The 103,919-nt window shown below is 38.8% G+C and overlaps 1 protein-coding gene across 1 annotated transcript; it reads right to left on the bottom strand.

The window, feature by feature from the left end:
• Positions 1 to 7,797: 7,797 nt before the first annotated feature.
• Positions 7,798 to 66,054, bottom strand: CD44 (CD44 molecule (IN blood group)). Its single transcript, XM_074909067.1, has 9 exons — positions 65,931 to 66,054; positions 43,902 to 44,067; positions 40,680 to 40,816; positions 39,320 to 39,391; positions 38,415 to 38,654; positions 37,026 to 37,121; positions 16,380 to 16,502; positions 14,818 to 14,896; positions 7,798 to 11,367 (listed from the first exon to the last, which is right to left on the bottom strand). Exons 1-9 carry the CDS (start codon positions 65,995 to 65,997, stop codon positions 11,151 to 11,153), a joined length of 1,197 nt encoding a protein of 398 aa, XP_074765168.1. The 5' UTR covers positions 65,998 to 66,054; the 3' UTR covers positions 7,798 to 11,150.
• Positions 66,055 to 103,919: the final 37,865 nt, after the last annotated feature.

The following is a 103,919-nucleotide window of genomic DNA, read 5'->3' as shown; positions in this document are numbered from 1 at the left end:
CTATTCAGAAATCTGTGGGGCCGTTTTATTCTGCTGACATTTTGGAAACTAAATTTCTAGTAGATATACATGTAGGAAGTGTGTTGATACACCCTTGTATTTTAATCTTCTATTTTAAATCAGATGTACCGGGTATTATCTTAATAGGAACTGCAGGTAGAATAGTGTTGAATTACTAATAGCTGTAAAACCTTATTGATACCAGTTTTGATGTTTTGTTGAAGCATGATGTCCAGTGCCTCTCTGCACTTAGTGTAGATAACGTAGCTATCAACATGTAATTTCAGTGAAATGGTGTATACAGTATAAGTAGCAGTGCTTTAATTTAATTTAATTGGTTTCTGTGTATAGAGCCATAGTAGAAAATGAGACCGTCCTTTAAAATTTTGTTCTACTTTCTGTTTTTCATTTGTGTCTGGGTTTGTTTCCTTTTGACCTTTCAGCCCATTAGGTTCCACAGCTTAGTAACTGCTTTATCTGTCTGTTATGGAGTATCCTTCTCTGATAACATTCAGCATCATGAATGCAGCCAACTTATTGTAAATATGTTATTTTTAGTTTTCAGCTATCTAACCAGTGTGGTATGTGTTAGTACCTGCATGTGTGTAGTTCCCTGGCAGTGAGTGAAAGTGATTCCAGCATAGATTTGCTGCCTTGTGAATGCGGTTGTTATGACCTTAAGAATTAACGTTCACCTAGAATGGTTAGTTCCTGTTTTATTTTCTTCTTGTTTGCCTGAAATGTTGGGACTCTCTATCACCAGAAATTAGTAAGTCACTCTTTGAACTGGCACAGTGAATCAGGGGAAATCCATCTAACTGCATTCCTTCCGGATGCCCTGGCTGACTCGTCGTGCACTGCGCATCATTCAGCCCTGAGTCACATCACAGCATCACAGGATCGGCTCTGAGTCATTTCCAGTTCCTCCTCGAGCACAGACGCCGGCAGAGCAAGCACAGTCCCACGGCTGGGACAGGGCAAGGTTGCAGCCAGATGCGGCTGCCACTTCTCTCCAGGGCACCCAAGAAGTCAAAGCAGGAACCTCTGCCTTGTCCCCTCAGCAGGAACAGTCTCTGAGTGAATACACTCATGAGCAAAGGTGCACTGTTTCTTTCGTTGTTAAAAAAGGATATCAATAGTTACTGGAAATTAAATGCAAAGCTAAATGCTTCTCTCTCAAGCTACTGTGGTTGTTGTACAGGCCTGTTGTTTAAAAAAGTATGTCTGATCATGAAACAGATATGTCAGCTATGTAGTCAGTGGCAGTTCTGAAACCAGGGCTACAGTTCAGATCTGTGAGAAAATAAGACCTTTCTGGGGCAAAACCTGAAGGTGGTTCTGAGAGAGCTTGGGACAGCAAGAAGAAACTAGTTTGTTCCTAGATACCCCAGGCCTGCATGTCATAAATATAATCATCCCCTGTAAGCAGAAAGAGATCAAACTCAGGCCCTAAAACAGAGGCCGTATCCTGCTTGGTGAGTCCCGTTACGTGGCTTCGGGATGAATTGCACACTCCAGTACCGTGCACTGCCTATTCATCATCTCCACGCCCCTGTTAAAAGTGACCAGGCATGAGGTGGAACGTTTTGAGACGTTTCATGTAAAAAAGATAAAAAGGAAGAGAGATAAGGTTGATCTTTTCCTTGCACTCAAAAAGTTCCCCAGATTTTGAAATGACATACTGTACAGTATCTATAGCACAGTTTGTTTAAAAACTAATGAATGCAGATGATAACATTTCTCCCAACTCTGGGCTCTGTTCTTGTATATGGTAGTTGGAATGCCTCATTGACTGAGTCTATTTTTGTAGTTCAGATCCTTTTCTCCTTACAATGATCGGTAGTCATTTGCTTTTAATGCTTTCTTACGGTGTGCACTGATTTCTGTAACTTTCTTGTATAAAACAAACTAGACATTTCTTTCTATATTGGAAATAGTAGTGAATATAATATTTCACTAAGTGTTGTACCTCTTATGTACATATCATCAATAAATGTTGATTCATAATTTTCATGGCTTATGAGTTTTAATGCTAGCCTGCGCTCAATATGGGCATGCTTTGGGTAGGAGTTTAGATAAAGCAGTCTGATGTGAGGGGCTGCCTGTTCTGAAAACTGCAGGCAGGGTACAGATGGACCTGACTTTGCCAAAGTGTTAGAAATCTCACCCCTCACTGTGTCCTCCAAACATTCCCGGGTGCCGGCTGCGGCTGAGCTCATTTGCCACAAAGGCCAGGGTGCACTAACAGGTTCTTAGCAATGAAGTGTAGAGAAGTGGGAGGAAATGTTAGAAGAGTAGGAGGATACAATGTAATGGTTGCAGTTGCTTTAGAAACCTACTTCCCTCCCCTGGCCGCTAACAAATAAATTTCTTCCTCATAGCCTTTCTCAGGAAATAGTAAATAAAGCCTGTAGCTGAACCCCTGGATCGCTTTGTAAAGAAATCTATTTAATACATGAACTAAGAGTTGCTCATGCAGTGAACCATGGCCCAGAGGACTGGCAGCTGCTAAGTATTGAGAGAAACCTCTGGCATTTACGCTCGGAGTAGCACACATTACAGAAATAGTGTAACTACTCCTGTGTGATCAAGACACGTGACCGAAACCCAGGTTGTGAGGTTTAACAGTCTGCGCAACCCTGGGCTTACTTCTTACTAATCTAACTGAGGCCAGCCTCCACTTGAGCACTTTCCAAAGAAAATCCAGGCGTGTCAGGAAGTGGCTTTGGCAGGGCTCCAGCTGGCGGTCTGCCCCGAGTCAGCAACGGACTGAGTCCTCATGTGGCACTAGGAAGATCTTTGTGCAAAAGATAAATCTGAGGCCCCGGCTATCTGCTGCCATTTCTGTAACACCTTGCTGCTTCCTGCCAGAGGCAGAAGCATCCTGATCCGGCCTCATCAACAGTGTCATTAATAAATGGCCTGCTGCTGACATAAAATCCCCTGCTGAAGTGTGTTGCACTCAGGATTCCCCATCACTCACATATTTTATGTGCACTGTGTGCATACATATTCCTTCCATAAAAGGTGGTTATTCTTTTTTTTTTTTTTTTTACACAGCATGTCAAAAAGTTTGAAAGGAAAGGCTCAACACAGTGACCTAAGTTTGTTGCTTTTTGTCAAAGCAACATTACTGCGAGAATGACCTAAAAAAGCCCCAACCCCTGCAGGAGCCAATTCTGCAGTTATATAATGTCCCTTTGGAAATGAAAGGGACCCAAAGGCTGATTCTCTAAGCTCTTGCAAGCCCCTTGTGTGCCCCTCTTTTTCCATGTCCTCAGCCTTAGAGAAAAAGATTATTTCAGGAGTGTCTTTCTATCTGGAATGTGTCCCTCTACAGGAAAGCCTATGCTGTAAGGTGCTGTAAAAGACGGTGCATGGTGAATCACTGCCCCATATTAAGAGATATGTCTGTACCCTCTCTTAGGCATGAAAGAAAAAACAAGAGAATGCTTCAGGGCTGCTAAACCTTAGTACCTTTGTATTAGGCAGTACATGTAAACAGGACAAGGATATGAAAGAAGCAGGTGGCCCCAACTTACAGTGCTTCAGGAGGAAAACAATGTTAAAAATGATGCTCAGCTGGGCTAGCAAGAGCCGTCTGCAGCCAGCACTTCTACTGTAAGAACGTACAAGCCCCGGCAGGGTTTGTCATTGTCGCAGCGCTGCCGAAGCCCCCCTGCAGCGTTCAGAGCCCCGCAGAGGCGCAGGAAGCCGCGGCGGCCGAGGCGGGAGGCCGGCTGCCATCTTGCGTGGCCAGCGGCAATGGGAGCACCCGCCCGCCGCGGCCTGCGCAGGAAGGAAGGCAGGTTGCATGCAAGATCAGGGCTTGCGGCCGCGGAGGCGTGAGCAAAGCAGCCGGTTTCTGCGGCGATAAGCAAAACGTGTCTGCGTAAACAGATAAATTTCAAAGCTGACTGCTGACCACAGAAACTCTCAGGGATGGGATCCGGAGGAATGAGGCCTCACACTGCTTATGGTGCTTCTGTAGTATGAATATTTAGAAAAGCAACCTAGGGTCTGTTTTTCACAGTGTCGTGCTATTCATTCTCACTTGTGACTGAACTGAACATATATTTGCCTTTCCCGTAGTCGTTTGTAGGACTGATCTGCCTCCATTTGGCTGTTTTCTGGCTGGGGTGCCTGAAGGCGCTCCACGGATCACTCTCCCGTGGTCCACCGACTCCACTTGAGAAATGCTGCTGTGAAGATACGCATGCGAGTAAAGGTAGATGTGAAGGGGAAAGAAGAGCAAACAGGCTAGGAAATGCACTCAGAATTCAGTCCACTGTTTCACCTAGGTTACTGGTATTGCCTAAATTGCCAGGATCAAAATAAGCTTTGTTATCTTACTTTTTAGCAAGGATTTTGGAAGGCGCTACTGCGTATGAATGAAGATTGCTCTAAAAAAGGGTCCCTGAGGAAGAAATGCACCTTTAAAGCTAATCCGCAGCAGGCTGACCCTCTGAGCCCTCTCTGAACCCAGTTTCTCCCAGTTTTGACTGGCACGTAACCAGCGGGTAGGTTTTATATCCATCCTCTGCACAGGGCAGGGAAGCCACCCTTCTTGAACAAAGGGTAAGTTTAGTTTCTAAATCACTAGCTGAACAAACGAGCACCCTTACCTAGAGTTCATTTCAGACATTCTCTTGAATGAAAGAAACATTAACTAGAAAATGAATTTCAGGGAAGTACCCAATAACTATAAACTTGTCTCCACAGGTGAATCTGATGACCTACTGCTGCAAAACAAAACATGCTTAATTGGGTGGATGATTGTAAAACAGTTTTACAGTAAAACAAGCCCCATGAAGTTGCACACCAGGGTACAGATAGACAGGCAGCATTTAGAAATACATTGCCAGTGCTTGAATAAAGCCAAAAGAGTGAATCATTTGTAGATCTGAAAAGTGAACCCAACATAATTTTTCTAGAAGCTTGCTGTGAGGCTTGTGTCATTGACAGTTGTAGTCCAGAGCACTCACAGCAAGACTTTTCTCTCCCTTGTCATGCTGTTGTCAGCTGAGATCACTGTGTCTTGGATATAGGGCTCATCTATGACAGGCTCGTCTTGGAAAAAAACTCATCCTACAGACTCAGGCTGAAAATGCTGAAAACTGTCTCTCTGAGCTAGCTATGGTAAGGGTGCTGCTACCAGTCTGCAGCGGCAGCCTTGAACCAGGTGCTTGTTATTAAAAAGAGCAGGGTGATAAAAAGTGGTGAACAATAAACTCAGACTTAACGTCTGATCAGGAGGCAAAACCTACCCAGCTTATTACTGCTTGTTCTGACTAAAATAATAGCATGGAGTCTCAATTCATGTGAGGAAAATGCGGTCACTGAAAATGATCTAAACAGGGTTTTTTGCAGTATTTGATGTGAAGAAAAAAAAAAGTCTTTTGAATATGTGGTGCCAGAAGCTAGATGTACACCAATGACTGCAAATAAAATTAGAGCTAAAGTCAAAACTCTGCTGTAACTAAACCATTTATACACTGCAACATGGCATATGGGCGTTAAGGCTGACCCCACCCTAACATGATTGCCCGAGGCAAGGCTTTCAGATGCCCTGTACAAAATTTACAGCCTCTGGAGAAGAGCTGGAAAATGCCTTATCCTCACATCTTCCTCTGTCCTGGGTTGCTTTAGGAGCTTGAAAGACTTCAGGACTAACTCAGCAGAGCTGGGACCTGTTTCAGGTACAGAGCCTCGGCTGCCAATGAGCCGTATGGCGATTTCCCACCGCCAGCCTACGTACCCCTCACTCCCATTGGCACTGCTTACGAGGCAGCCTCTTGCCTCACCTTCAGTGCCAGAAGAAAGCTGCTGTTGAGCTCAAGTCTGAGTTAGGTGGGTGTTTCAGAGTGAGACTTTACCCTAATAGTCTAAAAAATGCCTGAGGGTTTTCTGATAGATGCAGTTAAATTTATGTCAGATCCTATTTGACTTGACAAATCCTCTTTTACTGTAGATTTTCACAGGCTTTTTTTTCCAATGGAAACTAAATAACTTGTAAGAATTCCATTTTCTAAGAAGGGAAAGATATATTAAGTGTTAGGCATGGTAATTCTTAAAAAAAAAAAAAAAAAAAAAGAGCAATTTTGCACAGCTAGATCTTCTACCTGGAATATTAAAACTATGTTTATTTCTGAAAATAGTCATCTTCTCATTTGACAGTCTTTATGGACTTGTTCTGATCCAAAACTTAATAATTTAATTTTTTCTTTTTTTCTTTTTTTTCTGAAAGAAACTACAAAACCAATGACTTTGACCTCAGTCTTCAATGCACAGATTTGTGTGGCAGAGACCATGTGAAAATGGCTTTCATCTATCCACTTGCTCAACCAAAACCTTTTTGACTGCAGAGGAAGAAGTTTTAATAAAAAATTTAAGACTCCTTGAAGCTGTTGCTCAGGCAAAACCTTTCTAATGCTTGTTGGAAACATCCAGACAAAATTGAGAGAAGGCTGTGTTTAAAGCATATGTAAAGCTTTCACTGCCTCTGCTTTACTTGTACTTAACAATAATCGGCTCCCTTGAGGTCAGGAGGGCTTCTTTGGTGATGGATTCATTTCTTCAATTTCAACTTTTTAAAAAACTGTGCAGCCGCACATTTAACCTATGTGAAGATCTGTGTAAGCCTGCTACTTTAAAAACAGGAAGATGAGCAAGAAGAGAAATTTCTCAAAACCTTTCTGTTGCTAACCTTACTCCAAAAGGGTGAGACAGGGAATGCAAAAAGTACAGTCTCTGTGCTGTACAAAAGACACTGTTACTCATCTTTGCTAAATTTGCACTTCGCCTCTCTTTTCTCATCGTGACAGCTGCTTGCTCTTGGCATGCTGTTGGTGGGTGCCCGTGCAGCATGGCACAGTAATAAAGAAAAATAAACTACCAGGGGAAAATTATTCAAAATGAGTTTGCAAATGAGATGGTGAATGTAGAGGGTGACTTGAAGGTGGGGGTTTCACAGGAAAAGGCCAATTCTTTTTTCCTTCTCAGAGCTGCGGAACATTCAAGTGCCAAAGTCCTGGGGGTGTTGAAGGGACTTTCCGAGCAGTGGCACAGAAATTTCACTCTCCCTTTACTTCCTTTCCCAGCAACTGTGTCCTCCCTCCGTACCTAATCCCCAGGAGCTCCCACCCCTAAAACATCTTTGCACAATTCCTGCCCCCTGTAAGGAACAGAGTTTTTTGTCCACTCCCACACAGCTGGAAGTGCAGCCCAAGGAACAGACCAGCACAGTGCTTCTCCTGCCACTGTTTTGTCCTTTTCCCCTCCACAGAAGAAAACCTAAAGGGTTTGTATTTGACTGATCAAATCTCTTGCAGCCAGAGAAGTCAGAACCTTGAATTGTTTAATAAGGCTAAGAAATAATTAGTAGCTAATGACATAATATAGCATAAAATAAAGCCATTAACTGCTGGACTACAAAATATCCTGGTGTCTGCGTATGTTGAGGCAGAACACAGTTGTCAGAGGCTTTAATTTCTTTCCTTCCCCTACAGAAAGAGTAATTATGACCAGCCCTAAGCAGGGTGATATACTGACCACTGTCTCTGCCCACCATGTGCTGAAGAGACACTAGGTAATTGTCTCCTAAGAATATTCCAGGCAACATGGTTCAAACTACTTAGTACAGAGGCTGTTGTTGTTGTTGTTGACAAAGGACACACACAAAACATCCCTATCACATGAAAAACACTGTGCAGAAATATAATTTTGAAACTGATGTTGTGGAAAGAGTGTAACATCCATGCAGGCAGACATGATGGCCATATATCCTTTCTCTGCTTTATTCAAACATTCCTTGTAAGATCTTCAAGAAAAATACAGGTGAAACAATCACTCTGGATTGTTTGATGAAAATATTACATTCTCATGAAACACATGGTCCCGCTCTTAAATATGCTTACTGCTTTAGACAGTATTTCCATGAGCGAGGTGGTCTGGATTACATTTATTTAAAACTGTTCAAGACAAAGGAATAACACAAGCTGATCACGGGGTCCGTTCTAGGTCCAGCCTGGTCTCCTCAGCATATTTAGGAGAGATCCTCATCTTTCCCAGGCACCAAGGGTAGGCTGTCGGCACCCTGAAGGAAGGGCTGGATCTTGTTGGGTGCCACACTCTCCCAAATGCCATTGGTTAAGTGAGCCAGGAATAGTCGTCAAGCTCTTACCGGGTTAATCTTAATTCGGACCAAGCTGTCTGCTTCAAGGGGGATGCTGAGCTAATCTCTAACTTGCAGAGCATTCGGGGAGCCTATGGGAGGCTGGCAGAGCAGGCAAGGTCACACAGCATTCAGCTGAGCCTGGTTTAGAGTTTGCAAGCAGAAAAAAATGAGCCCTGGTTCACCATCCTGCTCAGTGCCTGTCTTCCACTGATAATGCTGGTCTTACTTTTTATGCTGAATGTGGAATCAAGTTTATTTTTGGAAGTTTATTTTACAGTTCAGTGTGGCTTTAGCAATACTATTTCTAGTTACAATTTAGAGATGATATTTCTTTCATTCTGATTAATCTGTTAAATAAATATGCAAATATATCAAGTGCTCTATATAAAAAACACATACACACAACAAACATCCTCTCAATAATAAATCAAGATTAATAAAAATAAGTACTATATTACACATATGAAATGACCATCTAGTTTTGAAACTATAATGAAATTTAATTACACATGAATCACATGACATAATCTAAAAAGGATCAGCATATATAAAAAAAATGGCATTGCCTCTGTAAAACTTGAGCATCTCCTTATTTAAAAATATAAAAAGAAGCCAACCAGTGTTGTCCATGCATTTATAGATACTGAACATTAGATAAATTAGGAAGGAGTTTGTGGATTTCTCTGTTAAACATTTGAATAGGGAGATAAATAACATGCCACAGCCTTTTTCTTTTTCTTTTTTTTTTTTTTTTTTTTTAAAAAAAAAGAAAAAAGAAAAATTTAGCCTTAAAGACAATGAAATATCTCTTTTTGATTGAGACCTATATTCCATTAGGATTTAAAGAGAGGAGTAATTCTTACTCTGGATAGCCATACCTAACCTTCAACAGGTCATGTTGATTTGTAATGACAAATAGAAAAGCTTGCTTAAAAACATTACCGGAATTAAACAAAAATCAATGCACACAGTCGACAGACTTCCCACTACACAGTTGAGTATTAAAATACATGAGAAGGCTGAGAAGTTTGACAGTGAACCACAGGTATTGATAGTGTAAATCACCTCGACCCCATTAGCTTCAGCTTGGTTGAGCACCTTCAGCCCACGAGCTGTGTGACTGTTCATAGACAAAACATGCTGACCTATGTAAAGTCAGAAACCCCCCTATGTGTACTTTAAAACCACACCTTGTCTTGGGACCGTTTGCTCAGGCGTAAGCTTACCCTGAGGAGATCTGCCTGCAGATACCAGGGCACTGAGCAAACTCGATGAAACACATGGGAAACAGCTGGAGGGCTGTGACTGAGAAATGTAATCAACAGTCTTGTGCTTGATGTCCCAGTAAGGATCGGTGCTAGCTAATGTTAGTATTTAGCCAGCCAGATACTCATCCTCCAGACTGCTTCAGATGGAGAACATGAAATCACACGCTTTAGCAGAACAAAGACAGGTGCTACGGTCAGTAACCGGGAACACCCGAATAAGCTTGCTACAGGACGTTCCCATCCCACAGCTGACACAGACCACTGGTTGCAATTACCTTAGGCTGTTTTTACTTGCATTTTCTTGAGGCAGCCCAATTAGAAGTTATCATTCTCACTCCTTTCCAATACATTTTCTTAAAAATGGCACAGACCACTAGTAGTAAATAATTTTCTTTCTGAGAATTCATGTCAATATAATGCACAGCATCATAGCTTAATACAAATACTTTACATAACAGACACATAAGGACAAAACAAACAAAATAATGTAACAATGCAGCTGCAGCTACTTTACTATATTACATGGCTGGGAGAGTTTCCTTTCATTTTCTTTGATCTTTTCTGTAGAATTTGAACTTCTGGTACCAATTAGCAAGCAATGTTTCTTTCAGTATTTTTAAAAAGCAGAGGGAAAAACATGGATGAAACAGAATTCAGAGGAAGTGAGCGGGATCCTAGAAAAGCAGCTTTTAAAATATCAGCAGACTGGTGTAACATAATACTTACAGTGAAAACAAGTTTTAAGGGGCAGCATCTTCTAAGTAAAATGGAGCAGAAGATAGAGACCTATTCTTCAGGAATAAAACATTGTCATCTTCTCTAATGATCTCCAATTGCTTGATTTGTGCATGTGTGATCGAGCTGGGGTCATTCTGTTTTATTCATCATCCTAACTATTTAACAGGCTCATTAAAAACATGCACAAACCATGATCAATGAAGGAGGGAGGGGGAAGAGCAATGAATACCTCAAAACTCAAGGATAACTGTACAGATTGTTAGGATAATAAAGTATAGAAGTTTATTATGTATATCTCATGTTTTCATCTCTTTATTCCCCCTCCCAAGAAGACTTGCTGTACACCCATAGACATTTGAAAATAGAGATAAATAAATTTTGTCCTTCTGGGTTTCCCTCATTGCAGACCAAGCCATAAATCACTATAAAACATCACTTTTTGTTTATGCTGGCAGACTCTGAATGCACCTACTGTTTTTTTCTGGCTGGAAGGCATTTCTGAACGATTCTGATGGTTTAGACATTGTATAGGAGGCCTTTTCGGTTTAAACTTGATGTTTGCTCTTGACATTTGTTCCTCACTTACTCTTGTACCATGGCAAGTTTAGTACCTTAAATGCCTGTAAGATGGAGTGACTGGACACTTCTGTAGCTCTGCACAGTGAAGACCCTCCATCTGGGGAGCAATGACGTAAATTTGGATCCCTCCTAACACCCAGGACACAGTGAGAGTCTTCTGTGTAGGAACTGGGAACTGAGAACATTATGCAACTCTTGGGGGCTTATTTCAGAAAGTGAATGTCAATTTTGTAACTCAGACATCATTTAAACGGGATTAAAAATGAATAAAACTTATGTTTAGTTTACGTTCAAAAGACATCAGTAGCACAGTGCATCTGTGAATTCCTGTCCAAGTTCCATGTGATTTTGATTTCCCCAGCTCTGGTCTACTTGAAAACTTAGTACCATTACACTCCACTCTTCATGTCAAGCTCCTGATGATTTTGTGTTTCATTGACGGTCAGGAATTCGTCACATGCTCCTGTTCGGTCATTTGACTGTTCTTTATGAACCAAGTGCACCATTTCTTGTGATTTGCTGGCATCTCCATTTAATCCACTTGTCTTCCTGTCCTCCACTGCCCCTTTGCCATTGTTAATCACTAGCTTTTTCTTCTGCCCACATCTAGAAATAAATACGAAGAAAATAAGTACTATAAATGGAGACTATCAAAAATAAGAAAAAAACTGAAAGTCAATATTTAGGAAAAGGTGTTTAGAAATGAAACTTATGTCTGCCGGTGCAGATTTATACAATGCAAATGGTAAAGTTTCTCCATATTGCATATTTTATTTTTGAAAGCTTCCACCATTATATGCATAAAATTTGGCAGATCTCACTGTTCGATTTGTATCTGTCATTACTACAGATAGGAATGACAATCATTTCTGAAAGCTAGAAAAGATTTTCTAACATTTGGATATATCCACATTTATGAACTTTTTATATATTGCAGGGGACAGGGTCATTCTAAATCCAGAGTTCTTGAGAAGGCAGAAAATTTGAATCAAGCACTCACCTCACCATACAAGATAACATTTTCCATCTTTGCATTAGGCCTAGAAGCCCGCCAACAGCAAGGAAGTACAGAGAACTACTCTTGCTACTATCAACAGCATAGCTCCTTACAGTATTAACGTAGGAAATAACTACTGTCTTTGAAAGTTACACTCACTGAAGTGCTGCCAATAAACTCTATTCTCTTCTAAACTCACACTCTTCTAAAAAGTCACCAGTCCAAAACTGATGCATGCTGGTCAACATGGGCTGGGTATTCAAGGTAGTAAAAAAGTATGGGTTACACAGCTGTCAGGTTTGCCCCAGACTGGTTCTCTGGCTGCACAGTGCTGAACATCCTACTTGTCCTCAAACAGCCTTGTGGAAATTGAATATACAAAGAGCAGCTCTCTTAAAAGGGACAGTGTCTCTGTGAAGTTGTAATTTAAAGTGCTTTCTTTTTAAATGAAGCCTATTTTGCCTGAATGACTAATCTGGCAGTTTAATTATACTGTTATCCTACTGAAATATTACTGGTTTCATGCTTACTGACCGATAGATGAGTGTTATTTTATCTGAAATAGCTCAGTTCACTGTGCTAATGTTACACACACCCTCGGGAATGGTTCCTGGTCTGCAGACACGAAATGCCAGAAGAGGACAGCGAGGAGCTGTGGAGCTCCACAGCCTCTCAAAAGAGCAGCTCAGAGTCTTTCCTGACATGATGGCCAGGCTGGGCAGCATCTTCTGCTGGACCCTGGAAGGAGATCCTCTCACTTTTTACAACAGGCACCAGACAGAGGCAGTCTTCTTCGCAAGAGGAATAGCTAACTAACTAAATAGAATCACACTGAATTGTGACTTTTTTGGTTAAGATAATTTAAGACAACACCAATTTAGAAAAAAAAAAAAAAAAAAGGATTTACTACAGCCAAGCAATTGGCTGTTTACTGAGAAGCCCCAATTGCTTGTTTGAAACGCTTGAACTCTACTGTACTGACTTCCTAACTACAAAGGCTAAACCTATTGATTTTGGAATCAGGAAGTTCACTACCTTGAAGGTAAGGCCTACTCTTCATTAGGCTTTTTCAGACAACCCAAATGAGAATGATACTGGAGATGCTGCAGTTAGCATTCACTTAAAAAATGGTGCAACTGGCAGCATTACACAAATAAAAACATAGACCGTTCTCACTTTTTAAATAAATTGATGTTTGAAACATTCTCAACTTCCTGCTCAGCTAACACTGCAGTGCTCAATCCTCCTTTCTCAGCTGTCAAGTTTTCTCATCGCGCTGCTGCATGCGTTAGTTTCAAATTAGTCGTCATTCATGTGTAGTATGCTGACTGCACAGCAACTATCTTTCTCTGAATTTTCAGTGTATTGGCACTTATCAGAATAGACGAAGAAAGGATTCTTGATTTATTCATGTTATCATTTGGATCCTGCTAAAGTGGAAGAAAGAATTCCACTTGTTTCAAGCATACCAGAGTACATCCTTACTTCAAAAAGTTTTCCTCAGAGAGATTAACACATATTACTAGGGTTTAATCCATGCATTCGTACACATACATGTACCCACATGCACTTTCTCTCTTGTGACTCACTCCCAGCTGTATGTAAGCTCTAAGTAAAAGAGATGTTTTCTATTATTGGTATCTAAGGCATAATTTACAGCTCCTAGATGGTTTCATTTCTTGTCAGATGCAATCTATAATTAGCCATAGTGGCCTGTTTGTCTGTTCCTATGGTGACTGTGGGTTAAGAAGGAGGAAACAATGGCAGTCTCTACTTTTAAAGGCCTAACAGAATAACATATAAATCAATAAGCCATGACATTCAGCCTGTGTAACTCCAGAATCGCTTCACAGAAAGAAAGTTGCAGAGTTTTCTCTCTCACGGTATGCTTGATAGCTTTCTTATTTCAACGGTTCTCTGCTAACGGTTCTCTGTCAGAGAAGCACTGATATTGTAGATGCAGTCATAGGGCAGACATACCAGGTGGCATCTCAGTACTGACCTCAGCAAAACTGGATCAGTTTACTCTGTCTGACAATTTGGCATTCAGTTTGCACTGTTTTGTCTCATTAGCAGCCTTCTGCATTATGGGCAGGAACTGCCCCACCACAGTGGCAGTGCTTTGCTCTAGCACCCATGCCATACTTCGGAGGACCTTGACTCTATCTCACAGAAGCATTAACATGTGCTTTCCTGCAACCAGCAGACTAGGAACAAATTTGCTCACTGTTTCCTGAACAAAAATTTCCATATATTATATGGTTACTCTGATAAAAAAGTTCAAATTCAACATTCAAGTAGAAAATAGTTACTCTGTTAAAGGGTTCAACATGAACGTTGAAGTAGCAAAAAGCTGTTTAAGACAATTGAGAAGTAACTTCAGAAAAGTACCTAGAGAAAAGAAAGAGTTAAGAGCATTACAACCTATCCTTTAGGCTAGAGTTCAAATTTCCTGGCTAACTTTGCAGAGATCACTACAACCTTCTATTTGTCAGCTTGTTCATCTGTAAAGTGGAGTAAATAAAGCTATTGGGTGCTCTGATAGCAATGTTAGAATATATCCCTGTGACTGCCAGCTGTGATACTACCTTTTGTTTGGAAGGAACAAATTAACCCAGTGACAGTGAATGTCTAATACAGCCCTTCACACCGTACACAGACAACCCTGTTAATGGTGGAGGACTATGCTGAGCCCATCTCGTGATTGCTGCTATGTCCATCTCACATAGGTTTTACTCTCAGTGGACAGGATTATCCTTTTAATAAGTAATAGGTAGAGAATAATTAATTCTCTGTGATCTGTATACAGTAAGTTTCCATCTACAAGTAAAGGCCAAACGGTTTATACAGCTACTGACCTCACGTGCTTCCACAAGAGTCTGTAGGTTGATGTGTGACCTGTGCAGGACATGGTGATCTCGACCCTCACATCCCAATCACAGAGCTCCTCAGAGGAAGCTCTTTCCTGTGTTATGCTACTCTGCTCTATCACAAAGTTTTGAAGGCTCTCGATGAAGAAAATAGCACGACAGGGTCTTTAGAAAAAGGGGCCACCTTACCTTCTCCGACTGTTAACAGCAATGCACACTGCAAGTATCAACGCCAGTGCCACAAGAGCAGCCACTATGATCAGCCATTCTGTGGGGAGAGTTGAGGGAGGGGAGGAGAACATGTTAACGTATCTCAGGGAGTTTTGCTGGTTTGCAGAACTGCAAGAACACAAGCTTTTCTAAATCCTTTAAACTGTCAGAGTTTTTTCCTAGTTTGCATGAATGTTTGTTTGCTTTACAAAGGGCTTCTGTCCAAATCGAACACATTTTCATCATTCAGCTATACACAGGCCCACTCAGATGAAATACTCCATCACTGTTAGCACTGATAAGCACTGTACTTTGGTGAGCATCCACGAAGAGGAGTTGTGTCACTGGTCTACTCCAAGAGAGAAAGAAAGGGCTTAGCAATGATACACCTGCAATCCCAGGCACAAAAGCAGGATGACTTTCAGGCAGAGTCGAATGTTGTTTGGTTTTTTTTTTTTTTTTTTTAATTTAAGGGGTATTTTTGGGGCAAACTCTAAAAAAAAAAAAAAAAGGAACTGCAAAACTGGAAGGGACCCTGAGAGGTCTATATAAGCTACATTTCACTCCGGTGAAACAGGGTCAATAAGAAGAAGTCTGAGGAATATTCCATTTGCTCTTAACATTTTTAGTAAAGGAGATTTCACAACCTTTCCAGTAGCCTATTCTTTACACTGTACATTATAGACAGATCCTCTCCTAAGAGCCAACGCCTTTATTTTGTTCGTTTGAAACAATTCTCCCTTGTTTAACTAGTCTCCTATGTTTCATTTGAAACAAATTACTACTTCTAGTTAGTGAATGTTTAATGGTAGTTCACTCCATGGTGAAAAACTGATAAGTATTCTGTTTTGTAGCATACTCTTCTCATATCTCCCTTCAGTTTTCTCTGAAAATGATGAGTTCTTCAAAAGGTGCTTCAAAGATTACATTTCCAAAATTTTCATTGTGCTCTTTGTTTTTTGTTTGTTTGTTTGTTTGTTTGTTTGTTTTTTCTATGTAATTAATACAATGCCTTGAACTGAACACAGAGATTCAGCTCTGGACTTGATAGGCCTAAGTAGAGTGAGATAATTACTTTCTCTCTTTTAAAAATTACTTTATTGTTAATATGTACAAGAATATATTTGCATTCTTTTGTAATTGTACCATGTTGGCTTTTTTCTATTCTGTTATAATCTGCAAACCCTGTTCTGCAACATTTGTCTCAGCTATTGTTTTCACTGAACATTCTCATGAGGATGATATCTTGCATATATATATCTGTACTGAATTTTGTCTGATTTAATATCAATTTATAAAGGTTATTTGGATCTTAACCTCATTCTCCAAATGCGTGTTTTCTCTCATCTTGAAAATTGCTGGAAAATTGTATGAGTTACAATATGCTCCATTTTTTAGACTATTAGTGAAAATGCTGAATGTTACCTGATTCAGAACAAAGCCTGAACAACTGTACTTGACGTACATTTTCATTCTTTACTTCAGTTCATATTAACACAACTCTGTGCTTAAATTGTTAAAACATGACTTCAAAAACCTACCTGGTACCTGGGCCGACCTTGGTTGTGAACCTATTTTTGTTGTTGAAGTTTCTCCAGGGAAAGTAGTGGATTCATAATGTCCCTCGTGTGGTCCTTGATTACCATATACACTGGAGGAAGATCCTAAAGAACAAAACTATCCATTAGGCCAAATATTGTTAGAGAATATTTAACATTGAGGTACAAAGTCTATGGCTTCCACAATTAAAAAAACATATTCTAGAAAGTGCATGCTGAGGTCATCAAGAAGTATTTATATTTAAAAATATCACATAGACTATAATCATCATACTCATCTGAACCATGACTAGTTTTAGTCTTTTGAATAACAAAATTCATGGTTTTCCCCTCTTGTCTCTCTCATAGGTTTCAGATATAGATTATGTATTATGCTATACTTTCATGAACCGAAATGCAACTGTAATTGCCTAGAAATTTTCTGGAGAAAATGTAAAGACATGCGAAAGTTGGCAATTTTTGAAGAGGTCTTTGTCATACAAGTCAAACACTTTCTCTGTTCCATGGAGAAGGGAGAGTGAGAAAAGATGAGAGAGAGAAAAATAATTTTACTTTTTTATTTAAACCTGAAGTGGCCAACATGGAGAAATTTTGAAGTTTTTAATTATCTACACAGGATAAAATTGAATTTCTAAACCCCTAATGTTTTCATAAAATAGAAGGATAGTTCTCTAGATGGTTCTAAATTTGATAACTTAGAGGTGCATCACCTTGTCTTTTTTAATAAGTTCTACAATTTGATTCTAAAATGGTATTAGATCTTAAATCAAAATACATACTTTCAGTCTCAATTATTTGCTATGCTGGCCATACCACTTGAAGTTTTATGTGATTACATTTCTGTCCCATGCTGTTACCGTATGGGTATTCCAAGTCTAAAATTATCAGCAGACCATAGATACAGTGTTTTCATTTGGGACCACTACTTCATAATCAGTATAAAAGAGATATTACAGATCTCCACCTCTCTGAGTTCTTCCAGACTCTAACAGAGCAAATTAAGTCCTTACTCTAATCAGCTGTAAAGTTAGTTTTCTTTAACACACAAAACTCATTTCTAGCCAGCATTTCTGATCTCATTTCCAAATAGCAGCTGGCAAATACAAAACTGAGAAACACATTTTTTCCCTCTGTTAAGCTTCGCCAGCAAGTAGTTCAAAAATCTTCCATATGTTTTCATTATTTTTATTAACAAGAAACTTTCTGACCAGTGAGTTCGTTTGTGCTACATCACCACTAATTCAGCAGCTAAGGGTCCTGATCTAGCCTCCAAGAAAGCTGATCAAGAGGAACATGCTCGCTTCTCCACCCCACATTTCAGCAGATTTTTTTTTTAGGTGCTTTATATCATCCTTGAGAAATGCCAGAGATTTTCCAACACAAAGCCCCTTATAAAGGCACTCAGATATTTATTACAATCTGTGTGCATAGAGAACTGCTACATTCTCCCTTCCCCTCCCCTGAGCACTGACGAGAAGCAACGGACTCAGTCATGTCCCCTGCTGTTCTGGCTTTGGGAGGTGCTTGCAAGTCGAAAGTGCTCTACATTTCATTTTGATGACATACTAGATATTTTTTCTTTTCGGCAGTTATTTTTTGGGTTCCTTCAGTGGACTCATTTGTATTTCCATGGACACTTGGACAACATATTATGTCAGATCACAGCTTAAACATTGCTCTAGAGAAAAAACAAATTAAAGAAGGACTATAGTACATCAAGCCGTTAATTTGTTTGGAGAAAGCCTTTAACTATAGTCTATCAATATATAAATGAATCTTTTCCATTCCATCACAGATATATGGGCAATGTTTGAAATGAATGAACCCTTCAATAAATAAAAACTTTTAATGATGATGGTTGTCCAAGTAATTGTCTTCTACTGTGTTTTTAAAAAGCACCAAGAGAAGATAAATGAAATAAGAAAGAGTTTTGGGAGTATGAACTTATGAACCTTTTCCAGGGCACTGACAACACAAAGATTTAACACAGACATTCACCTTGAAAATGATCTTCAAACCAGTTCTTACAGGTTTTATATGCTCAAAACAGAAAGGTATCAAATATGTTTCCATAGTGTGTAATGCTTGCACATAAAATTAAGGAGGCAGCTTGGATTAAATTAATAGGGTAACAGAAGTCAAGAAATTTTTTTGTTGTAGTAGAAAACCATTATTAAAAATAGATTTATCTTTCTAATAAAATTATATCAAATAGATATTTTGGATTTACATTGCTGTGCTTATGTCAAAGTACTATAACTCAGGCAATTTTGATATGGTTGAATTCAGTGGGTTTATATAAAATCCTGAAGAAAAAAAAAAAAAAAAAAAAAAGGTAGGCTACATTCTACCTGACAAAATATGAATTATAAAAATATAGGTACACAATCTTGCTTATGTGCAAAGAATGTCCACAGAGCATTGGCCAAAATCTACCCTGGGATGGTTCCACTAACTTTCAAGAAAGTGCATTAAAACAGTATTCGATTTAATGTGCATGAGAAGTAGCATTTGGAAAAAACCTTACTGTTAGGATAATTATCTGTATGGAAATTGCATTTGGGAATAAGGAAAAGTCCCTTCACTTCCCGTACTATTAACATGTGACCACACACACAAAAAACAAAAGGCTATGTGTACTGCAGTAAGTAAACACTGTTACTGTTAACTGCACTAAGTCTATCAGAAGAATAACCTATAACACAAAAGTTGTTCACAAATGAAACGTCAGTTACAGCTCAGTAAAATACCTAAAATTAATCAACGGGCAAGACACCAACAGCAAATAGACCTAGGAAAAAAGGTTTCATAGAGAATTACCTTTCTTTTGATACATATTCAAATAACGTAGGGAATATGGATGGCAGAAAAAAGTGACAGATGTTTAAGAGTTACGTAACTATAATTTGGGCTCAGCAAAAAAGAAAGGCAAAATGCTATCAGGAAGGTAAGGGGTTGATGAGAAAGTTTACACTTGTTCACTATAATAGTTGTGTTAACACAAACAGGTAACAGAAGAAAAGATTATTTGAAAACCACATTTTCAACCTTTAGCAAACGTCCTCTGCTTTGCACAGAGATTTCCCTTAACGACACCTTGTAAGCGGGTTATATACAATAACAAAAACCAAAGAGGAAAACATAATATAACAATAATTTACTATTATGGTTGGTAGTCATATATTTGGACAGTTGCCATTGTCCAGAATAATAACTGACTGATGGATAAATGAAAATGCTTGTAATTTGTATTTCTTACTAGTGGGAAGAGGGGTCTGCAATTGGTTAAGGTGGTCTTCTGTATCTGGAAAAACTCGAGGTATCCAATTCACATGGGAACCTTCTGTGGTGGCTGTTTTTTCACTTTCACTTCCAGGAGGGGTGCCAGCTGCCAGTGGCTCCTTGGTTGCTGTCTCTTGGTTAACATCATCCAAGGACTCTGTGGCTGCCACGACGGTGGCATGGTCAGCTTTGAAAGTGAGCGGTCACAAAACCACCACCCACATTATTTCCCTTTTTCCTGCACCACAGCAAGCCAGAAAGCACGTCCATCTTCCTCATTCAAAGCACAGAAGGAGAGAAGACATGAAGGCCTCCCCTTCTTCTTCCACACTGTCACTTGGCTTCTGAGAGACCCTTAAGCGCCACATGCATGCCCACCGTGTTGGAGGGAGACCTTGGCTGCATACACAGATCCCAGTGACAGATGGAGAGGGAAGACCTTCAGAAGAAGAGACCACAGCAGCAACAGCCTGACCCTGTAGCTCAGGAGTGAGCGGCCATACTGCAGCCAGGTCCTGCCTGGCAGCTCACCAGTGAAGAGGAGTAATGAACTGAAGGCAGAATTTATGGGACGTAAGTCTTCTACGACTGCCCTGCCCTCACCACTGGGACAGCTCTCCCCGGAGCTGCTGCTGCTGCTGCTGAGTCACAGAAGCAAGCCACCTCATTAACCCACCAGAGCACCTCCCCTGCACCAACCGTGGTGCCAAAGCATATCAAGCCTAAGCCCCACTGATGCGCAGGAAAGGAACATGGGGCTGGGGATTCAGAACCACCAAAGTGTGTGTCCTGCAGAACAGTGAGGAGGCCACCAAGAAACTTTCATCAGTCAAGGACAGAAACCACCAGGTGTACCAGCAAGGGGTCCCTTATGCCTTGTCCAGGAGGTAATTCTATCAACAGCACAGATCCCGCCACAGATTATTGCACTGCAAGTCCACACCGAGAATGTAGAACCCCAGGATGAGAAAGACAGGGAAAGGACTCGATTTCAGGAGAAGCAATGCCTCATTTCACACCGGGTGTGAGAAATGAGCATGATCCATCGTGCTTACTGGTACCCGTCAGAGGAGAGTCATCACCAGCTTTGTTGGTACTGGCTGTGGCCCCATGGAGGACGTCATGGCCAGGGGCGTCTGTGGGATGCGTGATGCCTTCAGTGCCCTGTCCTGGTTCATTATCTGAGGGCAGAGGTGGCTGGGTTGGGTCTTCGTGGTGGGCACCATCAGGAGAGGCAACAGCTGTTACCATGACGGGAGGTGCCCACACTTCCTGGGTTACATCTTCTTGTTTCAGAACATCAGTGGAGGCTGTGACTGTTGTGATAATGGCTAAGTTATGTTCAAAGTTGTTTACAAAGCCTTACCTTACGTAGTTTTTCCTCTATTTTATTTAACATGCTCTACCTTTTTCTTTAATAGCCAATGTACAATATAAGGTGAAAAAAACCCAAACCCAAGAAAACAAGATCTTGCGCATATATCAAATCTTTCTGGTCTATCTTTTCCTAACACACTGATTACTTCAATGCACAATGAAATTTAGGAAATGAATAAGCAACTATTAAAGCACTTAAAGACTTTCCAAAGAGTAAGTAGCTGTCACTTAGAAGTGACTATTTGAGACTGACAATACCATCAGATTAAGAAATGCCTTTTTAAGTTTATTTAAGCATCTCTCTTTTTCCATGAGGTGATCATAAGAATGTGTGCTGGTCTCTCACTAGAAGAATTTCAAATTAATTCAAATTCAAATAGAAAATTAAGTAATGAAATATTTAATGAAAAACCTTCACACATCATTCTGGCACTGCTAAGACTGCTGCTGATGCAAAAGAGTAAGAATTTTAGAAAAGCATTTTAAGAATTAGGCATAGCTTAACTAAATGCACTTTCAGAATTTCCAAGTAATCCAAAATATTAAATGAACAGTAAATGTTACTATTCAAAATTACAACACTGAAAGTTAACATCTCTAAGCAAAATGAGAAACCAAAAAATGCATTTCTAAGCAACACTAGCTTAAAGTGTTAGTTTTGAAAATACCTAGTAATCAGTATTTAGAAAGGAGAAAAATATTATTTTCAAAATAAAATGAATGTAAGAATTCTGTTGTTACATAGGAGTAAGATTAGAATGACTTGACTGAAAACAATTGAATAAATTGTGAAATTGCACTTGGGTTTTCATATTTGCAATTAATCTGTCAAAACACATAAGGCTTAACAGGTTAATGACAATGGACTGTGAAGCTTTATAGGATCTCTTCCATATTTAGAAAACAAGAGTAAGGAATAGAGAAAATAACTAGTTTATTCCACACAATCTTTAGCTTTCATAGCTCTTTGGAAAATCCTAAATGTTGCAGATTAAATAATCCTGTTGAGAACGGATTTTGAAGAAGAAAGGGGAAAGCATAAATGTGAATTTTTTCTTAGGATCTTTTTTTTTTTTTTTTTTAGAAAATGCAAGAAAGATGCAAAAGTTCCAAAGCACTATGATCTTATAAATATCCATTATTAAATAATAAAAATATTAGAATAGAAAAGCAATATTTTGATGGGGGATTATTCTAACTGGATAACATCAGGAGTTTAGGAATCAAAGCTAGAGCTTTGCCGAGCTACATGAACAAGCTGCAGTAAGTTATTTCAGTTTACAGAATTAGGAAACTCAGTGGCAACATCAAGGCCAGGACCGATTAGGCATCAAAACATGTTTTTAGTCTGTGATTCATTTATACCACCTGCCACCCCCTCAAAGAAATTGCTTTCTCAGCATCACCTTCTACTAAAAATAAACCTGAGAAAAGCTGGGAGACATAAGAAACAGGGGACCCAGGGAAAAAATATCCTTAACACATAGCAATTCTTGTTGGGATGTTACATGCAAGGAAGTCATAAAAACATTTGCACTGCAAGTCCACACCGAGAATGTAGAACCCCAGGATGAGAAAGACAGGGAAAGGACTCGATTTCAGGAGAAGCAATGCCTCATTTCACACCGGGTGTGAGAAATGAGCATGATCCATCGTGCTTACTGGTACCCGTCAGAGGAGAGTCATCACCAGCTTTGTTGGTACTGGCTGTGGCCCCATGGAGGACGTCATGGCCAGGGGCGTCTGTGGGATGCGTGATGCCTTCAGTGCCCTGTCCTGGTTCATTATCTGAGGGCAGAGGTGGCTGGGTTGGGTCTTCGTGGTGGGCACCATCAGGAGAGGCAACAGCTGTTACCATGACGATGATTTAATCAGCTGTGAATTACATATGTGTGCTGCCACGCCCCTCCCATCCCCACCACCTTCAAGTCTCCTGTTCACTTTTAACCCCTGCTACCCTGTTATCACCACAAAGGGGAAGAGAGGGCGACCCTCTGTCCTTCCATACATCATCACTGCTCTCTCAATATATTGATAACATATTTTCATGCACTAATGTCATCCACTTTTTTTTCTTAATCCAAAAGTTTCTCAGGAACAGTGGACACAGGGAAACAACATAGAGACAATAGTCAGGAGAATTCCCAGGCCTGCATCCCAGGCTGACCACAGATGATCAGCTGTAGGGACACTGTCAAATGCTGCTACATTGTGTTTTACATTACAGATATTAGTACTGACAGTAAAGAACTCTTTCTACGGGCATTGATTCTCCTTTGTTTCACAAGATTCTGCAAATGGTGAAAGGTTAGAGAAAATGTTTGCAATCTGTATTTCTTACTAGTGGGAAGAGGGGTCTGCAATTGGTTAAGGTGGTCTTCTGTATCTGGAAAAACTCGAGGTATCCAATTCACATGGGAACCTTCTGTGGTGGCTGTTTTTTCACTTTCACTTCCAGGAGGGGTGCCAGCTGCCAGTGGCTCCTTGGTTGCTGTCTCTTGGTTAACATCATCCAAGGACTCTGTGGCTGCCACGACGGTGGCATGGTCAGCTTTGAAAGTGAGCGGTCACAAAACCACCACCCACATTATTTCCCTTTTTCCTGCACCACAGCAAGCCAGAAAGCACGTCCATCTTCCTCATTCAAAGCACAGAAGGAGAGAAGACATGAAGGCCTCCCCTTCTTCTTCCACACTGTCACTTGGCTTCTGAGAGACCCTTAAGCGCCACATGCATGCCCACCGTGTTGGAGGGAGACCTTGGCTGCATACACAGATCCCAGTGACAGATGGAGAGGGAAGACCTTCAGAAGAAGAGACCACAGCAGCAACAGCCTGACCCTGTAGCTCAGGAGTGAGCGGCCATACTGCAGCCAGGTCCTGCCTGGCAGCTCACCAGTGAAGAGGAGTAATGAACTGAAGGCAGAATTTATGGGACGTAAGTCTTCTACGACTGCCCTGCCCTCACCACTGGGACAGCTCTCCCCGGAGCTGCTGCTGCTGCTGCTGAGTCACAGAAGCAAGCCACCTCATTAACCCACCAGAGCACCTCCCCTGCACCAACCGTGGTGCCAAAGCATATCAAGCCTAAGCCCCACTGATGCGCAGGAAAGGAACATGGGGCTGGGGATTCAGAACCACCAAAGTGTGTGTCCTGCAGAACAGTGAGGAGGCCACCAAGAAACTTTCATCAGTCAAGGACAGAAACCACCAGGTGTACCAGCAAGGGGTCCCTTATGCCTTGTCCAGGAGGTAATTCTATCAACAGCACAGATCCCGCCACAGATTATTGCACTGCAAGTCCACACCGAGAATGTAGAACCCCAGGATGAGAAAGACAGGGAAAGGACTCGATTTCAGGAGAAGCAATGCCTCATTTCACACCGGGTGTGAGAAATGAGCATGATCCATCGTGCTTACTGGTACCCGTCAGAGGAGAGTCATCACCAGCTTTGTTGGTACTGGCTGTGGCCCCATGGAGGACGTCATGGCCAGGGGCGTCTGTGGGATGCGTGATGCCTTCAGTGCCCTGTCCTGGTTCATTATCTGAGGGCAGAGGTGGCTGGGTTGGGTCTTCGTGGTGGGCACCATCAGGAGAGGCAACAGCTGTTACCATGACGATGATTTAATCAGCTGTGAATTACATACGTGTGCTGCCACACCCCTCCCATCCCCACCACCTTCAAGTCTCCTGTTCACTTTTAACCCCTGCTACCCTGTTATCACCACAAAGGGGAAGAGAGGGCGACCCTCTGTCCTTCCATACATCATCACTGCTCTCTCAATATATTGATAACATATTTTCATGTGCTAATGTCATCCATTTTTTTTCCTTAATCCAAAAGTTCCTCAGGGAAAATGGACACATGGAAAGGACATAGCTGTATAATAATCATTCTGTTTAATTTGAAGTCGTTGTAAGACTAGATTTCCTCTCAGAATCAGCGTCAAAGTTAGGCATTACTCATAGATTTTACCTTTAAGAATTACTCTGTTACAGGTGGTTTAGTGAACCCACCATTCACCTTGTTCTACTCTTCCTTATATGCAGAGTACAATTTGTGGTTTTATTCTAATTGGATCATAAACAATAAAAGGAAACGGTCTTTGCTATTTATTTTCATTGTTATCAGCTTTCCAGCTTCATAACCTAAGCTCTTCTGCTTTTTCAGAATAGCCGGCTAATTCTGTATAATGGCAGGAGCAATAAGACAGAAGAGATACCATCAGAGGAACACACAGCAACTATATGAGAAATTTAAATACTTGTCACAAACTCAAAAATAGGTTCTGAGCATTGTCTGTTTAAAAAAGGATTGCATTTCCTCTCATTTTGCTAGTAAGTCAATGTGTTTCTCGTGTTTTTAGAACATTATTTTAATGTTATAAATGGCATGTGCTGTATGAGACTGCATTATGATGTTGTGTCATGCCAGTTTTGTAAATTCCTTTCTTTCCTCATTCTATGAAACAGAAGGATAAATGTTTGGATAAAATATATTAAAAGAACACTCCTTCCTCAGATGAATATTCACAAATTAAAAGCACTGTTGATCTACAAATATACATAAGGATGAATTTAACTTTTTTGTAAAGACAATTTGGCAACACCAAATAATATGACTTATGTAATGAGCTGGATGCAATTCCACAGTCATGCTTCACCAAGGAACAAAAAGCACTAAAAGTGGTGCTGGTAAGTAAAAAATAAATGTTTTATACAGAGCTAACATTTAAACCTTCTATCTCACCACCGTGCAGACAGTGTTCAGAGAAAATTAATCACTCTGTAATTTATTTGATTATGTTAAAAAGATCATTAAATTACTCCTCTCTACAAGTTCATGCAATATCTTTCCAAGACTGACCATCTTAGAGACAGAAATGGTAAAATATCCATAATCGACATTATTACTAATACCTGTAGTGGAAGACTCTTTTTCATGATTATTCTCTCTGGAAGGGATCATTCTATCCATTATAGCAGGTTGTGTAGCATAATCCTCTCCCTTGTCCCAACCTGGATACACCAATGGGTCTTGCGCTGAGTCATTCTGTTTGGCCCCATGGTTGGAGGCCATAGCTGTTATGGTGATGGTGAAGCAATTATGAACTCAGTATATAAAGATCCATTTCTCATATTATTCTCCTCTTCGGTTCTTGTCTCTATGACAGGCCTTGCTCACAAGTCTACTACATTTAATGGCAAAGAGAAGTAAAGCAGATTTGCTTCTCATTCTGGCTTATGTTTAGAAAAGCTGCCTACTGTCCCAATAGGACCAACTCCTTCCTTAAACTGAGCATATGCTTTTCAGAATCAACGTACCTTATTGGTTTTCAAGATTAGTTCCCTGAATTATACTGTTGACTTTGTATTGGCTGAATATTAAACCAATATCCACTGAGGCAGAATTAAGAACAGCAAAGGCAGAAATAACTGCAAGAATATGACCCATCAGTAAGATTTTAATCACAGCATTTTAGTGTACTGACTATATCCAAGTTCTTCCTCTCAGAATTTCACTCTTTTATTAGTTGTAGTGTCTCCAGGAAAATAGATGAGGATCTCTGACAGAGGGGAAAGCTAGCACATGCTGCAGATTTGTGAGTGGTGCACACAGTAAAGAAGACAGCATTTATCTGGAGAATATTTGATATTGCAGTTATTTAGAAAAATATGATATTGTTGCTATCAACCAATCTGTAGCTTTTATTAGACAGTCACAGCCAAAGAGTATCCAAATCTTATAAGTAGCATAAACCTCATTAACCATCCCTACCCAATCAAACAAACCTGAGAAAATTGCCACAGCATGTTAAAATTTTAACTGTAACTACGCCAAATCATGTTGCGATAGTAGTATAGTATTTATATATATCAGTAATACATCATACTGTACCACCAGATTTTTAAAGGATGTTGATGAAACACCTGGGGTTGATATCTTAAAGGATTGTTGTCTCAGGCACTGCTGAAGCAGTGAGCTACACAAAACTTTTGCCAGTAGGATTACATTTAAGTGAAAGAATGGATGCATAGCGTCTCAAATAATGTTTATGATATGCTTGTCTTCAGTGGCCCGTATTTGAAAATATGCAAGAGTAGATGATGACTGTGTTAAATTCAGTGTTGGCAGTGCTTAGTACAGCACATCAGTCATTAACTAATAAACTTAGCACACTCACAGGAGCAGAAATTAATATATGTCAATCTTCAGTTACTAGCTTTATAGTATAATGTGATTTTTAATAATTATATTATAAATGATATATTATATATTATAAATGTGATTATAATGTGTTTCAAATGCTTCAACCGGTGGAAGAGAGAAGACTCCCTTTTATTCTATAGTATGCTCTGTTTTCTTCCCTTCATCACCAGTATCACCTTGTTATAGTTCAAAAGTGGGGTGACTAGATATGTGAGATTAAAATTTTTAGATATAATTGCCATATTAACAAAAACTGAAGAAAAAACCCACGTCCAATAATGACTCGCGACAAGGGAGTGAACACAGCTCCCAAATATGTGAAAAATACAACAGACATTATTATTTTTTCATTTAAACATTCACTTTTTCCTACAGATATTACCCTAATAGATAGCCTGTTAAAACCTTGTGACTGCCATGACACAGAACACAATACATAGGAGACAGTTACGAAATTAATCTGCTATAGGTGTTCACATGCAATTGAAGTAGGAGAGAAAAAAAATCCTCAGGAACAGGTCTGAAGAATCGAATAATTAAAAAAAAAACACAAACAAACAAAAACAAACAAACAAACAAAACAAAACCAAAAAACCCAAAACCAAAACCAAAAGACTCAAAACCAAAGCATCAGAATTGCTCAGGTTTATTTGCAGAACTTCTGTTATGGCCTCAGAATGTAAAATTGTTAGTAAAAAACTCCTAAAACAAAATCTTTAGTAAACCCTGATAATTTACTAAAATGTGTCCTGTAATATTACCTGTTTGAGAAGTTTCCTTTTCAATATAATTTCCACCTGCAACAGTAAATTCATGCTGTTCAGTACTCCCAGTGGTATTTGCAGGATTTTGTTCTTGACTGATCCACCCAGAATGAACACTGTGTAATAATGGATGTTGGGTTGCTCCTTGACGTTTTTCATTTTCACTTGTAACTAGTGTTGATAAGATGATGATCGAATCAATAATAATCAAAATACCTAACAGCAGTCATATTATTCTCATCTTCATGGTCTACAGAACAAGGGTGCTTGGCTTTTGTGTTTTGGCTTTTTCTTTTCATTGTTGCATTTGATGTGAAATGAAATTTGAAAGAAAACCAAAGTCGTCTGCAAGCCCCATCACACAGAAGCCTCACAAGGGTCAAAAGAAGATTTAAGTGTGCTAGAAAGTATCCCAATGACCAATGGCAGAGAAAAGCTATAGGAGAAGCAGTGGAAGAACGCGTCGAAACAACAGCTTGCACCTCTAGTTCATATTTATTAATACTAAATTGTTTAGTCTGTGTATTCTGGGTTTTTAAAAGTGAAAAAGATGATGAATTTTCTAAGTTGATGTCTGAATTACAGAACTACAAGTCTGGCTCTAAGGAAACTGCCATTTCTTCTGGGGCTGGGTAGATGAGATAAGTAGGTTTATATACTCAAAGCTGAAAAGCATACTTGTTTTGAACTCAGTAATAATTAAAGCTCTTACTGATAAATTCATTGCTCCCTCTTTAATTTGCTGTTGTTTACATAGCAGAAGATGCAATCAGAAATCACCTGAAGTACCACCACCAAAAGAGGTTTTCTAATGAACATTAAAAGGCTTAGAAAAGATACACCAGGAAAAAAAAAAAAAAAGAGTACTTATAGTACTAAGATGAGCATTAGTACTCAGATTGAATTATATATGCCTTGGGTATCAAGTGATAAGTGATATATCTAAGGCAAACCAAAGGTCCCGAATCAGAGCATGCAAAGAATGAGCTGGATCTGTTACACAGGCCGTAAGTCACCAGCTAGAGAAACCTATTTCCCAAAAAGATCGAAACTGAAGGAATATTTATCTTCACATTCAGGCAATGAAATGTTCGTAAAGAGGGTACTCATGCAAATTTAATTAATTATTTTTGCAATTAAACCAAATACATAGAGATTATCTTGTTTAAAAAAAAAAAAAGTTAGAATTAACTAATGTATGAATACAACCGATCGATCTAACAATACTTCAGTACTAAAAGGAAGTTATCACAAAAATTATTTCTGGATCATTATAGCACCTGTTCTGATGCCCAGTGTATAAATTTTCACTGTTCAAAACAATCTCAGAACCAGAAAGACAAGTATCTAGCTATTGGAGCCAGATCATATAAATCTGAAGAAGTACCACAGGATGTAAAGAATGTTTGTTTTTACAGTGGGATAAGAAGGTTTCCCACAAGTCCTAATGAAAAGTTGTTTTTTTTTTAGTACAAGCTAATTTTATGCAATTGCAAGGCTGGCTCCCAATCCAGCTGTATATAGCTGTGCCTCTAGCTATCCAGTTTTGCACCTCTCCTTAACAGGGTCAAGCTGTGCATTATAGCCAAAACATCCTGAAAATGAAGCTCATATCCAGCTATGCTTTTCAAAAAATTGTAACTGGAAGCTATTTAGGTACACAGCAAAAAGAGCTGGAGAATGCACTCTGTAAGCCTTTGCCTAAAGAGGTTTTTAGGCTTGAAGAACATGAGCACACTTTCAGTATCTCAGCTGGCTACTGGGCACTAACACTGGATATAGCATATTATCCTTTGTAGCACAGTTTCATGTATTTAAATCACTAACTCCCTTTTTTTGTCTTTTGTCTTCAGATTTTACAACAGAAATTCTCAAGTGGAAAATAGGGATTTTTTTTTCCTCACCAAGGCGGGTCATCAAATGTTACAATCTGGTTAGTTTTATTACACTACCGAGAGTGCAAGTTTAAAAATCCCAGAGACGTGAGGAAAAGGGGCAAGTAATGAAGATTAGATGCAAGAGATGGTCTTGGAATGACAGATAAATGTTATAGATGCCACCTCTGAGGGCTCTAGTACAAATAATATAAAGGTATTATACTGAGCTGAGGTTAATGGTATGGGAATTACAACCAGCTGCACCATAACAGTGTTATGCTTCACTGAATTATGTCACAAATCTGAATATTATCTGAAATGCTAATTGATTTACCCCTGCTAGCAGAGCTAGGATACTGCTCCTCTTCATCTGTATAGGCAGGGTTCCAATGATCTTGTGTGGGGTTCCAGTGATCTTGTGTCGGGTTCCAATGATCTTGTGTGGACATTTTCCAAAGTGTTTCATGTTGCGACTCTACAGCTGCTAGGACAATGCAGGATTCAATGCTGACCATGCTCTACATCTACCACTATTACTCTACTGTTAGTGTGTGCCATAAATGTAATGGAAAATGGAAATTAACGCATAGTTTAACTGTAGTCTCTCTACTTTTCTTATTAAAACCCTTTACATGAAACCAGCCATTCTTTTCTTTGCATCAGACAGAGGCAAATTTTCCCAAGAAGAATGGGGAAGACAAGAAATAGTAGAATAATGTATAGCAGAAGTAGTGCAAAACCATTACAGCAGTTATAGACATTTAAACTCAAGTTTGAAGAATAATGCTGGAACTAGAGAATATGGTAGATGGCTGAATCGATGTAAAACATGCTTGCTAAGTACTCAAGAAGTACTCAGCTGCAAGTTAGAATATCCACCACTGAGCTCAAAAGCTACAGTCAGCAAAAAAATGAAAGCACCCTGACAGCCACCAGGAAGCCAATATTAGTCAAGAAAGTTATAATACAATTGAACAGATAACATAAAACTTCCACAAGAGTCTATGATCAGAGACTGCGACCTTTTTCACCCATGGAGCATGCAGACATCACTAGGCAATAGAAAGTAGTTGGAATGCAATACACCATGTGGAATAAGTCACCAATGCAGTTTCAAAGATAAATAAATTAATACCAGAAATACCCAAAATTCATGCAAAAAAAAATAAAAATCCCAAAGCAAGATGACTTGCTCATTTGTATTTTCTTCTAAAAATGAAGACCACTGCTGAAGAAAAAACAAATACTTCACTATCTTCAGAAAAAAAAGCAAGCTTGTAAACAGTGATTTATAAACATTACTGAGTAAATAAGTGTACAGACAAAAGACACATTAAGATGTGCTCAAATTGAATTAAATTAAATTAAATTACAAACCAGCAATGATTATTATCCTTGTACAATTAAGAGTGTTAGAGTATATTAATTAATGGCAAAATCTATACTGAAAAAAAACCCAGGGCTGGGGCCATCCCCTGGTCATAAGACCAAGCAGCAGACTATGCTTCAGTGACACACAGCATTGATCCTCATATGTAGTGGCTTTATGGTTTTGAGACATAATTATTTTAGTTATGGACAGCTCTTTAGTTAAAACAGAGCTATGAGATGATCACTGCGGGACTATTCATATCAGGAAAATAAGGCTATGTATTAAAATATCTGAGCTGTGGTATTGAGTCATGCCCAAATTTCTGAGGTAACAAAACAAATGAGATGATGTTAGAAAGGTGCATGGGAGGAGTGTGGGAGGTAGCAAATATGAGACTGTTTGGTTGACATTTCCCAATGAACAGGACACTTGGGGTTTGGCCTCCCCGAATTGTGCCTGAACATGTTCCACAGACAGGAAGTCTTATTGTATAGGTGCAGATTATGAATAACAGGAATTGGAATATTTTACTACTGTTTTCCAAAAATAGAAAAAATTAGAAAAATAGATAAGAATTTTTTTCTTGGAAAATAATGGGTGAATGCATGCATTCAAAGAGGCATGAAACAAAGAAGTTAATTTTAACTAGTGAAAGATCATATATTCATTCTTATCAGTATGGACCTCATATAATCTTTCCAGTCACAAAAGAGATATTATGAAGGAATAGTTGATGAGAAGAATGTCCAATTTTCACACAATATATGTGTAGCAAAGGAGGAGGACAGGAAAAAGAAGAAAGAAACCATCCAAAGAGAAAGGAAGTTCCTTACTAGTACTTGGAGCATACTCGTCCTTGGCCACACTCCTGTCCCATCCTGGAAACACTGTTGGGTAAATTGTCTCCTCTGAAGAGTCTTCGTCATCTGAACCATTGCCACTTGAGGTCACATCTGCTGTGATGATGTTAAATCTGCCATGAAGCCCTAAACCACAAGGTCTTCTGCTGACAGCACTTATGCTTGCTTGTCTCCCCTCATGCAGCCTTACAATCACAGAGGAGAGCGTACAGCATCGTGCTTCCCACGATCCATATCCCCGCCTGGTTCTTCCACCCACAAGGAATTCATCACTCTGCCATGGCCCTGCGGAAGGTGCCCCAGTGTGGCTCTTGGCTACATTTCAGTGCCCCGTGTATGCTCGCGCCACTAACCATACTCTGTCCTCTTCTAGCAGAGTGACCATAGTGTACTGGCTTGAAAACTTGTTCCTCCTTTCTCCCACACATCCTTCTCATTGGAATAGTCTACTTCTAAATTGCCTCCAAACAGGAAAAAAGAAAACCTCAAATACACCCTTTATAAAATGACTCACATACTCATCTTTTCAGACACAGAATACCTCCACAGTACATGAACAATATGGACAACTGTGCTATCACTGCCAGATGTACAGTCGGTAAGAGATAGCCCAGTACTTTGCTTTTCCCACTTCAAACACATGGTAACAAAAAGCAGTGACATATATCACACATTCAACCCCCCTCCACTTAATGCTTCTGAAGCTTGTTGCCCTGGTGCTCTGCTTATTCAGCCCCTAACCAAAGCACCCTCTTAGCACAAAAGTCTTTACCCTTGGTTGCTTGTGTGGGTTCTCGCGTCATCTCTCCAGGATTTGACCACCACCAGTGCTTTGAGAACGGATTCCACCAAGCTTGGGTGGTGGATTCCTTCAGGTTGTCATGATGAGGCCCTGGAGCTGTCAGGACATGGTTCATGCAACCAAGATCTTGTTATTATTTCTTGAGAAGAACTTTTCTCCAGCAAAGTCAAGTCTGCTAGGACCAGCTCCCTGAGCATGCTCATGCCACTGAGATGGATGTGAGTGCAAGCCGAATGTATGAACCTGTGGTATCATTACATTCATTCAACAGCAAAAATCACCAATGCTTTTAGTGTAAGTGAAGTTTGAAATGTTCTACTAAAGTATAAGATTGTGTTACCAGCTCTGAAAGTCCAGTAAAGTCAATGAATTCTTCACAGCATTTTTAGGTACAACGGGTTAAATTATGTACAAGTGAAATACGTCCCGATATTTTGACAAAAAGCATTTGAAGTTAATAGAAGCATGCACACCATAGAATTGAAATCCCTCAAGCAAGCCAGTTGATAGTTTAACCTTCCTGTCTGTGAAGTTACTCATCAATGAACTGAGAAGCAGTTTGCAAAGAGAGCTGCACTTGAAGTCATACACATATTCACCAAAAGAAAGGAAAATCTACTTCAAAATGTTTATCTGGAAATATTTTTATTTTGGCAATTCCTCACAAGCGGTATTTTTATCAGCATTTAGACCATCTTCTGTATCTTGAAGATGAAGAAAATATATCATGTAGTCTTTTTCATTCGGGAAAAAATCTTTCAATGATTAATTTAGAGAAATACCTTGAAGACTAACATCAGAGACACTAGCTTTGCTCAATTTTTGTGCAATATATGAAAGCATTGGAAAATGCAATACCTAGGAATTAAAGCTCTAACGCTCAAACAGGTTAAACTGATGTTGTTCAGTCTGAAGTAGTTATGTTTTGCTTATCTGTAAACAGCAAAGTGTACAAAGCGCATGGACTTAAACTCAGAACTGCACTTTTCAAGGTGTAGCTATTTTGGCAACAACACCTAAAAAAATTTGCCTTTCTTAGAAGCGGTCCTTGACTGAATAAATAATGTTTTTTCTCACAGTCACTAATTGCTCCCTGAATTTAGTACTACTAGTACTATTCTGACACTAGTGTCAGAAAATGGGAAACCTGAACATCCAAACTCTGATCTCTGAGCGACAGAAAACCCAGGTGGCCTCAGATTTGGAGCTTTGGGATGGAACTGCGAACAAAATTATAATGCCACAAAATTGGTTAACAAGAAAATAACTGAATGATTAGTTCAGTAATTGCCATCCGACTTGCTGTAATCACAGCAAAATTCTCACCTCTACCTGTTTTCCACAACAAGCCTTAGAAGCTCATTTTCTTAAGTGATGAATATGTATTCATGGCTCCCTTTCACAGACAAAATACTGATGCAGAGGCTTTCCTGGCAGATCAGCCAAAGTATGAACAGAAGACTTTTTTCATTGATGAGATATTTTTCAGGGAATGTTCCAAACCAAATAAAAGGAAAAACCACCAGAGCATAAAAATGTATATTATATATGAATGAACAAATCAGTTGCAGTTATTGTTTGGGTAACAAGCTCTGATAACTTAAGGAAGTACCTCACTGATCAGCAACAGAATTTTATGACATCTGATCCATGGCACATCTACAGATGAATCATAACTTGTTAATAACGAAGAGGAAAACCTGTTTCAGTCAAGAGGGAAAGTCAGTGGCAAAGTGCTGGCAGGTATTAATCTGGACTGTGAACATGACGGAGAACATCACGAATAACGTCCAAAGATGTAGCAATAATAAAAGGGGATCACCTGAAGAAAAAGGAGCTGTGGCAACTGCTCACTTCAGACCCACGGTGAAGAAATGTTTGGATCAAGTTATACACCTTTTCACCAAACTTTAAGTTTACAAATGGTGTCTAGTACAGATAGAGAGCCACTGGCTTTGTTTCTCACTTTTATGCGCTATTGAATGAAATAGATATATTTTTAGCCCTCTATCTGAAGTATACGCCGAATAGTTTTCTTTACTTATTTCTTAATTTTCTACTTCTTCTGTCTGTGGGATTTTACACTGGGAAATTAAATTGTGTCTGGGATATTCCAATAAGCCTGCACTGTTGCACAATGTAGATAGCAGACATTGGGGCATGGGTTTATCTTTTCTGTTTGTTCTCCATGTAGCTTTCTCCTATGCTACGGAATACTTGATGACTTCTCATGGAGATGCATATCTTATACTTAATTTCAGAAAACAGTGTTATATTACTCATTCATTTGTAATGCAGTAAAATTAAATGAAATGGGTCTGTTTGGCTTTAAATTGATGTTGCTGAGTAATAGCTAAAGCTATCAGAAAAGCCCAGATGTGGTACCTTCATAATCTTTTCATCCAGAGAACCAATCTATCAACCCTAAACCAATAAGCAATCATGTCAATGTTATCACTTCTGTGATAAACATCTATCAGTATTGACATCTTTCAATCCATATCTCTTTAGTTATTTTGATCTTTTACAATCTTAAATGCCTCTAGTTTTCCCTTTGTAAAATAGTCATGCCCGTGAGAGAGAATTGTTAGCAACAGGAAGGGACATATGTATTTAGGATCAAGACATTTGATAATCAAGTAGGAAAAGGCAAACCGAAAGCTTTCCCACATAGAAACAATGCACAGGTTTTTGCAATGGGTACAGAAACATCTGTACAAGGAAACGCTAAGTCACGCACACATATAAAAGCAAATAAATATGAAGGAAAAATCACCACCAGTCAATGAGACAAACTCCCCACAGTTAACAGGTGGGAGTTCCCCCCCACTCTCCCCACCTTACAGACAATATCTTGTAGCAAAACCTTTCATTTGAAACAAGCACCAGGAAATTTTCTACTTGCTTTCCAGGTCTGGGGGAAAATCAACCTGATATTTCTTTTTTCCATCTACATATTTATAAGGTGTAACTAACCTTCACATCCTCTGAGACAAGGTGCTTGGTTGAATGATTTGTTTTTTAGTAAAACTTTTGCTGTGTAACTTACACAATCATTCTTGCTCTATCATGACTTCTAAATACAGGACAATGCCTCCAAGTCACATAGAACATTTGACCATCTATCAGCAGCCAATAAACAATTAAGCAAATTCTTTACTATCATGGGCTTCCACAGAGGGGAAAAAAGTCAGCAGGAAGTAACTTTCATTTCTGTCCGTTCAATCTTTACCACAACATGCCTCTGTAGATGTCCTCTGTGTAATTAAAATGTTCTCCATTTACACACACTTTATTTTCTGGGCAAAGACCTTAATCACTCTAAACTTAAGAACTAGAGTTAACGTATGTACATTTCCACTTCAAAACGTGTAAGATGACTTGAAAAGTTTTTTGTTTACTGTAGATGCTGCGCACTACATATTTGATAAAAAGTCACAAGTAGTTTTTCCCGCTCAGTACAGCTATTTAAAGACAAAGCAGAGAAAATGGCTACTGTTCTTTTGAACCCTCAGATCCTGTGGAGCCTCCACAGGCCCCGATTTTTTCTCATGCATATTGCCAACAACAAGGACGAAATTAATTTTAGCAGTGCACAAGTGGCTTGGCAGTTGGAACTGCCTCTTAAAGCAGTGCTTTAGTGAGCGAGGCCGTGGTTTTGGCATGGATCACCCACATTCACAACCACATATATATATTAGAAACACAGACACTTTCATCACAAATTAACAAAAAAGCCCTTTTCTACCTCAGAAATAAATTGACTTCAAGTGATAATTGGTTGCACTAATTTGTGGTGCCTCACAGAGTAATAAGGTGTGATAACAAATCAGTGGGAAACACAAAGCAACAATCTTTCTGAACTCACTGAAGTAAACACACAGTAAATGTTTTTACTCCCCTTGTCCCAGAGAGTGAAATTTATTTCTGACCTAACCAGTCTGGAAAGTACTGTCTTTCAATGTCTTTCCAAAACAGGAGATGATGTATACTTCACCACTTACCAGAATGCCCTGTTGGAAGAAAAAAGCAGTTTTAATGCAATTTGTATTTGATGTACTTAGTATAATACAGAAATCTTACTAGTACTCGCAGGATACTGTCCACCATCTTTTCCAGGGGAATCATCAGCTGTCGTCGCCAAAGAGATATCAGGTGATACAGGAGAAACTTCATCATCTGTATGGTGATGGATAAATCATTACTATTTCATTAATTGAGTTGCAACTCGGTACTCACACCTACTTCAATTATTCTATACTGCAAGCTTCATTCCTTCATTTATTGAGGAGTCCGAGAGAGAAGAAAGATACAGACTAGATTCTTCACAGAACTCAATCCCAAATAGCCTTACTTTACTAACATCGTAAGGATATCAAAGAGATATGGAGACAGTGTTAGGATTTACTTTTCAAGATGCTAACTACATGGAAAGACAAGCATAACATGTTATGAATATACCACCAGTGAAAAGTAATTTTATAATCCTAATCCATTAGGATTATATATAATCCATTTTATAATGCTTCCAATCTCTTTTTTTTTTTTTTTTTTTTTTTTTTTTTTTAGTATTTATTGAGGATAATGATGCAAACTACTGGTTTCCTTTACTTGTAAGTTACTGGTGATCTGAGCCTGTAGTTAGAGGTCACACAGTAAACTTTACTGTACTTAGAGGATTAATTACACTTGTAGCCCTTAGGTTCAATGGGAGCTAGTCTTTCAGACCTCTGATGATTTTAGCCACACAAGCAACATAAAAGATGAAATAAAATACGTGCCACTTTCACAAGAAAGCAAGATACAGGCAAGGTACTCTAATTCACTATACCACTCTGCAGAATGCCCTAGAAAAGAGTATGGCATTTGTATCTGGTAGGGTTTCATGAAACAGAATCTGGCTTTACCACTTAAAGGAAAAAGATATTCATAACATTTTAATTTGACATTTTTGTCTCTCAGTGAATTCTGTAATATGCTGTAGTAAGAAAATGTCCTAAAACCCCCTTGTATGTGTACGAAGAGAAATCTCTTGTAAAAACTCCTCCTTGTTCTTATTACTTAGTGTCAATTCACCCTTTTAGAGAACAGATGAGAATATTATCCTTATCTCTATATAGCCGTGCCCTCAGCCTCACTAACCTCTCCATATGTTTTGAGCCTTTAATGAAATACTTGTTTTAATAAGAACAAGAGCAAATTCTTAGAATCATCTGTTCTCAATATCCTGGGAAGGTTTATGTGGGAAACTATACTGACCCATGGCTGCTTTTTACTCCTGTGCAATCAAAAAAATCCGTAGAAATTCAGAATGCTTTTGTTTTCCTTCAAAGACACACATTCTCCTTTTACTTCTCCAGGATACAAATTAGAGATGGTGCTTCTCATTCCCTCATGACACCCTTTAACTAGCAGTGTAGTCCTTCATTCAGTTATTTTAAAGGGGATATAGCGGCAACCTCCTGTCCTTACCAGAATCTTCTCTAGGAATTTCTTTTTCACCAGCTCCAGAAGAATGATCTGGCATCTGTGAGACTGGAGTAATGCTTCCATAATATGAGGGGCTGGATGTCCTGATGGAGGTATCCACGCGAGTTGCGTCATGTGTTGATCCACTGCCTACGTTTTCATCATCTACACCTGAAGTTGAGGACTCCCCGCTATGACGTGTGCCATCTGCATTATAACGCGAGCCATCTGCATTGTCGATGACTGTTGGAAAAAGAAAATTAAGCAGCTGATAGTATCAAGGAACTACATAGCTATATTTCAGTAATGCTAGACAGTTTAAGGCCTATAACAAAGAAAGATAAAGAGAAAAAGTTGTGGATTAACATAATTTAATCCATTTTTGCCATCCTATCTAATCTGTCTAGATTATACATCACTAAACCATGTCTAATGTATATATTTGACGAACATATAGGGCCTATTCACCATCAGATATTTTGATATTTTGATCTGTTTAAAATTTTGGCCTCTGTAAAGTCAATCTGAATTTTAGAACTGGGACAATTAATTTATTATGGTATTTTTCTTCCACTTCCAGCTGCTTCTCTAATCAGCAGCTCAAATGAGATGTAGAAAGGTTGCTGTCTTAAACAAAGCCCTATATGTCAAAGAATCATTAGCAGCTCTGAGGTGGTAAAAAATGTAAATACCTATATAAAAAATGTTTAGTAGCACGCCAAGACAAACCAAACTCCATAGGATTTAGGGGAAGACAAGTGACTAATTGTTTTAATTGCTGTTGAACACGTCTTGATTTCTTATGTTTGTCTTGATTTTTAATATTAGCAATTGTTGATGTAAAAAAAACCCCAAACCCAGATCCTAAAAATGAAACAAGTGGCAGGTCTCTCTAATCAATACAGTACCTATTTCATCCTGATTATTGAGCAAAGAAGTATCTAGTCTTTCAATTGGCTCACATGCTTTGTCCCTTGTTTCTGTAAAAGAAGGAAAATAGAAAACATGAACTTGAGAAAATTGAGAAAAAAGTCACGTACATACCCATATTGATTATACATAATCACAAAACATCAGCTTCATATGTGAACAACTGAAAACAAATTTCCAAATCAAATGTTATTCACTGATCTACCTACATTCCCTTTTTGGTCCTTCCCAGTTGGGGCACTTCAAGATTGTTCTGCCAGCTAATGATGAGATTCTCCATTTCCATAACCACTCCAGAAAATGGTTGCAACCAACATCATTTATAATAGCCTTATGGCCCGGTTTCGATGCAGACAGCCCCACAGTCATGATGGCAGCGACAGCTCTAATCCTCTTTAGCCAGAGGGGCCGCATCCCCTCCATGGAAGGCTCTGCACAGACAGAGTGCGCCCTGGTCTGGTGAGCACTGCTTACTCCGGCGGGCTGCAGTGCCACACTTGGCACCAGAGTGTGAGCCTCCTGCTCATTGTGCCAGAAGGGAGTAAGATTCAGGAGGAGTTAGAAAACTCTGGTGGGGATAGACATAGATGCAGCAGAAGAGTCATCTCTGGGTGACAGAGGATGGCAGCTCACCTGATGCTATGCCAGTGCAAAGATGATTTTTAATGATATGACCACAAAGGACGAAACCAGAAAATGTCACTGTCATTCAAATCACCAGTGAATTTTGCCTACAGCTTAATGTAACATCTGTCTATTTCCACTGTAAATCTTCTGAAATCTGCTGTAAATCTGAAATCACTCCAGTCCAGATTTTATCTTCAAATACTGTGTCCAGCATCTGTCACAAGATTATTGAAATTTTCCTAATAATTTAGTAAAATATTTCCAACAATGAAAATGTTCAAAACCTGAGAAGAAAGCAGTCTGCTTCTGGCCTGCATTGCTATCTAACTGCCTAATGCCTTAATGGAGAGTTGCCTGAAAGCAAATGCTGGATGAACCTGCAAACAGCAGAGCAGAAGCCACGTCCACAGGCCTGGGATGGCCACCCCGGGCCAGCAGATTCACTGCTGCAGTGTGTCACTGCGCTAAACCATTATAACGAACCTTTCTGAAGGTACGAAGTTAGTCCCAAGGGCAGAAAATTGTTTAGTTCAAAATACACGAATGACAAAATGGGTCAAAGTCATTGCTGGCATTATAGATACACTTACAGAGGCTGAAAACCAGATGATATTTAATATAGAAGCCCTCATTCCAGTACCTTAAATAAGAGATTACAAATGTTATTGTTAGTTAATCTATATCTAAAATACATCTCATATATATACATACCTGTTGCATTGTAACAGTATGCATCATACCGACCAGTTGTGTTTGTTGAAAGTTTGTAAATGCCAGTATGGTTTGCTGCACAAAGATGATAGGGGTTGATTCGTGGGATAACAATATTCCCCACTACAAAACCATACCTGTGAAGAACAGTGGAAAATAAACCACATTGCATATTATAGCAGACAGCAGAAATGTTCTAGATATCTCAAACATGAAGAAGCTATGAAGAAGCCATTATTTTCATCTTACATTATTGTTGTAGGGTGTATTATGAAGGGTGTTCCTTTCTCACATGTAGTGGCATCCAGCCACTCGACACCATTTTGCATGTAATTTCTAGAGCTAAACCCATTTTAATGAAGTCAGCATCTTACTAACTAGGACAATTGGTTCCAGAGCAAGACAGTGAAAGTGAGGGACTAGAGGCAAAAGCACTTTTTATTCAGTGTAGAGTTGTTTTAATTGACACTAAAGACTGACATTTCTTTCTTCAGGGAGACACATTTTCACTGCTTTGAGCATAACGTACTGTTCAGTGACATTTCATACAGAAATGCTGGGGGCTCAATTTATAGTACCTAAGCAAATTTAGAGAATGATTGTGAGACACATCACTTTCTGTAAAAGCTGACAGATTAATAAAATATTCAGATACAACACAGATTCCTACAGTATCTTTCAGTCAAACAATGTGGTTATTGTGGACAGAGTTCACATATTTCAGTGAAGACTGTGGCTAGCAGAGCTACATAATGCACAATACGTTATCGCTGTTTTTCAATCCTGTGACACCTGATTAATCTCAATATATTTAGCTGGATCATGTGATAGAACTGGGGTTTGGTTCAGGTTTTGTTTTATTTCTTGAGAGGTACAACTTATCAGGGAGGAATAAATCTCATAGCTTTGTAGTTTTCCATCTGTGAGCCCTATTCCAGTCACATACCTATTGTGCAGATACTTGCAATTCTGAATTTCTTTTGTAGGTGAAATTATAAACGACTTTACTCACAATTCCAGCTGAGCCTACAATGCTGACACTTTATAATCCATTAATCACCTACTTGTGTAATGGTCGATTCATTTTACTGAGTCAGCGTTCCAGATCTATTGTGATGATTATATGCAGAATATTTTTTCTCTCCTGTTCAAGCTTGATAAGAGCCTAGCCTTACTGACAAGGACTTCTAGCACAGGATCAACAAATGAAAGCAAGAGGGTGGGAAGGCTGGCCAGAAGGGTGAGGGGGAAGGAATCCCAGCTCTATGCCTTACATGTCCAAATCTGTCCTCTGCTAAACTGTGAATTAGGGAGAATTGTAACATCAATGAAAAACTATAGCAGAAACCCTTTTTCTCTACGCCTCCTTTCAATTATCTTTATATTTTAACTTCAGAAAAGACTTTCCACATTGCAGAATACTCGTAATGGCTGGCGCTAGAAAGCCCTACCCCTAGGCATTTAGTTAGGACTTGATCCTTAGTCTCTACACATTGTGTAGTGCTGGACAATTCAGAACGTTATGTTCATATGCTTATGTTAGAGAAAGAATGTCCCTACTATGTTATGCAGGTCTTTTCCCTCAGAGTAAAGAATTGTCTCCAGTCCTCATGTGGTACTATTTTAAACAACTTTCCCACTTCTCACAGAAGATTCTTCTAAGAATTTTCTGTCCATTGTTCCCTGATCCTGTTGTCCACCTCCTTCACCACTGTGCAGGTCAAAATGCTTGTGAAAGTGACCGTGCCATATGTTGTCATCAACAGCAGTGCATGACATTTATATGTATAACAATGTTTTCAAGGCACTGCAGATGTAACTTTCCATGATCACAGATTACTTTGTATGGGTACTATTGATTTGAAAGGAGCTTTATTCAGTTCTCATGGGCTTACAAGCCAGTAGGACAGAACATTCATGCAGCAGGCGTTAAAAAAGTAAAGCACCACTGACTAAACTGAAATTAAATAATTCACAGGAAATAGTTGCAGGCAGTATTGATGATAGTACTATTTCTCGAGGTACCAGAATGAAAGTCTTAAAGTTTTCTACTCCAGTCAGTTAGGAGATAAATGCCATTTCTCCATATTTGGTGTTTATTTTAGGTTGTAATAAAGTTGAAAATCTACTGAAATTTATTTCTACTCTATAATGGCTTGCCAACATGAATCTATGTTGTTTGATTTAAAAAAACCCAAAACAAACCCCAAAACAATTCAAATGTACAGCTCCTGCATTCAAACTCTTTCTGCATATGAATGTTTAGGATGACTTGTGTAATAAGTGCATTATGTATTCTGTAAAGCAAGATCATCTAGTCTGATGTATTTACAGATCATAGGACTGTGCCAACTTGATTACTGTTTGAACAGAGGGCGTCCTTGGGGAAAATATTTCATCTTGATGAAATTTTGGTGTGACAAAGAATCTATTAAAACCCTTGTAAGTTTTTTCAGCCAATAATTATTATCCTTACGTATTATGTTGTATTAGTATTCAGTTTTTTTAATCCAAAATTTTCTGTGATTACCTTCCAGTCTCTTGGTCTAGTTATTTTTTGTTAAACCGAAGAGTCTGTATTATCCACATCTGTTGTCCTATACGTTATTGACTACAGAGGGTAATCAAGTCACTTAACAACATGGTTTGAGGTTTTTAAATAATTTTTATGGCTGTGTTCTCCTGAAACTGCTCCAGTCACAGATTATAAGAATGCAATAATACTGTGGTCATTTTTTTCACAAGGATGTCAAGCTCATCCCTCACAGGACCACTTGCTGCTTTTTGCTTGACAGGACAGAGTTCCCTATACCGTATATACCATCTTCAGTTTTGACCTTACTTCAGGTCATTAAAAATCATAAATACTTCTCATACTTATCTTTTCACATACTTATCTTACCAAGTGATACTGTATGAACTGAACATCTTCCTAATTAGTTTACTATACTGTCAATGTTTTGTTATCTTTAGATTTTATCTGTAAGAGGTTATGATTTTTTAAAGATAACTAGCAAAAAGTATATGCAGTGAAGGACTTATTTATCATCAGATCCAGAGCAAACATACACATGCACAGAATGTTCATTACAGGACATAACTTGCTTGAGGACTGATATGGCCATCTAATTAACAGCTACATGGAGCCAATTGTAATTATTACACTATAGCATAGATGGATGGACTTGTCATAATGTATTATTTTTTCAATAATGTCTTTACCTGCAAGTTTCAAATCCAAGTTCATGAGCTTTCTTCAACTGCTCTAGTGTTGACAAGGTACTGTTGAGAGCTCTGCACAGTTCAACTGCTTCAGGTCGTGTGAGACTGTAGCGACCATTTTTCTCAACATGAAAAACTCCTCCGTATCTGCAACTTACATTGAATTCTGTTACCAAAAGAAAAGAAGAGAAAAAGGAATCACAAATGGTTGGACTTAATGCTTCACTAAAGGCCTGGAAATTATTTATTTTGAAGTATAGTGCTTTCAATGCAAACCAGCAACAAGCAGCAGCTATCTATTTGTTCAGAAAGAGTGCTAGCACTTTCAATCATCTGCTTCATACTTCCCTTCTTTGGGCTGAGACACAAGCCAAAACTTCAGCCTTTCGAAAAATAGCAACACAACATGTTTTTGTGAGGTACCACTAACAATAACATGCAGAAAATGTAAATACATTGTGAAAGTCTTGAAAGCCACATTACTGCAAAACTAACTGAATATTCAAATATATTTGTAAATAAAATATTTAATTCATAACAAATTTTTTTTAAGATTAAAAATTGTGTATAATCAGCCATTATGGTCATAACGTTCCTTAATTATCTCATTGTGATCTCTTCACAGTGAATCCTTTTAAATGAATATATACATCAGTCCCCAGTTTCAGAACTAGTTCAAGCAACATGTTCCTATTACTAGCTAGACAAAAGCAGGAAGCATGCATTGGTTTGATGTTGCATGGTCTACCTGAGACAAAAAAGCTGCACAGATATTCTGAACGAGAAAAACATTACGCTGTTAAATACTCCCTGAAAGATAATCTTTAAGCTCTTCTTATCCATCATGCTGGGGCAGATAGAGAAGCATCAAATACACATTATATAAAAGTTCACATGAATGAACTTCTTGCTCCCTGTTCATTCATCTTGACAGTATTTCTCTCCACTTTGAAAGGCTTCCTCTTGCTGGGTTCACACTCACACACAAACGTCTTACTGCCAACCCGTGTCAGAGCTTTGATATGTACTGCAGTAAGCTTATTTAATGTTAAAAGATGACTTAGATGGATTTTAATCTAATAATACTGTAAAAGTTTGCACATGGAAGTACTTTCAATAGCAAGCAACATAGGGATAAAAACAATTAATAAAAAAAAAAAAAAAGGTGCGATCGTTAGGTTGTGCAATTTGTTTTCTGGCCTTCAGCCTGGGAACTCTGAACAAGCAGTACATGCAAAGCCTACAGGAAGGGAGCGCCTCAGACAATTCACTACAAACAGTGAACAAAAGGCATAAGGGCTAGAGGCTCTGAGGAGATCATACTCTGTTCATCTTTGTATTGGACAGATACTGCCTACACAGTGCAACAGGTACAGTGGGAAACAGCAAGTCTGTGACTGAGTAAAGAGAGGGGAAAAATAACATTTATTTATCATCTTTTTTTAAGAGGAACAGCTAAGAAAGAATTAATAATAATAATACAAATAAGAATAATGTGTGTGGAGAAAACGGGGAAAGATCAGGATGCTTCAAAGAAATGTGAATTAACTTTGCTCATGCCCCACCTTCCCTCAAGAGAAAAAAGTGGTTGCAACTCCAGACTAGAATGACAACTGCAAAGCACACTTAATTGGAGTAGTGTATTATTCCCAGTGAAGGCAGGAGCATGACTCCTTTTTATCTTAATTTTATTGGGAGTTCCACGTGCAAGAAAGGGAAAAATAGACCAGTCTTCTCCAAATGTTAAAAGGGGGTGTCTGTACCATCTGTTTCAAATACAAGACGCTATGTAATAGCTGGTTTCCAGAAAGAGCCAAAATGCAATCCATGCACATTTTCCTTGAAACATTCTATGGGAATAACAAGCAAAATTTTAAATATCATTTTTGCTTGAAAATCTATTCTCTTCCATAGCATAAATGTGAAAGCAAATGATAGTAATCAAGTTGTGCACACTACCTTCAGTTGGTTTTGCTCATTGGTAAACTGAGGTTATTCTATCTACAGTGTATCTACTCAGTGTGAACTGCAAGGAATGTTCCTTCCCATAGGTAACAGAAAACAATGAAGGAGGTAAAATACCAGATTATATCCAGACTGTATGGTGTATGTACCTACAACATAGGTAGAAGTTCAATAGTGTTGATGACTGCTTATCCAAAGGAACTCAAAAGCTGTACCTCCAGTCTTACTTTTACCATAGGCAACAGATCAATCATGATGGTTACTTGGATCGCCTTTCAACAAAAAGGATGTAAAAAATATATCTTCTCCCACCTGTCCTACCAGTTATTTAGTCTGACAAAAACATTTAATGTAGACAAAATTGATATATGTTGCAGAGCTGTTTAACAGTCTTGATTACAGTCCTTAACATTTTTATTATCACATGTTATAAAAAATACCAAGAGGACATAATTTTTAGTTTTGTGAAATTTATGCAAGACTAACATGTTTTCTCAAAATGACACAGCTGTTTTCTTCCAGGGAAAAAATAGTTCTACTAAAATGACAGACATGGCATGAGAGCTTTTGAAGGCAAGAAATAGGAACCTGTGTGGAAGAGGACACCAACAAATTAATTTTTCTTTCCTGGAGGAGTTAATGTCTTGCAACAGGGCTGAGTTTCACAGTCTGAAGAGAAGCTAGTGGTTTAACATAAAATTATAGCAAGTTCCCACACATGATTCTGGAATAGTCGCAGTGCTTCCACCAGTGCCAGAGGCAGCCATGCACAACACTGGTCCTGGGGAGAGCTGATGGACTAGAGACCTTCTGCGGCCACACCCCTCACCAAACAGCACTGCCTGCCCAAAAGCCATCTCCGTGTATACACAGTGTCCCAAATATAGTCGACAGACATCCAGGTTGCACATCCCAACAGATGTTTTCTTACCGGAACACAACGAAGAGCTACTCTGTGTGTAGTGACATAGCCCACGACTACTGCTATGGGATGGAACTGCTCTCACAGCTGCCGTGTGAGTGTCTTCTGCTTTGGCTCCAAAGGTATTCAAAACCTGACATTATTTTGGCACTTGTCCAGTCAGTAGGTGTATTAAACATAAATGACCTAGACAGGATAAAGGCTTCTCTTTAGTTTTCCCTTCCTGATTCTCTCTTCCCTGTAAAACAAGGCAAGCCTAAATTTGTTAATAGTTAAATATACTCTAGGAAGCCCCAAAAAATATTAAATTTGGGGATCAGATCACAAAGATCTATCTGATTAATTTAAAGTAACAAGCTCAGTGATTTTGGAACTAGATTTTTTTGAAACAACATCTCTTCCAATAAATTTAGGATAATTTCTGAAGAACTATTGCTATGAAAGCAGATACCACATCCTCTTGCTTTGGGTTGCATTTGAAGCCTGCAGCTTATCCCAGATTCACTGAAATCTTAAAGTAAATTTCATTCAGCTGTCTTCAAACCTCAGCCCATTCATGGTTTTAAAATACTACAGTATATGCTCCATTGCTACCCAGAGATCCAACCGTGGCCAGAATCCCACTTATTAGGCAGCCAATTCCTTAAACTCCTGCTGCTGAAAATAAAATAGGCTTATTTACACAAAAAAGCTTAATGGAACTACTTGTGGGGAACAGTTGTACATGTACATTTTCCAGCGTATGTACTGTACACCAGGACACATCTGGGAAGTATCAGGTTTACTGCACATGTGCTGAGCAACTGCAGCACAGGCACACACAGAAGGGCCAAAGCTCCCAGGAAGCCTCGCTCATGCAGTGTGGGAGATCATGAGACTGTCCAGGAAAACCCGGGTGAAAATGTGGCAATCCCAATTCTTCAAACTGGTTTTGAGGTGATCCTAAAGTAATGTTGAGACAGCATGTTTTGTTTTTATTTTGATGATATCTTCTACACCTACTATTAAAAATGTTTGTAACACTGCTGTAGTATAGACAATCTGTTCATGAAGCAGTGAGTGTGGAAAAAGGACTACAGCGGTACATAAAACTCACATGACATTTCACAATCTAAGAAAATTGCATAAACTCAGCATCTCCTCTGTGAAAACAGTAATTGCCACATTTAAAAAATGTCAAAATACAAATGCAGAGCATACTGCCCAGAACTGTCAGGGAATCCACTGTTTTTATTTCATGGTCTCATATTTTAATGTCCAGACAATGGGGACTCTGAATTAATGAAAATATTTCTCGTCAAATCTATACAAAACTTACAAAAAAAAAAAAAGATGGGGTCTAAACTAAATTAACACCTTACATTATTTTTTTCCAGGCTGAGGCTTATAGACTAATTTTGAGTTAAGAAAGAAACATGATTGCCAAATCCAAATCTGAACACAGATTACACCTTTTCCCATAGTACAGGAAGGTCAAAGCCATTAATTTTATGTTGATGCTACTTGGCTGGCTTAAACACGGTTATAAAAAAGATGGATTTTTTTCTTTGTTTCAAGAGACAAGGCAATGCAAAACTTATACCATATGCCAAACTGTTACTGATCCCCTCAATCCCTTTGAAGTTTCAAAGGAATTGATTCAGAGTAGACTCGCAGTGGAATCACAAACAGCACGCAGATCTTCCCTTCTGCCCTCTCTTATAGCTGGCAGGCTTTGTGGGCTGACAGACAGGCCGTGATCTTTCCCTAACATCCACATGATTTGCTTCAACTGAAAGACAAAATTGTTTAATAATAGCTCTTTAAAAAGGCAAAAAGTACTGGACATGCCTGAATTGTCATCATCATTAGTCCCATTCAGAGCATGAGACTTGGGTGACTCAACCCAAAGCCATGGAATGCCCCTAAGCTTGTGCTGAGTTTTATAAGCATGGAGAACATTAACTTTCACACAGGCCATTTCTCCCTGTCTTTCCTGGGATTTCTGGTTCACCATCTCAAGCAGTTGCATGCAAGCTCTTCTCTGCTATTGCCATTCACGTATCTCAACCAGACACAATTAATACTTTTCAGCCAGAATCACTAACTCCAGTTCCACGGACAATTTGCTAGTTGGAGTCCACTGGTGTGATAAAATCGGTTGAGACAGACTAAAGAGCATTGTCCTATGAAAGTATGAGTTACACCCTGATTAATAATACTAGAGGCTTGTTAGAAGCTGTCACAGTAAGAAGCCAGGTGCAATCTCCATTTCCACCCTGGTTCTGCAACCCTTATGCATAATGAATAACACTGACTCATGCAAATTCTTCCCATTGGAATAAATTTTCCGTAAAGATTTTTGATCCACAGCATGGATGTTTCATGCACTGCTTCTTGCTTTTCATTGTTTTCAAGACAATACCTAGAGGTTTCATTCTCAGTGTAGATGTTATTTTAACGACTGCAGAGATACAACAAAGCAGATGAAGTGGAAGATTTGCAAAAACCCTGCCCCCCTTAAATGAAAACCTGTAGAAGAATACTTAGACACAAAGTTGTTAACAGATTTCTTGGTAAAACCACAGTCTGCATTGCATAGCAACCAGGAAATGTTAGTGTGCTCTTCTCATGGGGATTTTCCTTTTCGGTTTGTGGTTCAAGATGATTGATAGGTCACTAGGATGTAATAAATCGTGGCTGAAAACAGGGACAGAACTAAGGATTTGACAGTGCAGATAGTTTTCATTCTCTGTTTGCTTTAATAGAATATAGTTTTGCATCTATTGTAAAAACTTTGTTCTAAATTTATTAAACTTTATTTAAATTTTATAATAAACTTTATTTAAAATTTATTTCAAGCTCTAGGCAGATATACATGGGTAAACATTTCATTATAATCACAGATTATTTAACCTTGCGCTGACACTTTTGAACAGGAACAACCATTATGTTAGCACTGATATCTACATTTTTAATTTTAGCATCTGCATTAATGCATGCTAGTAATGAAGTAGAGAAAATTTGGCATATTTGAAACAGATTGACATCCATTTAAAAGAGACTCCTAGTAACTACAGTTCCTCTCCAGATAAATCTAGAAAATAGGCCATATGAGTCTTAAAATCTGAGGAGTTCTGGACAGTTTGGATCTCGGCTCTCAGCTCAGACCTGTCTCCGGTTGATGTTTTGGTTTTTTAAATGTTTCTCAGGAAAACTACTTCACGGTTAAATAAGAATGAATATTTTACTGCCGTCTAGAGGAAATGCAAAATTTCATATGGGATAGATTTGTGAAACATTTCAGGATCCAAGACATTCTGTCAACAGATATAAGATAGTCCAATTACCAGTATTTTGACATCTAGGAGAACCTGAATGTACAAAAATATCATTCAGTGATTCCCTAACACACTACAATACGCACAGGCCTGGATGGCATTATTATTTGCTGAGTATTCCACCATTTCTTTAGAGGTTATTAGTAAAACCATTCACTAAAGCAATTCGGAGCCCAGACAACTGTAATAGGATACAGAGGCTTCCACCTTTGTGTCAGAAGTTGGACTAAAGCCCAGGTCAGTTATGATGAAAACCACTGGATAGCTGTTTGCTAGATTATGTAAAATGATTCATTCATCCCAGCCGTAGTCACTAATAGACACGTGTCAACATCATTAAAACACACCTATGCCTGAATCCCTCAGGGATTGATGGGGAAAGGAAAATTGTGCTGGGAAAATTGCACTCTAAGCTGGGATGACTACACACTGATCAAAATTTAGAAGTGAAATTCTGCAGGATCCACATGAGTTAAGCAAGCGTGTGCTCATGAGGCTTCAGTCCTTTACCATCACAACAGAAAAGCACCAAGGATCAAGCAACATGTATAGTCCTTTAGTGTGGGTGGGTGATGTTTTTCTGTTCTCCCAGTTATAATATTTTTGCTCTGCTATCCACCGTTCTCTACAGAACATAGAGAAACAAACCTGGAAATAAGCCTACACCATAAGCCAGTCTTCTCCTAATAGTGACAGTGAAAGTAAATCTTTACAGATTCTTGGGAGTTCTCAGATGAAATACTTTCCTTGGGGTATTGACAAATTATGAAACCTGAAATGATTTATAGAAACTAAATTTCCGGATTTGGTGGGAAAAAATCGTATTTTCAGTTATCAAAGTATCCGTGGTGGATCCTTAAATAAAGCAAAACAAGGATTTCGGTTTTGAGTTTGAAACTGCCTTTCATTTTTAAACTTAATTAATTAGTTTGCACAAAATAAAATAATACAATTTAAGAAAGTAAATTTTAAATGTTTACATGGTTGCAAACAAGGTAATGGTTTAAGGAACCCAGTTCAAAATTTCCCTGTACAATTTTTTAAATGTTCATATTTTCATTTCAGTTTGGCATAGGAAAATGTTCTAAGTCTTGAAAATTTTCATGGGAGAGAAAAAAACAATATACCTAATAGATTTCTGATACTCAGAGGTAAAAATTTCTGTGCACACCTGGCTTTTTAAAGATAGCCCAGGAAAATATTTTAAAAGAAATTTACCTGCATGTTGCAAGGAGTGCCTGCTATATATAGAGACAACATAGTTGGGTGTGGTGACAAGAAAGCAAAGATGTCTCTCCACAGATCCAACGGTGTAAAATCAGACCTTTCTTTGAAGTTGTGCCAGAGCTGTTCCTACTACGCAGTTATATTTGGCTACCTAGTAATTTGGGCTGAAAAGTCAAGTAAGACAGTAGCTTCCTGTATGCTGCTAACCACATAAAAAGTCATGACAGAGCCACGCTAACCCCGACATCCAGGTGGGCTCACGAGGATCTCTGAATGAGAAGGATAGATGTGGCTGGGGACATAGACAGTTTCCAGAGATGGATACACTGCGGTAGGAGGATCTCCTTTCTTCACCAAATAAGTACTCCTTGCATTTCTGTGTTACTTCAGTAAGTGCACGCTAAAAACAGCATGTGGGATAAAGCTCAAGCTCTTGACTTCCTTCTAAATTGTTCTTAACTAATTTGCCTACTGGCCACCAAAGTCATTGTCTATATCTGTGTACCAATGGGAAAAAAATCTTCAGTTCCTTAATCTGATATCTTTCCTGGCTACCAATTTTAAAAAGTGAGGGTGGGTGTGGCACAACTACTGAATCAAGCATTCATAGGGTCACGCAAAATTCAAGTAAGTAACAGAAATATGTTTAATTCTTCAGCAGTTGATGCAGGAAGAAGTTTGCTAATGCATCTTCCAAACATACTTTATCTTCTTGGCAACTGTTGCTCTGGTAAACATCCTGAGTGAGCCTATACAGTGTCATCACTTACGATAAACTTCCTTGCTGCTGACATTAATATTTTTCTTTTTGCAATAGTTTCACCCAATAATGAGTTGAAAGTTTTCAGACTCCACCAGAACATGGTACAGCTGTGCACCACCTCAGTGGAAAAATTGCAGGCGGTGAAATCATAGTTCTGGAATTAGAAGTTATCAGATTCGTCCCCCTCAAGATGATGAAAGCATAATCATAATTGTCAATACTAGGAAAGCTTCAGGCTGTACAATGAGTAGTCTAACCCCAAAGGCTGAGTAACAGGGACTGTGAAGCCAATCAGTTGGGATCAGTTCCATGCAATCCAGGTGAAGAAACATACGTGAAACAAACTGATGAATAATAGTTGGAGTCTGTTTTTCATTGTTTAACTGAAATCAAATCGTTTAGTCATTTGGGATAAAAGCAGGTGAGACACAGTGTTGCTCAGCAAACATATCCCCAGCTTGGAGCTCAAAGGGCCTTATGCCTGCTCTGTGCTCAGTTGTTTACCTGCTGATATAACCTGGATAAGCCAGTTCATCTCTCTACCTCAGTTTGCAAAAGCAATTTTAGATTTACTGATAAAGAATCTTGTAAAAGCAAAGAACTATGACATTGTTATTTTATTGTGCTCTTACAGATTTTACATTCAGCCTCCATCTAAGCTTTGACAAGTCACGAGAAGTCTGATTTGAGTTCTGTGGTTATTTAAATAAGAAATTAAGGCCAAATCAGACCTATGATTAATGAGTCTAATTAAATGACAGATTTTGAATTTTAATTATTTGTGGTATGCTACTCAATAATACCGGGTGTGATTTGAAACTGTTTTTTACATGACATGGAAATATTTTTTTACTTTTGGTAAACAATTTCTAAACTAATAAACTACACCTTTTATGTTGCATCTGCTTCTCTGAGTTTTACAGGAAAACCCCTAGTAAGTATTCTCAACATTTTACTCATTTGTACAATAAATTCTTAATGGAAAAGCAAGCAATGATCAAAACTGGAAAAGAGAAAAAAAGAGATGTTGAATAGGAAGTAGAACATCTATTGACTTTAACAAGGCCACTTCACAAGAAAAAAACAGAGAAAGGAACATCTAGAATCTTTTTGAAGGCTGAAAGCCAGCCAAAGAAAAATAACATCAGTCTGGCAAACATACTCAAAAGAAGTGTGCTTAGAATATGCCTGACAATGTAAGACATGTCAAAGGACAAATGACCCGTGTAGACTTCCTAATAACAAATCATGGCAGGAGAAGACTGCCCAAACAGGAGACATCTCAGTACTTACTCCAGAGTCAGCTTTCCCACAATGCAGATGAACTTATTCCCAGTTTCTTTCACAACCCTTCTGCATTTCCTTTCAAATATCTGGGAAAACTAGGATGAAACCCAACCTTTTTGTAGAAGCTGCTTGTATGAATTTACAAGGAGGTACCTTACAGAACAGGACAGAGTAGTACGGTATTGAACACTTAAATCAGGGATCATAGTTGTTAATTGAATATTGATTAAAATATTGTCCAGCAATCCATTGAATTTGGCCTGCTAGAAATCAAACTGGAGAACTGAAACTCCAATGCAATGCATAGTTCAGTGACTCATACTAAATTCAGATTTCTCAGATTAAGAATGTATCTGTAACCTTCATGTGTAACTTCGCAGTTTTAAACATGCATAAAACACTGCTTTTGAATATTTGTGATTTTCACCAAAAAGCAGAATAATATCATCTGCATTCTGAAGGTCTCCAGAATATGGAAGAATTCTAAGTCCTAACAAATCACTGGTTGAACAATAATCAAATCAAAACCAAAAACTGAAGCAAGTTACTTATTGGAACCAGTGGTTAGCGAAAAGCAGCTGACTTGCTTTGTGATGTTACACTGAAACCCTGCTTTGTTTCCGTAGTGTGATTTTGAGTAGCTTCTGCTAGCAGTGCTGTCTGACCATGGCTATCCACAAGGCCTTACAAATGGTGTGATTTGAAGAGCTCAGAAATGCTAGGTAGGAAAGAGAAAGTAAAGAAACAACCTTGGAAGAAAGCATTCTCTGAAGAACACACGTCATGGAAGAAGTCTGAAGAGCTTAATTCACAGGCAATGATGGAAGACGAAAGTTGCATATCCAGTTGTGTGTACAAGCTACTGCAGTTTCAGAGATGGAGAGTGGTTTGATCTCAATGTGTTCCTCTCCATAAGAACCCAAAAAGCACCCAGCCATAAGTACATTTTCAATAGAGGGATGGTAACCATGGTGCTCCTAGGAGCATTGGGAAGCATACTACACACTACTGAAAAAAAAGCCAAAACCCGTGCAATGCACATTTCATTTTTACTTGCTGAAGACCTTGAAATTATACTCTGGAAATATTAGGACAGGTTCTGGGTGAAAAAAAAAATAATAAAAAATCAGATTTTCATTGGCAGAAAGACTTGGCTTGGGATCTGAAGTAAGTACGGTTCAGACAAAAAGCTACCTTTGGAAATTATCACTTTCTAAAAAAACCATGTAACGATTAATACAATTTACTTAATCAAATCTCATTTAGAATCTAGGGAAATTAATGGGAAAGGTCTTTATCTTAAAACAGTGCAAGCTTCTGACAATGGAAGAGAACACTGTCACATTCACTACTACCTCTGTTTTTTCCCTAATACATGAAGGGCAGGGATCCCCCATTCTGTAACCAAGATGCCTAGGCTAGCAGTCAACTTCTGCTGGAATTTTTGGTGGCAAAATACTTCTGGTTTTTGGTCTCTGGGTCACTCTATCCATCCATATGCTACACTTTCAAGAATCTTGAGATTTACACTGAAAATACTGACTAGCCAGAAAGTTTCCTACGATGCATGTAGGTTATTTGTATCCCAAGCTAGATGTTCAATTAAATTTATTTAATAATTCTTACAGTCTTAGTTTTGAATCTTCTGTAACTGATTTAGTAAAAATGTATGTTTAATAACTAGAGTTTGCAATTAATATCAGTATGCACACAATGCTGTTGCTGTCACAAATGTGGTGAGAATGCCTTGGGTTTAATATATTTTTTCCTCTTTTAAAAAAATGTTTATTTAAACTTAACAATTCATGAGAGGCAGTGAAGATTCACTTGCATGATGGAAGAATGGGAAAGAGGCATTGGCAGTGTGGTCTTGATATTCTGTGAATTCAAACACTACATTAAATCCTGCATATGTTTAAGAAGTGGAGATATGTAAGGGCAATGCACTACTGTTTGCATGTAATCATCCTCAAATAGTGAAGCAACATTGTCTCCCAAAAGCGTTGGAATCATTGTGAAGCCAGTGATTTTGCTCTGATGCTTGTTGATTCTAGTAATCTTGTGTTTTAATAAGACATAGCTAGATTTTATGAAAAGATCCAGAATTAAATCAGTGTTTGAATGGCAAATGATACGGTGACAGACCTCAGTTCAGGTCCTGTGAGTTTCATGACACTGGGAAGCATCATGAAGTCAGATTCATGCTAAGCAAGAGTCAATTCAAACAGCAAATCAGGGATAAGCCATCTTAATAAATAGAAAATCTTAGGTAGGTAGTAATTTATTATTAATAAAACCCCACAAGGTTATTTTTTTTTTTCTATCAAGGAAGTTACTTACACACTTGAAGTAAAATTCATTGAGTTGTCTGTCAAGTACACCACACAAAGTGTGACCCGCTATTACAACATGACAATGAGTATTAACAGCAAGATTACACCACAGAACAACATCCACTACAGAAGGTGGATTGAGACCAGTAAGCTTGTGTTAGAGCTGAAAAGGAAAGCAAGCCAGCAAAGGACTCTGAAATCATAAGTAAGAAGACCTCACCACGTACTTGCAAAAAATAAAAGTGGGAAGTTCTTTAAACAAAGCAGAGATCTTTCTTAGGAACAGCAGAAGTAGCTGACACAGCATGGAGACACTTTTTCAGATAATCTGCTACCAGTCATTCTGTATGGATCCCATTTGACTGTCTTGAGCGGTCTGAAAGCAGGTCCTGGACACACCTTATTAAATTAATTCCTGAAACACTGCTAATTCAGATGACTCTTAAAATTATTTTCTCTGAAAAGATGGGAGATACTGGGATATCTCCCAATACAACAATCAGTTCAAGAAAGCAAACCAGTAAGTTAAAAAGCAAAGCCCACATGCATTAGAAGCTGAACATGTTGCTATGACTATCATTGTGGATATATTTCTATCATGTCAGAGGTGGAAAAAAGGTGTTACTACGTTGCCTTGCAATTGCTGTGAGTCAACAGTAATGTGATTGTGACTGCTGTTGATAAAGTGGCATGACCTGAGCACTATGAGTAATAAAGTCAGAAAAGTATTTGACTGACACTGTTAATAAACTCAGTGCAGGTCTGCAAACAGTGGGTTGTAAGGGTGTTTCAAAAATGAGGAAAATACTTAGCTCTTACTCATAAAAAGTATTCTCACATGGCTTGTCCAGCTGAGGTAAGGATTGCATAGCCAGGCTCAACGATGGATTACCAAACAGTTAGTAACTGAAGAGAGTTTCCTGTTTTTAAGATAACAGCTCTCCAGAGAAAACTGGTCCTCTGTGCTCTTGTTCACCTCTGCACCAGTAGAAGAATGTTTGCACAAGGACTTTTTTTTTACAAATAATAATAATCCCTATTTCAGCTGAAATAGCCCTGCATGTGAAACCATAGCTGCTTTCTGAAACTCAGGTGAAAGAGGCACTAACCTTGTTGATGGAACACCTGGCTGAGACTTAGGGGAAAATGTTCTATTTACAGCTATATTGCTGAGCAACTTATTTTGCTTTCTCTCTGATTCCCTACCTGTGAGCTGGGGATAAAATCACTGGCTTCCAAAGGGCTACAAACCCCCCTAGTTATTATTGGCTGCTATAAGCATATTTGTTAGTTCACTTCTTTCTCACTATCTGGGAGCATCTTTATTTTGTTAAATAACACTATATCTAGACTTGAAATTTTAAGTTTTACGGTAATTTAAACACATTCAGCCTGATTTCAACCGTGCTGAATGTGTTGATGAAACACATGAGATAAAACAGTAACCCCCTCTAGACCAAATGTTGTAACATTTGTGTGAACTCCATGTAACACAAGAAAAAGAAACACTACACAGAACAGAATTTCATCAGAGACACCACCTGTTTCTGAAGTGATATACTGAGAAAGCTTAAGGCGTCAAATCTCTTTTAAGAAGAATTCAAGTTCTTCTATGGTACTTGGAAGAATCCAGCAGATGACAAGTGGAAGGAATACATCTCAGACATATGTTGATGTCAGAATGTTCATGTTTAAAGTGCTGTAAAATATATTCAGGAGAGACCACTGCATTGTGTTACTATAATAATATCCAGCTTGAGTTTTGAACATGTGGATGTGTATCATCAAGTAGATGTTATCAGCAAACACTCTTGCAGGTTTTTAATGGATATACCCCTTGCTGGGCCCAAGACTTTCAATGCTGTGTCTATGTGATATTTTTGAAATGATTATGACAACAGAGAAGCAATTGAAGAGAACAAAGTTCCCTATTTGTTATTTTGAAGGGTAATCTAGTCAGGTAGAGTCAGTTTTTGAACTTTGTCTCCTTTGATCAGGAAAGGAAATTAATTAAAGAATTCATTCATTTGCAAATACAAAATTTTGGATAGAAATTCCACTCATCTTTAAAGGCACAGCTGCAACATTTTACCATTCTTGCATTGTTCTATGTGTGTAATATATGGTGTACTCTACGCTAATTTATGATAGGACTGGGCCCCACTGGCATGTATATAAATATTAGGAGTTGCTAGGAAATATAAAAGAAGAGAAAAAGATCTCCAGCTCCAGAAAGAAACACAAACTACTTGTTATATGAACTACCTGGATAAAAATACACTCTCAGCAAAGCAGAAAACAAATTTGGATTCAGTCATCGGCCTGAACAGTCTCCAAGTCACAGGCTATGCCTCCTCCTGGAAAGCTGGATGATCGGGCTTTTCTCTAATACACACGAACCCACAGAGACAGAAAATGCTGTCTAACATTTACGCCTAAGAGATGCTCTGAAAAAAATCAGTAACTGCGCTGGTCTTACCCTTTCATGATGCCCTAAGATTGCCTCTGTTTCACTGTTTTAAAAGCCAGTTAATGCTGTTCTCTGTTCAGTGTGAGCACAAACTACATTACTACTAGGTAATGTGTGAAACTTGGCAGGTCCAGCAGATGTTGAGAAAATAAAGCAAAACTACTGTGATCATTTCCCACCCAACAAGCAGCCAGCAAATAGAGCTGTAAGGAAAAGAATGAATAGGACTGAACTAATAGAAATGTCAGAAGAAAGAATAAGATAATTTTCTTGTCATTTGAGTCTTCTCTGAGGCCTGTCTCTTGAAAAATGGACTTGGTCTCTGCATTTCATTTTGCCTGTGAATGACTAAGTTGCTGATCAGAAGTTTTACTCGATCAAATGGCTATAACCTTTTATCACAGACGCAGGCTGACTATCAGATTCATTGGACTCTTTCAGTCAGATGTCCCAGAGAGACGGAGATGGATTAGTGGGGAAAACAGGAAATAGGTGAGAGAAACAGAAAAAGTTGTTCAAAAGAAGCTGTGGCGTTTAAAAGATATACCTGGGTACCACCTGTGTACACATAGTTGCTGCACAGTGACACTCAAACATCTCTGGACTTGTAACATTCTGGTCACGTGGCCTTCTGACATAGTGACCAAGTGGCACATCTTCATGTTAAATTAGAGACAGTGGGTCTATTCTTGGCTCCTCCTCTGACTTGCTGGGTCATTTTATATCTCTTAGCACTCAGCTTTCCCTGAGTATCTAGCCTTGATGTATAAACACTTGCAAGACCTCAGAAGATAGCTGATAGTTATTCATTAGGAATTATTGCTTGAAACAGGAGACAAACTTGACTGAATTTAAGACATTGCTCTCCCGTTAATTATTAAATCAATTTTAAAGTTCTCAAACCTAAAGAAGTGTTGAGTTTGACAATAGGACAAAAGATTTGTCAGTTCTCAGTTGCCAAACAGCTTCAAACATCCCTAATCATGGAAAGATAAGTCTTGAATAAGAACTTTTAAAGAAAACTATCTTTGCATTGTCTAACAGGAAGCAAATGTTATTGAATTGAAAATAGCTGCCAGTCTTCAGTGTGTGTATAGGTAGCACACACACAACTAAACAGAGCAACAAAGAAGAGTTTTATCTGTTTTTTATAGCACTGCTACTGGAGAAATTGATTTGAGCAGAATACACATTATTTCACTTCCATGTTCTAAACATTCCTATATATCATATTTATGCATAAGCAATATATAGGAACAGAGAACAGAAACCTACATTTATAAATATGAAGACTCATTAGCAAAAGAGTCTTTTCTACACTTACATGCTTGAGTGAATGACAGAAAAGGGAAAGCACATGTAAATTAATGGAGGACACCTAATCAAGCAGGAGGAGGAAGAAAAGGGAATGCAGTGAAAGCAAAACATTAAGATGAGTTCAAGCCTCACCCTCAGTGTCTTCATTATTAATGAATCATGTTTCTTTACAATTGGCAAATACTACTTTCCCTTAAGCCTGCCCAGTTAACTATTCCATACTCTTTGTGCAGAAGCTCCACCCAGAGAACCGTGATGGAGCTGGGAAGGCCAGGCTGCCCCTAGCCTTAGTCTCCTCATTCTGCAACAGGGATACTTCATCTTATCTACAAGGTGTGCATTGGCAGATATCAAAGAGTAGGTAAACAACTAATCGCTACCATCGCAATCACCCCTGCGGAACTGTAGAACTAGCGCACTGACAAGCCGTAGAAAGACCAGCTGCCAGCTTGCTTAGTCTGTTTTGACTTTACCTGCTCTCTGACAATGGCTGCAGCCATGCTGCTCTGACAAGCATGATACCAATCCCTTGCTGATAAGCCTCCCTGGTGGCAAGATACACTCTCTCAGAGATGCTGCCAAGTTAAGGTTGTTGGTGCTTGACTTTAGACCTCATTTTGGATAGCAGCTTGCTTGCTGCCTGGACAGAGCTCACTCACATCTGCCCACAGGGTGCTGGGTGGCCATGGACCATATGCTGAGCTCCAGTTAACCTTTCACTTCTGTATGGGAACGCTGCAAGAAACTATGTATTACATCTACCCACACATACCACACCCTGCTTCTCTACAGACACCTATCCATTAACAAAAATAACAACAAAAAAGCCCCCTAGGGAAATATACTTCTGAGAACCTGTTTTGCTAACATGCTGCCTCTGTGAGACATATATAATCAACAAAAGCTATGTCACAGCAGATTTTTTTACTATTATATGTTCTGTCAAGGGCAGCTCCTTATTTATGAAAGCAAGTATTTAGTAAAACAGACATTAACTGTGTAGTTGATGATTGCTGGCTAATGCCCTCCTCCTAGGCAGCTGTCAGCCTGTACCCCAGCAACTTCTTTTATAACCATTTCACATTGCTTTTGGAACAGTATCATTAGCAGAAACAGAGACAGAAGTTTTACCACAGCTGCTGCATGTCTGATTTTTTCTTTTCTTTTTTTTTTTTTTTTTCCTCCACAAAGCCACAACGCAGTCTCTTAGAGCTTCCAGCTACTGAGCCTAGCTCAGTTTTGATAGAAGAAAAAAGTGAAGCAATGTATTTTTGAAACTGCAAATGTAAGTAAAATTCAGATCTTCTCTGCGATTTTTTACTTTGAATTGGCATGGCTGTGTGAGCTTCCATGTTAGTAGTTGCTAAAACTGTAGATTGTTCCTCAACTCCTTTTTTTTTTTTTTTTTTTTCCAGTTTCACAATGTGAGGTTTGAAGGTTATTGTACTGAAATAAGATTTCTGCATTATATAAAGCAGCCAGTGTTGCCATGTAGAGGAACTGGAAAGTCCCAAAGCCAGTACGTACAAAAGAGAGTTCAATTATGTTCTTAACTGTAGGCACAGACTCCAAAAATGACTGCAGGTTTCGTTAGGCAGGAAACAGTCACGGAGGTTTGAACTTTAAATCGCAATTAGCTGAACTCTCAGTCTGACTGAAAAGATTCTCCAAGGAAAACCCCTCTGTCTCTCAGTTGCCATTTCACATTACTGCCTGCAGACTCATTCACATGATGAGCTGCTCTGTCATCCTTTGGGTGGGATCAGCTCCGGCAGCAGCGGCAAGGGAGGAAAATCACAGCCAGCTGCTACCGATATTACTGCTGATGCCACTGTAGGGAGGCCTGTGATTTGGCGGGTAGGAAACTGATAGACGTTCAGGAATGACACAATTCTCTCTGCCGCCAGTATTAGCAGCAGCCATAATGGTTACTGGTAATTACAGTGTCTAATAGCTTTGAATTGATTACCACCTCCCTGGGAGTGAGAGACAACTGGGTGTTAACAGCTGAGGAACTTCTGGTCTAGTCTATTAAGTCATTATCAACTACACCAAAGTGGCTTCATGCCTACAGTTGTCAATAATCCACAGAAAACGGTCCAAACCACCAGATATATCACAAAGAAACACAAGTAAAGGCAAATAATGAAATAGCCTGTGGATGTGGATTTTACTTGGTAGCAGCAATCATTTACGTATCAGAGACGTGTTGGGGACAAACCCAACCTCTGTCTTGCTCCTCTCACTTTGCTGGCCTTCAATTCCTAGCTTGAACTTCTCTAGTCTAAGACTTCAGTTTAGTGCTGAAAACTTAAATTTGATAAGGCATGCTCTCAGTTACTAGCTGATGCTAAAATATCATGTGTTTTGAACACCATGAATTGTTCAAGTACAGTGTTGTATAGTTTTCAAAGCAGGCAGGATTACTGTGGTGGGTCATGTCTGCTTCATGATTACCGTCTCTGTGCAGTTACAGTTCACAGGTAACTGTACATTTAGCCTTGGTCCTGGAAAAAGCAATTTTAAAGGAGTGTGGCAGAACACCTTCACTCACCCTCTCTCGTAGAATTATCTTTAAAAAAATAACAAAATCTATGTTTTGTAAATAATGGAATATGTGTCATATGAAGTTGAGAATTATCATCTTCCATCTTGACAGTATTTTCAAACACTTATCCGTTAGTGCTGGAACAGAAATGCAAGTCAGGAAGAGCAGAAAGCAAATGGGAAAGCCTTCTTGCAGCATCTCTGGAATTCCAAAAAACTTTTAAATTCTTGGAATGACTTATCCTCTCCTTATATAAGAAGCTCAACATATTTTCCCTGGAGTGTATTCCACTACCAGTCAACTACATTCAGAACTAAAATTGTCCTTTTATCAAAGAAGAAAAAGAGTTACCAGAGGTCTTCTACTCCATCTTCTTACTCAGTAGTACAATCACTAATACCCAAACTGTCCTTTGAAGATGTTTATCTAGTCTGTCCTTCCTAATCTGCCTTTAAAAATGATGTCTCTTAGCAACCTATTTTCAAATGCAATTACTGCTCTGTCTAGCCACTCCCTCTGAATACCATCTCTTCTCTGGCAAGAATATTGCCATCTTGCGTTGTTTACCCTTTGCTTTTTAATTAACCCATATCCCACAGAGCTCACCAGAGCTTCTTCCCCCACCATGTCAGAAACACCAGTTTTACTTTTTCTAACTTTTCAAGTATCTATAAGCTCCACTCTTATTATACATTAACTTGATTGCTGCTGCTATCTTTATTCCTCATTTATTTTCTCCTGTTTCTGACAGTTGCTATCAAAATTACTGGAAATGTCTGCAGAGGTTTACACTAGGTTCTTCCTTGAATACATTTCAGATTTCTTCTTTAACTTAAATCCTTCGAGACTCCATGCAGTCTATATAACTAATTGTAGTCGCTTCCTGTAATCCACCATGCTCCTTGCCATACAACCTAACATCCTTTGAGATCTACATTTTTCCTCACTATATTTTCCTGCTTTCTTCCGTAAGTTCTTTCATTTGAAATGGCAGTTGTCCTTCAATGAAGGCATTTTTTGGTACCCATTCATGAAATTCTGGAGAATCCATCTTTTCTGCAAGTATTTTAGTAGTGATGAGCTCGTGATTCGCTCTGCTGTTTATACCTGTCTATCAGCATCTCAGGACTTCTCATCCTGCTGGCATACTCTTGCTACAGAAGAACCTCATGCATGTTTAGTTGCTATATGAATAATTGCAATATTAATACTGTCTTCAAGTCCTGGCCTATAAAAGTCATGGGAACTGTTTTGGAAAGAAAGACACACCAGGTATGGGGGGGAACATTTCATTTAACCTTGGCTAGAGCTACCAGTGGTTTTAAAAGTATTTAGTTTAAAAATTTCTTCCTCAATTGTATGATGCTATCTTTCCTCATTAAGTCTTTCTCTGACTTCCTGTTTTTAAGGTAATGGTTCTGCATTGCGGTGAACACCAGTAACTAAAGAATCAACAAACATTTCTCCAAAGATTGCAAGACAATCCTCTGCCATGGTTTGTTGGCTCTGTGTGTAAGAGTATTTCAAGGGCAGGTATATAACCTTTCCATTAAACAATGATCAAGTTCAAGTGAACTTTTAATAAAGTCTAGTTACTTTTCAGCTTTGGGAAAATAGCCAAGATACACAGTGTAAGTGAAAATAAACTAGCACAAAGACCTTCTTCAAACTGTTTTATTTACAAATCTACATGATGGATATACAAGCCAAGGGGCAGGCAGGTCCCTTCCTTTCTCACTGACTGATAGCTATAGTAGCCCTGTCTCGGAGCCTTGCCTTGTACTGAGACTCTGGCAACCTCTTCAGGGCTAATAGCTAAGCTCCTTCATTTCATCTGTATTACTACTTCTATTCCAGCTTCTTCTACTTTGGGGGTCAAAATTGTAGGTTTTGCATTGTGTTAGTCAAGGAAAAGTTTGAGAGAAATATTTTTACAAATACACAAGGGAAAATCTCCCCCAGAATCTTTGTTAACCAAGATGTCAGCATCTATATCCTCCTGAATCCAGACTTCTTAGACAAGAAAACCAACATTAACACCATGAGTACACCTTGGTCACATGTCAGTGACAATATGGTCACAACAGCACAGAACTCAGGATGAATAAGTTTTCAGTTGCTCTCTCTATCTCCTCTTTAGTAACCACGTTAACAACAACCCCAGGTCCTTTCTAATTCTGCAAAATTCTGTACTAAAAGAATCAAAATTCCAGTTTGGAAGCAGATCTGAAATTTGTCTTCAAGCAAGATGCTTCCCAACAGCAATGGCCACTACTCTATGATACACAGAGAAGTTACTGGTTTAAAAGAAGAAAATATAACCACCAACTAGTGTTTTGAAGTCATTACTGACTACAAAGTCATGCTGGAATGTACTCCATACCAACTAAAATATATTGTAGCTATAGTCTAATACCTTGCTAAACCATTAAAGAAACTTCCCTGTGGGGCATATATGAAGTTTGACATACTTTTTTTCTAACTATGCTGAAGGCTAGATGATGGAGTTTTCTGCTATGCCTCACTGTAAAAATGCATTACTCCCAGAGTCAGTGCAGACCCTGCTTCTTTAGAATGTTCCTGGCAGCTCATAAAAGGAGAAATCAGTTGAGCAGGCGGTAACCAAATAATTATAATACTCATACATCATACAGACTTGGACCAAGCCAAGGTTTTAAAAATATCTCAGGCATATATTTACCTACAGTACCCCTGACCCTTCTCTAAGGGCTTTATCCATATACCTGATTTTAGCAAGAGCATTTTGATACAACGGACAATTTTGAAAAGTAAGCAGTGAAGGAGCTTCATCTATCACAGATGCTCTGGGAACTGTTCACTCTGACACACCCATTCACAGACTGGCAGCGCTGCAACCATTACAGAAGTATCCACTGTTGCTCACACAAACGAGATATATAAATATACACTCACACAGAGCCCTTGGGTGACAATGGCCATGAAAAATGTATTTTGTTACACTCCTGGAACTGATGAGGGGAAAAATAATGTAGAAGAGTAATTGCTGTCCCTAACCACAAAATGCCTTGAGGCAGCTGCTGTCACAGTGAGAGTCTGTTAAAAGCATGGCCATTTCCCTCAAACACCATGTGAAATTTCAAAAGCATTTTGTCATTTTGGACAGACAATTTTTATTTTTTCTTCTATATTAACATTTAATTTTTAAATACAAATGTTTGAAGCACATAACGAAGCTACAGAAAGTTAACTGAGAACTGAATTTTGTGGTCACTTCAAACCCCCTTTGTTCTAAATTTCATGATTCAACCCCCAAGAAACCTCAGGAAGTCAGAAACAAGCATGCTTGGCACAAAACTCTCCAAATTTCAGTCACATCACTGCAGTTTTGCTTTTGTTCAGCAAGGCTGTGTCCAAACACAGTACGCATTAGCTGTTAGTTCAGACCACGTAAACTCAAGAATGCAGTTGTTGTATGCTGGGGGGGGGGGGAGAGGGGTGGAGGGTGTCCAACACCCCCCCCACCCCCCCCCTTTTCTTTACTGTCTGAAACAGAACTGGGAGAGCAATGAAGTATGTAACAGCAGTCACATTGTCGAACTGAGCTTTACCAGAGCTATTCAGTACTCCCTAACATACTTCTGTTCTTAGTTTAAACTTCACTTGAATGTTCTACAAGTCACTTTTTATACATCTGGAGTTGTCCTTTACAAGCAATACACAGCCTCCCGTGATTGTACAGACCAGCACAGCTAAAGCATCTCTGATAACTCTTAAAAATGATAAAACTTTGTATAAAAATAGACACAAGAAAGCTATTAGCTATCTAACAGAAGAGCTCGTCCTGTCTAAAGCATAAACTTATCAGCAACGGTGCTTTCATTCATAAAAAACTTACGTGTTTCTGCTAGACAAAGCTTCAGCAAACATAATCCAAAAGTTGCCCATAAGGAGAAGTTGGCCATTGTTTTCTTGGAACTGTTTTGCAAAATACCAGAGATCCTTGCAAGCTACGGAAAGAAGAAAAGCCCAGACGCTTGTTAAGCCTGCAGTCAATGAGTCTGAAGTTTGCTGCACTTTATATTCTGATTCAAAGGAACTGAAGTAATGACATAACTGGGAGGGGGAGCTCCATCAAAAGTCACACCCATATTGCAACAAAAGTTACCCAGCAGTGGAAGAAATGGGAGTGGGAGGGGAGTTAGTACTGACTAAGCAGCCACCCTTGAGTTTTAAAGAGGCACTAAACCTCCTCTTACACAAGTACAGTCAAAAGTTTTACTTATTGCGCTTGCAGGAAAATTTGTGTAATCTCTTTTGAGTTAGCTGAGCAAGGCACTGTTTGTTATAAGCTTCCCCTCCTGCATTTTAAAATCTCCTCATTATTGCAAGCCAGGTGAATGTAAAGCACTAGAATTTCTGAACCCCAGCAAAGCATCTACAACTTCCTGGATGTTTCCCAAAAATATTTTGCTTATTTTGCCCCATCTCACCAATTTATCGTTTTACAGGTCAATTTAGAGTAAGCACAATGCCTGCTTTGCCATGAACCTTTCTAAAACATTTCTGTTCGTCCCTGGAGAATAACCTCATGCAGAAGGTAAGTCAAGGCAGTTCCACCTCCCACAGCCCACTCCACCCTGGGCTTCCCTGTGGCTCCAGCAAACGTGGTAACTAATGCCAGTGCCAGCAGTGATACTGAGGACTAAGGCTGATGTTTTATTGCATTGATGGTATGAGGTATGGAATGAATTATTCCTCCTATTCCCAATTCACAAAGCAGAAAAGCACGATGAGAACGTACGACAGTGACATTCACGCGAGGTCTCAGTTCCTGAGGGACACATGTTCATTGCAGTGTGGGATTTTGTGTGGCTCTAAATGCCACATGAAATCCCCGGTCAAAAGCTCAAAGCCTCTGTAGATAAGTGAAAGGCATGTCTGTTGTGTGCCTTAGCAATTTCTCAGGATGCCTCCATACACTGGCCACTTCAGAGCTGCAGAATTGCGACAGTGTTGTGTGTGCAGCGGAATGATGGGTTGGTCAGGGATCACCAAATCCACTACATCTCACCTTAAACAACCAACACGTGGCAATGACTGACAGCCAGTAATGCCCCAATTTCGGTTTCACTCAGCAAATTTGAAATGAATAGTTCTATATCAGATTACCGTTTTGTCGATCCTCCCACTTGAAAGAATTTTCTCATTAATTTTTAATCTCTGTTAACACAAACAGTGGAAAAATACAGACAGGTCCTTCCAGACACAAGCACAAGAACGTTACACAAAGAGGTTTTCAGGACTTTGCCTTCTCTTTGACTTTTGACTTAGAGATGGCTGGCTATCCTTTCCTTAATCAGCCAGATTTTTAGCAACAGGTTCCAACAGGCTTTTCCTACAGGTCTAGAATATCTGATGGGACACGGTTAAAGTGAAAATCTTTCTTTAAAACACAGGGGATCTTTTTATTAAGAGGCTAGCAACTTTGAAGTTACAGATAAAACACCTTTTGTTTAGTGAATACGCTACTTTCTCTTTTTAAACAAATGGCTTTAAAAGCAAGGAAAAACCAATCTCCTATATACCTTCCTGTTTACAGTAGTGGATAAGGAATAGTTCTGTGAATTCCTCTACGTTTATAGCTATAGATATTTTGGCACTGAAATATATGAATGAAGTTTAGTGGAATTTAAAATACTGGTGCACGGTTAATGCATACTGTAATTTTGCTAAGCATATCTTTTTCTTCAATTGCTAAATGACTTCTAAAATTCACCCCTATGGATGAAACAAAATAATGGAATATTTAATTAAAATTTTAGTATCTTTGAGTCGTATTTTTCTGATGAACATAAATACCTCTCTTAAATTCCTGTATTCACAATTATATGGAATGAAAAAATGAAAGTAAGTTTTCTTTGGCACAGGTAAATGGAGACTAATGTCCATTTCAGTGATGTGGGCAACTGTTACAGGCACAAAAGTCTTATTTTACCAGGAGTGGAATTTCCTAGTCTCTTCATGGCCTGAAGTTTCTAATTCTAGCCCTTCTAACATCAGGTTACGAACAGGTGGTTTTCTCAATACTGAATATTATTTGATATGTATCTGAGACTTCTCAGTACTTCTCTGTGTGTTTGGTGGGGGTAGATGGTATTGCACTTCGGAAAGTCTCCTGCTTGTTGCCCTGTGAAATTGGGCTAAGATTAGGTAGGATTAGACCTGGTGCATGGATGTGCTAGTACCTAATTGCAAAAGGAAAAGATTGGTGTGTGTATATATAAAAAAAAATAAATAAAATCACGATATGTTATTTAATGTGATAAACCACAGAAATATTTAATGAACTGTATGCATATAACACATAAGTTTGTCCAGTTCATATGCCATATGCCTGCTTACATGCCAGCCTAGGACACACACTTGCATTCCAAAGCACTGAGTGTTTCAAAGAGATGCTATTAACAAATAGATAGCAAAGCTGACACAAAAATATGTCCTTTCCTACCCAAACATGAAATTTTTTCCCTAAAATATTTTGGCCCGAGGTAGATAGCAGTCCAGACTTAGCCTGGGTGCAGGGCCTGATGCTACCAGAAAATTTAGACAAAGGAGGAAAAATTTTTTTGGGAAAAGTTTTTTTGGTTTAGGGGGTTTTCTTTGTGAGAAATACGTAACTTCTCCTTTAGCTTGGGATAATTTTAGTATACAGGAACTGAAAAATCCTAAATCAAATCTTCAGCTGAGGAAATGCAGCAGAGCATCATTGTAAGTTGAGCCTATCAGTTTATTCCCATTATGGATTTGTTCCCGTGACATTATTGATAACAAATCACATAGTTAAACGTCAAGCTTTTGCAATTTGCTTACTCCCTTGGCAACAAGCAGCTAAATTGCTGACACTAAAAATTTGTAAAATAGTAGATAGTACCACATGAATTAAGTTTTCAAAAGACAATGGGACTATACAATTGAAAAGGATAAAAGCCTAGCATCTTCTGTGAAGCCTTTGGCACAGCAGATACTGAATCTGTGATGGTGTAATATAGCACAGGAACACCAAAATAACTAATTAGTGATTTTATCACATACATGAACTGTTGCCAGCAGCAATTAATTTTGATAAAAGTCCTATTAGGGAATACATGTATTGGAGCCCTAGAAAAGGAAGACACAGGACTTACAGCAATATAAAGAGATGTTTTTGCAGGAACCCCTGCAGAGGATGAAATTCTGGCCTAGCTGCAGTCAAGGGCCAAAATTTCGCTGAATTCAGTGGGTCAGCCTCTCCGTATAATGTATATTTATTTGGGTTTTATTATATGGACAGACCAAAAAGTGAATGTACCTGAAGATATGATGGAAAAAATGACACCAGTGGAGATCAGTTTCACTATTAAATGGGAACAATTGAAAGGGGGAAGAATGACATTTTCTTTCTGTCAAAATAGCCAGCGTTTGTATTCTAAAAAACAGGAACTTCAAAAAAGGAAGCTTCTAATTCGAAAAACTTTTTTTTTTTCTATTATCGGCAGAAATGCCTTTTTTTTTTTTAATTTAAATAAATCCTTTTCTGAATATACTTTGGTGGTAATTTAAAGTTTGTTATGGGGAGTTGAAGAACATTGTTTTGGTGAATATAAAGCCCACAAATCTCATTAGGTAATTCTGGCCATGGCAGCGTTCATTCTACATAGACTACGGCTGGTCTGTGAGCCTGGCTGCAAGTCAGTGTTGGGGGAGGAGGGAGGATTTTATACCCATTTAACTGTCATCTCAATAAGATAAGGTATTTTTAATAAGATTTCCTCCTGTGTCCCTAGACTGCAATATTGTTTCCTGTATTTCAGACCAGATTTAATTTCTATGATCAACGCTGAAGCCAGGTTTTGTAATGGAAACTGTTGTAAATGGTTCAGTGCAGCAAATCCTGTGCTGCACTTTTCTTGGGCTCTGAGTGCTGATGGGAAGCATGAGAAGAGCCTGTGCTGGTCTAAGCCAGAAAAGCTACTCTTTTGGCTGGAGGGTAAAGCACTCCCTTGGGAAGTTGGGCACCCGGTTCTACTCCCATCAAACTTTTGTTCCTAGATGTAATTTACAGCCTGTGTCCTGCAGAGCATTAGGAAGATGAACAATGGCTCCTAGTTGTTTACTTCTGAAAAAGGCAGCAACCCAGATCGGCACCTACCGCATGGATTCATCAGCCTGTTTTACTGGTTTGCCTCAGATTCTTAAACAACTCACTAATCCAACACAGGCAAAAATCTTTAACAGCCAGAATTGCTCAGGTAGGCTATAGGCAACTCTTCGCAGCACGGATTTTCCTGGGGCACACCCTGTGGCCCCATCAGCACTCTCGTTGCCAGCACCGTCCCGCAGCGCTCGGTCTCTGGCTGGCACACACCGCTCCCAGCAGAGCACAGCCAGGACATCCCAGCCCCAGTCCCTGCTCACAGCTCTCACACCACTACACCCAATTAGTTGCTACATTGCCGGAGAAGGGGCAGGAAACCTGCGCACAGCAGCTGTCCGAGCAGGCTGCTGAACGCGTCGGTGACTAACCGACCCGCAGTCACCTGAGCAGAGGCCTGGGGCTCAGGACACTACAGGGGGACCTGAGGAGAGAACAGGAGACACATTTTCTCTACAGGTGGTTTCAGTCTACCTCCGCCCCTCCCTTCCCCTGGTTGGCCCTCCCAGCACACACCACGCAAAAGGACCCTGGAAACCCATCAGAGCATGAGCTGCCATCTCTGCGCTAAACGTTCTGTATTCCCACCGTCGTTTCTTTCATTCGAAGTTTAACAATAGGTAAATCAAGCTTATACTGGGCCATTTCCAGGATGTGCTCTTCCTCACTCTCCTCCCTACCGTCTTTCCATTCTCTTCCTTTTGATTTTGCTTCTTGACTTCTACCTTGACTTCTCTCGTTCATCAAAACTCGTTTCTCCTTTTTCTTAGCCCCCATCCTTTCTCATCCACTCTCCCTTCTATGCGGTCTGGTGGCGTAATTAAATCAAACATTTAAAGCTTCGGAAGAGCAGGTGAGCTTTACAAAATGCAGACATTCACACGACTCAGGAAACACTCGATATTGGCATAAGCAAACTGTTAACTGTACCCACAGATAACTCCTTAGAGGTTCATGCCTAATATGGACCTGGCCAGAGCCATTCAAAGTCAAGGGAAGTTTTCTACTGATATTGTGGAACTCTGAGTCAAGCCAGCTGTGAAGAGTGTTTGGTTTAGTCCCGGTATCTATATTATGATAACTCTGCATACTGTATTACGTTTTTTACCTTGTATATGTATAAGCCGAGAGGATAGAGGGATTACATCAGATTTATAGCCACTGATAAAATATTTCCCGATCTAAAGAAAGTAAAAACCAGTTTTTAGTTGCATTCATTCATAGAACAATTTCTGTTTATGCCAGGTCTGTTTGTGCCAGTCTGCCATAGCCACATATAGCATAGCCACATTTAGGCTGTGCACTAAACATAGCAGTCTGGGAATGAATAGTTAGGCCTGTCTTTTCCAGTTACAAAGAACACTAAAATCAAACCTGGTCTGTATATAAACAGGAACTTACCGAATTTCAGCAGTCTCCCTCTTAGTTTATGACCCCTGTGAAAAGTGGAAGGGAAGGAAAAGTATCCTAATTTTAGACCATAATAGACATGTTTGTTTTCAGACACAAAGATAATAGCTGGTTCCAGTCTGGCTCTAAGAAGCAAGGTGCGGGTGTGTGAACAGGGTGAGGAGCCTGACAGGCACACCAGTGCTCAGTTTTAGATTGCTAAACTTGGTGGGTAAAATACACATCAAGAAGTCTGTACCACTTATACCGCTTTAGGTAATGAATTGCTACAGCAGTAGCATCTTCTTCCTCAAATTGACGACTCCTTGGTGCAAGAGCAGCAGCTTGTTTACTAAGATCTGATCCTCTCTGCCTGGGCATACCCAGACAAAGCCAGGACAGCTGTCTCCCTGAGCCCAGCTGCAAAACAGGGAGCCCGAGGAGGTGCCCCGGGTCCAAGCAGCATGAAGTGCCCCTCCACAGATGGAGAATGCCCAAGGCAGGAACACCACCGTCCCCATTTGCCCCTTGGAGCTCACTTGGAGTGTGTAGAGGTGGCAGTTAGGAAAGCATTTGTCATTTCTGAGCTCTATTTTTATGGGGAGAATTTTCATTTCTGAGCTCTATAATTTATGTGGGAATTGTCAAGGAAAATTAACAATGACTTCTGAGAGAAACTGTTTTCTCTATATAAATAAACAAAAGAAGGTAATTCTGGGTGACTCTACAGGCAGGAGTTTTGTGTGAGGCTGGGACAGAGGCACAGGAAATAGATTTCATAAAATCAGTGAGACAAAAACTGTTTTTGCATGTCTCCATGTTCCTGAATTTCTGGCGGAGAAATAGGTAAGGGAGTAGCTAAATGCTCTTACAACACAGTGAGTTTATCTTAGAACTGGGAATTGTCACACTAGACCACACATCCATTGCCTGCTTAACAACTTGGCTTAAGTAACAATGAAAGCCAATATTTTAGAAATGAAAAATAAACTCTCATTTGGGATATTATTACATAGTTGGTAAGAGTTCAATCATGTATTGAAGATTTTCTTTCATTACATACTTAGAATAACACAGCTGTGTTTGAGAATGTATGGTCCTTACTGACCAAATGCTGCTATTACTTGTGGTTTATTTGCTTTGTGTTTTCCATAGTAAAATTGAGTGATAATAACTTACCAAAGTTAAGAAAAAAATATTATCTTGAATATGATTTTTAAAATGTGCTTGCATTCAGTTACAGTCCTTTTGGATTGTTTTTGGAGGGATGTTCAAGGTGACAGGATCTACAAGCAAGAGATATTAGCCGGACAGAAATTCTACACAGAAAAAAAGGAAGTCAGTGTTTTATTCAATTGTAAATTACAAAATTTGCGCTATACTGATGATTTATATAAATACATGAATCATCAAATGACATACACAGTATCACATGTTCATCATTGCCAACCAACCCCATATAATATTTTGGTTTCTGCATGCTCCTTTTTCAATCATTTGTGATTCATTGGTGAAGAAAATATTTGCTCAGGAATTTACCTGATTCTTTGGAACAATGCATGTCTAAAATAATTACAATGTGTTCACAAAGTTTTAATTTGCAGAAATGTACAACTGGCAATAAATAAAGTATTATGATTTATTTTTTCACCTCTAAAATATTACTTATATATGCTAAGCATTTTATTGAAGTGTTGGAAGGATTAAGGAGGTCATGTCTGAACAGCGTTTTGAACAAGTCAGATCTGGAAAACTATTAAGACTCCTTGAGATGTCGGAGTTGCAGCCAGCTTGCACTGAATTTACAAGAAATTATCTATGTCTGAGTCATCTGAGATTTCAAAGATATGATATGAGAACCAACTCAGTGTACAAATGGACACGGGAATTAGCAGAAGAGTCTGCAGTTTATCTCCTGTCCGTTGTACCTGGAAGTCCCATCAGTCAAAAGCCCCTCATCCTATCTTTTGCAAGATACATTAAGATAAGGATGTTTATACACATAAAGATTTATCTGGGATTTGTACTCCACCCAGTTTATTTTCTATAACCTACCCTTCTTTAATTGTTACAAAAATTTAATGAAAACTTTCCCTTGGGGAATGGGTAGGAGAGACGGAGATAATAGAAGGAAAAAAATACTGTCCTGTTAGTCTGATACATCTGGTGGTATAATAAACTCTGCACATCACTATCTAGCAAGCAGGAACTGCTAGCAATACCACAGAAGGAGTGTCTAAAAAGCTACCCAAGTATCTTGGGACAAAATAGAATACGTTGAGTGCACTCCTGCAAAGCTTCTTTTCCTTACGCAGGAGGACAGTCACTGCTTGGTATTAGCTAGCCCAGGAAGGATAAATCTATATCAACATCAGCTCTTACAGATTTATTACTCCCCAAGTGATGAATTATACGAGGCATATCTCAAGGGGCTTAGATGTGAGATAGACAGGCTATGAATGTTCAACAGTCTAGTTCAAATAAAGATATAAGGATACTAAAGCTTATCTCAGCTATTTAAGGATTCCTTTTTAACTTCTCCCTCCCATATTCAAATTAATTTTTTCAATCCCAGCCTAGCTAGTTTTTCCTCTCTTCTTAATCACACAGCTCTCTACAGACAGATATCTGAAACCCAGTTCACATGGCCCAGTCTTTGCTGAACTTAGCAATTCCAGAATACTTTGCACTTTTTCTAGCTTAGCCCATTAGAGAACTAACTGAAGCACTCAGAGAAAACTGAGAAATAAAAAGGCAAAAATACGCCAGACGCTGCGAGTCACATGAAGCCAGAAACTCTTACTGAATGTCTGAGGAGGTTCACATTGCATCTCTCAAGAGATTACTCATTTCCTCACAAAATACGACTGCATCATGACAAGGGCACAGCAGATCCTTTGCGCAATATTTTTAAGTACGTGAATTTCAGAGAACAGAAATATAATTTTTCTCTAACTGCAAATATGGGTTACAGTCTTAATTATTCAGATTGTGATTATCTGAAATAGAATGCAGTCAAGACTATAAGACTAAACACACACCTGTGAGGAGTAAGACCAGAGTATTTGATTGTAATGTTTTTTTGCCTGGGATGTGGAAGACAAGGATTTATGTCCTTTACCTGCTATGACCATTTCAACCACAGCTGCTGTCCCAAGAGCATATGTACACTAGGTAGTGGAGAGTTTGGTCCCCTCGATGTGGGTCTCTCAAGCATTTGTATTGAAGTTGCTCTATTTTGCCTAGACAGTTAGGGAAATATTAGGCCAGAGATAGAAAATCAACCTATGGCTGAATGGTTTTGTTTGACACTCTTGTGGGGTAACTGAGATCCTCTTATTTCCTCAGGGAGTAGGCCGTTTAGCATGTATTTTCACATCTGCATAGCAAAGAAAGCTCTAGCCTCTGTCAGCTGAGCCTGCTTCAGAGCTGAAAACATTGCAGCCACACTTGTATGGCATTGCATATGAGCTAATTAGCCTTGCATATAAACCTAACTAGCTAGGACCAGCTGCATTCTGGTAATGATCTACGACTTTGAGGAACTAATGCTTCTGTATAGCTAGGCATTACATCATGTGGAAGTGCCAGCTGGGTACATCTTCATCACCTTCTTCTACTGTACACTGAAGTCATGTTCTTAATCCCTCAAGGTGAGTTTATCTAAAGAATACAACACGTTCTGGGATCTAGTCACAAGTCACCAATAACGCTTCTTGTGACCTTTCAGATGATAAGAAAGGGAATATTTCCCAGTCTGTCTTTTCCCCACCTCCCTTCTTTTTTCTTTTTCAAGGCTTTGCAGGACTTTGGATTTTGCTGGTATGAATTTAGGCTGAAGCAATAGCCTATTCAGACCATTCTTATTTGGCCTTGCCAATAAGAAGTTCTTTGCCAAGCAGGAAATCTGGCCAAGCAAGACTAGGAAAAATTCCTCCTGAGATTCAACTGAAGTAAATGATATAACTCAGACAGAAAGAAAATTAAGCTGAACATTAGGAAGGTCCTGTTATGATACCAGCTATGTAGTAGGATAGCTTCTGAGAACACATTCATCCTTGCTGAATGATGGATGAGATGACTAGACCTTTTTAACTATGAGTCTGTGATTTACTTAAGAGGATCCCACATGTCAAATGCTATACTTGAAACATCTGAACAGTCACTGAAACAAACACTAGGAATTAATCACATCATGGTGGGATTTACCACTCCTCAGAGACTTTACTGCAGAAAAAGGGTGCTTTCAGTCACACAGCTTTCGTGCTGAAACTCAGCTAGTAGCTTCCTCTGTTTCTTGGAACACAAGTTAATTACTTTATGGGAAAGAACTTTCATATTTTAACCTGTCTCATCTCTATTCATGTTATTGACCGTCTCACATACATCCTGGATTTTGCATTCCTCAAGAATCTGTTTTATCATTCCTGATGGATGAGAGATTACCAGTAGGTAGCCAATTACAAGGTTAAAATTAAGGAATAGTTTGAGTATGAATTTATGAAATTCATTCTCAATGGTCTCTTACTTTGAGCTCCAAAAGAAACACCAGCTTATGTACACTTTCCTCCTTTGTCAAGATGACACCATGCTCTATGCTGTGCAATGCAATTAGAGCCTCACAGGATCAAGATCTGAGAATGATTTCTACTGCCTCACAGATTCAGTAATTGCTTTTAACATAAACAAGACAAAACATAGGGTTTGACACCTGACTGAATTGAGAATTCAAGTCACAGGCATTGTAAGGAAACAAATCTATACAAAAAAGCGTTCTCTTAAAGAGACATATAGTGATCATCTAGGTTAAGTACACTCTCATTGACATGCTATTAGACATTTGTCAGTGCTTTCCACACTGAGCTATTACTTTGCAAATAATGGTCACTTTTTAGAATGGTAAGCAGATTAGAATGGAATAATAACTGTGCAGCTCTGACTTGTTTCATAAATACTTATGAGTGGAGTGGTACAGAGGGAAAGAAATCATAAAAAAAAAAAAGACACAGGATTTGAAGCATGTGTACCAGGACTGGATTAAGTGCTTGGCACTATTTTAATGGGGTCAATTAATCATTTTTGAGCTGCATCTCAGAAACATGAAATACATAATGCCCTCTTCCTATACGTATGGTAGTAAAGTAAGGAACAAGTATAAAATCTGTCAAGAGATATGGTTTTTGTCACCAAAAATATCAACTCTAGAGAGACAGAGTTCTCAAGAAAAATATATTTCTATATTGTCCTTCAGATAATTCTTTACAAAGCTCATTCATGTGTGTGGTTTTAGTCATGCAACACTGACCATACGAATAACACCAAAATATCTTCATAAATCTGAGAGCCACGAGACAAGTTGTGTAAACTGGGGGGAAAAAGAGGGGAGTTCCAGGAGAGGTTCACATGATGTTGGCTCCTTTTTCTTTCTGGGGCAGAGTTGAGCTGAGATGGACACACAGGGTGACCCAGCAACACTGGCCTCAAGCCATTCTCTCCTACAGGCAGAGACTCAAATTCACCAGGATCTTTGGTCCCAGCTGAGCCTTCCCCATTGTTAAGTAGTCCCAGAATGAAGTTAAGCAAGGATCATGAGCCACAGTTTGATCCTCTGTATAATTTAGCTTTTAGTCCCTTGTCCTGAATGTAAAAACTCCAAGATGGAGTTGACAGAACCCTTCCAGCATTTTGAGGTCTGAGTATCAGCCAGTCTGTAATTTTTTTGTGGAAAGCAGTCTGAATTCAGATGTTAAGCCCATCTTCAGAGGGATTACGATCAACATCCAACCCAAACAGCATCCAGGTCTACCTCTCAATGCCCTCAAACTTAACAATACAACAAAAGGAGAATAAGATACAAAATGAAGTCTTAGATATTTATTCTGCTCCATGCTTGAACTATTAAAATCAGGGACCTTGATTTCCCCATTTTTGGTTGTAAAGTTTAGCTTTGGTTAGGAATCAGAACCTATCCGTAAGGCTGAACACTTATGGATGTAGGACTATTTCCAGTAAACCAATACGCCTCACTAGGCCAAATACCATGTTGACATTTCTCCCTGAGTATTTGCTAAAACCCAACAGATTTTAGAGGGGAAAGGAAACTCCAAAGTCTTGAGAATTTCTATAAACCTCAGCTTTCCTTCTTTGTGAAATACACCAAGATTTGCATCTGTGTTAAATGCTATGATGTGGAAAAAGGTGCAAACAGCAGAGAAAAGGTGAGCCTGGAGAGAGTTCAGAAACCTGTTTTAAGCCAAAATCTCAAGTCAGATACAAGCTTAAGGATGAGCTATGATAAGGGCAAAGAACTCGCTTCCACCCAGCAATTAAGACTTTATTGCCTCAATCAGTAATCAGTAATCATTTTCACCACCTACTCACACTCATGCCGGATAAACAGAAATTCACTCCTTAAGTTTATTTTTTAATTCAACATCAAACACTTTTGTTTAATTATTTTCAGAAGCATTTGAAATGGAATCAGAAACCATCTGTGGGGTTTATAAATAAACTCTTTTCCAAATGAACAAACACATTTTTCTCAACATCCACCTTAGTCCAATCATTTCTTTCCCCTGCATGTGGCTACATGACGAGTGAAAGAAAGACATAAATAACAATGCCAAGGATTTGGCAATGAGCTCTCTCTATTATAGTCAAGAAATTGCGCATCAGATGAAACACTGAAGAACTTAATTAAAAGGAAACAGTTACACAGTTTGTTGCACTGGGGTTTTTTTTGTTGCTTGGGTTTTTTGTTGTTTGTTTTAATTACAATTTATTTTAAACTTGCAGAAATCCTCATCAGCCTCTTAAGGGAAGTAATGGTCTCAGCTATGCAAGAATATTATAGAAATATAATGGCATTCAAGGATTGCTCGGTTTAAATATTCTTCTGTATTTCTGCATGGTAGCTCTGCTATTTGGATTCCCGTGCAACGATTAATGGTGTTAGCTTTAGTGGAGACATTTTTTTAAAGGAGAGGATCTGTAGCAGAAATTTTTGGTTGTACATGTCCATCACATTAGGTTCTCTTAAGTACACTTTTAAAAAAGAAGGGAAAAAATATACTTGTGATATCAGACTTCTTTGTATCTATTTTCATTTTGACGTGCTAATGAAGGCAGACACCTCCACAGTAGCACATAGTCATCCAAAGACACTTCTCTATATATAGATATATTAATAATAGTGTGTGTGTGTGTGTGTGTATAAAACAAGAAACTTTATGAATCACTCATCTCAGATTTAAAGAACAAAACTGCAAGAATATATGAAAAGGGGATTCCTGAAGGACTTCAGTAGAATTCAGCTATGACATTAACCCAAATCAAGGAGCCACTTCTCAGTATCTCCCTGTGACAACTTGGCTCTGTCTTTTGTGATTTCCTTGAGATTCTTTATCCTGGTCAGGTTTAAATAAGGTAGGTACTAAAACTGATCAACTCTTTAAGGCCAAGTGAAATTCTAGTGCAAAGTCACTACTGCTACTACTGACCATATTTTAAAAGAGAACAAGCCAGTTTCCTCTCTCTTTGGTGTAGGAGAGTAGGAATTTATTCTTTCAAATGCTGCTTTACATCAGTATCTACGTATATAATTTTGATACCTACATACAAGCACTGTTCAGAGCTGTGATGATGTGTGAATGGAAACATTTCCTTAGAAAACTGAGAAATCTACCCAAACCTCAGAGGAGTGTGAGACTTTAGAAACAGTCCTATTCCTCTCAGCATTTCCTGCTATCCCTTTATAGATCCCATTTAGAGATACTTGGCTTGTCCATTCTATAGGGAACTCTGGGTGAGGTTCTGGCTTCTATTTTGGGAGGCATAGGCCTGACACATATAATTATTAGGTATTCAAGTGCTTTACTGGATCTAATCTAAAAAAGTATGTTCCTCAGAAATTATGTCAGTGATTCTGACTGGCTTCGGTGGGACTCTTATTCTTGGGCTTATAACTTGTGAGTTTTGCTGAATGAAACAGCTCCGGTTGCTAACTCATCACTGATTACCACAGAGACATTAGTACACACTTTCTTCTGTTTCTGTTACTTATAACTGGGCAAAATTAATCTGAACCGCTGCCATTATATTTGTTTATCACTGTACACTGCTTTAAGTCTCCCAGATTGATTACTTAGGATGAGAAGCCATGGCAAAACAAGTTTTCTGTTTTTTTTTTTTCCCCTAACTCTGTTATCTGAATTCTATCCAGGCAAATCACACTTTTACTTAAGATATGGAAGACTGATAAGTAAGAGAGGAAACAATGAATTTAAAAAATATTTCTTTGATGTTTTGCGGGATTGTCTTCCTTTTTTTTTTCCAAACAAATCTAGGAAAAACATTAATGTTTATTACAGGGAACATCAAGCAACGAAACATCAATCCTACATGTCTGAGGCATGAAAAAAGGAAAGCTTTTATCATATTTAATGTGTGTTGCAATTGCTTTATATAATCCTAAATTATCCTCAAGAGACCTGCAGTATGTTTTGAAATGTAGAGTTATTTGACCAAATCATTAAAATATTCTTTGATTCCTGACATCCTGTAAATGGAATGAAAAGTTCATGTTTTCAGCTCATTTCAGATCTGTATGGCTCAAAAGTGTAGTCAAGTAACTATAACAACTAAATCTTTATTTCTGTCAACGGCTTAGAGTACAGTAAAATAAGTTTTCCTCTGTAACACGACATTATTGCATTTTCCTGCAGTCAGAAATGATGTTTGTCACTGTGGGAGGCATGGAGAACACCCTGTTTTGCTTAGGAAATACCAGATAGACTGTAGCAACAAAGAGGTGGGGAGCTGAGCTGGGAAGGAGCAAAGTAAACTGGCAGTTAATGGTAACAGGCAAAGAAATTGTAAAGAAGGAAAGTTAACTTAAAATGTGATTTCAGGTGAACGTTTCAAAAGGTAGATTTACCTGCCAGCCTACCAGGAAGTGAGAGTTATATTTGTGAAAGGGATTCAGGTATCTCAAGGTCTTGTCTCTGTCTCACTAGAATCTGTAATGCCACAGTAACGACACTAACTACAACAGAAGCATGTGTTTGGGTTTTTTTGGTTTTTTCCTTCTGTACCAGATCTAAAACCTGTATCCTTGTTCAGAGTCTCTTCTTTGCAACTCACTGAAGAAGCTTCTGTCACCTCATTATTTTAATATTTGAACTTTCCCTTTCTACAGTCCCCCAAAGGCCCCATTTCCCCCTTGCTACGAGTAATCACACCTCTGCCCTCACAAAAAGTACCCAACATTCTTACTTAAATTTAAGAAGTAGGTGTTCTGCATTGTTTCAGTCTTAGGTTTTGCAAAACTTTTGTTAAACCAATTTTTCTCTGGCAGGATGCTGGGGGAAAAAAAAAAAAAACCAACAAGTCCATATTAAATTCTCTTTGAAAGATTCTTTAAAATCTTAAATAGAAGGTGTGTTTTCCATTGAGCTACCCATATTCTGTGGTGTTTTCACACAGTAAGTAACCTATCTTACCAGAGAATTACCAGCCTGTGGTAATTCTCAGGATATCTGTAATGACTGCTAGCACATGCTTGAAGGTACTGGGTACAGACGTGTTCTATCACATTCCCTCTTGAATGCAAGTTTCTGTGTCACTGTACAGTCAGCAATGGCTCATGATACTGGCTCATCAAGTGGCTATTTCATACTCCAGAGAGCTTCAACTATTCCTAACTGCTGCTCAGACACTATTGATAACTGCATATTTTGTTCAAACAGAAGTGCTAAAGACAAAAAGAAATTCCCAAAGAGAAAGAAAATAATTTACCTGCTAAAGAATCTCAGAAACAAAACTTTATTATCTTTCATAATAATGCCTAGTACAAGAGTTCACCTCTACTTCCACTCATTCAACAAAGGAACAATTTCTTTTTATTCTGTTTTACTTATTGGACTAATGAGAATTATGTCAAAAGAGAACAAAAGAAATGTTGAATTAACATGTTAGTTCAGAGAAAATTTCTGCCCAGTTTGTTGCCCTTTTATGTTCTTGATTAAATACAAATTAAAACAAAGAATGTTCCTACATGCCCTCACTTTTCTTTAAAGATATATATAGGAATAGGACTTTAAGACTCCTGACTCCTGTATCATTGCATAATATGAGATCGGATGCCTACTTTAACACCATGTTCAAAATCATGTTTTAGAAAGACAACTTTTTCACCCACTATACTTTCTCACTGCACTTCAGAGCATACTGTATTTGTGTAGAATACATGGTCAGAGATGTAGTTACTGATGCTGGTGTCATTTTTTTCCCCACACATTAGTGTACTGTAAGACGTGCGTTCCCAAAGCAGCAACAACTGTCAGTTTTTCCAGCAACAAGGAGATCACAACTAGAATTAAAGAATTTCCTCTTCCATTGCATATGATGTCCTTTCCTTTCCTTTCCTTTCCTTTCCTTTCCTTTCCTTTCCTTTCCTTTCCTTTCCTTTCCTTTCCTTTCCTTTCCTTTCCTTTCCTTTCCTTTCCTTTCCTTTCCTTTCCTTTCCTTTCCTTTCCTTTCCTTTCCTTTCCTTTCCTTTCCTTTCCTTTCCTTTCCTTTCCTTTCCTTTCCTTTCCTTTCCTTTCCTTTCCTTTCCTTTCCTTTCCTTTCCTTTCCTTTCCTTTCTTTTCCTTTCCTTTCCTCCCCAAACTTTCTGGCCTAAGACACGAAATCTGAGCATAAACTATCTATTTCCCTCATTAATTTAAGCAAAGTGGTTGTCATCTATCCCAGCTCTCAGGCTAGAACTCTGTATTTTAAAGAACTTTGCAATTCTGACTTAGAAATTGAATTGATTGCGTGCTTATAAGAGTATGTGTTTACATTTATGTTCTCATTTATGCAAATTCAGATCTTAATGGAAGAAATTATTAGATTAAACAAAAAAGTGAAGCAGTGATAATCAGCACAGAAATGTTTGTATTGAGAGTGTTTGTAGTTTCTCCTTCAAAGGGTCAGACTGAATATTCGTCAGTGCAATGCAAACAAGTCCTCCAAAATAGATTTTCTCATTTGAAGAGATGAAGTTGAAATATTTATTCACCAGTTCTCTTTTACTATGTTGGCTGGAGAAAGTAATTTACTGCAATTCAAAATAACTAGATAGGTCAGTGTTGCAAGAATCCTTCGCAGTTCTCTCTTAAAACATCACTTTTAATTGGGAGTAAATAAATAGTTTTGTGCTCTATACTGATGTATGTGATCTCATTGGCTTGAGAGGGAGTGCACATAGTAATCAGAATTTCACAGCATGTGAGAAGAATTTTCTAAAAATGAGGCTTGTTTTCATATACAATCATTCCAAAAGGGAATGACAGCAATAACAGAGCCCAGCAAAGCAGTGGGTAATACAACATACTGAAAATTTTATTCGTTGCCAGGACCAGCAGCCTCATCTGTATGTTTAAGCCACACTGCTTTGGACATACGCAGATGTGTATAGTACAAAAATGAGATTAAATAGATACACTACTCTGCTGAGAGGATCTGAAGATGCACTGGAGTGCTCACAGGAATTTTGTACGGCTTGTACATAATTACCCGCATGGTAATAAAGAAAAATATTTGTACAGAGACAGAGAAAATCAGGGTTTTATAAACAGACAATACTATTTACATAAACGCTAATGCAGGAGCATTTTGACAATTTCAATTCACTTTTCCTGCCAGCCTACATTAAGTAAAGCCCTAAATTATTTCAGTGACCATGAATGCAGCCACTATTTACAAAATAAGTCTCAGGAACAAACCTGGTACTTCCACAGTAAGATGTCCTTGGAGTTAGCTAGTATTTTTTCTAAATAACAAGAGTCAGTAACAATTCAAAAATTCAGTATGTTTTCCACTGATGCTCTTAATAATCTTTCTTATATTTTTTGATGAAGAACAAGCTCACAAAAACATGCTTAAGTCCAGAAAAGGCAGGTCTCAGAGAGAAATCTGATGCTTACACCAATTCCACCACACTTTTGTGATCTCAGAAGTAAAGTGGTTACCATCCAGAACAACTCCTTTTTAATATATACATCAATCTGGGGTCTTGAATCCCAGAATCAAAGCTTCATATGGTTTTAGTCACAAGATACATAGGTTACCCAGAAGGACAGGAGCAGCAGAATTACTGCCTCAAAGCAGCTCTCATAGCTTATATGGCTATAGTTTTGCTTTTCTATTACGTTTGTTTAGCACTCTTGTATTTGGCTAAATAGTATTTGTGCATGATACTGACACATTAATTTTCCCAGAAAATTGTTAAAGTTACAAGTTTAATCAATTGTGGTAATTGCATAATCTTTGCTTTCATTAAGGGGAACAGAAACGATTTTAAACAACGTATCAGCAGTAATAAAACAAGAGATCATGCGTAAGGTTTTCTTTAGTCATTCTAGAAGCAGTTCTCAAAGGAGTATCAGGATCAATCTGTTTGAATTTAAAAATAACACAGATTAAAATAACCTCTATTTACATGCTTGATTTCAGGGTTTCTATGTTACTTCTTCAGACTAATTTATGCTGCCTTATTTATTTTCACATGGCTTGCTGCAAACTAGATACATAATATATTGGTCCTTGGTCTTGGTATATAGATGCTGATTTTCTGTCCACCATTAACCACATCTGTTGGTCTGGAGAAACATATTATATAGGCTTACAAAATTTGTTCAGCTTCAATTTCCACTGAATTAAATTTTGGGACAAAGAAATAATTTTTCATAATACCAAGACCTTTAACAGCAGCTGCTCTAATGGTCTTCACATGACAAGGAGAAAACCGTTTTGTAAAAGAAATTAAACAGCCTCTTCTGATGTTTACAAAGAAAACATTGTAGAACTGAGTAAAAATGAAATTGTCTTAAATACAGTAAATGCAAGAATGAATCCAGGGTATTTTCATTCTTCACTAAGTAAAATGCAAAAAGGAAATAAGCAGAAGCAACTGTGAAAATTGAAGTTGTTTTTTTTTCTCTCTCAGAACACCCTCTGATGACCAGTACTTAGAAATGGTTATCTATCATATATTTATAGATTCTTCACTTTGCATACAAAATTCACTAAGGGTAAATCATGCCTGACAAATGTGATGGCCTTCTACCATGGGGTTAAAACACTGATGGATAAGGGAGGAGCAACTGACATCATCTACCTGGACTTGCGCAAAGCATTTGTTACTGTCCCACACAACATCCTGGTCTCTAAATGGGAGAGATATGGATTTGATGGATGGACAACTTGGTAGATCAGGAATTGGCTGGATGTTTGCACTCAAAGATTGTGGTCAATGGCTCAATGTCCAAGTGGAGAGCAGTGACAAGTGGCGTCCTCGGGTCGGTGCTGGGACCAGCGCTGTTTAACATCTTTGTTGACAACATGGACAGGGGGATCGAGTGCACCCTCAGCAAGTTCAACAATGACACCGAGCTGTGCGGTGCTGTCAACACGCTGAAGGGAAGGGATGTGCCACCCAGAGGGACCTGGACAGGCTGGAGAGGTGGGACCGTGCAAACCTCATGGAGTTCAACAAGGCCAAGTGCAAGGTCCTGACCATGGGTCAGGGCAATCCCCAGCACAAACACAGGCTGGGCCATGAGTGGTTTGAGAGCAGCCCTGCAAAGGACTTGGGAATAGAAGTAGATGGAAAACTGACGGTGAGCCAGCAATGTGCGCTCGCAGCCCAGGAAGCCACCTCTGTGCTGGGCTGCACCCAGAGCAGTGTGGGCAGCAGGGCGAGGGGGGGATTCTGCCCCTCTGCTCCGCTCTGGTGAGATTCCCCTGCAGTGCTGGGTCCAGCTCTGGGCCCCCCAGTATAAGAAGGACACAGACCTGCTCAAGCAGGTCCAGAGAAGGCCACGAAGATGCTGGGGGGGCTGGAGCACCCCCCTGTGAGGACAGGCTGAGAGAATTAGGGGGTTCAGCTGGAGAAGAGAAGGCTGCGGGGAGACCTTAGAGCGGCCCCCCAGGGCTGAAAGGGGCTGCGGGAAAGGGGGGAGGGACTCTTGGTCAGGGAGTGTGGGGATAGGACAAGGGGTAATGGTTTTTAACTGACAGAGGGCAGATTAGATGTAAGGAAGAAATTCTTCCCTGTGAGGGGGGTGAGGCCCTGGCACAGGCTGCCCAGAGCAGCTGTGGCTGCCCCCTCCCTGGAAGGGTTCGAGGCCAGGTTGGACGGGGCTTTGGGCAGCCTGGGCTGGTGGAAGGTGTCCCTGCCCATGGCAGGGGGGTGGGACTGGATAATCTTTAAAGTTCCTTCTAACCCAAACCATTGCATGGTTCTATGAAAATGGACAGCAGTATTATATTTTGGGTCACAGGTCTCTTTGATAATGGGATACATACTTTATGCACACACTGAGTGTGACACTCATTATGAACGTAACTGAAGTTCTCACTGATGATATTACCAGCAACAGTAGTGAGGATGGAAGAAAGCCAGGCATCACAGCCTCTCAGATGAACCTGAGGAGGAAAGCCACTGAAAATAAGCAGGGCTGGGAGATTATTGTATATTACTCATCCTTACTGCAAGATAAGTCAGCTTAATTGATGAACACAATATTAGTCCCTTGGTTCTGGATGAAAAAAGCACACATTAACACTATTAGTTACTTCCAGCAAGTTACATGAGGAAATAAACTCGTATCAAGGCCTCTGTTTAACCAGCTTGAGTGAATAGATGCAAATCAAAAGCATTGAAGAGTTTGTTGAAGACCACTTGACCTGAAGAAGAAAACAGATAAATCAAATACAGAAATAAAGATGAATTTTGAGAGGTCTGTCTATATGAGCCTTATTAGACTGCATGTATACTAACCCCAGGGTTCAATAGTCCTACATCTGTTGAAATAGCTTGGCCATGGCAGTAACCTAAACCCAAGAGGCTGGGTAATGGCTCAAGTAAGTTTTTTTAGCCATTTTTTTCAATCTACACTGTCATGACTGAACTCCCAACAGTTCCCAAACTAAATCATAGAATCACAGAATGGCTGAGGTTGGAAGGGACCTCTGAAGGTATCTGGTCTAAACTCCCTGCTCAAGCACAGCTATCTAAAGACAGTTACACAGGATCATGCCCAGACAGCTTTTAAATATCCCTGAGGATGGAGACTATAGAACCTCTCTGGCCAACCTGTGTCAGCCCTTGGTCACCCTCACAGTGAAAAAGTGTTTCCTGATGTTCGGAGGGAACCTTCTGTGTTTCAGTTTGTGCACATTGCCTCTGGTCCTGTCACTGGGCACCACTAAAAAGAGCCTGGCTCTGTCTTCATTACTTCCTCCCTTCAGGTATTCAAATAAATTTGTAAGATCCCCCCTAAGCCTTCTCTTCTCCAGGCTAAACAGTCCCACCTCTCTCTGCCCTTCCTTATAGGAGAGATGTTCCAGTCCCTTCATCATCTTAGTGGCCCTTCATTGTATTCTCTCCAGTCTGTCCATGTCTCTCATACTGGGAAGCCCAGCACTGGACACAGCACTCCAGGTGTGTTGAGTGCTGAGCAGAGGGGAAGGATCACCTCCCTCAACCTTCTGGCAATACTTTGCCTAATGCAACCCAGGATACCATTAGCCTTCCTCGCAGCAAGGGCACATTGCTGGCTCATGTTCAACTTGGTGTCCACCAGGCCCCCCAGGAACTTTTCTGCCAAGATGCTTTGCACCTGGGTGGCCCCAACATATAAATATTTTACTTCTAACTTTGGAACATCTACATAGTCTTTTTAGCCATTATTTTTATAATAGCATAATCCTGGGCTTTTCTATCACCCTGGATATTTATTGCACAAGTTTTGGAAGAAAACAGCTGCTAACTTTGCAGCAATGAAGGGGTGTAGACCTCTTGCACTGGGAATTCAGAATGTCTAACAGTGTCTGATGTACTCAGCTAAATCACATTTCAGTACTGTAGTTATAAAGTGCAGCAGCTGCTGAGTGTAAACTTGACAATGCCTCCTAGTAGAAAAAATAACTTTCAAATGGAGATTCCAAGCAGTTTTCCAGGACTCTTGAATTTAGCCTTGAATATGTCTTTGAAAGTAATAATTTTTTTCCTATTTAGTAGTTAAGACGGAGGGATCCTCTCATTGACTTAGTGCACTCGGCATTTTCGGGGCTTTTTTTCTGTTATAATTAACAAAGAAAATATTACATGGTATAAAGGTGAGTTTAATCCCACCTGGACCCTCAGACGTCAAGCATCTACAACGATTAGTAGTAGACGGTCTTTAAAAGTTACCAAGGTTTTGGTCTTGATTCTATGGACTCCAGCAGGGAAAAATAATTTTAATGGGTCAGTCGTAATAATGAAAAGTTATGGACCCACTTCTAACAAAGTGCTGATTTTGCCTGGGAAGCAAAGATAATACTTAATTGAGGAAGACATTGAACAGCTGAATCAGTCTGGAACAATGTACTTGTTAAAACAGGATGGGGAAAAAAATGAAAATATTTACATTTGGAAGGAAGAAACACAACACAAATGTCACTGTGTAAATTTTTGGTTTAAAATATTCTATTATCAAATCAGTAGGAGCAAAAAACAGAAAATAGAAGAATAATTCAGACATAGGTGTGGTCTAAGACATGGATAATACCATGTGTGTACCAGAATCTTATTTCCAGTTACTTTTCATTCATAAAAAAAGAAATGCACATTGCTGTTTGCTCTTTGTGGGATTCAGTTTCCTGCCTAGTAAACTGTCCTCTGCTCACAGTTGTGAAATATTACACACAGCTGTGCTAAAATACAAGGTACAACCATGTGAACTAGGCTGCTGTGTATAACTGATCTGTCTGACCACTTTTTTACTGCACCATGTTTTACATAAACTTTATTGGAAATGACTTTATATTCTCCTACTCATTAAAGAGGAAGATATTAAATAACAAGTGAGCCGAGAAAAAAGAAATTTTTCCATGTTCTAATGATTCCCTTTTTACAGTCATTTTGGTTTCATTTTCTGGTGTAACACTGATCGAACATGTATAATTTCAGTTAGAATACCCCTGTATACAATAAACATATATCTGCTGCATCTAAGTGCAAAATCTCTCCTGTTCATTTTCTCCTTTGTACTCCCAACTTTTGCTGAAGTGATTCCTATAGCTTCTCAACCCGATATGCTTTTATGCTGTTCCTGCTATGGCTAAAACTCATTACCAGCTGCTAATGCAAGAAGAGATGAACAGACCCAGATCTCTCCCAGAAAACTCAGCATATATCCATGGAAGATGTAGCAGATTCTTTCACTCTAAAAGCCAACAGAAAATTCATAGCAAAGACTGTGTTCAAATATTATCAAAGGGATGGAGAAATCAATTTGTAAGTCAACACTGGCATTAAAACTTTGTGATAATCTAGGTTAAAAATATTTTCAAACTATTTTTTACTTTTTTTAATGTTTCCAGGCCTTCAGCAAGTTCTCAATTAAATTGTCCTTAAATACTGTTGATGGGAAAGTAGTGCAGACCAGCTTTTTCCTGCCAGCTATTAAAGCAAGACATTTCATTCATATAATTCATCTATTCAGCTGTAACAGAGATTATTTAACTAAAACTTTTCCTCTTTGACTGATTTTTATGTCTCAGTTCCCCTCCCTTTCCTTCCCCTTTTCCTATTTGCTTTCTTCAATTGTTCCAATCCATTAAAAATTTATTGCAAGAAATGTCAAACTTAGTATGTTATGCATTTGAGGAGATAATTCAGATGATTTGTTTTACACTGTGTATTTATGTTTAATATGATCTGACAAAGAACTCTCTTATCTTGAACAAAGAACTCTCAGATTTTGGACTTCCCATTTGTTCAGCTGAAGACTTGTGTGGTTTGTAAGTCTGGACAGAAAGAACCAAGAAAAAGGAAGTTAAATTGCGTAAAGGCCATTTGCTTTCACTATAAAGAAAGCCAAGCTAGGGAGGAAAAAACCCCACGAGGTTTCCTCTGAAGAATTTACCTTGCCATAGCAACCAAAGGCTTTTTAGAGCTGACAGATGAAAAGAACAATAACCCCTGATTCTTGGAAATCTGGAGTTTAGTTCCTATCATGCCTCTACTCCAAAGCAGCTCTGGAATTCGTGTTTCTGTTTGACTCACATGCTTAGCAGCAGCTTACAAATGCTTGCAGCAGGCAGAACAATACTGACACACCTGAACGGCAACGACTTTCTCCCAGATTTCCATGTAGAAATGCAGTAGGTATGTGGTGGTCAGAATGATATCGCTGTAGTCCTCCCAGACCTGAGAACTAACAAGTACCTTTTCCATGGAGCACTAGTAGGGGTGCAAAGATGCAGCTGAGGTTTAAATAATGGCAGACAATGATCCAAATGAAAGAAGAAAATGCTCCAGCATTCTCACAGTAGTCTTTCTGTTTTCACTCTGCAAATGTATGGAAGAGCTGTTCATTGTATCAAGTGCCATGTCAAGGAAGAAAATAATATCTCTTTTTGACCTTCAGTGGTTTGGGACAATAATACTTATGCCAGATCTCCCTTTTACCACATCACTTGCCTACCATGTGCTACCTAGAAAACACTAAATCTTCAATCTGTACTTTCCTGTTTAGTTCAGGAACAGAGAAATACTGCAGAAGTTGTTCCTAGTTAGAAATAACTAATGGAAAGTATTACTGTCTCTATCAGGTCTGATTAAATGGGATTAGATTACTAAAAAGCTGACAAAGGAAAAAAAATAAAAAACCACAACACTTTATGCTGCATTTTCATTTGTATAGCACAATCTGTGTTACCTTCTGTAACCACAAGCTGGTTTAGCCTCACATTAAATTGCCCTGTATCAACCAGATTTTAACGGTGACGCTTATGCACTTCTGCAACCACAAATTGTTTATCCAAAAATATAATAAGCTATATAACTTAAAGAATGACTATCACAAAGAGGAACACACTGTAATATTCTGGCTACAGATCAGAAATTCTTTGCCAGTCATATTAAAACAAAAAAATTTTCCTCTCTGTCCAAAAACTCACCCAGAAACAACAGAGACTTAAGTGTTGAGTTGTTAGCATGTAATAATTGTTTACCAAATCTGTTAGACTACTGGGGAAATGTCCAAAATTCAGATATGCTTCGGATTCCAATTAATAGTATTCCAAATGGTATCTCATAGTATGCCAAAATGTTCTTTTAAAAACTATTGCAACTATGAAAAAACAAAGTTTGCATGCAAAACTCATTCAAATATATAAAAATTGTGTACAGATCAATACTGTATGTTATCTGAAAGCTCTCCTTTAATAACTGTGCAGGATCATAGTCTGGAAACTAGAGACCACTCTCACTTCTGGCTCAAATCCATTGCTGAATCATTTGGGTTATTCCAGGCTGATCTGAGGCTGGTAAGCAGAAGGAGGTAGCACTAGTTTTTATGTTTTACTCAGTCTCTTCTGCCGTATTTTGGGGATATTTACACTGTCAGTTTCTTTCAAGGATTCTGTTGCATCTGTTTTCTACACTGCACTTATGCTCCATCACTTCTGGGATGACTTCAGTTAGGTTTCTGCCCAATAGACAACTCTGCTCCAATAGGCAGTTTGAGTTAAGATCAAGATAAGCCTTGCTCCCTGCCACTGCCTCCCTTCTCGACTCTTAATACACCAAAACCTGTGCTTAGCTCTTTATGCAATATCTCTCTATGTGCAAATACACACCATCAGAGACATGTTAGGAGAGCAAAGATAAGGGCACCAAAGTGGCCCTATAGTAACCTTCATTTTCTTGTAAATAAATATTAATGGCTACTTGAAGTAACTTTAAAAATGTTAAAATGCCTCAGGCTCAACAGTAGTTCAGAGAGAGAGGTCTTCAAAACCCAACTGGACAACCTGCTCTTGTTGACCCTGCTTGAGCAAGAGGGTTGGACTCGATGACGTCAAGTGGTCCCTTGCAACTTCAGCCATGTTTCTGAAAGGACTAAAAGTTCAAAGGCTTGTAGGATACCCAGTCAGAGATGAGCCCAAAAGTGAATTGTGTTCGATTGTCCTAGGTCGAATGACCTGGAGAAAAGACACTCTCCACAGAGCAGTCCAAAGGTACACAGACATAATCAGTGATCAGAGAGCATTTAACCAAGGCAAGCTCAAACCTGGGTTTAGAAACAGGTTTGTGTGACATAAATAGACCAGAAAGAATAAAAAATATATAATAAAAAATTCTTTCAACTCTTCTGGACCTAAGAAAGTAACAGAAGGTCAATTTTAAAACACAGCTTTTTACTTGTACTACACAGAACTAAAGCAATCTTGAAGCCAACAAACATCTCTTGTCTGAATGCAGCAGCTGTAAGTATGATCCAACCCTTCTGCTATGCAGATTCACGCACAGAACTTAGGCACTATTTATAAATATAAAACCACTGAAATTCCCATTGAGGCAACTAGTATGCTCACAAGATGAATGCTTAACTTATTTTTGCATCTCTCTCACTCAGTACAGTCCAACTGCTTGCTCTCAATGAAACTAACTTGCATAAGTATGAAAAACAACCGAGTTGAGGAGGTTTTCTAGAAAAGGAACTGAAATCTTTAATGAAGAGTAATATCAAATGAACAGATTGGAAATTTTTCTTACTGCATTAAATATTTTTCACTTAGAAAAATCTGAGAGACTCAGATGCGTATCTCTGCAGGCACTTGATTTTCCATTCCTCAGTTTGTTGCCACACCTCTATACCATAGGATCACCATCTGGTCCTACTACTAGACTACTTCCTAGGATGGTAATCAGAGACAATAAAAGGGAAACACTGTTTTTCGTTGCTGCCTGAACTGCTACTTTACTTCTTCAAGTGAAGGTTATTCACCCCCGATCCCCTGGGAATGCTCTTGCACAGGACTTTGTATCTACCAAAGCAAAGCAACATGTAAAATACTTTCTGGGCTTTACATGTTGACCTGGATATGTTTCTTTCAGGCAAGAATGATACAATTTTAGCTGGTATGATGCATGCTTCCTATGGAAAGGTTTCCCATGGACAGAAGATTGATGGTTTAGATTTGTCATTCAAAACCTCTAGAATGGTCACATTTTGTGAACAGTCTAAGAATTTTCCAGAAAATTGTCAGTAGCTACATGAAAAAAGATTGACATTTCAACACAGATTTTCTCTTTTCAAAGATATAAATTTAATTACTCCTCCTGTATGAAATTTATTACACTGAAACCTGAGGGATCTCAGTGTTTTCACTTGCACAGAGAAAAAGCAAGTTTTGTGGCAATTCATAATCTTTATGAAATGATCAAAAAGTGAAACTGCAAAACTTCTTGCAAGATATATTCTGTTGTTACTTTTGCAGAAGTACAGTGCCTTGTGACAGTGAAGCTCCTTCCTTTTTTTTTTTTTTTTTTTTTTTTACACTAACCTGGACTTTGACGCTGAGCTGAAGACATCAGCAGTGAATTGGAAATATGTTTCCCTGTACTAGGATACATTAAATGAAACACCAGAGCAGGTGAGCCTGAGTACAGTGGTCTGTACTCCCTCCTGTTTATGTAGCTCACTTATTTCAAGCCTCCTCACAACCATCCTAGATTGTTTCCCTGTGATTATATTTTCCTACATTGAAGGGATTAGATAGTACCACGCAATTCTACCACTTCTCATTTTATGGCACACAGAATTCTCTCCCCTATTCAATATCCCCCATAACAAAACTCTGGCTAATAACGCATGTCCCCTTTCTGACAGTGTAATGCACTGATCATTTGAAATCTCCTGCAAGTTTTACTCGTAAGTGAATTGCAGGGAAATAATGAACAGAAGTTACTTTCTTAGAGCAACAGTGTATATATTGTGATATTTTCTATATGATGCATCTCGTATATGCTATTTACACATCACAATTCCTGGCAGACTTAGCCACTCCCGATAGGCCAGTAACTCAGATGCTAAGACTGGCAAGCTCTCTCCAAGTGATAATGTATATACCTACACTAGGCAAGGGAAGTACATCAGAGAGGTGATGGAGAGTTTGGTCTGTGGAGGGAAGTGATTAGAGTGAATTTCTGCATACTTAAGCCACTCAGAACAGATATGTTGGTGTAGAAAATCAGCCATATCTGTGAAATTTATGCATAGGTGCCACATGGTGACTTCTTGTGCCACAGAGTGACTTCTCTGTAGGAGCAAAACAATATTTCCAGCTAGGACATGGAGGGCAGAAGGAGGTCAGCAGCAATAGAGTACTATAAAATTAAATACCTAGTTAATAGCTGAGGATGGACATTTTTTGCTTGCAATTTAAATAAATTCAGCAGGATGATATTTTCATGTCACCTTCCATTTCTCAAACTTTCACCCGTGCATTTCCTCAGGTAGATCAGGCCAGCAGTTCCCCGAGGAGCCAGTATTTTGGTGCTTTATACCATCAAAAATGATGACAGGCCATTTTAACCTTTTAATCTTACCTCCTAAAAGTAAAATGAAAGGTATTTTTACCTGCAGGCTCTTCAATAGACATGATAGAGGTGAAAAAAGAGCAGGTTTTTTTCTCCTCAGCTACTACTGGAAATGCTACTTAATCCACTTATTTGTGATTTAGTGCACTGCTGTGTTCAGAAAGATGAGTCTTGGGAAATGTTTACTGAGAAGTGTGTTTCTATGGAAGAGCTAAATAGTTCCTTCACTGTAGATTAAGGGAACTGGAGAGAGGACCTAGGAACTAACTGGTCACAAAGACTGGATACACATTTAGACTGTAAGTTTGGAAAGATTTTCCAAGCTCACCCAAAGCAATTCCCTGTTCAAACAGTCACCTAGTAACAAAAGTGATTTTTTGTGTTTTTCTGATCTCTATCTTAAAAGTCCCATGAATACTATAGACTATTTCTAATGGAGGGCTCCTCCAGAGCCTTCTAGCTCTCATTTTCAGAGCCCCTCTATCTCTTTGATCTCGTATTGTTCAGTTTAAAATGTCATCTCTTGGTAGTGGTTATCCTCCTTGTTCATGTGCAGAGAACAGTATCAACTTTTCCACTTTCCTTTCAAGTCACAGAATGCAAATTTCTCCTGAGTGTCTGCATTCCCTTAAGCATCCTACTTTCCTTTCTTTGCACCACTTCCAGCTTCAATCAGTTGTTCACATACCTACCATCTCTACTAGAAATGCTTTGGCTGATAGCTCTCAGGACATTTGTCTTTTCCATGGATGTATAGCTTGTTGGCATCTGATAGCTGTCCATTCTCTCACCCAAATTCACATCCTTTCTAAGCTACCTACCCCTGTGGTAGTCTCAGTTCAGAATAGTTTTGTGATTAGTCTCTCCAATAAGTGTTTTTGTCTACTAGACTGTTAAATATAATCTCATTTCTATTACTCCAGTCCTCAATGTGTTCAAACCTTCCTGTGTGATGGTCCAGTTCTGCAATGTGATGACGTAACGTGATCATCATCTTTGTCATCATCAGTCTCTCCACTCCCAAGGTGCTTCTTTTCATCTCTTCTTCTTTACCAACTCCTTCTCCACTTTACAATTCTTGCACTCATTCCCTTCTTAATCAATGATTTCTAATGTGGCCCTATATATGAAGCATTTAATTCAAATAAATAAGATTTTCCCCACTGCCAAATGATTCCCTGATTTTCTACAGGAAGAGATAAAACATTTGAGTGGTGCAACCTTCTGTTTGCAAAATCATTGTTTGAATGCATCCTTGTTTCAATCTTTAAGTAATTCTGCCCTTCAGATTTGCTCTGAAGGCTTTCTTCTCTTTCAGGTTGAACTAATGCACCTACAGATATGTGGATATATCCCTTCCTCTGTAAGTGTTGCTAAAACATGTTATTTTCTTCAACAGTATTCTGAGCACTGTATAATAAACTGGTGCATCTTGGCCCTGCAAATTTTTGGATGATAGCTAACTTGGAAACCGGGGACAGAGGTTGACACTGATTTAAGTTTTGAATCATAATAGATAAATATCTTTACTCCCAGTCACATCGTCACTGCATTAAATATTTTTCCTTACAAACTTTTCAGTTAAAACAGCTAAAAGATGTCTTGAAAATTATGTTTTATGTTCTTAACAAGGTGTGTCCAAACTCGGTTTCTGTTGATTCTTACTGTAGTCATATATTTCATGTCCAAGCCATGGGTTATTTTTGGTAAGCAGACCATTTTCCATCCATTCTCAGCTCTCTACTTATGATAATATCACTCTGGAGGTACCTATTATCTATTTAGGCACAGAAGGCCTTCAATAAGTTTTCCCTTGCATGAGATCGGAATTCCTGATAGTTCTACAACATTCTAATTAAGCAAGTGTCAGTACTGCCTACATGCAAGATTCTCAGCTTTCCTGCTCAACTGACTTGACTAACTAATTCCCATCCTTTACACAAGAACATTACTTGGTTTTCTCTCTCATAATTGAAAGCCTTGTTCACAGATCTGCTTGTAGTTACCTTTCCCCCAATTTATAGCGGATCAAGCCACCAGCATTCAAATCAGAAGTATTTTCTGTGGCCAGCTCTTCTCTGACATCTTTGTAGCATGTTTTATTATGCTCCTAAACCAAGCTAAATAACATCATGCCTTCCTAATTCAAGGAACAGTCCATGAAGAAATATGTCAGATATTAAATCTGGGAATGTCTAAGGCTTATCATTGTAAGTAGCATTTCTTTTCTAACTCTTATCAAGAAAACTAAAGATCTCACAATCATGCAATTCCTGAAAGTATTTCCTAACATCTTTGGAAAGCTGAAAACATCTGTACAGGTTTCATTAATGTCCTGCAATTACTTATTTTAGTATTCTTAACTAGATTTCCTTTTGATCCAAACATGTTCTCCTTAAGCCATGCTACTTATTTTTTGTTTGTTTGTTTGCTTATGTTGGATCACATCCTGAGTGTGCTGCACTATCCACCTGCCTTACCACCAGCTAAATGTATAAATAGTGCTTTTGTATACGGCATACTTCTCAGTATCTACAGTCCAGGCATGATTCTTATTCCACCATGTTCCTCTTCTCCCCACCAGGTTTCATTTCCCCCACCATCTCAGCTTCCTCCGTTCTGTTAACAGGCTGCAGTATTAGTATATAAATATTTGGTTTCTCACTGACCACACCCAGTCTTTGAGATGAGGTGTAGTTCCTTCAGTACTTTCATCTTCGTGATTCCTTTCACTGTCTTGCTCTCCACTGATCATATTTCTTTGTGTTTTGTTGTCTTCCTATTTACCTGATTTAGACTCCTCGTGAGCAATTACTAAACCTCGAAATTGTAAAATTATCTCCCCACCTTCTTCCCTTCTTCCTTAGTTTAAAATCCATATGTCTCGTTATCATTACAGAGATTCCTCCAGGTAACTGGATAGAAGATGATTTGAGGTAGGTGACCCATTAGGTCTTTACCTTTTTTGTTCATAATCAGTAATATAACAGCCAGAAATGCAACATATCGGTTCCACATGAGTGTTGAGGTAGAAAAGCATTGTGGCAGAGGGAAGTCTCTAAGGCTTGGATACAACAGTAGACTACCCAGGTCAATGCTCAGCCTGGTTCCTGTACTATATTTTAGACATTTGTCCAGCCTTAATTTTTACATCTACTTTAAAGCATTTTGAAGTCTCATAGTTCTACTTCCTCCAGATTTTTCAGCTTATTAATTCTTGCAGTACTTCCTTTGCACCACAGTAAATTCCTCTCTTTCTTTGGTAATTCACATGCTTTTTCAAACTGTTATCACAATTCCCTCTGAGTTATCATTTCACATTTTCCTCCCAAGTCAGTCTTTCCAGACCATAATTGTTTTGCTGCCATGCCTTTCTCTAGCATTATAGTAGTTTATCAGCAGCTTTTCATGTGAGTCCTCCAATTACACAGACTATTCATCCTGCCTTACCAAACACGCATTATCTAAAAATAACACTGAAAATTTTTTCACTGTCATATCTATGATTTACAACCTCATTATTTAATGAAGCCATAGAATTATAATACTCTTCATTTTGACAACTATCGCAGCCACTACTTGTTTTTTTCTCCCAGCTTTAGTTATGCTTTGTCTCTTATTGTGTAGTACACCTTTTGGGGATGAAGAAACATTTTTCTACAGTTGTCACTGTGCAGCACATCATAAACTGATGCCTTGCTACATGAGGTGGATCGCAAGCATTAACCACAAAAAATCATATAGCAACCACAGCACAATATCTCTTATGAATATAGAACATCAACTACTGTTTTTTGTTCTTGGGTTTGTTTGGTTTTTTCTTTTGAACTCCTTGACAAGGAAAAAGATAGAAGAGGTGATTCAGTATCTGCAGAAACCGAGAAAGTACAATGAGTCTTGAACAGTTTTTTTACTGTGCAATTTTCCAAGGTTTCTAAAATTGTCCTTCAAGTCTCAAATTTAATATGACTACATAAATGTGTGTTTAGAAGAAAAGAATTTTGACCCTGAACTTTTCTTATCATGAAGCTCTGGGTAATTTTCATGAAGGCTTACGCACAACTACTAGGTATCTGTATGAAAAGTAAGTCGGCACCTTTGTGAGAAAATTGCCTTCAGCAGCATTTGACAAATACCACTGGACTTAGAAAAAGAGGCCCTATAGGCTTGCATTAACCTCCAATTGCAGTGCTGATTTATAGAGGAAACTTTCCAAGTTTTTCAGTCGCAGAAAGCAGACAGTAGATTGCAATTAATTTTCTTTTGCAGAGACATTGGAAGAGAGAGAGTATTAGAAAGGGCCTCTTTGTCCTTTTCTTACATAGAATTTGATGTTATGAATTCCCTTGCAGGTTTATTACTGTGCATCCAGACCCGGAAAGGCAGATCCTAACATACTCACCGTGAAGTGTGTGGTCGTCAGTTGTGAAAATACAAATCTAGCATTGCTGATTTTTTTCTTCCAAAAAAGCCCAAATTTTCCTTCATGGACATGAAAATAGATTTGGCATGTGCCTCTGTGAATGTGATGGTAGAGAATATAAATCCTTCAGGAGCTCTACATGGAATCTTTACTGGGTGGAGAGTTGGATATTTTTTCCAATCCTTTTTTTTTTTTTTTCTTTTTCTTTTTAACAAAGAGGCAGTCTTCTGGCTTGCAAGTAATGGCATAGAAACTGAGCAACCTAGTCTATGGTTCAATATAAATAATAAAAATTAGTTGAGGAGAGGAAGCAAAAGGTGTGGAAGAGAGAGAGGGAAAATAAATAAAAGAAGAGACAGGAAAGAAAAATGAAGGGGGAAAAGATTAGAGCGTAATATCTTTCCAGTGAGTTCGGATACTGGAGTATATGTATGTACAAAAAACGGTGCCACAGGTACCAGAGCACCAGCACTATGAACACTACTGTATATTTGACATTTTTGTTGTTGTTAGAGTGCACAGCTCCCCCTTGAAATTACTTCAAGCAATTCAAAGGAAGCACTGGCTGCTCACAGAAATCCTAAGAAATATGGAGAAGTTCTAATTTTTTTTTTTTTTTTTTGTCTTTGAGAGCCATTTTGAAACAAAATCTAGTGAAGGGGAGTGAAACCTGGCTCATTTCCTCTGCCTGTGTTCCAGAGCCCTGCAAGAATCTTTCTTTTTCTTCCTCTATTTGAGGATCTAGCGCGGGTTTTCATGCAGTAATTTTAGGTCATTTTTTTTTACAAAGAATATAAAGCACTAAGAAAATGCCAAAGTATTATTAAAAGAGAATGGAAAATTTTATATACAAGGTTTAGCTAATAGCTCAAATATCCTCCCTACCTCTCTGTCTTTTTGGAAGGATGCCAGGGCTCAATTTCATTTCAATATTGTAGATCAAGAACAGCATTTTATTATATGCAGGGAAAGGGGAAGAAAGGAGGGAGAGACTTTCTATGTAGAGGCTGCCTTCTAGAGAGAAAACAAAATCCTTAAATAAACATGTTTGAAGGATCTGAGATCGGAAATGAAACACAAAGTCCTATAATTTTAGAATGTTGCTTGGGTTCCAGGTCAGTCTTCTGTAGTTAGAAACATATTTCCATTTGCTGGTGGCTTAGTAGCTACTATTGTTTGCTCCACCTATTAAAGCCACGTAACAATATGTTTTTTAAAAAATCATATTTTAAAGGTCTGCTGTGTTTTGAAACAAAACTTTTCTGGGTGTCTTCTGTGTTAAGGTAAATTTGGGTTTTAGAAAATTTCAGTCAGAATAGTCTGGTCTTTTCAAAACATAAAATTAAGAATATATTGCTTTATTCAAATATCCATACTTTTGACACTTTTTTTCTTTTGATTCTTCTAACACCCACATACTTTACAGTTTTACATGGGAGTGGTTGTTGCATCAGAAGCATGCCATATTCCAATCTTATGAGTGCTGCTAAAATTCTAAGAGTAACTGCATCTCATATACACCCAGTGGCTCTTTGCAGCTATGATTATCAAATATTCCACCTCCACAGGGCATGCTGAAGCACGGGGATAAGCACAGCTATCCCTGAAACTGCCAAATCCCACATAGCCACACAAACCCCAGAGAAATGAAGAAGCTGTCAGAGTCAAGGAGAGGACACGAGTTGACCCATATCCAAGTGGACTGAAGAAAGGAGCCTGTTGGAAAACCTGGCGGGGAGAGAAGCAGACCTGGGCTGACTCAGGAAACAGGACAGAAAGCAAGAGGGGAATTGCAGCACAAAAGCAGCAGCAAAGCTCAGCTATGTGTTGAAGGAAAGAAAAATGGCAGCTGTTCATTTTTTCCACGCTCATAATGTCCCTCTCAAGACATATCCCTTTCTCCTGACAGAAGCATTGTCCCACTGGATGTATAGTAATAAATGCATTCAGAAATACGGTCACTCTAGAGCCTCACTGCCATCTACCACGCCCTCATCTTTCCTCTAGTGATGGTTTGGTTGCAAACAGTCTACTGCAGACAAACGTCACTGTTAACTGATGCAAAGGCTGTGATAACAACTCTAGTTCGCTACAAGGAAGCACTTCTGGAGGGTTTTTGTTTTGTTTTTTGAAAACCAAGCAGGTTGCATAGAATATCTCTTTTTTTTTTTTTTTTTTTTTTGACTACAAGGTAAAGGTTCCAAAACGAGGAAGTATCAGCATTCATCAGTGTATAATCATAATTCAGTCTTGTTGTATGCATAAGGGAGTCACCTTCACAATTTCACAATCATATTTTCCTTCTTTGCAATACCTTATTCAGCATGTGTGCTACAAAACACTCTGGGAAGGTGGGAAAGTTCTGAAGGAAAAGTGAATATTGTTGGCAGCATCCATAATCCTCATAGAGACTGGAAGGTGTATAGCAGTTAGAATCAGGGACTTCAGGAGAAAAGGTGTGTTCATGGTTGAGATTAAAGGCTCAACTGAATTCCTCTCTCTCTCTGCCACGTATTTTCTACCTGAAACAGGAGGTTACTTGAACAAATCTTTTAATTTTATTGAACAAGGGAAGGCTGCATGTTAACTTCAGAGTGTCTAAACTAAAGCTTCAGCTCGAATAAAAGAAATCCCATTGGTTTACAGCTGTAAGAGAAGTCAGAGGGATACACTTTGAATATATGAATTTCAGTTTACTCCTACATATTCTAACACATGATTTCCTGCATGTCTCAGTTTTGTCAGAACTGCACATGGTGTTTACAAATAGAACTGTACTGTCTCAAATCAAGCTAATTGTTTCTTTTAATCACAAAACCTCCTGGAGGTGAAAAGATTTGCTTGTCTCAGGGGCCTTTGTCAAGACGAACTACTGCTTTTGAAGCATTCAGGTACTATAGAAAAGCACAAGTCATCTCAAAGCACATGGCTTCTTGGTCATCACAGTCCCTAAACACCAGACACAGAATAATGAGGCATAAACCCATTAACTGAGCACTGTCTGTGTCGTGCACTGAGTGAGTCTGGGGTCCTGGGAGGATGAGGCGAGGAGGAAGCATGTGATCACACATTGGAGAAAGAACCATGATCAGATATATAAAGAAGCCAAAATTACAGAAGTGCAGACAAACCTGTTCTGCTATTTCCTACTTTTTGAATATTTGACTTTGCGACTGTCATATTGTTCTCTTCAAACTGTATGTCTATGTAATTATCCATTTATTTCCTTTCCTAGTAAATTTCAAATGGTTTGATCTAATTGTTTCTTGTGATGCTTAGTGGGGCACCTAAGGACATCTATCACCAGGTTAAGGACAGTGGCTCTGTGGGGACGCCAGCAAATAAGCAACAGGGAGAGAGAGCACTGAGTGTTAAGCTATTTGAGATGAACATATTTGCAGATGACCTAGGGTAAGGAAACACAATAACAAACCCACCCCAAGATCTCCCTTTTTCCCTGGGATTTCTTGATTATTTACCAAGCTCACTTTTGAGCAAAACAACCTATACCAGTCAAACTGGCTGCAGCCTCAGTGCTGGCAAGATAGAACTGAACGAACACCACTTTCATCCTTTGGAGCATCTCTCACCAGCAAACTCCATATCTTCCCCCCTCTTGAGTATAATACAGCCTCTTGTTAAAGGGCTAAACCTGCTCTACCTGCACTCAACCATCTCCAAGCAAGCTGAAAAAATTCTGCTGTGATTTTCTCCTCCAAAGATGAATTTCATTCTGAGGCACCTCTGCTGGGCAGAGCAGCAGAGACCCTTTCAAATTAAAATGCAACTTTATTATCTCAGCTACAACTTTTTTTAGACAATTTCTGGGCTCTTTAAAATGTAAATCCAGTAAAAATATTCCTCCTGTTCTGCTCAGTATGAGGAAATCTTTGCCAAACTAAAAAAAACCCTCTTGTGCTTTAAAATTTCTGGAGCTCACTGTGGGATATTTTCCACTCCTGTCCCACAGAGGACATTTTCCAGTTCCAGCCTTCCATACCAACTGGGGATACAATTAGCAGGAAGCTTAATCTCAGGGAGTCACAAGGAGACCGAAATATCAATCACATGGTATGAGAGAGAAAGAGAGAAAGAAACTAAGAAAGTCTCTGTAGACTGTTAACACAATGATTTCATTTGAGTGCAAATCCAACCAATAGTTACCATACCACCCCAGACTGTAATCAGCATTAAGCTGAAAATGGGAAATTACACCAAACTGGGAAAATCTTAGCTTCTGCAGGTGCTTTACATGTTTTTCCCCTTAATTAACATCCACTAAAGGCAGAGCAATTGTGTAACATATTGGTAACAACCCACCCAAAACATGAACTAGTAACAATTCCTGTGATTCAGACATGCAGGAGCTTTCAAATAAAATCCTGAAGGTGAGATAAAAATTGGAAATTTTAAAAGGATTAAGGAATTAGTCTAGAGGACTATCTAATGTAATATCTTGTCCTTGAATGAGCAAGATATGACATTCTAATATGGAAGAGAGGAAAACTTGGTAACACATATTCTTTCAAATACCAAGAATCGAGATATTTATCTGTTCTACTTAAATTACTCAAGGCAACTCATCTAATGTCATTTCTGAAGTACTTTTCAAGTGAGTGTGATTTTTTTTTTCTTAGTTAAAAAGGCCTTCATATTCTAAGCTGCCAATCCAGCATTATTCAACAAAAACTTAGTTGACATAGCAGCCTCTAATAGCAAAGTTCACCTTTCCTCTAGGTTTACTTTCCATTCTAACAATATTTTATTTTTTATTTCCTGATTGTTATGTTCCAAGCACTGCCAGTTTTGCCTCTTTAAAAGACAGGGACTTCATTTTAGTACCCTTCGTGCCTGATAGCTAATGATTCACATGATTTTGCTGTTATCTTTTGACTGACATGGTCTTATGATGCTGTTTGGCTTTTGTATCAGATATACTGTACAGTTTACATCTCAACTTTAAATCTACCAAGTAAAATGTGAAATATCAATTTCATTTTTTCCATCCACCAAATTTACACAACAGTGCCTAGTCAGTGTTTCTGATATGGGTAGTTATAATGGGCAACAATTGCTATTTATTTAGCAGTCCATCATTGGCAATTGACTCTAACTGCAGGTTACATTTAAGGATAAATTTGTCTGTCATTACAATACAGAAATTGATTAAAAGTATATTGTTTTGACAACTGTTTATTTCAGATGAATATACATTATTATTTAAGAAGAAAGAACACGGTGACTTGGAATCTGAGCAGAATTCTGGGTCCTGTTCATGCAAAGGCACAGGCACAGTTACAGCACAGTTCATAGGCATAGTTACAGCAAGGCAGTCATCGGCACTCCGTAGGTACCTGATTTAATCCTGACTAAAACCATATGCACAGACAGCTGGGCAAAAAATATGGAGAGCCCTTCTCAGAGTCATGGGCAGGATGCAGAGAATGAAACTAGATCC

Source organism: Athene noctua, chromosome 6 (genome assembly GCF_965140245.1).
Source record: "Athene noctua chromosome 6, bAthNoc1.hap1.1, whole genome shotgun sequence".
NCBI lineage: Eukaryota > Metazoa > Chordata > Aves > Strigiformes > Strigidae > Athene > Athene noctua.
This window is presented reverse-complemented; position numbering and strand designations above follow the sequence as displayed.

Coding starts and splice junctions, on each gene's coding strand:
- CD44 (XM_074909067.1), bottom strand. CDS start 65,997: ATGGCCAACTTCTCCTTATGGGCAACTTTTGGATTATGTTTGCTGAAG. Junction 38,655..39,319: donor CAATAATCAGGATGAAATAG/GTACTGTATTGA, acceptor TTTTTCCAACAG/TCATCGACAATGCAGATGGC. Junction 37,122..38,414: donor AATTCCTAGAGAAGATTCTG/GTAAGGACAGGA, acceptor ATCACCATACAG/ATGATGAAGTTTCTCCTGTA.